At 42.8% G+C, this 144,179-nt stretch overlaps 2 protein-coding genes across 2 annotated transcripts in view; both read left to right on the top strand.

The window, feature by feature from the left end:
* Positions 1-74,917, top strand: part of trappc9 (trafficking protein particle complex subunit 9) — a 272,998-nt gene extending 198,081 nt beyond the window's left edge. The window contains exons 22-24 of the mRNA XM_080485031.1: positions 70,121-70,344; positions 71,699-73,247; positions 74,870-74,917. Of these exons, the coding sequence (XP_080341157.1) occupies positions 70,121-70,344; positions 71,699-71,878 (404 nt within the window). The 3' untranslated portion in view covers positions 71,879-73,247; positions 74,870-74,917. The remainder of the gene's footprint in view (positions 1-70,120; positions 70,345-71,698; positions 73,248-74,869) is intronic.
* A 15,601-nt stretch (positions 74,918-90,518) lies between these two features.
* Positions 90,519-137,141, top strand: kcnk9 (potassium channel, subfamily K, member 9; the record flags this gene model as incomplete). The annotated part of the gene is made up of 2 exons (XM_080484139.1): positions 90,519-91,143; positions 136,255-137,141. 2 exons carry the CDS (start codon positions 90,519-90,521, stop codon positions 137,139-137,141), a joined length of 1,512 nt encoding a protein of 503 aa, XP_080340265.1.
* Positions 137,142-144,179: the final 7,038 nt, after the last annotated feature.

The following is a 144,179-nucleotide window of genomic DNA, read 5'->3' as shown; positions in this document are numbered from 1 at the left end:
CATCTCTTCTGGTGCAAAATACAGTGGAATGTACAAACTCACCCAGACAGCATGGCTTTCAGGCTAACGCTATTTGTTAGTAACGCGTTAACAATGCACTGGCTTTCTCAAAGTCGATTATGTTACACGACATTAAGACATTGGCGAGAAGGGGGCGTTTTCCATCAAAACTTTAACTCGGTTTTAAATGTAAGTCGCATTTTAACTAATGTCCTTGCTGCTTGTTTAATGCTGTCATATAATTAAATTTTATGCCATTACTCTGCAACTATAATATCAGTGAATCTGGAAGTAAATTTTTATTAATTTTTTAAGTTTTATCGCAAACATTGTTGTGAAATCCACTTCATTGGTTAGTAAAATCATCTGTGTGAAGTGGCTGCTGAAAGACAATCTCTTCATGTCATTTGCTCCTAAAAAAAAAAATGCAAATGTTTATTATCAATTATGACCAAGCTGATGTGAAAAAGCAGCATGAGATTTGCGAACAGTTTTTGTTCTTCCTAATAGTCTTAATGAGCACAATAGAAATACACACTTCATGTCAAGCGCATCGCCGACAACCCAAGTACATTTTCAGGGGCATTTAAGTGCAGCTTATCTGTCAGTGTTTCTGGGGAGTCATTACCTTCGTGGTTCCTGGTTAGTGGCAGATCATCCAAACAGAAGAATGGCGTCTATTCTCAGACAATATTCTGTGCTGTGAGCAGTGATGTTACTCTCATACGACCACTTTTTTCAGTAATGAGTAATCTCACACATTACTATTTCTAAACCAGTAATCAGATTACAGCTACTTCTCCAAGTCACAGTGCGTTACTATTGCAGCGTCCAGCAGGACGAGTTTGTCTGTAAAGCCGCTTTATTATCAGACAGAACCAGGCCGCTCCTTCGTTCTCCTCCAAACGGACACACACACATACATGCAGTTTCCACGCCATGCGCCGCACGCTCACCTGACCCGCCCAGTTCTCCACTCTCAGCCAATCACAGGCCAACTCGCTCTCACGGTGTGTTCAGGCGACACAAAAGAATCGGAACTAACAAACATAATGAACAAACCTCGTCATTGCAACGTTAACACAACTGCAAAGATGTTACACTATTTTTGTCATTTTCCTGACTAAAAACATATATTGGCAGGACGCCCCGCCCCTTTTTTCAATCAATCAATCAATCAATAAAACAATAAAACACTTAATTTGGTTAGAGCAGGCTGTGCAAATAAAGAAAATAGTGCAACAACAGACTACAACTGCATCACCGGGTAAATAAATGCCAGTAATAATAAAAATCTGAAAATAAAACCGTGAGTCAGATATAAATACAACAAAGAATGAAGTTCAAAGGTTAAAATATGTGTAAACATGGTGCAGGAGGCCAGGCAGCGATCAGCGGAGGTTTTCATTTTCATCTTGAGATGATGGGGGAGTGTTGTTGGCAGCTGCTGAAAGTAACTTAAAAAGTAACCTGTAATCTAACTTACTTACTTTTTAAAAACAAGTAATCAGTAAAGTAACTTAAGTTACTTTAAAAGGGGGTAACTAGTAATCAGTAATCCGATTACTTTTTCAAGGTAACTGTGGCAAGACTGGCCGCGCGGCAGCGGGTCGGTTGTGCGAAGCAGCTCGGGTGGCGTGGCTTGAACACGAATGCAGGACAGCACAGAGATAAATTATTGACAGGAGCCTCGCGCCGTCTGTGTCCAGGAGGAAGTCACACGTGTTCCAAGTAAAGACCCACGAGCGTTTGAGTACAAGCTGTGAAAACACATCTGAAAGAGGAACCGTGTTTGTGTGTGTGTGTGTGTGTGTGTGTGTGTGTGTGTGTGTGTGTGTGTGTGTGTGTGTGTGTGTGTGTGTGTGTGTGTGTGTGTGTGTGTGTGTGTGTGTGTGTGTGTGTGTGTGTGTGTGTGTGTGTGTGTGTGTGTGTGTGTGTGTGTGTGTGTGTTTTTATGAGTGGACCAGTGAACGGCACAAGTCACACCAGCGGCTCTTTTAGACAGCCGACCACCTCGAGGAAATCCTCCAGCACCACTACACGTTCAACACCTAGTTGTCAGGAAGAGATTAAATTCCCCAATCAATGTCGTTTTATAGCTTTTTTCCCCCCACTTTTCCCCCTTTAGGGGAAAATGTACTTGTTCTAGCTCAATTCAATTGAGCGCTTCTTTTAGAAAAGCAGCCTGGCAGTCTTACCATCTTGCAGAAGTCTCAATTTTAAAAGCCTCTTTTGGATTAGATCCAGTAGGACATCCTGTCATTTCCAACAGGGTAAACTGAAATGTGAATAAAACATGGCGTATTCCATGTTGAATGGACAGATTTTAGATATACAGTAAAGCCTCTGATGTAGGGACGCCCTAAAATCCAAGAGCAAGTGTCTCTCGAAGACAGGTGTCCTCAGAGGGACAGGTCACGAGGACAAATTGTAGTAGCAGTTGATATTGAACGAACCAAACACCAAATATGTTATGGTTATTTAAAAGCACATAACTGAACCAAAAAAAAGATGTATCCAATATATACACACATATATACATGTATATAAGATGTATACAAGAAAATTATTAAATACGATTTAATTTACTTCAGGGACCACATACAATCCAGTTTTATCTTGAGTGGACCAGACTGGTAAAATATTGCTATTATAACCTTTAAATTTACACTACAAAGTTTTTACACAGTGTATGTAATGAAATTGTCTATATTTGTAACAGATCAAACAGTCAGTACTGAAAATCATTACTATCTCAACATAAAGTCAATCTTAATGAAACATTCTGGTGCAAGATACAATGAAATGTTATAAAATAAAACTTGTATAAATCCTATATAACCTCCTTGCTTGGTGGAACCAGATTGGAGCCACTTACGGTTGGTTTTGGCCCCCGGGCCTCATGTTCTCTGCTGTAAAGGGAAAGTGAAACTTTCGTGTGTGCAGAGTACACGTGACGTCAGAATCCTCATCCACCCTGTGCGCTAGGCTCCGACCCCCTGCAGTCGACCACGCGATCTGTGCGTACAGACTGCTCATGCTCCAGACCTACTGGACGCTTGTGTGAAGAGATCCTCCGTCTCTGAACAATCACAATTTAAAGCAAATAAAGAGCCAGACGTCTCCAAATTTTCTTAAAGTAGTTTATGTTTCACTTCAGGAGTTCAGAGAACGCCGGGCAGCAGAAGTGGAGATATATTCGGGATCGTTACGTTATGAAACGTTAAGGAAGTGAGCCCAGAGTGGAGTATAGACGCAATCGTGTAACACCCGCCGCCTGAATATTCCAATAATCGGGTCCAGTCCAAGTATTTTTGTCGCTCAGCTTGAAATTTGCCAGGAAAACCGATCCATTGTCCACGTCAGGCAGGTCGTCGCTCATTAAGGTGTGTTAACAGTTAAATATGAGTCCTGCACAGTGACGTGTCCGCCCAGTACAGGGTGTCCGCTCCTCAGACGTTCTACTGTATATTCCAAACTCATCATTTTGGATGGCTTCATAATGATGTTACAAGAGACGAAGGCAAAGTGGAAATGGAAAACTTTCATTGTGTTTTGGATGTCCTGTTACATGATAACAGTGCTGGGAGCCGCTTCAACTTCAACTTTGTGAAATCGCCTCTCAAGGTGGAGATTTTGGAAAATTTTACAGCGTCTCCGTCAAAACAGTGGAAATTGCAGCTTTTCTGAAATACTGCTACGCCGCATGGTCGTAGTAAGTCCCTCACCTCACCCCTTCCCCGGTTTAACAATCCTTGGGTAAAGACACTGAACACCTTTCATGGCAGCTCTCACCATTGATATGTGATCTTATGAGCTAATGAATGTTTCTGTTTATGTTAGAAACACATTGATGAGAATAATGCACCATATTATTTTATCCATTTACAATTAATGTGGGTGTCTGGGTACTCCGGCTTCTTGTCATATCTGGAGATAGATTCCTTGGACAATCTGTTTAAGGTGGAACCTGAGGCGGCTGTGGCTAAATTAGTAGAGAGGGTCTTTTCCCCCAATCCCACTGTGGGTGGTTAATGTTGTAGTTGGAAATGACTCTAAACACCAAGCATCTCCCAACAGCTGTCACCATTATTGGTTTGAGTTGGTGTGTGAATGAATGGCACCTATCGTGTATAATGTGATGAGACTGCTCAAGGGGTACATTTGTTATATAAGTAAAGTCCATTAAACAAATTACCCTGCCTTTCAAACATTTTGCTTTGGACTGGCTCCAGACTCCCTGCTATAACACCCTGGTATATATAAAGCTTTTTATGGATGATGGATGGTTCGGTAAACTCAGAGCAAACAATAGCCCAACAAAAAATTCAGCGAGTCAACACTGGTACTGCTGTCATTTATAAATACTCTCGCCTGAGGAGGCACAGAATAAAGAGCCTGGAACATTACAGCATCAGATGCCTCTTTACAATTCACTTCCATGGAAAGCCATGAATATTTGATGGACATTGCCTGATTCCTTCGTTGTTGTTATTGTTGTTGTTTTTTCATATCCATGTTTGTTTAAAAGCTCATTATTATTATTATTATTATTATTATTATTATTATTGAACTGAGGAACAAACAGAAGCCATTAGTAAATGATTCCAATATTACCGGAGCTGCAATAAAGTAAGATCATATACTATGAAATTCATAATTACCAATGAATAATGCAATATTCCTTTATTTTTCTCCCCCTTCTGTTTTTTTTTTTTTTTTTTTTTTTTAATTAGTGACGTGTTCTTTAGCTGCTGCGTTTGCTGCTGAATTTCATTTTCAAAGTTCAGAGAAAAAGCCTGAATTCACCCGAGTGGGCAAGAAGTCAAAGCGGATTACTTCTGTGTGTGTGTATGCGGTCAGCTTTTCTAGAGAACAAAGAGGAGGAACGTATTCAACACAATCACAAACACAGATGAGAAGGCTTGTATTGTTTCTCTGCTGTCCAGTGTGACTACCTCTTCTTTTCCCAGTCATTTTCTCACCCTTTTTGGTTTTTGGACATGTTCTTTTTTTTTAGGACTTCACAGAAGCTAAAAGTGTTTCCCAAAGCCGGTTAGGTTTGTTTTTTATGACTTTGTTTGGATAGAGTATAAATCGGGTGCAGTGGGCTCAATATACCAGGCTGAGTCACAGCCTCATTTATTCACAGAGAGGCTTTATAGGCATGGGTAAACCTCAAAAACGTTTCCGATTACACCTACAATCCCTGCCAGTGATTTAAGTTTGGATTGATATGATACGAGTACGAATACGGGAGAGGTTCCCTGTGAGTTTGGGTGCTGCACGCAGTCATTTAATTTTACGCTTCAGCAGTCTGTCATTCTGTCACAGATCCTGAAAAACAAGCCGCGCTAAACTGGCTGCGGATTTCATAGTTGTGTGGAAATAAAAGTCGGTGGCCGTCGTTTTTACAAACAGTTTAGATGTCAGCCGAGCCGAGATTCTCAGCTATTGTTTTTTTTTTTTTTTTTTCTGCAGCGCTGATGGCTGACTGGTTTAATTATCTGTGACAAAGTTTTATTGCCCTCTCAGAAACTATAAGGGGCACTTGTCATCCTGAAAATTATAGAGCTCAGATAGGAGGAGCTCACGGAATGAATTATGGGATCCTCCAATTTCTGACTGGAAGCATTTCATCCTGCTCCAATCGAACCAGAGGTTTCCTTATCCCCTCTCTAATAGACTGTATAATAGATGGCACGTTGTTCAAATTAAACAGCAGGGTGACCAATTTGGCTGATAATGAAAAGGACAAGAACTGTGTTTAAAGACCCAACAGATATTATTAGATCCGAATCCTCCAGTAATCACTGAAAATATACTTTGGAAATTGGATAAGATGCGTCCACCAATCCATTCATATTTCATTCCTGCAAAGTAGGAAAATGGAGCCTTTTCTGAGCTGATACTGGGTGAAAGTGAAAGTGCAGCGGCCAGCACACATTAACAACTACTGACCTCCACTCACAAATTAACCTACCAAGTCTTTGGGTCGATGGAGGAAGCCAGAATACCCAGAGAACATTTTCACACTGCTGCCCCAGGAATCAAACTTGAAATTTGGATTAGAGTCTTGAACACTGTAAAACCACAGTAACAACCACTGCTGTGTGTCAGGTAGTAAAAATAAAGACCCCAGGACTGAGGCCCTTGGTATACAACAGCATTTTCAAGTTAAAACCCAAAACTGTCAGTGGGATTTGGGTGTTTGTTTAAATGTCAACGGTGCTCAAAGCCACCGGAAAAGAAACTTTGAGAAAACACTTGGACTATGTCTCCCTGTCGATGGGCCCATTTGAACCTCATCAAGGTTAAACTACCAAAACAAACAACAACTGGTGGTGGCAGTAATCATGTTTATCTTGCACAGAGGAAATAGGCTTAGCACCGTAGGTTTATTGTCTTCATAGTTTCCGTTTCACACTTTCCACAATTCCTTCCTTCCATCCCAGCAGTTATAACACCAGAACAGCTGGCATTGTGTATTTTCTGTACCTTCCAGCCTGGCATTGTGTAAATACTCCCATTGATTATGGCTCCTTAGCTGTCAATCCGATTAAAAGCAAAGTGGTGCACCTTGTGATGGGAGTCCCTGTGTCAACTTAATGGAGTGTTGCTGAATAAACAGCGAGCGGGCCAATGGAGACGCAGCTCAGCGAGGGCGTGGCGCCATTTTACGATACTGTGCTCACAAAGAGCACAAGGCCTGTTTTTTTTTTTTTCCCCTGACAAGATCAGACAATTGAGATGATGTTAGTGATGCAAAGTTTAACAGTCAATAGGAATAAATAGTCAGTGTTTGACTGCAATTTACAGAATCCATAGAAAAGAAGGATAAATTCAGAAAAAAAGTAGAGATTGATTTGTTTGTCGGCCGTAGCTGGTACATTAATATGAAGTTGTGATTATACACGTTGTTCCTGTGAAGCTGCAGACAGGCTTTGGTTCGCCTGATAAGCGCCGTAACCAAGCAGAGAAGTGGAAAACAGCCCGCCTGGATGTGGACTTTGCCCCCAGTCCCCCTCCTCGCCACCTCCGATTTCATCTTCTCCCATCCTCGGTCTGCCACCAGGAACCCGTCTCAATGGAATACAAATTCACCCATGAATGGAAAGACAAATGTTTAGCCTAGCGGAGAGATGGAAAGAGGAGGAGGGGGCTGTGAAAGGCGGAGAGATAATTTAATAAAGCAGCACTTCTGAACCGCGGCACCGCTGAATCTTTTCCACACGCAGATGGACATTTGGAGCCGTCACAGCCGGCGGCTTTCCCCACATACACACCACACACCGAGGGCGCCTTGTGGAATAATATCCCTTTGAGCCTCTGTCAGGTGCTCCGTTGACGAATGGTGCTGCCAAACAGCTCCGGCCTCACCCGACGCCGGAGTCCGCCCTGCGGTGGCGATGGTGACGTTCTGAAAGCGGGGATAGAGAGGAACACGTGTGCGGCCATAATGAAAGAGAAGTGTTCCAACTGCACCTGTAGCAGCTAATATGTCACATCTGCGAGTTGCATCCGTTCCGAGCCGCTCGGCGCTCAGCGGCGCGGCGACGATCGGCCCTCCGGGAGGCGGCCGTAAGCCTCGCTTAAGCCCATCTTACTGTAGGAGATCAGTCCGGTCTGCCAGGGAGCTCCTGGGAAGGCAAACGTGTCGACTTGCTGTTGTGCGCACCCATATTTTATCCTAAACATGCTTAGAGAGCGCCAAACGTTAGCCCCGCGGGATCCCGCTGACCCGTACAGTGTAATCCTGGTGGCCGCTGCTTAAAATGGGGATTTAGTCAAACATGCCCCTAACACATCTATGTGTAGAAGTACACATAGATTATTTACGGCTAATGTCTTCACATGGAGATCAAAAGAAGAAATGCAAATGGGGGTGAATTTAAAACTACATTTGATACCAGTATTCATCTCACGCTGGCCCTCATTTCATTTTATAACGTCTCTTAAGATCTGCCCTAAAAACCTTGTTTTGACGGGTTTTGTTGATTAATCAGTGCTGTTAAATTCTTCATAAAGAGCCTTGTGCTTCCTGGTCCAGTTAAACTGGGTGATCTCAGCAGTCTGACCCCTGACCTTTCACCTGTAGAAGTCACTTAACTCCAGCTTGAAAGCCCAATTTACACCACAATGTTTACATTCCAAACTTTGTTGCTTTCTGGGCGTCCGTTTACACGACAATGGTGCTCGGAGCCACTGAAAACGCAACTTTTTTGAAAATGGTGGAACTCCACGTGGAAATTTTTCTAAACCCTCCAAACTCCGTCTCCATGGAAATGAGGAACAATGCAAATTTTCAGCAATGCTGATGCTCCATCTCCATGGAAACAGCAGAACATGCAACTTTTGGGAAACCGCTGCTCCTGCCCATGTGCCTCATGGCCGTAATAACTAGTTTTACTGCACGTGCGTGAGTCGTGATTATAGTGTATTGTCTAGGGATGCGCCGATCCACGTTTTTTCACTTCCGATCCGATCCGGATACCTGAAATAGGATATCTGCCGATACCGATACTATTCCGATACCAGAGCTCTTATTGCTTTAATATTATTATTATCATTATTGTTTATTTTATATGAGGCTGTAATAAACTCCTCTCTACAGGCAAGTATGAAATGTACAAATGTGTGCATGTATTCTCCCAAAATGCAACTTGAGGTTAGTATCAGGTCAGACAAGGAAGCAGTACAAACTATTTTTGTTCAGTTTGGACAATTTGGGGGTCTGCGTGACGTCATCATCTCATAATAAACTTGTATCTTTAAAACCTCAGAATCACTTTATTAATCCCTGAGGAAATTATTTAGCAACGCAGCACAAACAGCAATTTTTCCAGCTCTAACTCAGCTCCAACCATTGGGACTACTTTCAGGGAGTTTTGCCATGGTGGATGACGCAGGTTCACGGAGGTGTGAATTGACTGCTAAAGCGCTGAGGAGCTGCTTTTCATTGTTTTGATGCCGCCATCAGCGCCGTGGAGAGCTGGAGTGTTAAAACGGTGACGTCTGTCTTCAGAGCGACCGCCTCTCTGTACAACGGCTTTACAAACATCCACGTTGCTGTTGCTTTGCGGTGTTTTGAGCGTAAAATACGTCCAAACAGCGACATGTTGTCATGAAAAGATGGATAGCACAGTGCTGCTACGTTAGCCTGCTAGCTGGCTGCAAACTGTGGACTGGATTTCCTGACTCATTCCTCCTCGTCTCATTGAGACCCGCCTCCCTTCAGGAATCCAGTCCACAGTTTGCAGCCAGCGAGCAGAGCAGCAGCAGGGAAACACTGTGGAGTCATTTCAGTAACAGTGAAGCAGACGAGGCTTCATGGATCAGAAATCTCAGCAGGTTCGATTGGAAATTTCCGATCCGTGAATTAAGTTGGTATCGGAACCCGATACTGGATCCATCCCTACTATTGTCTGTGTGCATGTGTGTAAAAACACCTAACAGCGCCAGTGTGTGGCCTGGCATTCTAACTACAGCATTTCTGCTGTTTCCATGGAAACTGACATTGTTTTCAAAACGTTGCAGCGGAAACTCAAACTCTTTCTGAAACAAAAACGCAGCAATGATGCATTTTAACTTTAAACAGCGCTTAAGTAGGACCTTAAATCCCTGAAATTTAAGTGCAGCTTAATTTAAAGTCGGTGTTAAACAGTGAAGTCTGTTGTTTTTGACATAAGTGAATTTTATATCCAGCCAATTCTTCTTCTAACTAAACACTAAATGATGTGTGTGACATTTCATTCGAAATATGAATTAAGGTACAAAAGAACATCCTGGATCCTCATAAGTCATCACCAGAGGCCTGCGTAGAAGCAAACTGAAGCCATTTCTCAAACTGTGTCCTGATGTAGTTTGTATACAGTGTTTTCAGTAACTGTGGTTACTGCAGGTGTATTAAAATAAATAATACAAATATGTATCTGTAGCGATGTTTCATCTAGATTTTGAAGCACCCCCTCAGGGTACTGTCTACCTATCAGGCTTAGATTCTTTTATGTTTCCATTCCTGCCGGAACATAAACACAAACACACATTACCACCTTACACCTCCCACCTATTGGAGGCTGAAATGTGCTGCGGGTGTGGCTCATTGAAGCTGACTGATGGGCGCTATGAGGAGCCAGAGGGCTGATTTATCTGTTTTCCAGCTCTTCGCCGGGCTGTCGGTCGACCGTCTTGAGGGTCCCCTATTGAACACACCAGGAAGGAGATCACGCCTTTTACGGAAAGGACTCCAGGGCTGATTTACCAAAGTGGCTCAGGAGACAAACTAAACTAATCTTGCTTTATCAATACCCTTGGGGGGAATTTCTTTTTCCGCTTTTACCCATCCTATTTCTTGAATGCGGTGGGCAGCCACATTAGGGTGCTCCGGGGAGTTGATGGGGGGGGGGGGGTCAAGGGTCATGATCAGGGACCCCCAGTGGAGACCCGTCCACTGTGGGAAACAACTCACAAACTCCTGATCCCAAGTCCGCTTCCCTAGCCTCGAGACCAGAGGTTAAGAAACATTTTTCTTGAGCGGCCCAAATATTTACCAGTTGTAAACTTAGGCGACCCCCTCCCCACCACAGCATGTACAATTACAAGACAAGTTAAAGGAACCTCTTAACTCACTATATGTGTAATATTGGTCCTTTGTTATATGTTCTTTTTTTCTTTGTTGCCACATTTTTTGTTGTTGTGTTGTGTATTTGGTTGACCGAATAAACTATCGGTACAAATATTTTGTAATGATGCGCTCCTTTCCTCTGAGGAAAAGCTCTTTGGGTTTACCCTCCGTCTCGGGGTGTTAGCTGGCCTGCTGTCGCTTCAGCTTGACGTTTCAAACTTTCATTCACCAGTTTTTGACCACAAAAGATTTATTCAGCTCCAATAGTTTCCACTACTTCTAAGAAGCCATATTCTATGTAACTTTCTTGTTACTTTTTTTTTTGTTTGTTTTTTTGTTTTTTCACTCGATTCGTCGTCCTCTTCAGCTTGACGCTTGGCCATTTCTTTTCTTACTTTGTGAACTTACCTCTGCAGACAGGGCGTTCATATTAAACACATCCATATCCTTGAGATGTTTTAAACTGCCCAAGATATCTGACGATCTGCCTCTAGTGAGTCGATCTGACAGGAATCTGCAGATGGACCGTACCTTCAACTGATTAACTTACGACAAACTTGAATATTTCCACGTATAGACCAAAGTATTGAACACAGCGTCATAAAGGAGGCCGGGCATAAAAACAAGAATTTATCTACTCTGGGTTGGATCATCCGCTCGTAGCGCCACAGCTCTCCGTGATTCTCCTAGTGGAAATCAGAGTCTATCTACTCCATGATTGTCCAGCTCGCCCTTTCCTTTTCTCTCTGGTCTCATGTGGACCTCCAGTTAGCATGCTCAACAGGCTCGAAGCGTGCGTTTATGGGGCATTCATCATGGCTCCAGAACAATCCGCGCTGTCAGTTCGGGGCAAGCCGTGGACATAAATCAAAACTCCTCCGGCCTGCCACAGAAAGCGCGTCGCACACTCACCCGTTCATTCAGACCGGCGTGTTGGCGAGGAGGCAGGGAAGAGGAGGAAAGTTGAGTAACACAAGAGAAGCGGTGGGAGTTAAAGGCATGCAGGAGATTAGATTGGAGACATGGTGGATGAATGGATGCTTATGGCAAAAACGAAGCCAAATAATTTATGAGCTGATTCATACGGAAATCAATCTTGAATTTGTAATATGTCGATATTAATTAAGTCTATTGAAAGTATTACACCGAGAAACGTTGATTTACGGGCCTTGTTTGCTCTATTTTCCACCCTCAAACATTTTCCACATGTATTTTCAACTTAAACCGATTTCTCCCCTCTCACCTTCTATCAAATAAAACCACCTCCTTTAATGATTTCTTGAGAGGAAACAAGAGTATCCCCACCGGCTGCCTTTTCATCCCTGAAAGACAGATTACCTGACATTTCTAAATGCAAGCGAGTCCAGCCTCTGGTCTCATTGTAAGCTTTTTCCGGGCCTCCTAAAGCAGGAGGATATTGTGACGCAGCTGTTTGGGCTGCTGGGGAACACAGAAATGTGTTATTACACTTTGCTCTGCACCGTCTATCCTCAGCTGTGGGGAAACACAAACAGTGTTCCTGATGGGCTCCGGCGGAGGACACTGATCTGCATCCACATTCATGAGCCACTGACAGAGAAAGTTTGTGAAATGTTGCATATTGAAAGCCCTAAACTTTGTTTTAAGGTTAAACGTCCACTTAATACTTGTTTTTGTTACCCAGAATAATTTATTTTGGGGGAGACGGATATGGGAACATATTTATTTTGAATGCTCATTTAGGGTTTATGACAAGTAAATGTACTTTTCAACACTCTGCTTTATGTAGAGTAACTCTCTTCTTTATTGAATCTTACCATTTTTTTTTCTTCTAACCAAACTTCTGTTTAGTAACATTTGCTGAATGTAGTGATAGAAATAATTTTTTCTTAATGTATGATTAAAAGAAATCTAGTGTCCTATAATAATCAGTAATCTATACTGATTAGATTTCTCAACCTCAACACAAGACGAGGTTAAGTCAAGTCAAATGTGGCTGGAATGTGTATCAAACTCCAGGGTGCTTTTAATTTGAAAAAAAAAAGAAAAAAAAAAAAAAGGATTTCTATGTGACAATGACACAGGAAGTCATGTCGTCCTTCAGACCAGTGATATAATGAGATGACTTCTGGAATATAAGGAATGTACTTTGCTCCTCTAGTCTTTCCATAAATGGCACTGAAGTTGTGTTTGTGTTGTTCTGAAGCCGGTTTATAGCTCCACTCATCCAAAGTCGACATAAAAGTTTAGAAATGATGTCATATATTTTACTACAGAGGCCCGTAGTTTCACGGTGATAGTCGTGAAAGTTCTTCAAGTTGTTGCACATCGTTGCTACTCATAAAATCTGACTACAACAAACAAAAAGGAAGGGACTCATCAAATATAATGAGCTGCGTGGGTTTCAAGCACACTCTCCATATGAATGTCACAAACCTCTTCTTTCAACCAATTCACTGGTGCCCGATGCCAACCTTTATATTCAGGCGGCTCAAAAGCTGGGAGCTGCTCAGCCATCGTGTCTTTCACGTTATTTCAAATCAAAAGGTTTCGCATGAAAACAATGTTCATTTCCACAAAAACATCAGTTTTAATGTTGGGCCACTAGTGGGTGCCGTTGCACCAAACACACATGGACATACTCCAATACACATTATTCGATCTGAATTCATTGCAGCAGAGTCAAATTATATGTGACATTTGCTTTCAAAGTACAAATATTTCTAATTAAAATGACTGAGCTAATTTGAGAAGACTTCTGTTTTTTGCCTATGGATCCCAATAATCCTTTAAAGCAAACACACTCAAATTCAACCAAAACTCATGACTTTCCAGTATGATATGTGGTTGAAGCTGTTGGAGACTTTAAGCCATGACAATTTACACAACAGTGCTTCAACGAATATGTATTGTCTTGGCCTTTTTGTTTCAGAAAACATTTGCGTTTACTTTGAAACTTTTTGAAAACTATGTCCAATGACACGGAAATGGCAGAAATGCTGAAATCGAGAGTTGGCATGCCAGACCATGAGGTGGCACTGTTGGTTGTTTTTGTGGTGAAACCACGCACGCATATAATATAATATAATATAATATAATATAATATAATATAATATAATATAATATAATATAAATATATTAATGTCCACCATCTGCTTCCACATATGCAGAAGAACTATTGTGTGTCTATATATATATATATATGTGTGTGTGTGTGTATGTATATGTGCATGTGCAGTAGCAGCACTTCCTCTGTCTATACAGAGTTTTCAAATAGTTGCATTGTCAGTGTCTCTGAGCACCGTTGTCATGTTACAGGGCCCCAAACTACAACGAAAGTTTTCCCTTTTCACTTCAAAACGTGCCGTAAACAGGCCTTGGACATCTGCAAAATCTTCCTCTGTGTTTGACATTGGTTGGACATGGCAAAGACAAACATCGCTGCATGACATCATCTGTAGATATTCATCCCCGTTGGTGACCCCCTGCTACCACAGACTCATAATCTAATCTTTTCTTGAATGAGCGGTGGTATCCCTGACAGCAAAATGTGTGAAGTCTGCTTCACGATGCTAACAGACCAATCGACAAAGCTCAGGGAAGAATTGTCTTTCTTTCATTCAGAAATCTGTCAAAAGGACATAGAGAGGATGTAGGTGAATGACTACCATCCTAAGGATTGCACTGCTGCGCCCTGGGAGTGTGCTGCAGTTGTCAGTATGGGTTAAGCTATAGACGACTTCTGTCTAGTTGTTGTTCGTCATTTTCTGCGGGACATATTTTCAATCTGGAACTGAAGCATTATTCCTTGTGTTTTGCTTTGTCTGTCTTTGCTGACAGCTTCCGAAGTCCCATCACTGCCCGTCTTTACCCTTTTCTGACACCGCTATACATCTTTGTCTGTGCAGCTTGCTAAGAAGCAGGCGATCCATCATGGTTTGACTGTATCGGTCAGTGAGTGATTCAGGGGAGCAGCAGCCTCCGTGTCAATCCTGCAGCTACCTGACACTTCACTTCTTTTCTTCTTTCCTCGATGAACTCATTCGGCCCGGCAGGTTTCCTGGGCCCGACACATACCGGACAGTTGCTTGAGCGGAACACCTCCTGAGAACTGGTGTTACTCTGTTGTTACTGCAGAACACATACTGTCCCGCTGGAGCATCGTGGAGCATCATTGCAGTGTTGTTGTCCAACAGGAGGGGTTTTTAAAAAAATACGCTACCACGGGAACGGGCAAACACATCTTAGTTCAGGGGCCACATATAACCCCAACTTCATCCTGGATGGGCCGGACTGGTAAAACAGTGCCATACTAACCATTAAATCATATGATAATGTATTGTGTTTTGAAAAAAACTAATCACTCCGGAAAATGACTAAAATCTCAACATAAAGCCAACACGTTGAGGTCAGGGGGTCAATTTGCCATTTTTAACTACTTTTGCTTTTGCCTCTATATTTCAACATTAATAACTTTAACTTGTATATTTAGTGTCTTTGTTTCCAGCACAATCTCACCTATGTCTACAATTATTTAGTCATTTTGAAATACTGGCTGAACACACTGGACCTAAAACTACCAAAAAATATAAAACTCGATTGGGGAAAAAGTTAGATTTGTAATGAAACATTTTCACAACTTAGAAAGCATATCCAATTAGTCTATGTACAAACCAATGCACAATTCTATCCAAAAAAACACATGTATATGCAACGGCATTTTTGTACAAAACCAAGCTGGCACATTCATATAACTGGAACATTTTGCATTCTTACAGCAGCTAATACGACACACACATATATATATATATAAATTTCTTGTGTGTTTATCATTTACATTATCATAGTTGATTCGGTCTGGAACAGGTACCAAACACATTTCCTGCAGGGGGGCGGGGACACGACGCGACAGCAGGGGGAGTCTGCGCATTCCCTCATCGCAACAGCAATGCAAATTCCTGATTGGCTGGTTGGGGTGGACTTTCGACCAATAGGAAAGGAGTGTCAGGCTTGTCGTTTTTTTTTCTCTGCCACCTACTCACATGGCACCGGATTAGCTGTTTTACCGTCAATTCCGCCACAAATCGTGCATCAGACACAAAACACAACATCAAGTTTTTATTCTTCTCATAACTCTGGTTTTATTTGGCCTATCAGCAACATTTAAAAACTGCTTCAAAGCTTAACATCCACACTTTGCAACCGGAGTTTGGCTGCTGCTTCCTGATACGTTTTTGTATACTCTTAAGAAATTTGTTAAAAAAATAAATAAAATATGTTTTCTTTGAAATTTCTACTATTTGCTTGGTGGATAGGAGCTTCTTGCAGGACAGTTGTTCGCCCACCAGCCTGATGTTTGACACCCCTGCTCAATAGCATTCTCACTATATCAAGTGTCACTATTCTGCTTCCTTTCATGCCCGTCTAATCTCATAAAAACATGTTGCTAAACAGATGAAAAAAAAAAAAAAAACTGTTGCTGACTAACACATAGCTGCCATTGATGACCTGGATCAACGGTGCACGCTGGGACCGCCATCGTTGTCGGGACCAAAGCTCAGCAGCGCCAGAGATCAATGGAAAACGGTGCTGGCAGACAACATGATTAATCAATCTGAACGATGAATGTTGCCTCTCGGCGCGACACGCTGACTGCCGTCATTAGCTGTTGGCCTAATTGTCACTCATTATCAGCTCTCATAGCTGTCAGCAAGGGCGCAGCCACAGCATTCACAACAGGAATATTAATAACATCTAAATGTCCCAGTAGACAGTGGCTCAATTTGACACAGTCAAACAGCCCATAAACTGAGTGTCCAATTTGAATTGAACTGATCTGATTAAACACTATTTATTAATCAAGCCGGTTAGCGAGATCGTCAGGTGACATTTCGTTGGATGGAAAAGGTTTTGTTGATACGTTAAGGCAACGGGTTTATACATTTCTTGGTGTTTAATTCTTGAAATGCATTACCTCATGCTGATTAAAAAGTTTGACTTACATTTACAAAGACTCAATACAATCTTGGGAGTGACTCATTCTAAGAAAGACAGAGTACAGGCATTGGTTCTTGATTTCCTAGAACTGTGATAATAAGGTTTCTAAATTAGACATTGCAGTGTCACATCAACAATAGTACTACATGAGAATTGAACCATGACATCAGGCTGGCTTTAATAACAGTGGCTGTAGGACGGTCTGCCAATAGTTGGGTTTGATTGCTCTTTGAGCATGAAGCCAAAGCCAGTGGCACCAGTGTTCATTCTCCCAAGAGGATCGCTCATTTAGCATGTTTCCCCAAGGTTTTCTCTGAAAAAGATGAAACTCCAAGTGGTTTTTGTTCTCACTCATCTAAACGAACCTTTGTCATCAATGAGTAGATTAAGACAGCTGTCAAAAACGATCCATGTCTTTATTTGTAAAATGGAGGTACTGGTAAATAACCCTTAGGTAAACATAGGGCTGGGCAATCGATTTAATCGATATTTTGCAAATTCAAGAATGTTTCTTTAAATAATTACAGATATTTGTTTTAGGCCAGATCGTCCATCCCTAGGTAAACATGGGATTTTCTACTTGTGGTGAGCGCCAGGGTTTGGATGGCAATGTTTACACTGGAATTGGAGGTGTGACGCTGGACTGTAAAAGCTGATCCATATGACGGTGCCCTGACTGGTGAGGGTGATTAAAAAGAATTCTCCTGACGGTTGCAGAGCTGGGGGAAGTAATTGGTTTGTGGGCTGTGATAAATCGATCATCGGGACTCATATGTGGCCCTCACTGTCGCCACACTCGGGACCGTGTATTCCCCCATCTTCTCCATTATGGAGCTGTAGCTGAACTGACCAGCTGTGTACATTGATAGTTGTTTACTGATATTATTTCCCACCAACACTGCTCAGTTCTAGATGTAGGAATTATGATCAAGTGATGAGGCAATTATTGTTCCAACTAGTTTGGGTTTTTTTTGCACTTGAAGAAATTCAATCAATCCACCTACTCTACTCAGGTATCTTGAACATTTATTTGCCCTCGATGTTGCCAAAGGTAGATCTAGACATGTTAGGTAAGACATTCGACCCTGTAGATCCAAGGTGTCCAAACTTCACCATTTTTGACAATCTTTGGTCATCTGCCAAATATTATTTTCACATTATTTTGTTGAGGAGACAAGAAATGCTTCAAGATAGTGACAGAAAAAGTGTCATATGTTGGCCTTATCCCATTATAATTCTAGCCACCTAAAAATGACCCGTGGGCTCTGCTTGAGAATTTGGAGCAGACCTCCAGAACTACTGATCTGTCTCTTTTTAAGGACTCCAACTTGAAAGTAGGTTTGTTTTCGTAGCCTGAATTCATGCCGGTGTTTTAGGCAAATCTGAGTCATGAAAGGAAGTCGCAAGCCTTCTTTCAGCGACAACAACTTTAAAACCACTGCTCTAAAGTTTCACCAGTATCAAAAATGTTAGCGGCTGTCTTTTCTTCCCGAATACGGCATTATTTCTTCAGCTATTTCATGTCTCCACTCGCTTTCTAATGTAATCAATGGTTTTCTCGACATATGTCAGTGTTATCGCCTTTCTTCGCCAAGGAGAAGCCCCACGGTTTCAAGTGAAAATGTCGTCTTAGCATTTTCTTTTCAGAAAAGTTTTCAAACAACGTTTTCCGCCATTTGCGTCGCAGTGGTTCCAAAAAGTTGCAGTGGGTCCGAACACCATCGTCACATAAACGGACACCAAAAACATTTTTTTGCTGTCACTTGGAAACACTGTCGTGTAAACTGGGCCTAATTACTGTGGTAATAATCAACGGTACAAAATCTGCCCAGAAATACCCTTTCTGACATTTCAGGACTCTCCGACCACACACACGATTGCACACACACACACACACACGAAGAACCACGAGCCCGTATGTAGCGTGTTCTCAGCAGCTGATTCACTTTGTGTCCTCCTTTTATCCAGCCTCTTCTTCTGCTCTTTTGTCTGGACCAGGCATTGTTCTGCCCACCTGGTATTTAAAGACAATCACGGCGCGGCTTGTAATTAAGCTCCAGGATCCCACTTGCTGCTCTGTTTTCACCACTGACTTTGTCTGCAAACACAATACCAAAGACTTGTTCTGAGCGGCGGCCCTCGCAAGAGCAAGCAGCGACGGCTCGTAGCAGGTGGCCGGTCTTTTAATGTCAGAAAGATTAGACAGCAGGGGACGGCTTCTGTTTGTTCTGCTGAATCACACAGCAACATTTTGCCTGCTACAGAACTTGAGCTATCCGGTGACACCGCCGGCATCGCTGCCAAATCCCCCCCCCCCCCCCTTTTTGGTTGCCTTCCCATTTCGCAAAAGAATATCCAAGACAGTAACTCACAACCCAAATAGTACTGAGTGTTAGCACTTGCACCTGAGCGCCTGCCAGCTGGAACGCCTGCAGGAGTTGCAGGAGATCGGCCTGATGGTGAGTGTTTGAGTTATCCTTGAGACTTTGAAAACTTCCATTTTGGCAACGTAAACTTCCCACTTTGAATCGTGCCTTAAATGTTTTGGCTCAAGCAGAGTTTACAATGTTTTATTTTCAATTTCATTACCTGGTTTAATGTGCAACAGAGATTTTTCCTGGACATATCCACACAGCATCACTCCTGCCTGACCAGGGTAGCAACTACTGGAATGTACGTTATCATAGAACAACTAAAGGATACTGTTTGTCATCTAAGGTGCAAATAAACAAACATATATTTTCTCGGAAAGATTCAGGGAGCCGCAGGTTCAAGACCTCTGCTCCAGTTTTTCAGGATTATCTTAAGGATATTTCTGGCTGAATGGCCAACTTGGAACCCCTCACACTGTAAACGCAAGATTACTGATCGTAAGCCACATCTGAACTATCATCAAGATGGAACGGGCCAAAATCCCATAGTCTAGATCCTCCTTTAGTTTCCTCTTACTTCCGACTGTGTTATTCAGTCGGTGTATGACTGAAAGCTTCATTCTTCACTCGGACTGAACAGCAGTGGCGGATTTTGCTACGGGCGAAGTGGGCAGCTGCCCAGGGCGCAAACTCAACAGGGGCGCACCGTGTATCTGAGCCAGATACAGTCTGGGCGGGAAACCGGCCAAGTCCCCCACTGCTGAACAGAGTAGGTGAGTGCAATAGATTCAGTGTTTGTGAAGTCTGTGTGTGTGTGTGTATGTTTATAGTGTGTGTGTGTGGGGGGGGGGGGCTTTCTGCTGCCCTGACCATTTATCCGATTCCTTCTCCCACCGCGGCCGGTGTTGCACTAAATAACGACGCGAGCCTGCAAAGGTTAAGCTGTGAGTCAGAAGCAGCGATGTCAGGTTGACCAATGAGTCTCTGCCAGACTGCCATGAAACACACACACACACACACACACACACACACACACACACACACACACACACACACCTCTCAGCTCACTGGACATTATTGAGTTTTTGTGCACTGTTCTTTTCTACTATAAATCTTTCCTCTGTATCACTTCTCTGGCATATAGACATTGACTTTGAGGTGTTAATGATGATTATAGCGACTCAATGCTTCACTGGCTGTCTGCTCTTTTTATTTCACGTGTGTCTTTCGGTCTGTAGACACACCAGAAGGACGAAACATAGCAGACACCTTCATAGGACAGCACATGAATTTGAAGTTTTGTCATTGAACCAACAAAGTGTGTCACCTGAACTCCAACTATCCAGGTAATGGTAGCATTAGCGCAGTTTCAGTTGATTTATCCCTATTATTAACATGAAGCATGCGCTTCACAGAACTCCATCAGCACTTTACGTTTTGTAGTTTTCGTCGACCTGTACTGTAGCTCGTGTAAAAACACAATTACGATTACTCATACAGCTGATATTACCAGTGTCTTATGCACTGAATATTTGCATTTACATTCAGCTTGCTTCAAAGCAAATATTTCAGGGACTCAAAATAACATTTTGCTCCGGATTTATTCAGTTCATCCATCCATCTTCTATCCTGCTTATCCAGTTCAGGGTGGCGGGGTGCTGGAGCCGATCCCAGCCTACTGCAGGCCTAGGCGGGGTACACCCTGGACAGGTCGCCAGTCTTTCAGTTCAACTCAACTCAAAATATGAATTTTCTCACCAGCTTGTGTAAATATCCTGGAGGATCTTGTTCTAACTTGAACTAGCACAGTTCCAAAACGCTGATTTTGGCATTTAGCTTCAGCCAGATCAATAAATAAATTAATAAATGAATAGTATAGAAATTCACAGAAACTATCCTGTTCGTACTCTCCTCATGGACTTCAGATTATTCAGCTTAGCCTACTGAAGCAGATCTCTGTGTTGTGTTGAAACATACCGACATTTCCGGAGGCGGTTTGCCAGAACGTCAGTCCAGGAGGATAAACTCTGTTCTGCTTTAAGCCTCTCTCAAAACCTGGTTTGACTTACATCATAAGATATGTGAGAAGCATGCTTGGTTGGTGTGCGGTTCGGTTGTGGAGCTATAGCCTTGTCCCAACTGAGGCGAGTAGAAATGCAGGGTAAACCCCCCCTCAAGCCACAGTTTATAGTTTATCCATCTTCTGTACCATTTCCTAGGTTTTCTGTTGGTTGAAGTCAATCTCAGCTTCCATTAGGTCAAAGGCAGGACACTCTGTCACCAGTCTACAAGGACAAACGGAGAATGTAGAGACATCTGGTAACCTGGTAATCATGTCATTGGACTGTGGGACTGATTCAACATTTACTCTGTTTTGCACATTTGGGCATTCTTAAAAATAATATAGTGTTAAAATTGCATATATTTATCTTCAAAAACTTTTACAGATTTTGGAAAAAGATATCTAAGGGCTTGTTTCCATGTTTCAAGTGAAAATGCATCATTTTTCAGTTTTTGTTTCAGAAAAGTTTTGTGTTTAGACGGAAACATTTTGAAAACCAAGAATGTTTTTACGGAAACAATGTAGTTTTTACGTCGGGCCACTAGTAGGTGTGGCTGTTTTTGTAATGAAACCACACATACATGTGCGCAAGAGAACAAAACGCGATTCGTATGGACAGACGATGAAGTTGGACTTTGCTACTCTGGGTGACTGAACTATTAAACTACCAAGTCCCTGAAGAATGTGGACTGGAAGTCCCTCTGGAGGTACGTTGTTGTCCATCAACTTGCTCATGTGCATAAGAAATATCTAGTGCAATCGCAGTGCGCATGCGGAGTAGCAGCATTTCAGAAAAGCTGCGTTTTCCCCCGTTTCCATGGAAACTGAAAGTTTTCGAAAAGGTCGAAGTTTTCGTTAGTATATAATTATTATCTTATCTTTTTACTACTCTGGCCCTTTTGATTATACTGGATTATTTCTGTGAAGTAAAATAATTTTTCGCCCCGGCTTTACACAAAGTATTCCATTCTGGGCTTTTAAACTAACAAATACACTGTAAGTTGCCTGAAAAACCATTTTTGTTCTGTGAATTGTATTGGACTCATCTGCATGTTCCATTGAGGGAGAAACACTTCTGCTGCAGAAGCACAGATTCATGGGGGAACTACAAGAAGCTCCAGCAGCTCTCTTTGAGAGTGAAACTGGGTCTATTGTCGTCCCAGATTCAATAGAAACGCTCACAACAGAGGAACTTGAAAAGAACCCGATTGGAGAGAAAAGCCTCCACAGTCAAAACCTGAACGGCGCTTTGTCATTGGACCTCGCTGCTAATTATGGATTAGCCAAGCCAATTTTTTCCATCTTGAAGTTTCTTTTAGACTTGAGAGGACTGAGTCATGACAGAAGATTTAGAGCGGAACTGAGGCATGGTGTCTGTAGAAAAAGAAAACTCTGTCCAAAGAACAGTTCACGACATTCCTATTCCTGTTACATTGCAAGAAATTCCTATTCTCTGCCAACCTGGAGTAACTTTTGAATGAAATAGTAAAAAAAAAAACACCTACTGTTTTTCTCACGTATGTTCATTTGTAACTGAGTATTTGGAGGGAATGATTCACTCCTTGGTTGAACAGGAAAAAAAAAGATTTGCTGCAGCATAAGCAGAGCAGATTTAAATTTGTATTATTCTCTGATAAGCGCACACAAGCCTAACCCTTTGTTGAGAAATCTCTCTCACTGCTTTTTGCACTTTTCCTTTTCTCACTGATGAAAATGCTAACATGATACTCTTTGTTTCCTAAAGACTTATTCTTACAAAAGAATACCTGGAACCTTGAATACGACCTTCTGTTTCAGTTTTTATTTTCACCCCACCTTGAAAAGCAATCCCCCAGAAACAGGAGATATGCAATTGTAATTCAGCTGGAGACAAAAGCTATGTGGTGCAGCTCTGAATTATAAATGCAAGGAGAGGGGCCTGAGTTCTGCCTTCTTGCCCCAGAATGATTCAGACAGTCTGGCGTGAGCAGGACAGGGTCGCAGAGCAGCTGGAGACTCAGATGCGCTCACACACTCCCAAAGACTCAATGTCTTTTACAGTGAAGTACCTTTGAAATGTAAATTGACTGACTTCAGACGGTTTGGATGCAGTATTTAATGAAATGATGCTGCCCAGATGAGGCCATTTCCTTAAGAAGGCCTGTTTACACAACACATTTCATCATGTTCCGGTGTCGGTTTACCTGACAACCGAGGTCAGAGCCACTGAAAACACAACTGTTTGAAAATGGTGAAACTTCTCAAGTATTCTCCAGAGTGTCATGACTCCCAGCTCATATTCTCCTGGGACTCCGTAGTTTTATAGTTGGCTGTCACTCGTAACAACTATCAAACTTGTTCATACAAATGTCCGTCTCTGTGTGTGGTTTCATTACAAAAGTGAACAACAGCACCCACTAGTGGTCACTTTCAACCCTGCAGTCGCCACGTCACATTTTTATCTCTTGGAAAGTGAGAATCATGTTGACATAATTCAATGCTGGTCAGTAAAGTACTTTAAGTACTTACATTTATGCTCTAAGTCAACAGCTTTGTTTTAATCCTGTTAACATGTAGGAATTGTAAGAAGGCGATTAAGACCACAGTGTCCTTGGGCAACAGACTGAACATCAAGTTGCTTCTTGACACAGAAATATTCATTGAACTCGTGACTGAGAAGCAAACATTGTGAACTGTTTAGGTAGCCAATGTGTTTTGGTGGTTTGAGGCCCGTATCAAACATGCAAGACGTGTATTGGCACTGCAAGTGAACTGGTGCTGCCATCGTGCTAAAATGACCTCTTTTAGTTTGTGTCGAGAAAGGACTTGTAGACATGGAAATAATTAATAGACAATAATTTCACTTTGCCTTACAGGAAGCGTAAACACCTCCACAAAGTATCCGTGAAAATAACATGTCAGGAGCACGCATGCTCCTTTAGCCACACTTTGCGTGGGCGTTGTTTTGAAGCCAGGAGCTACTGTACTGTGCTATGTGACTGCTGCCTGTGTATGCATGAGGGGGCTCCCCCTCTTTAGCGAGCTGGCCAGTCAAAGACATTTTAATGTCATCGTGACGTTCGTGGCTGTTTACTGGATGCCCTCTACCCATCTGCCAGTCTGAGTTAGCCTCTGCCTTCACTGTGCACAGAGCCCAGAGTGCCCTCATCCACATGCCCCTAGGATCTGGGGGTGTGTGTGTGTGTGTGGGTGGGTGTGGGTGGGGCGGGGGGGTTGGGGGGGGGGGGGGGGGGGGGGGATTTAAATCATGTAAGTGACTCCACGATGCTCAGACCAATCCTTGAATTTCATCCAGGCATTGAGTATTCGAGTGGACCCCAGTCATATGCATATGATCCATCTGACGGTCTGTTGGATCGTCTGTCCATCCATCCATCCATCCATCCATCCATCCATCCATCCATCCATCCATCCATCCATCCATCCATCCATCCATCCATCCATCCATCCATCCCACCTGTCGAATATTTAGTGCACTAACAGACAAATTGTGAGAAGAAACCATGAGAACTGGGAAAACACTCACCCTCCAGAACTCCACATAGAAAAGCCAAAGGAATCACAACAGACTGGCCTTTTGTCACATTAATGACATTCATCCAGATGTGCTGCTGCTGCTGCTGTGGCTCAGGTAGTCCACTGGATCTGCTTCCATTTCCGAGGTTATGGTTGTTTGATTGCCATCTGGTCTTGTCTATGTGCCCTAGTGCCTTTGCGCAAAACACTGAATGATCACGTTTCTCCACAATATGTGTGAACAGAAGACGGTGACTGATCATGACAGATGTTTACCATCCATTTTTGTAGCCACTTAACTGTTCACTATAGAGGAGCATCTCCATGGCATGATGCTGCGGCCACTGTGCCCCGTGAGGAAGATGCTGTCTTTACCTTGATTTGCCACTTATCACTGTATATAAATGTATAGAGTATGTGTGTGTGTGTGTGTGTAGGCTGGATGGTTTATGTGGCTGATTTACTACCATCTCCGGCTCAGTCGGCAGCCATAAAACTTGGATGAAGCCACACAACACGCCACTGTTGCTCTGATGCACTCTTCTACCCGTCCGTATGCGCAGCCCTGCAGCTCACAGGTCGACTCAGCAGTGCCGAGGTCGTGACTCAGCGGGGTCATTATTGCGCTCCTGCTTAATGCAACAGTAAAATTTTAATGACGAGTTATATTTAGTCGGGCCATATTTTATCAATTTGCATTTTTTAACAGGAACAGCTGTGGAATCTCCTGCCCTCCTTGGGGCTTGCCTGCAGCATATGTCTCATGTGAAGGTAAGAACAGAGTCATGCAATGATACTGCAAACTCGGTTACTCATACGAGATTCCCCGGCATGCATAAAAATAAGTCAGTGGGAAGGAGGTTGGCATTACTTATATAGTCTTGAGTTGTAAACATGTTACAGCCCACAGAGAAACCGAGGCGATGCTGTATCGCTGTGGGCCGATGGAAACGTTTGGACATATTGCAAGTCCACGCGAGTTGACTCACTTAATTCCTGAGATCAGAGCAAGATTTACCTCTACTCTGAAACATTCAAGGCTTTTGCAGACATGTACACCTGCGAGAGCTGTATAACTCTTACTGCAACAGAAAAAAAATAAAGAAGAGAGAATTCTGGTTTTGCAATTTCGGTAATTAATGGAAAACAGGTTGAAAGGGATTTACAGAAAAGTCAAGGTCAGTGGTTCCCAGCCTCAGGTTTGGGACTCCCTTCAGTGGGCGTCAGACTTCATAAGGTTTGGGTCCAGGCTGATATGAGCTTGTTGACTCGGCGTGTTTGCCAATGTTTGGCATCACTGTGATGTAATTGACATTCATGTGACCTCGATTTGACCTTGACAGTTATTGCCACCTCAGCAGAAAAACTAGTAGCTACTCCATGATGTTTCCAAATCGCTTTAATTGCACTTAACGTCAATAAGCCTGGACGTTGTACATCGGTGGGAAGTGGTGGTAGGTTGCTCACTTTGTTCCATCTGTTTGCAGTCAGCAGAGTGTTGATGTATTTTGCCGGCCCTTTGTCAGACTGTAAGTACTATACAACTAAAGTACACCATCAAACTAACGAGGAAGATGTAGCCTGTAGACCAGGGGTTCAAACACATCTCAGTTCATGGGCCACATGAAGCCCATTTTCGTCTTGAGCGGCTCGGAGCAGTAAATCACTGCCACAATTACCTTCACATTGACACTTTAAAGTCTTTCGTTGTTGCGGTGCAGAGCATACACTCCGACCCCTACGCCAACTTTTGACGGTCTGTGAAGTTTGACAGGTCCTCCAACACCACCTTATGAATGAATGGAGATGTGCTTGGTGATGGGTGCAGTGGATGGCTGTGCAGGGACCATTAAGAAGACAGTGGATTAGCATGTCATGCATAAATAGAATGCTAATGTTTGCAAGCTAATGAGTTCAACTGAAATAATTCAATCTTCAATTGAGTTACGTGGCGTGAAAGCAGTGGTCCTGAAGTGCTTTAAACACAACCCAATATCACTTTATCGCATTAAGGCACCATCAGTTAGCGTTCATATGAAAGTGTTCATTGAGTCTTTACGACTTACCTCTGAAACGAGTGTCATTTATGGATGAAATAAAACCCGTCACATCATTGTTGGTTTAAAAGATATGCTTACATGCAACCTATCTGATTTGTGGCTGTGCATTTCAAACATCAGATGGAATTATTCACCTCTTTTTTTTTTTGTTTTTTTGGAGTGCTTGGGGGGGGGGGGGGGGGGGGGGGGGGTACATGAATAATGCAGCAGCACTCAGTGGCTGTGGTGGGCCTTAATGAGATTTTTGGGAAGGCTGTGCTCACCGCGTCGTGTTGGTCGAGAAGGAGAGTCGAGGAACGAAAAGAGGGGAGGGCTTCAGGTAGGTGCTTTAAGGTCTTTAATTCAGCCCGTGGCGCGGACTGAATGTAATTACGGGGGCAATTACGGGAGCTGGGGCTGAAGCATGGGGCCATGTGGTATTATCCTCACTCATCCACAGTGTCCTCTCAAACAAAGGAAAGCTACGCACCGGGTCCGCTAATATCACCGCCGAGGTGCACAAAAACTATCAGGCTGATTCATGTCGGCGCAGAGGGGGAATCTAAATAAAGGTGGTGACAGTCTCGTTGCCGTTGTGATGCAAAGTAGGAGGAACTGCTGGCAGGTCTGTCGTCCTCCATCCTCTGAGAAGCAAAATAACATTTCATCTCTCGAGCTCAAGCATCAGTACTTTTCTCAAAAGACAAAAAAGAAGAAACCGGGACGTTCACGATCATGGAGTTTTAGAGTTGAGTCACCCAGAACAGCAATCAAAAAATAAAAAACAGCGCCCAATAGTGGCCCGACACGCTAACTACATCATTTTCAGCGTTTCTGCTGTTTCCGTGTAAATGGGCTTTGTTTTCAAATTGTTGAGTTTTTCTTGTCAAGAAATTCTAATTGAACAATAACTGAACAACCATGAAGAAAAATACAACTTTCCTACAACTCAAGAATAGCATCCTGTTTGATCACCAATGAATGTTGGACTCGTGTTTTTCGGACTGGAGTGGATAAATGGGAGTGCCCATAGAAAAAACCCCTGTGGATGTAAGAGGGAGAACATGCAAACTGCACAGAGAAAAGTCCTTCAAAATGCAGACCTGAACCAGGAATGTCCACGCCACGAGGCGTGCCCCTGCCTTTCTCACCACAATGCCATATTTCTGTGCTATTAAGAGCAAAAAGAAATGACTCAAGTAGTTTTACACGTCTTCTACAAACAGGAACAGGAACAGACCGTTTTTCTTCTGAACTATCGGCTTCTTTTTTTTTTTTTTTTTTTTAAACTTTTTGTCTCGGGGCTCAAATGCAGACGCTGAAACTTTGCGGAGGCGGCACGCAGCGACGCGCAGCCTCCACATATAGTTTGCATACGGAGTATAAACAGGCTTCGCTCCTCAGGTTGCTCACAAAGTTTTGTTTCCGCCGCAGTGTTCAGGCATCTTCCTCCACTAACCCCGCCTCCTCCATCCTCATCCATCCATGTCTGCCTTCACCTCCCCCAACTCGACCCTTCAAAACTCGAGGATCGTCCGTATTTTTCTGTTCATTCAAATATTCTGATGCTTTCTGGCTGTATTCCAACACGAGTAAAGTAAATCTTCTTTCCATCCGCGCTCTTAAAGCTATGCTTGAAATAAGAGATTTCCATGTAGCGCAGGCAGACGGGATTAGTACAGCATATTTCTACATTTCCTATAAATAACATGCAGTGAAACAGCATCCATATTTTTGTGCAAATAGCAAATGTTTTACATTTAGATTGCGGTAAGTGTTGCATCAACAGAGCATATTAACAGCCTGGCTCCAATCTTGAACCGAAGACGTGCATGTTCTCAAACGATAACCCCCACCCCCCCTCCGCAGACCTGCTGAATACCATTGACCCATCGCCCTGAGCTGTTTCGTAGATTTGGAAGGAGGAGAACCTCCTCACCCGAAAACGCCACGGTGAATGTTGAGCGGTGACTTCTCCCCCGCCTCAAGAAGCTGTTGCCAACACTAAGTGGAAGCCCATATTGTTGGTAATTAAGTCCTGTTCCGTTCATGCAGCTGCTCCGGCTAATAGATGAACTGACTGGAGCTGGGGATGGAATATTTATATTCCTGGAGAAGAGCTGGGGAGGATTTGAATTTTTTATCTGACCCATGCTCGAAATACATCTTCAACTTATCGAGTATACTGCTGCCGGGCGGCTCTGATAGTTGTATTCACTGCAAAGACGTGTCAGGACATCCTTGTCGATGAAAATCAAGTTTAACGAGGTCAAACTCTCATTAGACGTCAATGTTTTCAAGTAGAAATGGAAAAATTCTATCTCGATATTTTGTGTCATATTTACTCCTGCTTACTGCTCAAGGCACATGATACCCGTTTTAAGGTTATCCCACCGATTCGCAGGTATAATAAATCTTATTTTCATAAAAAAAAGGCTTAAGCCATTTTAATTCACATGAGCTGAATATATAAAACTTTCGCAAACTCGTTGAGTTTCATAACAGATATTTGAAAAACGTTAAAGTGGTTGAATTCGCCGACCCTCATTAGTCACAAACCAATAATTTGCGCATCACTTCCCCAACCAGCAATGACAGAAATCCGTTTGTTTGTGAGCTCCGACGCACTATTATAAATGTGACGGCCTAATTTCATGCAAAGCAGGTGTACACATCTTCAACGACAAGCATGAACTTGATAGTTTAAAATGCAGGGCTTGTTTTTCTTTTGGTTTTTGGGTGATGCACTGGTTATGTAAATGAGGCAACCTCTGATCAGGGTTGGTTGGTTCTGTAAGTTGCGTGCAACGTGAGATTGACATATCTGACAGCAGCTTTCTGCATGTTTTATGTAAAAGTGTCCATGTTTATCAGAAAACATGTGCGTGGATGTCTCGGCGCAGACAACCTGCTGTTCCATTCGTCCACAGTTTGTTTTTTTGTTATTTAAAAAAAAAAAAAAAAAAAAAAGTCATTTTCCGGTTCGCAGCCAATATGTTGTCACAGTCCGCTCCAGACTTTTTATGATGCAGGGCGAGAATACTAATTATAAGCAAATCAAGATGCGGAGTACAAGTGTGTGGCGGCGTGGCGGGAGCGGACCGAACACTTGTGGTGTTTCTGTGGCTGGAGGCGAGCTGCACACCTGGAGCTCGCATGGAAACACACTTGGATTAGGTGGAATCCATTATCATACATTATCACCGGGCATGCTGGGGGGCTGGGGACAATGTCATTCGCCCCTCTTGTGCTCTGACACACTGTTTGTCCCAATAATGGAGAGGAAAAGTCTCCCGCTTCCACAAACCCGAGGGCCGACCGGTGGGGATTCTGGCCAAGTCGCGCTCCTCATCGGTCCTGCTGCAGGTCCAATCGTGGAGCCTAATTGATCGGGTGTACGTGTTGACGACGCGCGCCACTCATAACAGAGGCTGCATCTGGCAGCTGAAGCCACACAATGTCTTGAAGGCCCCTACATGCAAGCTGGCGGATAGAGAGCGGTTTTAAATAATCACACATTAATCTGTTTCCTTCCATTCCGGAAGGTCATGATGAGAATAACAATGTATTATCAGTTTATTATACATTGTATATTTTACAATGTATTATATCAAAAAGAAAAGTTTCCATCACAGCAAAAGCTTAAAATGGTGCAGAGGTGTTATTCTGCAGATCAGGATGTGTCAGAAAGTGTAAAATAAGATGTTGCTGGGTTGTTGCTGATGTGAATCCATCCACCTCTTCTTTCACAAACATCTAACGAGTCATTTAAAAAAAAAAAATTGTGGATTATACATGTTGTGCAGTTAACATGGGAGGAACGTAGGAAAGTGTGTATGTAGATGCTGCACACTGTACTGCAAGGCTGTAAGGCCGTTAATGATGTGTGAAGCGTCGACGCTGCGTGGTTCGTGTCAACGCATAGCCTTCATTTCCATCTGGAGTATGAATCATGCTTAATGTCATTTATTAAGTTCTCGTATCACTACTCGATATTGGCAAGCAGCTGAAGGTCAGTACTTGTTCTTGCTGGTGTCAGTCCATCCATACAATTATTTTCTTATTATTTCTTTGATTTTTGCTCTTCTGATGTTTGTTGTTTGTTTTCTATTTTCATAGTACGCTGCCTCAGTTGTCTATAATTCGAGGCGGTTTAGTCTTTGTTACGCAATATGCATAACGCGATAACAAGAAATTAGCCATACATTGCGCCGCCCGGAATGAAAGTTGTATTTACCGAGGACCATTTAATATTTGATCATGAAAATGTTTCTCGTTTTCGATAAGATATTCTCTTTTATGTTGACAGGAAGGATTAAATGTTAAAAGACACACTTTGCTCTTTGACGTCAATTCAGCTTGTTTTGCTCACAGCTTTGCCCACAATATCTCGAACAACGTCCCACACGTTCAAAATGAAGGTTGTTGTCAAACTCCCGTGTAGTCGATTGTTAAAACACGGAGAAAACCAATCTTAAGCTGTTTACATGAAACCTTCAGTCGTGGCCCATTGGGATCCAGGTCTTTACTTTTTTTTTTTCCACCTATGTGTAATTAAAAAAAAAAAAACAACAACCTATATCTCCTTTCGTTCCCGGTTAATAGCACTGGGATTGTGGGGCATCTCAGGCATCAGTCCACAAATGTTTGGTGGCATCCCATCAATGCTCCAGATTTTCATTGACTGAACTGTTGACAAGTGGAAAACAGGCCCTGGCTGGTTTCCTCATTAAAGGAAAAATTACCCCCACGCTTTTCCCTCACGTCCCCTCTTCTCAGGTTGCCTCTTCCCTGATGTATTCATTCACTCGTATACTTTTTTACCCATTCATTTTAAATGACGGTCGAGTGAAAATCTAATATTTGCCCAGTCTGGATTCGTTCCTGTTTCTTGTTCTGAAGCCTTGAAAACAGAAGGGTGAGAGAAAAATTTCTCTGCAACAATGTGTGAAAACAAAATGTCCTTGGCACCACTCTGTGTTTTATAAATACTCTTAAAATAAAAAAAAAAAGTGAACAGCTGTGATGTCAACTGACAAAACTTGTTTTATTTAAAATTTTCCTGCTGAGGTTTGAAATATCTCACTTTACCGTGGCACAGGCTGAAATCGTCGGTCCGGAGGGTCAGTCGCACACTCAGCATTCTCTTGATCAGTTGATGAAAGTGAAAAGAAGAGGATTTATCTCCCACGTCTGAGCAGAACGGGTAGTTGTACACTTGCACCAGCGCTGAAAACACTCTAATACTCTAAGAATCTGACGTTGGTGAGTTGTTGTGAATTCAGTTTCAATACAATATTTACACATTGAGAGGACAAAAAGACTATTTACAAAGAAATATTTTAGAGTTTGAGGTCCGCAGGAAGGATCTGCAGAGCATTTCCATTTCTAGGTGCCAACGGTCAAACTAAGGTTTTGGAAACATTAAGACTCCGTGTACACGACAACAATCGACTGAAAACTCTGTCGTTTTTTTACGATTTTGCTTTAGAAAAGTTTCGCCTTGAGACGGCAATCTTTTGAAAATGGTGTAGTTGTCCTGTAGGAGTGTTTTTAATGCTACAACCACGCAGATATGCAAGCAGAGAACTGTAAACATTAAACCTCCGAGTTCATGTCATTGTAGGCCTCTCAGTGTCGGCTGTTTACCAAAAATAAAGTGTCTCCACATGTGATCCAGATGATGGTGAAGTAAATGTACACTTTATTGGAGAAGTGCTGTCAAACTTAAGACTGAACAAGACTCACTGCCTTCAGTGTGATGAATAGATCCTTCCTGCACATGCGCAGTATTTCATAAAAGTTCACTTTTCACCTTTTCAGCATTTTAATAAAGTTCCACTTTAGGGCTGGGCTTCAAAAAGTTGCTTTTTCAGTGACTCTGAGCAGCGTTGTCATGTAAACACACACCCAAAAGCTTTTCTGTTTTAACTTGAAAAGATTCTCGCCTGCTTTGGACAGAAACTTTGGTTGAAGATAAAGAGTAGTAGCTACGGATATCTAATACCAAGACGTTGTTTTTGTTGGCAGGTTGGCGACTATCACATTTCTCTGTGGAAGTATTCTCATTACAACAGAGAGTCCGTCCCACAAAACTCTAATAATAATAATAATCGCATCACGTGCCGATGTGCCGTTTTTATTGCCGGCAAACTAAATCCACATAAAATGAATAAATACAATGACGTCTGGCTATTTTCTACCCCCCCCGCGTGAACCCGGCTTCAAGTCCGCCCCGGCGATATGAACTCGGCTGTCCTATCGAGCGGGCGGAAGCTTTTCCCGAGCTGCTGTTACGATGTCGGCTTGTTGCTGAAACACGGCGATCGCGCCGCATGCTAACGGAGCAGAAGTTGCGTCGCACTCAGGAACAGCATATGCGACCAGAAGAGGGATGCTTTTAACGGCCAGCGGTAATTAGCTCATGAATCATTCTGCTCCATGCTGTCCTTTTACCTAACAGCCACCCTGGAGTGATTCCACACTCGCAGCTATTGGCAGCGTCGGCTTTAACGCCACGCTCCGAAAATAGTCCCTGCCAACACGGTCATGTTTTGCACAAGCAGCATCATATTTATGGCTGAGGAAGTGTTGAAATTTCTCTCCTTGGAACAGGAAAAGAAAAGCAAAAAAAAAAAACTGTTAAAGGGGAGAGGGGGCGGGGGGGGGCGGGGGGGCTCTACATTGCTAAACGGAGAGTGGAAGGATACGGGGGTTGGTTGTGGATCAGCAGACTCCGAGGGTTTTCAGATCGAGTAGTGAAAATGTTAACTGGCACAGTGTGTGCTGCTCGAACAAAGTGTCGTTCTGACATAAGCAGCCTTGCCTTCAGGGGGCTCGCCGCGCAGCAAACATATTAGTCTTGTAAGACAAGTTAAAGTAGCTTTTGCGGAGATACCAGCCACGGCGATGATGAAGTCCGTGACATTTAGGAGGCTCGGCGAAGGTGGATTATCACTCAGAGCAGGAAAATACATCCTTTTGCTCGGCCATTGTAGAAAAAAAAACAACTTAAATCAAAGTGTTACGACTTATCTGTCACAGTTCCTGCTTTTTTGGAGGCTGGAAAAAGCCTGACCCACATTCCCAGGTGGAATCCTGGCCACACTGCTACTGCTGTGAGCAATGAGATGGTGACAAACTGTGGCCTTGCAGCGAATGAATCACGGTCGTCTCCTCTGTTGATGCTCCTTCCCTGCGTGCCACAGAGAAACCGTCTCATTTGCACATTTGCACCGTTTAGTCAGATATTCATGTAAAATATGCAGCTCAATCGAGACTATTTGAATCTTTTAACTTGAATCACTGACGAAATACTCCACGAGAACGATCGCACAATGAACCTCTGGCCCAATTCCACTGCGCGCGAAGGCTGCGAATCATCCCCGTCTATCGAAGGATTGAGTATCCTGGCCAAATTCAGTTTGCAGAAGTTCAGCCAGCCAAAGAGCTGTACCGCAGCCCCGCCACGCTTTGTTGTTGCCTGCAATCACCCGTCTCTGTCTTCTGTTAGGAGCTAAATATTTCATATTTTGACTCATCAGTCCAAAAGCACCTGCTGCCATTTTTCTGCGCTCCACTTCTTAGGCTTCTATGCGGAAGGTGAGTGCCTTGGCTTTGACGGCACAACTCCTCTCCGTTAAGGACCGCTTCTGATCCAGACTTCTGTGAACGCTGAATAGCTGCACCGGGGGGTGGGGGGTGGGGGGGTCGTGCTGCTTTTCTGCCAGTTCTCGGTGAATTCCAACCGGCTGGAGGTTTTTGAAGTTACCTGGGTCTGACCGCCGGGGCTTCCACTTCCTCACTTTGCCAATTTGTTTGGGCTCCTGCAAGAAGAGCTTTGCACAGCAGGCAGACACTTCATGGAATATTTAGTATAGGGTGTGTTTTTGCAATTCCGAATCTTGTCTTTTTGTCAAACTTTTTGACAACTTTAGTGCGTCGCATACAGATGTGGATTCTGGCATTCACGTGCCATCGCCAGACAGTCACCTGCTCCGGATCGTGACGTACGATCGGTACTCTTATTGTTGGTTGTTCAAGAAAGACCGTATAACGTTAATTCCAATGTTGAATCAAAAGGTGATCCGTGGGTGAGAAATGGAACAAAGAAAAAATGAAGAGAAGAGAAGCACAAGTACATCTGATGTGGGTCCATTGTGTGGAACTCAATGACAGTACTGGTCAACCATTCCAATAGTGTAACATAAGCTGCGGTTCCACAGAGCAGTACGTGCCAGAGCGGAGCGGGAGGGTACAGTACTGCAAAGCACACCCAGGCCCAACTCTGTCTCGCGGTCCCACCACAGAAAGTCCGGTTAAAATGTAGGCGGGGTTGTGAACGGCGGCAGAAAATCTTTTTATGTGGTAATAAAATCTATAAAAAAAATGTATTTAACTTATTTGTCATTATGTAAACTTTAACAAAACAACATCCTACTGCTATATTGAAACATCACAAATTACTTCAACATGAAAATGCTGAATGACAACTATGCAGTCTTTTTTTTCTTAATAATGCTCATATTAAAACGCAGCTCCACGTACTCCAATTTCTTTTTTTTCCCCCTCTGGAAGCATCGTGATGGTGGAATTGTAGATCTGTGATGGTAGATCAGAGGCTCTCAAATTGTGCACTTTTCAGCCTTGAGAAAAATCTCACACTTCATTGTCACAAATATTGCATCGGGTGTAAAAGCAGAGCCTCTCGATCGTTGTCTGAACACGTAGCTACTGACATCGTGTGCGACACCGTGTTTTTAAGTCCGGCTCGGAAAATGGCCTACTTTTCCACTCCCTCAGTCACGAAGATGTTTAGGTAACGAAACACACTGAGTGAGTCGTTGCTCGGTAGTACCGACGGAATTCAGTCGGAACCTTTTAAAAGTACAGAATTCGGTTCCCATCCTGAGTGCGCAGTTTGCCGGATGTGGTTATTTCGTAGCAAACATTAAGTGCGTTCCATCCTGTTTGTCTGGGATCTATTTTAAATATAAAGCTTTAAACCAGAGGTGTCAAACACACTTGAGTTCAGGGGCCACATGCACACCCAATTTCATTTTGTGTGCGTGTGTGTGTGTCTGTGTGTCTGTGTGTGTGTGCGTGCGTGCGTGCGTGGCTTAATTTAAAAAATAACCAACAGCGCCGACTCGTGGCCTATTATTCCAACTAAATTATTTTCAGCATCTCAGTGTAAAAAGACGTTATTTTCAACCCTTGCTGTGTAAACATAAACCTGTTCTGAAAAAGCTCCTTTTCATTTGAGTCGTCGTGTAGACTAAGTTTCTCAGCTCCCGCACACCCTCGACTGTCACCAGGAGCTTCTGCAGAATCAGACTACGACCCATTCTTTCATTTTGCCAGGGTCCAGGCAATTAAAGGTCCAAGACCAGTGTTCCACTCCTCCGCTCTACATAGGATGTCTGTGGATGCGGCTCATCAGCCAATAGCGTGAGGAAGATGGAGAAAAGAACAACACGTGTCAGCACTTTTTGTCAGACGCAAACAAACACTAGTGTGTAAAGCAGTGCCAGTCTTCATGTCTCATTGTCGACGCAGGAAAGGCAGGCAAAACAAATGACTGATTTTGATTTGTACCCTAAAACAAAAGACAGCGTGGATTTATCGTTTTAATATGGAGCTCGCCATGGGAGCAGTGGTGAAGTGGAAATACTGCATCTCTTTCTGGTGCATTTTCGTTGATAAATTCTGGCTCATTTCTGTCTGCATGAACACAATCCAACCTCAGAGTCGGGCACAACCCGGGGTAAATTTCATGCGAAAGTAAGTTCCAATGTGCTCGAATGCTGAAGCAGCACGCAGGAAACAGAGTTGCTAACGGCGTGCCGTCGCCTCCGACTGTCACAATGCAACTCGTGCCATGTTGAGAATCACACCACCGGGGTGCTAATGATGATGGCCTGTAACCAGAGGCAAGCGGCGCTATTCTTAGAAACGGCACTATATTTATTTAGAAGGAGAAGGAACGTGTCGTCGTTGGCCCGCTCATGTTTTTTTTTCTTTCTTTTTTTTTCTCTTCCCCACTTCATTAATCTGTTCATTTATTCAGCAGACTACCTCCTAATCTCATTCCCTTCTCACTCATCCATCATACTGGCTGCGTTGCCTTCTTCATTTTCTCGCCGCGTCTATCTCTTCCTCTCCAGTCAAACAGCAGTCCCACATCGCGGTCATCACCAGTTATGAAAAGAATAACTCACACGTGGAAGTGGAAACCATACAAGGAAATGTCAATTTGCTGAATTGCTCCCATGCCGGCAATAACAGCAGATTTCGGAAACTGCAAGCAAGATTGTTTTTTTTGTTTTTTTTTGCCAGTGCACTTCAAGAGGAAGCAAGAAATCCTACGCTCATTTAAAAAAAAAAATCCTCCTAAGGCAGTGGTGTCAAACATAAGGACAGTGGCCCAAAAGTGGCCCCCAAGTGGCTCCAGCCCGGTCATCCAAACCACCTGGCAAATTGTAAGAAGTTTGAAGAAAACTGATGTTTTTTTATAAGAACAAATTTCTTACGAGGAACTGATTCAGCACAATGCTGAGACCCGAGCTGAGGTATCAGTGATGCTGCCGTGAAAGATGAAAGAAAGCACCGTGGAGCTCCAAGCCGTGTCCCTCAGGGCAAAAACACCAATAATGCAACAACTATAAGAGACGTTTTTTTGACATCTCGCTGTATTTTACACCAGAGGGTTTCATTAAAATTGGCTTTATGTTGAAATTGTAGTTATTTTTTCGGTAGTAATTATTTGATCCTGTGAAAACATGGAGGGGGGCAGTGGTAGCCAGGTTGCTAGAGAAGCGGACTGGGGGTCGCAGGTTTAACTCCCACTCGCCGCTGTGGTTCCTTAAGCAAGACTCGTGACCCCCGTCAGCTTCCCGGAGTGCTTTGATATGGCCTAGAAATAGGACGGGTAAAGATAAGTTATTTTCAAAGAATTTGTCTCTATACTTCTGCAGGCAGTTTTTTGTTTTTTTGCACAGTTTGTGTTTTCATTGTCGCCTCAAAGCATAAAATGAGTGTTTCCCTGTGTGAAGTTTGCATGTTCTGTTTGCTCCAGATGTTTCTGCTTTCCAATCCAAAAGGAAAAGCTTGTAAGGCAGAAGCGCCTCTTTGGCAGTGGAGTTGAGGCTTCTGAGTTCTTTCAACTCGGCTGCAGCGCTCTTTCTCTCTCGCAGCCGTTGATGGCTCCGAATCAGGAGTGTGAGAAGTCTGGTGACGGGTCCCTCCCTGCACACGAACTGCCAGTGATCCCCACGATCACGAGCATTAGCGCCGCCAGTCGTCCCAGTCCTGGCGTCACCGTGGCTTTTCGACTCAACCCAGACTTCTACATAATTTGCCGAGCCGAGCCAAAGGGCACAGAGAGAGACACGGCGCATTTGAAGCGATCCCCGAGGCCTCGTTGACAAATGTGACGCGAGCTCGGCTGTCAGGCCTCAGCAGACGGAGCTGACGGGCTGTCAGGGAGATTTGCGTTTTGCTTTTTTGTGCTTGTCTGTCATGGCGCATCTACTGGTGTGTATTATTTTTTTTTTTTTTCTCTTTGGTCTTGATTTTTTTTTTTTTTTACATGGGCCAGAAAAGTCGAGCAACTTTGCATAGGCACTTCTAGTCAGAAGTCTCTCGGGCTGAAGACGGGGGGGGACCCCCCCCCACGATGAGAAAAGATCCCAACAACCAAGACAGAGACACTCCTCACTTTGTTTGATCTGATTGACATGAAGGACAGGTGACAAGCTAAATCCTAGATCACAAATACACCTTTTTTTTTAAACTTGTAATGGGTTTTAGCGGAGCAGGCGGTAGATTCTCCAAAATTGGACAATGGCAGCATTTTTGTTTCAGAAAGGTTTTTGAATTTTTATTTACTTTGGTTCTTGTAAACTCAAAAAAGTAGTTCCCGGCTTACCTTTAGTCATGCGCCACATTAAATAGTTCCAACTTGGAGTCTATGGTTGCCAAGCAACAGGGTAGCTGGCTTCTTAGATATATACGTCCAGCTCGGCTGACTGGAGTAATAATTATTAGCGGTGAAGAGTCCAACCGACACTTTGGTCCAATAAGAAGCTTACAATTTGGCCGGATCTAATTCTAGGGTTGTGGAAAGCGCACCAGGTACGCCTTATCCAAGATATCGATCAGTAAGATTAATTGAATCAGATCTTACTGGAATGAACTGATGGAATGACGCTGCACACACGACAATAATCTGTAAACATGAACAAGGGTAATTTCATGGCCGCCACAGTTTTTATTGTCCATCTACTCAAGATGCATGTGCACACAACAGCAGCATTTTCAAAAAGTTGCCCCCCCCCCCCCCCCTTTTTAAAAAAAAAATCATTTCAACCAGATTTTTAAAGTACTAAAACCAACAAATTCCACCAAGCTCATGTGATCTGCATCTTGCCATCCTGGTACAGTATTGAAACCATTTCCTCGGATCAACAGGACGTCTTTGCCTCGCGTCACAGAGCTCAGCGTTTCACACTGAACACTTTCCATTTTGCCATTTAGAAAATATCTCAAGTCAGTTTGGTGGAGCATTACGTTAGTCCCACACTTTTGTCTCATTAGCAGCCTCTGACTCCCAATGCTGAGAAAATTATTTATATCTGCCTGAAACCAACAAAACACTGAGAGTTTGAAAGCATCTCGTCTCCTAACCGAACACACCAGCTCTGTTTTATGATTCTTGTTTTTTTATTGTTTTTTTATTTCATATTTGCTCATTTGCCAGTTATTTAAAAAGAAACCGTTTCGTTGTATTTCTTTCTGACAGCGTGGATTCATGGGGAGGACAGACACTAATGGGAAAGCAGCGAGGAATGATGCAAGAAAGCTTCTGTTGTTTCCCCACAAACCTGCGCATCAGTATCCATTTCATGTGCGTCCCCACTGAGTTCATAGGTTGTTTGGAGGCGAACCGACAATCAAGTTATGCGTTGTCTTCGGAGTGTCCTCTTGAAGACCTCCGTCAGGACCACTTTAGGAGCCAGTGGCTCAAGACTCTGAAAACACATCCGTCTCCGTTTGTTATTACAGAAATCCATAAATCATTCATGGGGTTATGGTAACTCGCTGCCCTCGTTGGCTGTTTTTAGATGTCTGAGCTATTCCTGCCCCGGCACTTACACAGCTTGTATTGAAATTAAATAATTCAAGGGAAGAAGGGATGACTGAAAAGGAAAATGGATTGAAGAAATAACTTCTTTTCCATGGTATTGATGGCTCGGACTTCACTGTCACTCCCAAATTTTAATTTTCATTCCTCATTTCTTGCATTTTCTATTCACGTGTCCGTCTGGCTGACTATGACGTACGATGCATGTGGCGGTCACGTCATCACTTTATATCGAGCAGAATTTTGTAGCTCATCGTTCATTGAGCTGCAAAGTGAAGGTCAGTGGTCGACATGACTTGGGCCATAAAGAGATGAGTTGTCTCTTGCACTTGACACTTTGTAAAAACGACAAAAGTCTGTATTCACTGATCGTCAGCGAGAAGTGACGGCGCCAAAATATGGCCTGTTGGGTGTTTTTACCTGCTGGGAATCAGGCTCGCCAAATGTTCAACGCCAAAGACAGTTTACACGACCGTGTTTCAAGTTTCGACGGCAACTTTTTGAAAACAACGTCAGTTTAATTAACACGCTAACAAGAGATATGCTGGCGTAGTTTCCCTATTGGGCCACTAGCTGGTGCTGTTTTTTATGTAATAAAACCACCTTTCTTCATCGATTTGGTCCATTCAGTATCTGTGGTTTCTAAGTAAAAAAAAAGTGTCTTCACATGTGAACCAGATGGAGTCGTAAATGTACGCCTTATTGGGATGAATGAATGAATGAATGAATGGTTTATTTCAGTTAAAGTGCAAAAATTTTATTTTGTGCATTCTTTTTTTTTTTTTTTTTTTTTTTTTTTTTTTTTTTGCCCTTGTCCTGTTCGGCAGCTTGGGCCAACAATATAATGTGATTGAGAGCCTTCGGAGTCAGAACAGATTTTGGTCTTGCAACAGGGAGAGACCTGGAGTCTCCTCCTGTTGCCTTCTCCGTCAGAAGATGGCATGGCTGCCGTACACGACCGGGGGGGAACGCTCAAAGAGAGAGAGAAGAGAAAAGAGAGAAAAAGGTTGAGGGAGGAGGGGGGAGGGGGTAGGGGGATAACATACAATATCCTTGTTGTGCTACATATATTATTTGCAGTTATCACACTGATCCAAATATTTTCCAACTGTTTTTGGATTAAACCAGCCTGAGCTGCTCTATCTAGACAATAAAATGATTTCTTAGATTAACCAGCCTGAGCAGCTCTATCTAGACAGTAACGTGAAGCAGGAACATGAATTAACAAAGAGGTGACAACAAAAGAGGAACATGATTTTTAAAGTTTGAGCAAATGATGATAGAGAACAAGCAACTTTATTTTGTGCATTCAGTTTATAGTGCTTAAAAGTTCATGCAGACATGTTTTTGTTAGTTTTTTTTCTTTTTATACAATTTCTGTAGCCGGAATGGGAATGGGATGGGAATAGAATGGGAATGGGATGGGAATACCGAAAAAAGAGAAAAATAAAACATAACAGAAGTAATACAAAAGAGAAAAACCAAACAAAATGTAACAGAAGTCATTTTTTATTGTACCATTAGTTATTTTACTTTTCAATGTTTTTCTAAAGCACAGCAGAGATTTACACAATTTTAGTCGTCACTAAGTCCATTCCATAAAAACACGTCTGTTTAACATTGCTTCTCACACTACCTCTTTCAAATACACACAATCCACTTAGATTATCATTATTTTCTCTTAATTTAAAAAAAAAAAAAAAAAGTTTAATACCGGTGGGAAGACTTTTATTTTTCACTCGCAATAGTATTTCTAATGTTTTTAAGTATACAATATCTATGAATTTTAAGGTGCAAGATTCTATGAATAGTTTATTGGCGTTTTCCAGATATGAAGCTTTATTTATTATTCTAATAATTCCTTTCTGGAGTTCAATGATGGTCTATATGTGTTCTTTGTGTATTTCCCCTAACCCCAACACAATATGTCAAATATGGCATATATTAGAGAAGCACTGTTAAATTCAACAGTGACAGGCACAGGCAGTAATACACTATGACTGTAGTACTCAAGCACAGTATCAGAAAAGTAACATTTTCAGTGACTCCGAGCTCCGCCGTCATGTCGACGCATCACCGAGGCACAACCAAAGTTGTCTGCGTTCACCTTGAAAATGTCTGACAGTGTAAACTGAGCCTCTACGTTTGAGGTTGGAGCTTCCGGAGGGATCGGCCATGAGCGTTGTGCTTAAACTAGAGTAAGAAAAGTATTCAAGTCGATTTTGCGTTACACCTGGGCTTAGCCCTGCCTAATAAACAAGCGAGTACCTGAACACAGGCAATTATTTTCTGTCAAATTAAAACAAGCAAGTGCTCAAGTGTTTTGTTTAATTCTTGATCAACAGGTTGCTTAATGCTGTGATCTTGATCCTCATCAGCAACTCAGCCTCTCCCCTTCCTCTTAATTATATCAAACACAGACAACCCCACTCTGAGTAATTAGACCTTGGCTGAGAGGCACAGAGGTCTTCCTCATGCTCCTCTTATAATTGCATCTGATATTCCCCGCTTAACAAGATTTTGCTAACCTTCCATTGACATTTAGACAGTAAAGTTCGTACGGGAGGATTTGAGCTCGGCTCTGCCGTTAAACCACGGCGAGCCCGAGCCGCTTGAGAGGCAACGTCCCGTCTCAACAGCGGCATCAGTGCAGCTTCTGTTATCAGTGTGTCCGGCATTATCAAATGAAGCGCCCCCTTGATGACTACCATGATATATAATGCATAGCGATAATGGTATTCATAAGTCGGCCTGTCACTTCTTTTGATCACGATGATGGAGGAAATGAGCGGAGGACGTTGGAATGGTTCCATTATCATTCAGTCACATCTTTTCAGGAGCAGGTGGTGACAGCCTCCTGCTATACTCGCCCTGTCTTCTGGAAACGACATTCGTCGAGATTGAAATGGGAAAATGTCTTTTGGTTATTTATTCAAAGAAATCAAGAAAGTTGAAGTTTAAGGCGACCCGATGGAAAGGGTTAAGAATTATTAAATCCATTTTTGTTTGGGGAAAGGTACATATTCAAACTGCAGCTCTGTCTTGAGTCCTGCGCCGTATGTTTCGGCAATATGTTTCTTCTTATAGAGATGATGGTGTGCTAAATGGTAGTGAACGTACACTTTGTTGAAGAAGCACTGGTAAATGCAAAAGAATGAAAAAAGATTTCATTGGCATAAAATCAATTTTTCTGCAACAATGCCACGTATCTGTAAGTACTACACATTTCAGAAAAGTTGCGTTTTCCCCGCTTCGCTGATTTAAAAACTTTTATTAAAAGTGTCATTTTCAGAAACTGGCAACATAGTTCAGCCACAATGCGACAACAGTTTAGTTTTCATTTCAAAATGTGTCAACAGGGCCTTAAAGGACCGTATACACAAGAACAAGTTGCTAAGAATAAGGTCCTAGCAGTATAGCCCACTTTTATCTTCCTACATTTACCCTTTCCACCGTTGACACAATTTTACCTTTAGAATTTAGAGTTCATTCTCGGACTCATACATTTAACAATGAGCTCAACATGCCAATGCTACCAACAGCAATGTCTTTACATACATTCTCTGTCTTTCTTTGAAGGATTTCCAGGATTTCAAGGTATCCAGCGTAATTACTCAATACACCATTAAGTACATCCTTTCCCCTTAGTTACATGACAGCAGGACCTAGTTGCAGCATTCATGACGCCAATGTTTTGTTCCACCACGTTCCTGTGCTGATCGACGGACTGACATCTGTTGGCTGCGTCTGTCATTTGAGTCCAATGAACTCAGTTTTATGTTTGAAGAAGCAGTTTCAGTTTATCGAAGTTTGTAGCCGCCCGCGGACTTTACACTGTCATCATAGAGAGGTGGAAATGGTCAGTAACTTTACTAAAGTTGGCAGTGTGGTTTAAACAATTGGCAGTTTGGTATTAAATTCCATCCGTAATATCAGGATTTTGCTGTGGAATTCAAGATTGTCCAGTCCAGACGATGTGTTTCCAATCATCCAGTTTGGGTGATTTATGTAGATCATTCGAGCAAATTGGATGATTTGATGGTTCATGTCGGGAAACCACCCAGTCATCCAGCCGCTGGTGGTCTCTGTAGATCCCTGCAATTTTCCACTCCATGAAAACACAGTCCATTCATCTGGGATTCCTTTAACAAACTCTTTTGAAAATAAAATGGTTCTATTTAACTTAGATCTATACTAAACTCAACCCTTTATAACATTTTCACCGTTCACTTAAACTTGAAATCGCTGTGCGGCACAAACCCTTGTAATGACATAACATTTATCGCAGCAGAATTCAACTGAATTGCATTAAACTGTGCAAGTTTTCCAAAATAGCCATAACAAGCTCTCATTGGCACAGATGGCAAATTAATAGCCAGATGTTGAGAGAAGAATTTTCCGGGCCTCGGTTCTGTGAGCAGTGAGGCCTTGCAGTAGCAGTGTTTAGCATTTAACTGAGACTCGTCAAGTAGAAAGAGGTAAGTGCAAGTTTCTGAGCTTGAAGGACACGAGGGTCGGCTCCACTGCTGTATAATACATGTTGAGATTAACCTTGGGATTTATTCATTTAACATCAGTCTTTCGTCACCCGGCCAAGAGCAGCGCACAGACTTCTGACCACTTTTAGCCTCTTTCTCCTTCAACTGAATGAGTAAATCTGAGAGAGGGATCGGTTATATGGTCCTTTGTTATCCAGAAACGATCAACATGTACGTTTGGTTCCTAAATCTGAAATTGAGTGGTGCTTGAAGAAATGACACCAGATCAATAATTCACCAACAGTGTGTTCAAATTGTGAGTTGTATTTTCAAAGCCGTTTTTAAACAACAAAACATCGACTGGTTCAAAACTATGACTTGGTCCAGTTTTGGTCCCAATGACGGACTCACCACTAGTGAAGAAGACTACGGTACACCAAGGCATCGTCATGCTCACTATCTGCACCTACATTTGAGAAGGATTTGGTTTTTCTTCTCAGATATAGACTCATTATTTATCTTGTTTCGAGTCACTGTTTTTCCTTCCTCCAGCTTTCCAGAGTTCACATTTTAATTAGAAGTTTGTCTAAATCCTCATCGTCACATCGTCGGCTTTTTTCACCGTTGTAACCTGCTTCCTTTTCATTTATTGACTGAGGCCAGCGGAGACGCTGATGTTGCAGCACCTTGTGGTATATACTGGTATTGGATAATTAAATAGGCTTCATCTACTTTATTTGCCTGCTTCGCTGAACATCTGAGCAGGACAATACTGAGACAGGTTTGACAAATTAATTGGTCGAGTTCACTGGTTACCAACCTGTTTTCACCATTATTGTGAGGGCAGAAGCTCACAAGCACAGCTACTCTCAGGACCATACAATAGTGGGATGTTTGCTAAATAAAGGCAATTGGCAGATTCCCGGGTCACCTATAGACTCTACAAGGGTTTTATTAAGATTTCCTTTGGTATCTGGGTGTTTGAATTAACAAACCTTCAGACTCTTGTTTGGGTGTGACCTGGAAACCAGTGCTCTAATTTACTAGTTTGATAACCTCAATAAATTCTGTCCAAATCAGAAATCACTGATTTGACTTATTTTGCGACTTATAATCGGTTTGATTTTTAGTTGATATTTGCCAAAAGCTTTGACTTTTGTTGTGTTTGTTGCATAAACTATGTTGAGGAGCTGCTCCGTGTTTTCTCAAAGACATGACCTGTAGGCTGTGGTGACTCATTACACCATCTACTGGTATGAAGTGATTTCACATGACAGGATGGGCTGTTGTTGGCTGATTTGCTTCCTGACTTCAGTAATTATTCTTTTTCACTCAGTAAACTAATGTTTTTTCTCTTGAATCATTCCATTTTATTGTCACATCACAGTTCAATGATTTGCTTAAAAATACTTTCTGAAGCGTTCCAGTTTTAAATATATAGTATCATGGGAGTGTACCTGACTAAGTAATAGCTCAATGACGTACTTTTTTATCTTAGAACGCTCCTTTCTGTTTCATTAAAAATCTTAAAGAGACGTGTTGTTTTTATAATTTACAGAATTCCTCTAAAGTACATGCCACAATCAGAGAGTCATATATTTATTTAATACACCTCTGGACATCTCCGGATGACCCCTTCAGTGACCTGCAGAGTTTTTTTTTTTAGGACTTATCTTCTACGGAGGTAATTGATAGCCCCCAGCGTTTATCATTTCTTCCATTTTATGATAAAATCTCAAAGTTATTTTAGCCATTTAATGTAGATCCTATATTTTCTTATATCCCATGATTGACAGTTTAATCACTTTCCATTTCCAATAAAGTCACAGTAATCCAAACCCTTTTCAGTTTTCTTAACCTCGGCAAAATCAGGTGTAGGGGAAGTAATGTGTTTAAATTTTTCAGCAGCTGCAGCGGCTTGTTTTGGGGGTTGTGCAGTACAGACGTACCGCTGCAGAAGAGCATTTGGCACTGGAGCTGTTGGAGAAAAGTTTTCGCCCCTCACACATCAAATCACATTTGTTCAGTCAAGTGGTCATCTCAAGCTGCTCTTCACTTCTTCAAATCTCTTTTCACTACACAGAGTTTCCTAATGAAAACACACAGAGGTATTGCATAACTGCGTAGAAAAGAATGGGCAGAGTTGGGGCCAGGTTCAGACGAGATGACACACCAAATGGGAAGTAAAATGAAAGAATACAGCGACGGTGTCAGAGACACTAACGAAGGACGACTGATGGAAATCGTCGAGATGGAGAATGACGGAGACTCGAGGGGTGCAGGGTCAAAATTCAAATTGAATGCGGGAGAGTGGATCAACTCTGACTGGTGAAGACGGACGACAAGCGAGTTCTGCAACACCCTAATGAGCAAGAATGACGGAGCCGAGGAGTGACAAAGTGAGAAATGGAGATGGAGTGCAAGTCGTTGGACAGGTATGGAGGACGCAGAGCGCTCAGCCGGCTGACGGAGTGATCCGAGAGAAGCCTGATGGAGCGAGTGCACTGGGATACCTGCTTCAGCAGGGTGATTGATGGCGGATGGGTTAGAGATGTACTGCCAGTCGGGGTGATTTAATTTCCAGGCTAAGAACCTGGATTGTTTAGCATAGGCTAATTCTCCTTGACCTCCTCGAGTCTATGAGAGAGATTCTATATTATTTCTCCATTCATCAACTTGAGGAAACTTTCCTCCACTGATCTGAGAGCCGGTTCTAAAGATAACACTCCCGATCATCCCAGCTAATTGTTCCTTGCGTTTGAGCAAAGTAGCCCAGGATAATCGACTTTGAAGGTTTTACATTTTGCTCAGTGGATGAACTGGGTTTGAGCCATGAAAAGTATTTTTTTTTAACATTGAGCTTTCATTCTTTCCATCTGCTTCATAAGGTTCAGTGTTACTGAGCGCTTCAGCCGATCCCAAAACTAACAGCTGGTCAGATCACTAGTCCGTCACATGACAAACGGATAACGACGACTATAAACTAAATGCACAAATAGAAACAATTCAGGATCACCAATTGAACTCATATGCCACATCCGCCTACCTACCTACAAACCTCCTCATATTTCTCTGCATTGGCCAATCCTATTTCTCGGGTGTGGAGGTGCAGCTACATTACAGTGTTAAAGGAGCTGATGGGGGTCAGGGGTCATGCTCAGGGGCCCACAGTGGTGACACATCAGCCGTGGGGATCGAACCTGCGAACTTCCGGTCCCTTGTCCCCATTGCCCACTACACAACAATGTTTGTAGTGAAAACGTGCCATTTTTGCATTTTGGTTTTGAGAAAAGTTTTATGCTTACATGGCAACATTTTTGAAATTGATTCTCGTTTACATGGAAACGACAGAAACGTAGAAAACGGTGTAGTTAGCCTGCCAGGCCACGAGTTGGCGCTGTTGTTTTTGTAATGAACGATATGCTGCAAACAATAATAATGGGATTGGAGTACACGGACACAGACATTTCTATGGACAGACGACACAGTTGAATTGCCATTACAGTGATTGTCAAATGTATGACAATGACACGACGGAGGAAACGTTGTTGTTATTGTCCATCTACTGAGCATGTGCAGAAGAACTATTTACTATGGCCGTGGTGCTCATCCGCAGCAGCATTGTTTCAGAAAAGTTGCATTTGTTCCCCCTTTACACAGAGACAGAGTGGGGTTGTTTTCAAAAAGTTGTCTTTTCAGTCACTTCAAGCATCATTGCCATGTAAACAAACAACTATAACACAATGGAAGTTTAGCAATTAAACTTGAAGATGCCGTTGTGTAAGTGGCGCCTTTATTATGGCAGATGTGGGAATGTTTGAGATAAATAAGATAACATGAGTGAAATCCTATCAAATAACCTCCTTTATCCTCTCATGAAATAGAAAAACTTTCACAGCCTATTATTGCACTTATACAGTGTCGTCCTGCGGGTTATTTATTCCTTGACCACAAACAAAAAAGCAGAACTAGCTGTTTATCCAACAGTTTCAATGTTGGACAAACATTATTCCCCAAAGGTACATTAGTCTTTGTTTAGTTAGTATTTTTCTGTCGACCGCCACTTGAGAGATTCACATATTTAACTTTCTCCCAAACGATACCTAAAACAAAAAGTGCAGCAAGTTTTCTTTCAGCAGATCCTCATCCTCCCCAGTTTTTAGTCACACGTGACGATGTTCAGCTGCTGCCTCACAACTGAAATCATGCGTATTGTTCTGCACCGTGATGAGAAGGGTGGTAATTAAAGTGGGTTAGAATACAACGGCGCAGTCCTTTACAAAGACTGCAGTGAAGTGTCGCAACTGAGACGAGCGATTTTTGGCCGAAGCAGCTTTTCTGATGGGCCGTCTTTGGGTTTCTCAGAAGACGAGACAAACCACAGATATTGATTCTTTTCCTCGTTACCTTTTCATTCCCTTATTAGGAAAAGTGTCCAGTCTTGTCCAGCCAAGGCAAACTAATTGTTTATTTGTCGTGTGTTTTTCTGGTAATGAATGTTTTGTTTACAGAATTAGAATCTCTATGAAGGTGTGTGTGTGTGTGTGGGGGGGGCGCTTTAGTGCAAGTCTTTCTAATGAGAAGTTTGTTCTTTTGCTTCATCAATCCCGGTTGAATCCTTGATATCCCTGCAGGTGACTGAAAGAACTTTTCCCAGACATTGATTGCCGCTCGTTCTGTGGAAGAAATAATAAGCTTGCAGGTAGCGGCGCTGTCTGTAGTGATTTGCCCCCCAGAGTGGTGCTGACAGCTCATTACCTTCGTGTTCCTGCTTCACACTGATAATTCACCCAGAAAGACACGCGTGTCATGACCACTGTTGTGTCCCCCCCCCCCCCCCCCCTTTGAAAATTTTGCTTTATTCACGTGGTTGAAAGTGACTTGTCCGAAGCACTGGCACTGGAGTGTGTTTCATGGGAGTTCTCATACAAAGATGTTCATTTTTCAGGTAGAGAGAGCGAGGTATGTATGTACGTACGTACCTTGCGGATGTTTAAAAGGTACAGTCAAATATAAATAGCTATTTTGTGTGAGTATATTCTAATGAAATACAAATGTATTTATATTGTCACTATATTAATAAGGGTTTAGGTATTTATATGTGTGTGTACACTTGACACATGCCTGGAAAGACGTAATATTATAAAAACAAAGTTATTTGTAAGTCTACCAGCTCTATGATAATAGACTTTGTGTAGCACCTGTTGCTAAACTGACCTATACAACACATTTTTTCTGTTTTGCTTCTTCCTAGGGGCCTCTTCTAAAGGAGTTTTGGGCAACGTTTCATGTGAAAACACATCATTTTTTGCGTTTTCGTTTCAGAAAAGTTTCGCATTGACACGGCAACGTATTTAAAAAATGTCCATTTCCACAGCAATGACAGATGTAGTGATTATGTTGGGCTACAAGTTTGCATTGTTTGCTTTTGTGATGAAACCACACACACAGAACAATACGCTCTAAACATTGACAATGGTGAGGACAGGTGATGACGTTGGATTGCTGTTACAGGTTGATGTCTACTCTAAAGCGTCCAAGTCCCGAGACAATAAAGACTGGGAACCCTGACACTCTGGAGGCAAACATTGTTTTTCTTGTCCATCTACTCTGGGAAAGAGAAGTCGTTATTACGGCCAAGGTTCGCCTGTACAGTGGTGGTGTTTCTGCCGTCCGTCCAGGCATTTTCAAAAAGTTTCACCTTCGTTCCACCATTGTCGTGTAAATGGACACACAAAACCAACAGAGGTGTTACATTTTCACTCTAAAACGTCGCAGGTAAAGTACATGTAACTATTCCAATGGGATCACTGTGTGTGGGTGTGATAGTTTGAGTAACAAATATTAATAACCCGCTCCTGTAACACTCGGTTATTCCAGAAACCAAGAGCAGCGTCGCAAGACTGCGCCCTACTATGGGGAAGCAAAGGTACGAGGTGTTAATGCCTGGTTTGGATCACTAGTGACGCTTAAACCGGCGATGAAGTTGCTGTTGCAGAAAAGTGTGTGTGAGACGATCAGACAGTGGAATTTCAGGTCGAAATATGATGAAACAACAGGCTCAGTTTGTCATGCCTGCTCTGTGCGAAAACGGTTCTCCCTATGAAGTGGCATTACAAGACCGGCCTTACATTTCCTCACACATTTTCCATAACCGTGAGTCTTGTTTCCGCTTTCCGGCATTAAAGTTTGTTGCGTAAGGTCTCTGCACTCTATTATTGTCTTTCTTCATTAATTTGTTAAAGCTTGAAAAGATCACATATGCACCCCTGGGTTTAACTCGTCCACGACATAATTGCCACATGAAAGCACTCGTACCCCCACGGTGTGTCTGAGGTCCGTTATCTGCCCGAACGACGACGAAGAAGCAGCACCGGGAACATCGTGCGGCAGCAGATTGTGTGTGGGTGAGCAGGCAGGGATTTGTTGGTGCGCACCCCCTTTCTCTTTTATTTTACTCTTTTTTCTTTCTTTTTTTTAACAAAATGACATTTTCCCTAAGCAGTACATCTTTGGTTAATTCCTGGGAAACCCTCCTCTAGTCGCTGCTGCGTCTGCGTCATCAGGAGCATTTCTTTTTTTTCTTTTTACAGCTTTCAACCTCCCACATGATGGTAAGCTTGAAAATCAAGCATGGGTGGATTGGGAAACAGAGGTGCTTCCCCTGCCTTCTTAACAACCCGGTGTGTCATCTTCTGTTGCTTGAAGTTTGTCTGTTTTAATGTGTGTTTGCCAAAATAAAGCTTTCCCACATGCTCAGAGCTTTTTTTTTTTTTTTTTTTTTTTTTTTTTTTAACCAAACTTAAGAATTCTGTCCCTTGTTTCCTCTGATTCATCTGGCATTTTCTATTCAAGCACGTAGTGTAAGAATCTTGAATAACTGTACACACAAGGATCGTTTCCCTCTCGTGTCGGAGGAGTTTCCACCTCATTAAGCCAAGATCCATGCGGATGTCAGCAAAACAACTGCAGCGCCATCCGTTCTGTCTTGTTTCGGATTGGCCGCGAAGCTGAGACTGCGATGGGAGCGCCGCCGTCGAGCCCGAAGGTGTTTCCATGTATTAGAGTCCTAACGCTGAAGGTAAAGCGGCTTCATTTGCATAATTAGGGCTGGAACATATTAAGAGGGGAGGCATGGCGGTGTAATGAGGCGGCGAAATGGGAGTAAGTGCGCAGGGCGGCATGTGACAGCCACCATGTTTAGACCTCACCACAGCGGATCTCTCGGGGGAGGCTCGCTAATGACTTTGATTTATTCATTTTTTTCCTGGAGATGAGTCAGGATGGGCGACCTCGGCCCCGCCGCACCCTCCAGCGTTCGAATCTGCACCTCCGCCGCCTGTTGTTGACGCTGTTGTTCCGGTGCAGAGCACACAGCAGGCTCTTGTACGCTGGCCTTGTTTGGTTTTCCATTCTTGGAGCGTCGGGCCGGACGAGGTGGCGGCTTTACATGGCGGCGCTTCCTCCGCTCTTTCCAGAGCCACACCATCCCACTGAGCAAATATTTGACTGTCATACAAGCTTTGTACTCCAGCCGAAGCCATTGTCAAGCAATGCACTTGTTAAGTATGCAGTGTTTGGTTGTTGTGCTTGTCATTGTTTGCCACCAGGCATCACAGTGTTGTAGACGTTGCTCTCAAAGCACTTAACTGCCTGATGCCACATCTAATGTGTGTTTGGGTTCCCTGCTTTTCTTCTCTCCTCCCATGCATTCGGAGAGATGAAATCATGTCTTTATGCATGGAGCTATTGTCTTCCTTTAATTAGCTCCAAGACAATTACGTGTCCCAGAGCTCCCCGCAGACTGCTTGTCAGGTCAGGTGAAGCATCGTAATATTTATAAAAAAAAGCCAATGAGCACCCTGTAACACCCCAGTCGATTCCTACGCCAACGAGCAAGATAGCACCCAATTAATTCTAATGATACATTCAGGAAATTAACATTCTGGGAGGAGAAAAAAACAAAACAAGCTGTGATCCAGACTTTATCAGATATGATGTGCACAGAGTTGTAATAAGAGTTATGACTAAGAGCGGTTTGACTGTGTGTCACCGAGTTTGATGCTCTGAAGTGCTCGATAAAATGAGAGGAGAAAAGAAGAGTCACGGTCCTTGAAGCGAGAGTAAGAAGTGTCTCCCGGTGGAGCTGGAGGAGAATCCACATTTACATAACACAGGATCCGTTATCTCAACATGTCTCCAGCCTTGTATGACTGAGATAGAATTCTATGTTTCTTTATGTTTCTTTGTAGTAAAGAGTCACCAGTTGGGTCTTTCAAGGTTAACAAAAAAAAAGGTTTGGTTTATATTGATTGGGTTCCAGGGTGTCAAACACGTTTCACTTCAGGGGCAACATGCAGCCTAATTTGATTTCGAGTGGGCCAGACCAGCAGAATAGTGCCATAATATTCTCTAAATCCAAACATTAAAGTTTTCCAAATAAACATTAGCACTTTGTGTTACTCCGACAAAGACAAAACAGCGACTCCTTCCTGTTTGCAGACGTCACACTGACCGAACCACTGCTTCCCCCCGCGTCATAGTTAATGGACAAATAGTGAGATATAGGATTGGATCAATGGATCAATTCCAGTCAGCACAGCGTTTATAGTGTGTCGGGACTTGAGACATTTTTGAAGATAATGTCAAGGGATGGAATGAATGAAAGCTTTTTCTATTCTCGGTGAAATTTGGCCATCACCAGCCCGCGGACGTGACGTCAGCCTGTTTATGATGCCCATGAATGCTGTCTTTTGTGTGGGCTGTAACTCTGTCTATTAAAAGCCCTGCTGAAAAATGATTGTTCTTCCCAGCAACAAAGCCAAAGCCTTCCAATAATAGTTGTGCACGTAAGGAGGAACTTGAATATTATATTGGTTTTCCATTAATGAACAATAAACCGCTATCTCCCGTCAAAGTCCAAACCAACAAATCTATAATTCGTCCAAGTCGCCGCTTCATCAAAACGCACTTTCTGTGGGGTCGCTTTGTTGACAATAAATGCATGGATGACTTTATGGATTGTGACAGTGGCCAGAGTAGATAAAGATCAGAACTCTGTAATTAGATTTTAGTTGTGTGTGGCCCTGCACCGTGCGCGTTGGAGATCACAGCTCCGAGAACAAATAGTGTCTGAGAGAATAATGAGTCAGGATGCACCGATACCACTTTTTAAGTACAAGTACTAACCGATAGAAGTACTTTATTAAATGCCATTATGTTTACAAATGGCGCAAGGCTACCATACACTCAGATTATTTTGAGGTTGTACAGCATCCCGAGCATTCACAGCTGTGAAATCTAACTTCGAGTTAGAAAGCAAAACAAAAAGAAGGAAGGAAGTGTTTGTATCTTTACAGAAGGATGGGATTTTCTCAGTAAAAACAGCCTGTAGTAAAGACTGTTGTCCTTTCTGCCGTTTGAGACTTTCTGTTTCAACCAAGCAGCTGGTTTATCAGGTCAGATATGTCCCAGCAGCAGTTTTTCTTTTTTTTTCCTCGCTCTCTTTCTGTTTTGCGCTCCGACATCTGCTGGGAGAAGATAGCCCTAATTATTTCCCATCCATTCGTGATTAACAGAGATTTCCTCTTAAACACTGGCTGTGCCGGGTGTGTTGGACACTCATCTCCCGTCCAGACTCGGACCACGAGGTTCAGACCAGCGCCCCGTGTTCACGGCTCAACGCTTCTCTTTCCCAGCAGTTTTTATAACTTTTCTTCTCCTCATATTTGAGACTTTCAGCACGATTTTGGGGGAAAGTTAAAGAACTCTCCATATGACTTGAGATTTATTTAAGTGACGTATTGAGTTAAACGGAAACCGTTGTAGAACTTGAGGTAATGCAGTCGTCTTTAAGATAAAAATCAGTTTATTAGATATTTTCCAGCGTAATAGAAAAGATAAGCGAGCTTGTATGACAGTTACAGGTCATATATAAATACCCAAATACTCAACCCATGAACACATTTTAAAAAGTATCTTTTAAGTTTTCGACCCTGTTTAAATGTTTCAAGTGAAAACGCATCATATTTGTTTCATCATTTGTTTTGCGTTTATATGGCAACATTTTGAAAACAATGTCCGTTTCCACGGAAACAGCAGAAACATTAGAAACAGTGTCGTTAGCATGCCGGGCCACAAGATGGCACTGTTGGTCGTTTTGTAATTAAAACTACACACACAAGCACAGAGAACAATACGCTATAAACAGTAACACGAGGTGGGAACACAGACGTTCCTGTGTTGATCATATTCTGAGCTTTTTGTCTGTTTTCCCAATTTCAAAGTTACTCTATCTGAAAAGAAATCATTAAAAGAAAATTCCAATAAAAGTCACACTTCTGCACAGAGAATGAACCAAAACACCAAAACAAGACCGTCGCCACTCATTTCCACAAATTTCCAAACCAGTTTCGTAAATCGACCCACGCAAGTTGATGTGTTTACAAACAGACTGAAGTTTCTCGCCATCAAACTGTATTTATGTTTCCTGACGACCATGTTGGGGAAACCTGCCGCAAGGGTTTCTGGGATATCAAAGATGGCGTCGCGGCAGCTCAAACAAAAATGTCAACATCTGACCGATTCAGTCTGAAAAAAATCCAGACTTTCGTAAAGAAAGAGTCTCCAAGCCACGAGAATAGTCATGAATGTTATAAAACGGATCGTAGATTGTTTTTCCAGTGTGAATCGATTTTAAAAGCTTGAAATATGTCTTTGTATGAGCGTCAAGACGAGTTTCCTTCAGGAAAGCATTGACAACGTATTAGAGGTGCACATCAACAACTAAAACTGGGTCCTAAATGTTTCCATGTGTGGATTCTGGTGGAGGAACTTTAATATTTACGTGTGTAGAAGAAGAGAAGAATAGTGTTTTCTCTTACAAACATGGATCTGCCTCCAGTCTTAACCTGTTCACCTACAAATCAACAAATATCATCCACTGGTTTTCCAGTTTTACACTTTGGCCATATGAAAGCCTGCCAAACACAACACTGGAGGAAGCAGTGTGGTTAGCAGCAGCTGACTGTTGATCTCAAAAGCAGCACGCTGCGATTCAACAGTATATAGAAATAATTAATACGACTGGCCACTTGGGGTTTCAGACTTTTCTCGCGTCTTTTCTCGCGTTGGCAGGCATCGTCGGGCCTCGCTCTCTTTACCAGCCGCAAATGAGCTCTGCCTCTATGTATAATGTTACTCACTTAATTGCTGCTATCCTGCTGTGCCTCGCCAGTTCATGGCGAGTCTTCTGAAGCACAGTGTGCGATCACTGCCGTCACAACGTTCAGTCTTCCAATCAATCGGCCCTCTGCTAATGACGTGTGATGTTTCTATCTAGTTTGCAGTGATTGTTTAACGAGGAACTAGTCAAAAGTTCTTGTTCAGGCTGAATACGCTTTCATAGACCGGTTGTTTAACCTGTCAGGGGTTCTGCACCCTCAACTCCACCTTTAAAAAGGGAAGAAAGAAAAAATCCTTTAATCTCTGCAGACTTGGCACTCGGGCTTAGATCTGTTTATCTCGTGAGCGAACAGCGAGCTTCTTTTTGGCCTGAGCCTTTTCTTCTTCACTCCAGTTACATAACCGACTCGCCTCCAGCGCATCCACGAGCCGTGTGCTTGATTATCATTAATTTATGCTGAGTTTTCTGACATCGGTCCCAAACTCAAGTCGGCAATCAAGAGTTGTTTGCTTAATTGAGGCCAAGTGGCAGTAAATTGTATTGGTGGGAGAGGGAAAAAAAAACAAAAAAAAACATCAACTGCGAAACAAGACGATGACAGATTTATTGCTGTTTGGTTGCAGGTGAGCGTGTGGGAGGGCGAGGAGATAAGAAAAGAAGCCGTAGCTCATATTGTGCCGCTGTGTGTTGATGTTTAAGAAGAAGATATGCAGAGTGGTCGAGGAGAAAAGATTTAAAAGGCAATAGAACTCCATAAAACAATAAAACCAGTAAGTTATTGCAGCAATGGTTGATATTTGTTGTTGTTATTCAAAGTCTAACCCCGGTTTCCACTTTAGATTTCTGTGCCGAGGCTCTCGCCTCCTTCAGTTGCACTAAAGCCGGAAGGGAAAAAAAAGATTGTATTTCTTTGCTTCACGTGCACATTTTATAATGTTGATGATTCTTCAAATATCTAGAATTTACATTTGTGATGCAAAGAAGCCAATGTAGACAAAGTCTACTTGTGCATACTTTTCTTTTTCTTGTTTCCTTTTGGTCTCATGTTGTGTTTTGAGTCAAATATTTTAATCATATTTAGGTTGTAACATCGCTACTGTACGAGCGCCGCAGCTCGTTAAAATGTCAGAGTGCAGGCTGACGTGATGCACCTGAACGCATCACGAACAGCTGTCAGCTCCTGTAGTTAAAACTGGACTAACATCGCGCTCGGACAAAAACTTTTTTATAACTGAAAAAGTTCAGAGAAATGTATTTCTGAAAGCACTGGAGGCCAGAAATAAACTGTGCTGTTGAAAAGTTTAAACGCCGCTTCACAGACTTGTGCCTGCTGCGAGGGGGCGTGGCCTGCGAGTTCGGCAGCTTCTTATCGGGGTATGAACAGTCCTGCCGAAAAAGCTTTTTTTTTCTGCTGCTGGCTGACGTCACTGCCGAATTTTCTTCTTGTTCTTATGGGTTCAAAAGGGAGTATGCAGGGGCCTTAAGAAGTAACAAACGCCAAACCGCTTTTGAAACTCATTGGTCGCGTTTATTTTTCAGTCATTAGCGGTGTCGCTGTGAAGTTTTCTAACCGACTGTTGCAGACGCAACTTTGTGAAAACGCTCCGTCTGTAAACTTCATTTTCAAAATGTTGCCGTGTAAACGTGACACTTTTTTTCCAATGAAAACACAAAAAAAACGATTGCGTTTTCACTTGAGGCGTAAACAGGGCCCGAGTTAGGAAGCGATGTGCGGTGCAGAGAGGAATCAGAATTCCTTTGCTTCAGGGTTTGCTGCCAGCGGTCGACGGTTCCAACGCCGCTCACACGGGTTCTGATGTCTTTAGTCAGAACGTCTTTTCAACTTTAAGCTGCACCCGTCGGTGCCTTACCAAGAAGAGAGAGGAATACATCTTTACACGACTACGTCAACACAACCAGGTATTTTAGTGAATTACAGGTTTCCAGGTTGTTCCTCAATGCTGGTACTTCAGGTTTAAAACCTGGCATTTTAGTTTAAATAGAAACCGCCATTTAGAAACGATTTCCCAATTTAGCAGGGACAAAGGTACATGAGAGCTGAATTTCCATCAAACCACCGTCTCCCTCCGTATTTTAGGTGTCTTACGCTCAAGGAGGTACTTCCAAGTGACACCGGAAAGAAGTGAAGGAACCCGGCGGGCTGAGACCTTCGAGGCAAAAATATTTGTGTATAAATCAAAGTTTTTTTCGCTGCAGTACCCAGACAGAAACAATTGCAGATATATCTTTACATTACGGCGGTCCCATTTACACAACGTTTCAAGTGAAAACGCTTCGTTTTGCGTTTCTGTTTCAGAAAAGTTTGGCGTTTTCAAGGCAGCATGAGTTTAACATCGAGATAAATGGCTCCGCTTGTTGGTACCGATTAATGTTAAACCCTTACCAACACATTGCTTTATTGATGTCACTCAGCTTATGTTTCCATGGTATTTTTTTTTACCAACGTGCTGATAGTTCTGTACAGTATGTTTGTTGTGAGTTCTGAACTTTTTATGTCGTGCTTATCGCTCTCTTTAGACAATAAAGTGCAACATGTAGGCTTTTTGCATTAGCATTGCTATTGGCTGCAGTTTCTCCGTGTCGAGTCCTTGGAGGAGTCCTGCAACAAAGAACTTGTTGTTTTCTCATTTTGCTTCTGCCACGGTCGGATTTGGCTGCAAGTCAACAACTTTCTGAGAGTTTTTCACAAAGAACAAGCCAAGACGAGCATCCGAGTTTGGGGCCATTTAAGTGTAATGGCACGGGGCCATCTCACTGTTGCTCTCCCACACTATTGATTTGTGTTATTTTTGGGACACTGCGGTGTGGCAAAGAAACTCGAGCTATAGTGTTGTTGTTTTTGTGTTCTGATCGGCCACGCTCACAGTTTGCTGAAGGCAGAGTCCTCGAGTTGACATCTTTGGGGTTTGCTTGAAGGTAAGAAACAGAGAGGTGAAGGTTGTTTTCCACGTTAAGGGAACCAGTCACTGTGGTTTCACAGTGGTTGAGTAACATTTTGTGACATTTGATTTTCTGTCGCCAAGCTCTGGTTGAAGCTGGTCGAACGTTTGGGCAAATAACAACGTCAAGTAGGTTTTTCTATTGAAAGGCATTTGAGAATGTTGTACTTCTTTGTACTCGCGTACATCTGACCTCGAGTGAGATTCAAACAGAAGATATATTCTAGACCTACTTCTCCTTACTTTCTTTCGCATTTGTTGAATCATTTTCAGTCGGAGAAATGATCAGACGAAGCAGCGCCAGTGAGCACCGGGGAAGTTTTCACGCACATTCCGATAGAAGCCACCGTTCGGTGTCTTTACCTTTGAGGAATGACAACGTCAGAGCATTCCTGACACATATTAACATAATGTAGAGAAAGAACCTCCTCTTGTTGTCTGCTCCTAACAACCGTGAAGGTCCTTTGATATTTCTAACCTCCTTCAATACTCATCCTCGCATTTATCCTTAAGCGTCACGGTGGATTTTGACAGCCAAAGCCGGTCTTTTCTACAAATGTAGTCGTCGTCAGTCAAGACTTGTAATCATTCATGGTATTCCTGCTCAGACTCACACAAGAGCCTCTTCACGCCGATTGTGATTCTTGTTTGAAGCTGTATGGCGCACGACGCTCTCCTTCCCACTCGTAGCCTGACATGTGGCAACAAGTCGCATTGTTGTCTGACTCAATACCAGCGTCAGCAGGTTCTTTACATCGCCCTGCCAGCCGTCTGAGCGTGACTGAAAAAGGAGGGATGGGGACGATAAACAACGCTGACCTCGGCGCAACTGCGCAAACAGTGAGCCGCTGGAGCACACTTCAGTGTTCCTGAAGAGGGAAACTGGAGAGATGGGATGATGAGGGCGATCTGTTATTCGAATAAACAGAAGTCGGAACGGTCTGCCGCGAGTGGATGAAAGTGGTGTTGACTGTTTTGGATGAGTAATGCGAAAAGCGCCCCAAAGCAGCGATGTGTGCACAGGGCTGGCAGCGGCGCTCCGCTCGGTGAGACGTCCTGTCCTCGGCTGAGCCAATATTATTCTGCCGAGCTCATAACCTGTGGCTGCAGCGGAACCCGGCTCCCAAGCCTTCCTGCTGCGAGCCGCCCCAGAACCACAGCAGCACCGGGGCAGGTCCGCCTGTTCGGGAGGAGTCCTTTGGAAATCTCCCGCCGCCAACCCGTTTAATAATTAAACACAAGGAGCGTCGGACTCCAGATAAGACGGGACAGATGGGCGACAATTACTCAGACGTTTCACAAAGACGTGTTGCGAGAAGTTCAATCTGTAAATTGATAGCGGTTTCGTTGCGCTTTCGCCCCAAAATTTATCGCTCACTCCTCTCGCATCTGTTGTTTTCGGACGGTCCTGAGAAAGGAGAGCGCGAGCTGCTTTGTCCCGAGTGACGATGGTGGAAATTTTTCATGTCTTCCTCAAGCGAGTGGGACGATGTCCAGACGTGTCCCTGGCTTGTTTTCATGGCAGCAGATGGAATCTTTAAACAGCCGTTGAAGCAAAAGACAACAGATATCAAGTGAGTGGTTGTTATGGGAATAATTCTGAAAGGGGGCAGATGGCTTAGGGGGGGATATCAGAGAGCTGGCGGGTTATTTTTAGACCTGCTGCGGCGCACCTCAACCTTTAAAAGCACATCCTCCACCTCCATCGTAGCATTCATCAATGACCCTGCCTCGCCGGCGGCCACTGGCTGGGATGAGCTGTTAGACCCCGGCGACCCGGTCATCTGGGCCGGAGCGCGGCTCTTTGTTAACGTTCATGCTGGAGGGTCGCATGTTTAACATGACGCTCTGCTGTGATTGTCAAACCTCCACTTTCAAATCAGCTGCACACAGGAGTTCTGGTTCTTTTTGGCTTTTCTTTTTTTCTTCTTCTTCTTTCTTTATTCTTTCCTTTTTTCTTTTTTTTTTTCTTTCTTTTTTTTTTTTTCTTCTTCGGCCTCTTCTTGGCTCGTTGGTATTGTCTGAGCGACCGTATGTCACCTTGACGGCCTGTTTCACCCCCGTCCTAATGTTCAGAGGTGGACTTCTCCAGGTTCTCTGCTCTCACCACTGTGATTAATCTCCAGAGGCAATAAACCGATGAATTTGATTTGAGTTCTCAGCTCCGTCAGGCGTCTCGTCTGATCCCGTGTGAGTTTTGCTGGTCCTGAAGTGGCGTCCGTTCACCACCGAACCAAGTCGTGTGCAACTAAGGCTCCTTTTTTCAAGTGAAAACGCCAAACCTTCGTTCGGTTTTGGGCGTCGGTTTACACGGCAATGGTGGTCGGAGCCACTGAAAATGCAGCCTTTTGAAAAACAGCTGTTTTTGGTGGAACTTTTCGAAAGCGTTTCAACTCCCGTCTCCATGGAAACGAATGAAAACCAAATTTTTGGGAAAATATTCCAACGCCGTTTCTTTGTAAACGGACAAAATATGCAACTTTTTGAAAACACGGACTGTTTTCGTGTAAATGGGGGGAAAACACAACTTTTTGAAAACACCTCAGCTCCATCGCCCTGTGGATGGCTGAAACACCGCCACTGAAAAGCAAAAAATGGCACTGTTTTGTACAATCCCATCAAACACAATCAGCTGCTTTCAACATCAATTAATACATTTCCCTCTTGAACAGCAAATTTAATTTATCAGCCATTTCTGCTATCGAGAGAGGATGTTAAGCCGAAGTCTGTATTTTTTTACTTTACAAAAAGAAATCAAGATTCAAGGTGAGCTTCATTATCCTCGAGTTGCAATTTTCTGTGCAGCCAGCAGTAAAACATAAATAAATGAAAAGAAAACACTGTTCGCACTAAACACATACCGACACCTCTAGTTACTGTGATTGAGCGAACCGATGGCGTCTGGAATTAAAGAGTTCATGTTCCTGTTGGATCTGCGGCCTGATGGGAGCCAGTGAAACATTAAAAAAACGGTCAGGATTACCTGAACTATGCTCGTAGCTCTCGTCTTGTAAAAGTCACTGAATATGTTAGAGAATTTGTCAAAATATAGATACAAGTGCATTAAAATTACGACATTTTAATGCACAAATCCTAAAACAAAATCAACTCTGTGATGTATGTTATTGCACGGATACGCAGGCCGAGACAACAATTCTCTAACGGGCCATCGGCATCCGCAGATTAATCCTTCAGGCTGTATATCAGTTATTCATTCACCCAAACAACTCACACCAAGATCTCTGGTCGACGACGAGCCACCAAGCAGCTTCGGCTCTTCACCTCCGCTAAACCAAACAGGTTTGATCAGCAGGTGGTCGAAGACACTCGGGAGCATCTCCGGGAGTTGTAGCGTCTATTTACTGTGGGATAACCTTAAACTGTTAACGCCACACAGCGCAGCGTTCGTATTGCAAACAACCTCACGCAACCCACACACTCAACCTATGTGTGACTGCTAATTCTGCGTTGATATAGAAAACAACCTTGTGTTGCCAGAGAAGCAGCGTTGCAGCGCTCCGCACAACAGCACGTCCTGGTCGCTTCCTTGAAATGGACGTTCGGTGTTTTTGTCTTTTGTTTTTTTTTCTTTGCTTGGCCGGTTCTCTCTATTTCCTTTAGCCTTTCCGTCTCGCGCCCTGAGAACTGTTGTGGAAGTGTGGAACAGGATGAGACGATATTGTGCGGAATTAGAAACACAACAATAGTCGGCCGTGCTTGGCGCTGTTACAAAACCGACAAATATAAATCTTCTCATTAAAGAAAATCAAGAAGAAAATTAAAACTTTTTTTTTTTTACATGCACCTTATGACTCTCTATTTGGTTTTCTGAGGAAACAGTTATACATTTACAGTAAAAGGGGAAACAGTCGACTTTTCTCCGGCTGTAAATGAATGATCTAAACTTGATGTGTGCTGGAGAAGTAAAAACAATACTCATTCAATACTGAGTTCTCTGCACCACTTTTCAACGTATGCCGTCTAAATGGGGAAATTGTATGATAGGAAAACACAAAAACGGTGAACTTTCACTTTAAGCTTAAAATGTAAATGGGGCCTCATCCAATACGGGTGAACAACCAATTAAAGACATACAACACTAAGCCAGTATTGAAGTATTCAAGCTTTCTGTTTGACATTTAAAGTAAAAAAAAACATTTGAGCAAACTGGTCTGTTTTCCTCTTTTAACTCCCTCTGTGATTACAGCTTTCTAGTGATGTAGTCAGTGTTCCATTAACGTTGTAAAACTTTGTTGTATCACACGCACACACACGCACGCACACTTTTCCACGCTACTCTTGAGCGAACACTCGACTGTGAGGAGCGGCGTAATCGTGTAAACACCTGCGAGTCGCTGTCCTTATCTTTCAACTTCCCAACGTCCAGGGTGACAGCGAGGCTGCGAGGGGCAGAGAGGTTCGATTAATCTCCAGAGGCTCGATTAATCTCTGCGTCGTGGTTTTGATCGGTGGCTTTCATACTCGCACAGTTGGGAGGTTTGTGTCTCTCTTCTCTCTTCCTCCTCCTGGTTGCGATGGCGACGCCTGCTGCAGACTCTCAACAGCAGCAGCATCTGGATTGGAATTGTGTGGGTGTGTGTGTGTGTGTGTGTGTGTGTGGGTGTGGGTGTGTGTGTGTGTGTGTGTGTGTCAGCAGATGTTACATAACATGCTGCTGGCGCGGGACCTGCTCACTAGCGCAGGCGAGAAATTAATAAACAGATCGATTCCTCGACTTCCAAGGCTTCATTAATGAACCTGCCACGGGCGGAGGAATCGATGGCCTATAGAATGAAGAGTTGGGAGTTGGAACGCGGTTCTTCACCAACATTGCAGATGGGAACGTTACCTGTGGCACCGGCACTGATGGGAATATTTACCTTGTCGTAGTTTGTAGGTACAGTTCTTTAAAGTGGCCTCTCACCCCTTTCTCCAGTCCTCTTTCTTCCTGGTTGTGTCTACCTCATAGAGTCGTAAAGCACTTTTAAGCCCCTGAAATCAGCTGAATACTTACACCTGATTTAAATCAATTTTCAATTTAATGTATTTCTATAGCGCCAAATATAACAGTCATCTCAAGGCACTTTTACAGAGACGAACCCAACAATTGCTGCTCATTTTGTCTTCGTTTGTGACTTTAATTTCCAAGGTTACCAAACTGGACGTGTTGAAAATGTGTTAAAGCAACGAAGTAATCACCACCGAACCCGTTTAATCTTTTTGTCAACCTTCTACATGAGGAAAAGGAGAATGTTTTAGTTCTAACAGTTCTACAGTTAGTTCCTGTGCCGTTCTAGAGTCTAAAGGACTGACAGCAAGGGAATAAAGTTGTTGGAAACTCCCGGTTGGACTCTCCGACATGTCACAATGTCATCGTTTCATTTCTCCCTCCTTAAAATGTCAGGATTGTGATTCGACACTCGGACCCTTGCAGTGTGAAAAGTGACCCGTTGTGCTTTTTACGACCTCAATTTCCTGAATTCAGTTTAAAAAATGTCCACCTTAAGCAGTCTCTTTATGTCGTTTTGTTTTAAACTTCCAGAAAACCTCTCACTTAATCGTAGAGACGTGCAAATGTAATAATCTTGGGGGGTTTTTTGACAGCTGCTGCCTACTCTGCTTTGAATTGGCTTTTCTGACACTCGAACCTTAAATCTGACTGAAGGACGTGGAGAAAAAGCAGCTGGAGGCAGAATTTAATGTCACTATATTAGGATTTGTCAATTTGCTGCTAATCTGCAGCATCAGGTGATTGTAATTTGACACCAGCTTCACCGTACTGTCAAAGCTATGAATGAAAGTTTGGATTGACTAAACAAAAGTGTTTTTTTTATCCGGCTGTTTTTGTGGGGTCAGTATTGAAATTGCCTCACCGGGAGACGGACAATCACTCACAAATACAATTTTAGTTTCGATCAACAATGAGCTTCGAATACATATTTCATGAATGTGGGAGAAAACGCCCGGAGAGAGAACGTGCTCCCCGTCTGAACTTGAACCTATAACTTTCTCCCTAAGGGAAAAGACACTTTTCATACTGGAGGAATTATAGGAAATGTAGTATTCAATAGTCAATTTGTTTTAGTGTAATTTCACACCAGTCTCACTATTCGGCTGCTGTGCCCAAAGAACAAGAACGTATTTAGAGATATCAGCTCGTCACGAGTCGATAATTCAGAATCGGGCTTCACAACACCATTGGTACCAACTTGTTCAGTTTGCCGCCGAAAGAAACTTAGAATTATACTTTTTTTTTGTGCGAGTTGATGGCAAACCAATAAGCAATGGTACAATTGGACAATGACCCACGTAAACAAATGAGACATAAATTAGTGTTGGAGAAGTTCAAATGTAATAAAGTAGGATTCCAAAATGTAAAGTGAAAATCATCGCAATATCAACATATTCAGACTCCTAATTCAAAAATCACGATTAATCACAATTAATTCATAGAAAATGTGACAAAAAAAGATTCTAATTGTTTCCCCGGCTTCAATTATTTCAAACCTGGTGGTCAGTGAGCAGAAGGCAGAGGCACAACAATTGAAGAAAAACAACAATAAAACAAAGACATTAACATCATCTACGTAGGTTCTAATCTTCATTGCTATACTCATGACGCATTTGCTTCATATCGCACAAGTTTATCATAAAGTCTGAGTGAGGTTTACTTTATTTACGCCAAACAATAGAGTCACATCGAACAGAAATACTGAATCTAAATCCCAGTCGGGGGAGGGAACGTGTAACCAGCCCACTAACACTGTGCCTGTGCTTTGCTGAGCGACGTGACCTGTGGCCATCCTGCAGCAGCCCGCGCTCCTCGGCAGGAGGCTGCGCGGGGGGAAGCGGAGAGCAGCTCGGCGCAGGAGGAAACGCAGCGGACGCTTTTACAGAGCGCCGTTCCGTCTTGACCTCCGGAGCCCCCTCCACGGGAGACACTCTTCAAACATGTGAAAACCGGCTCATTGCATTAATTTAGCACCTCGCGGTGGTCGGCAGGAGTGTTCCACTGGTTTTTTGGTTGTTTTTTTTTCCCTCTCCTCCCCCTGCTGCTCGCTTATCTAAGTCCTGGGATGGTCGGCACGCCGACACGCCGTCCAGGGTGACGGAGAAACTCTGGCTGCAGTGCTTCGGCTGTGGGCGTGTGTGACTTTGCTGCGCTTCGCTGTGTGTGGGAGTTCACCAGCTCATTACGGCCCTACCATCCTCTTTTGTTCGCTTTTCTCATGTGATGGAATTTATTTCCAGTTTTAGAGCCAATGTAGGCTACCTATAATTTGCACATCTCCTAGCAACAAGACTTTGAACAAACTAAATATAACTACTTGCCAAAGGTGTCACTACAGACTCAGCGCTGTCGGCCAGGGGAGGATCGTGGTCGACGGTTTACGCCTGAAATGCATCATAAAAACAGCATTAGTCCTTGACGGGTCCTTGAAATAATGCTGGAATCATAAAACATTTAAAAAGTGAGAGAAACACGCAGCGTTTGTGGTTCGTGTTCCGTCCAGCAGACGCCGAGCCGAACCGCGGCCTCGTTCAAAGCAGCGACTAGAGATGTGACGTTTGCAAACGAGTCAGTCGATTGAACGACTCTTTTAAGTACTCGATGGGAACCGGTTGGCCGGTGCGAGCCATTCATATGTGCATATTGCCTCATCGTGTGTCACCTGGAGTCGTCCACGATCCTCAGAGGAGGAGGAGGAGGAGGAAGAGGAGGAGGAAGAGCAACTGGAGACTGGAGCTGAGCTGCATGAAAAGAGCATGAAATGATCCCGAGTCGAAGGAAACGTAGCAGCGTATGGACGAGCTTTTCTCAGGACGATACACAAGGTAGAGAACAATGCACAAGAGAAAACATCTCTTTAAGGTCCGGGTCGATAAACAAGGTACACCGCCGTATGAGAACTCAGCCTCCGACCGTGATGTCGGAGGTGTCGGATGTCAGCAGAAGGGAACGACTCCGGCACTAATGAGAACGACGTCTCAGTCAGAATTCCACCGATTTCAGAACAATTCCCCCCAGTAGAGGATGTACTAGTGAGATGTGTAGGTTTGAATTATTCTGATCCATATCGTGCCGTTTAACTGCCACAAGCGTTTCTTCCTTTGGTTAAAACAGGAGTTACCCCAGTTACTAATTTAACTAGGAGCCACTTTAGAACGACTCCCCGACATCCAGCTCCCGTCAAAAAAAAAACCCATAAATCTCCAGCAGCTCTCAAGTGAAAGTCTGATTTATTTAGCATTCTCTCTGTAGCTGGAGGAGTCATCAGCATTCACAAAAACACTATTGTTATTGGTAATGCATGCAGATTGTGATCTGAGCTCAGTTGCATGATCATTGGACGATCCCCTGCTGGACCAGGAGTCCCGACGCCCGCCGTTGTTATTGTCCGTCTACTGAGCATGTGCAGAAGCAGTATTCACACCGCCATGGCGTGCCCGCGCAGCCACAGCGCTTCTGCCGTCTCCATGGAGACAAAGCAAAAGCTTTTTCAAAAAGTTGAGTTTCCATTGGCTCCTAACCCGGGCCCAGGTTTTGACAGTAGCGTGTTTATCACTTTAGTCTTTGTTTATGGTTATAAATGAAGTTTTATTTTCCCTCTTAATCAGATTTCATTATTTTATAGTCTTAAGGTTTGAATTATTATTTATCATCGTCCTGTACGTTTTGCCGAAATGCTTGAATGTTGAAAACGTTTTTTTACAGACAGTTTCTTTCTTTAGTGTAATTACTGTTTCTTTCTCCGCCACTGGAGAAAAATAGCGTGACCTCTCCGGCTAATGACTTCCAAAGGAGATAATTGGACTGTTCAGGCCTAATCAAGGTGAGAAACCCGCAGGTATAGAGGCACTTCAACCTTGGCGAGAATGCGACTGGCGACACGTGTTTGTGTGACGGGCGGTGGAAAAGAGTCGTGATTCCTCTTCGCTCGCAAGGATTTCCAACGTTCGTCAAGGTATCGGAGCAAATAAAGTCGTCTTTGCTGTCCCGTTCCCTCCTGCCCTCAGTGACACTTTAACTCGTCCAAATAAATAGCAGGAGAAAAAAAATCCAACATTCAAATGTAGTTTTCAACTTACTGACCATGAAAAAGGAGGAAATTCTGTCAAAATAAAGTGTAATCAACTTTCTTCCAGTATTTCACTGCTTCAAGTATTCACATAAAACCTGGTGTAACATTCCAACTATGGCAAAAATGAAGAAATAAGATAAAAACCAGAGGGTTCTTCTTCTCATAGTTCGCTCGGCGCAATGCTTGAAAATGAAGGCTTCAGAATTTCTTTGGAAGTGAGACGTTTCTCCTTTGGATTTTTCTTATGAAGATTTAAATTTGCTGTAAAATTGCCGCGGCCTTTGCCGGCGAGCCGACTGCAGCAAAACCGTCCTTTTAATTGGCACCGAAATCTTTGCCTATGGTCGACCGTCTTGAACCTCTGAGTTTTAACACGAAGCGGAGCTCAAACGGGACGAGTCAGAAAATGAAAAGTTATTTCAAAGCTCGTGAGGTAAGGCGGGAAACTTCCTGACTAGAAACTTGGTTTAATTGTCCCGGGTTCTGCGCGATATCAGGTGAACGGCACCGAGGCTGTAATCTTCTTTTATGATTTGTGACCGTTTTAAAACTGTTACGTAGAAGATGTTAACTTATTTATGCTTCAGCCTTTTCTTCCAGTAGCATTTCAGATAAGAAGACGGTTTGTTTACTGTTGGTTTTTTTTCCCCGGGATGATTAAAATTCTTTATTAATTTATTCATACAGTATTTGTGATTTGTCATTTCTGACACTTTTCTTGCATATTTAGAGTTTTGAATTTGCAGAATGTGTATAAAGACTGCTCGAAAACATAATTCATCAGTCTTTTCCAATATCTACATTGAACCGACACTGATGGACCTGCGTTAGGAGTATTTCAGAGTGATCTAGTCATTGGTGTGAATTTCCATAGTGAAGATAGTTTTGGACAATCAATTCTCACCTGAATTGATTTCATTCTTAAATTTATGACTAGAAACAATGAGACGTTGCCTCCTGACATGATAGTTTTTCGGTCCGCGCGTTAAAACTCTAGACTTTCCAGTTTTCCTCTTGAAATTCAAATTTTACAACAAAAAAGTTTGAGACATTTTCTGCAGGATTTTTAGGAAATGACACTGTTTGCACTTATCTCAAGCTTACCGGTCGTTTGAAGTGACTGATCAGTCAGAAGAAATGGAAAGAAATACTCAAATGTGATTTAAAAAAAAAAAAAAAAAAAACCCAGCCGTTCGTTTGTTGCTTCTGCTCGTCTGCATTGGGTGACGTGTGTTTGTGTGTCGCCTTCCTGTATCCTGCCCCCGGTGGCGGCGATCACTCACTGGACCGCGAAAGAATCGGCCGCCCTGGTTGACCGTCCGACCCTGTGGAATTATATTTGTGCCACAATCCTGAGCAGTGTGAAATTTACGTCTTGGCGAACTCTCGCTCGGCAGCTCCGCTCCAGCTCCACTCGGCTCGGCGTTGCAAATGTGCCACGAAACCAGCCAGTGACAGATTTGCACAGGCTCGTTCTGATTGGCTGCTTCTCGGGACTATTAAAAATATAACTTCATACAACCCCCATCTCACCCCACTGCATGCAAACAGAACTCGAGCTCTTTGACTCACGGCTGAGTTACGCTTCTCCTCGATGGCGTCTGTCACCTTTTGAAGTAATTCTCCGCCATGACACTAGGGGGCGTTGAGTTTCTGTAGGATCTGTTGTGAAATCGCATAACGCTCATTGGCAGTGTCAGGTTCTCGGTGCGAGATGTTACGTCCTGGCTCATTCGGACAGTGATTAAAGCTTTCGTGATTTGATTTAAATGTGTTTTTTGTCATGAATAAACATGCGACCGGTTCCAAACAGACTTTGAGTTCACGTGTTTACGGAACAAACCGGGAAAAAGCCCGGTACAGGAGATGGTGTAGTGGACCGATGGCAGGGCGTGCACTCTGCGTCACATCAATGTGGTGCTTGGAAAAAGTCTGACGACCCCCGTTTGGACGCGTGTCCTCCCCGTCCGTCCTTCATTTTCAGAAGAGACGTCACTCAGGTGATTTTATTTTGATGTTCACTGTCACTTGTATTCTCTGCGGCCATGTTGACCGAGCGCCAATCAAATCGTGGCCTCTGCCCCTCTGAGCCTTCGCCAACTAGGCCTCGTCTTTTCTGAATGGAATTGAACTTGTTCTGTGTGTGTGTGTGTGTGTGTGTGTGTGTGTGTGTGTGTGTGTGTGTGTGTGTGTGTGTGTGTGTGTGTGTGTGTGTGTGTGTGTGTGTGTGTGTGTGTGTGTGTGTGTGTGTGTGTGTGTGTGTGTGTGTGTGTGTGTGTGTGTGTGTGTGTGTGTGTGTGTGTGTGTGTGTGTGTGTGTGTGTGTGTGTGTGTGTGTGTGTGTGTGTCACTCTGGGATTGTTCCAGCAATCTCATTCTTCCAATTCAGGACTGAAATTAGTCATGCATGAGATTAACAGGAGGGAATTCAGTTTAATACCCGCGGCTCCGCCGATGTCAATAAAATGTACTTTCAGACAAACAAAGCCCGTTGATCCTCCGCCAGGAACCGTGTGATCGGCCGTTAACGCCCGAGTGTGGACGAATACAGGTGGCGAAGAGACGAGGGCGCCTCACATTTCAGTGTCGCTTCTGAGAAAGAAAACTCTGTGGTGGTTGTGGCGAAGGACGTCCGTTCGTCCCGGAGCCGCTGACACGCTCCGTCTCCTCTCTGTTGTGCAGACGTGCTGGTGAACGGGAAGCCGTGCGACTGCGACGTCGTCGCCGACTGCAAAGTGGGCGACGCCGTGACGCTGGAGGTGAAACTGACCAATCTGAGCAGGAACCCGGTGGGCCCGCTGGCGCTGACCGTGGTGCCCTATCAGGACTTCCAGAACGGCGTCCAGAACTACGAGCTGGGGGAGGCGGTCACCTTCATCGGCTCCAGCACCTTCTACATCGACACGGTGAGTCGGAGGTCCTTTCCCTCGCTGAAGGGTTCTGCTGGTCAGAAGTCCTGAAGCTGAGAGGAGACGAATGCTTGAAAACAATAACGGAGGGAATAATGTTCTTCCTACAAGAGTCTAAATTTGACGCTCTGACGTTTCAAGTGAATCTGCGTCATTTTTGAGTTTTCGTTTTGAAAACAATTTACGGCAGAAACACAGAAAACTCTGTAGTTAGCGTGTTGGGCCACGAGTTGGCGCTGTTGGTCGTTTTGTAATGGAACCAAACACACAGAGAACAACACGCTACAAACATTAACAACGGGAGGACACGGACATTTGTACGGACAGACGACCAGGTTGGATTGTTATTATGGTGACTGTCAAAATAAAACTACCAAGTTGGATTGTTATTACAGTGACTGTCAAAATAAAACTACCAAGTTGGATTATTATGGTGACTGTCAAAATAAAACTACCAAGTTGGATTGTTTTTATGGTGACTGTCAAAATAAAACTAACAAGTTGGAGTGCTATTATAGTGGCTGTCAAAATAAAACTATCAAGTTGGATTGTTATTACGGTGACTGTCAAAATACAACTACCAAGTTGGATTGTTATTACGGTGACTGTCAAAATAAAACTACCAAGTTGGATTGTTCTTATGGTGACTGTCAAAATAAAACTACCAAGTTGGATAGTTATTACGGTGACTGTCAAAATACAACTACCAAGTTGGATTGTTTTTATGGTGACTGTCAAAATAAAACTAACAAGTTGGAGTGCTATTATAGTGACTGTCAAAATAAAACTATCAAGTTGGATTGTTATTACGGTGACTGTCAAAATAAAACTAACAAGTCCCAGGAGAACATGGACTGGGAGTCTTGACACCACGTAGGAAAACATTATCGTCCATCTGCTCGTGGTTCACATGTACACTAGCAGCTTTTCAATAAAATTGTATTTTCCGCTTTTTTCTACATAAACAGAATCTGAACATTTTTTCCAAAAGTTGAGTTTTCATTGTCTTTGAGCACAGTTGTGTAAACCGACGCCCAAAACCTTACGAAAGTTTTCTACTTCCTCTTGAAAATGTGTCAATGGGGCCTGATTTGCAAAAAAAAAATCATTCAGGTGGTTTAAGACCTTCAGGAACTTTCTGTGTCCACGTCGGTTCATTCTATTTATAGACACGGGAATAGATGTTTTGTTGGGTTTCATAAGTCTCTGTAAATAAAGAGGGTGAAAAAGTTTTTGGAGAGGAAAGAGTAATACTTCTTCGCCACGGTGGAAAACGCACCAGGTGAGTTTCTAATCATTAAAACTCAGATGAATGGATCCCATCATATTGACGACTGTCCTCCATTTGCAGGTCAAATCCAAAGACAGCTCGGTGTGCGAGGGCGCCCTGCTCTTCCTCTACACCGGAGACTTCTACCTCAACATCAAGTTCCAGGACGACAGCGCCGGACGAGAGCTCCCGCTGGCCTGGTTCACCCTGCCCAGTGTCCACATCAGAGCCCTGGACCCCCCCCTGCAGGCCGGGGCGTAGAACTGCACCGGGGGCTGGACCAGGCACGGAGCATTTTAGCGTTTGTGTGTGGAAATACAGCCGACCTTGCATCTGACATACCTGTAAATATCTTTATCCAACACACTGGACCTTTGAGACAAAATGGAGGAGGAAAGACAAACTGTCCAGAATTAGCAAATCAGCTAATGCTCGTGAAATCTGCAGATTTCATTGACGCTAAATGTGATTAATTGCAAAATGTGACGGTAGAAAAGCTGATTTTGTTGGAACTAAATACGATTTGAGTTAAACAAGAAAAATAACGAAATCTAAATCTGCAATTGTGAAAATATTTGCCGATTTATTTTAGTTAGAAATAAGTAACAACTACATTGTAGTAGAATGGATCTCAACTATGAGGAATAACAGAAATCAGCTTATGCTGGTGGAATTAGCCCAGTTTGTCTGAGCTTGACTTTAGAAATAAATTGATAAAAAAAATAATAATTGTCGAATTAAGCTAAACAACCAAATCAGCTCCAACTACTTGAATTCTCACATTTTGTCAGAACTAAACAAAAACAACAAAATCTGCTAATGCTAGTGGAATTGTCTTAATGTCTCCGAGAGGACACTCGCGCCACCTTGTGTTTTCTGTAGGTCACACCCACAGCTAACAATGCTAATGCTAACTGAAGAAGCTGAAGACATGAAGTAGTTATTTATCAACTGTACGTGAGGTTTGAGTATGTTTAAGTCTTTCTTCTGTCAACTGCTAGTTTGCTAACTGATCAGATAACCTCATTAGTGGCAGTGAGCTAAACCAGCTAAACTAGCCGCTACGATTAGCTTTGTCGTCGCACAGTTTTCATAAATTTTCTCATTTTATTTTCTTTTTGTGCCACACAGAATTTGCATTTTTCTCTCCGTCCGTACGAACTTTCCACTCGCTCGCTGAATCGCGAGCGGCCGTTGCTGTAGATAAACACCCGATCAATAAAGTGTTTCTCCGTTCGGACACATTTATCGCCGTGTGCTTGAGCAGGTTTTTACTCGCTCCGGTTCGTCCCGAGACGACGTGGACAGAGCTCAGATCTGACATTTACGCTCCTTCGAAATCCATCCAGTGATTACAGAGGAAAACACTTCCTCCTCCTCTAACATTTAATTTATTCTCGGGAGAGTGACGGAGCGCAGTGAGTTACAATGGCATTAATTATTGAAGCGTAAGAAAATCCCGCGGCACATTGAACAACTGTTTTTCTGCACAATGTCTTTCTAAGATTTAAGGTTTTTGTGAAAACTTGGTATTTAAATCATCTTTACGTGACAATAATTAATACTAAATGTTAGTTTTGTTTTATTTCCAACCGCTTTATGTAGAAATACAACTACTTTAATAGCAAAAGTACAGGTACTTCTCAAAAAATTAGCATATTGTGATAAAGTTCATTATTTTCCATAATGTAATGATAAAAATTAGACTTTCATATATTTTAGATTCATTACACACAACTGAAGTAGTTCAAGCCTTTTATTGATTTAATATTGATGATTTTGGCAAAAAAGTAAAGAAAAACCAAAAATCCCCATCTCAAAAAATTAGCATATCATGAAAAGGTACTCTAAATGAGATATTAACCTAATCATCTGGAGCACCACACCCACCCTTGAATCAAAGAATTAACTCTAAACACCTGCAAAAGATTCCTGAGGCTTTTAAAACCTCCCAGCTGTTTCATTACTCAAAACCGCAATCATGGACTGCCGACCTGACTGCTGTCCAGAAGGCCATCATTGACACCCTCAAGCAAGAGGGTAAGACACAAAAAGAAATTTCTGAGCGAATAGCCTGTTCCCAGAGTGCTGTATCAAGGCACCTCAGTGGGAAGTCTGTGGGAAGAGAAAAGTGTGGCAGAAAACGCTGCACAACCAGTAGAGGTGACCGGACCCTGAGGAAGATTGTGGAGAAGGACCGATTCCAGACCTTGGGGGACCTGCGGAAGCAGTGGACTGAGTCTGGAGTGGAAACATCCAGAGCCACCGTGCACAGGCGTGTGCAGGAAATGGGCTACAGTGCCACATTCCCCAGGTCAAGCCACTTTTGAACAAGAAACAGCGGCAGAAGCGCCTGACCTGGGCTACAGAGAAGAAGCACTGGACTGTTGCTCAGTGGTCCAAAGTACTTTTTTCGGATGAAAGCAAATTTTGCATGTCATTCGGAAATAAAGGTTCCAGAGTCTGGAGGAAGACTGGGGAGAAGGACATGCCAAAATGCCTGAAGTCCAGTGTCAAGTACCCACAGTCAGTGATGGTCTGGGGTGCCATGTCAGCTGCTGGTGTTGGTCCACTTTGTTTTATCAAGGGCAGGGTCAATGCAGCGAGCTATCAGGAGATTTTGGAGCACTTCATGCTTCCATCTGCTGAAAAGCTTTATGGAGATGAAGATTTCCTTTTTCAGCATGACCTGGCACCTGCTCACAGTGCCAAAACCACTGGCAAATGGTTTACTGACCATGGTATTACTGTGCTCGATTGGCCCGCCAACTCTCCTGACCTGAACCCCATTGAGAATATGTGGGATATTGTGAAGAGGAAGTTGAGAGACACCAGACCCAACACTGTGGATGAGCTTAAGGCCGCTATCAAAGCATCCTGGGCCTCCAGAACACCTGAGCAGTGCCACCGGCTGATTGACTCCATGCCACGCCGCATTGAAGCAGTCATTTCTGCAAAAGGATTCCCGACCAAGTATTGAATGCATAACTGAACATAATTATTTGAAGGTTGACTTTTTTTTGTCTTAAAAACACTTTTCTTTTATTGGTCAGATGAAATATGCAAATTTTTTGAGATGGGGATTTTTGGTTTTTCTTTACTTTTTTGCCAAAATCATCTATATTAAAACAATAAAAGGCTTGAACTACTTCAGTTTTGTGTAATGAATCTAAAATAAATCAAAGTCTAATTTTTATCATTACATTATGGAAAACAATGAACTTTATCACAATATGCAAATTTTTTGAGAAGTACCTGTATATAAATAAATGCAAAAGACGGTCCAGAATTCGTCTGGGGAAAAATATGTGGAGATCTTCTCTGTTCAGACTGAAGCGCCGGGAAACCCTGAGACCTGAGCTTGAGAATTCCAATATTCACTACAGTGAAAAATGTAAACATCTGCAATCTTCTTTTAGACGTTCTACAAGCTTTCTAGCTTATTCTCTGGACGGATCAAGTGTGTGCTTTCATTACATCAACAAACAGCACCCACTAGTGGCGTGGCGTGCTCACTGCGTCGTTTTCAGAACATTGCTGTGAATTCTAATTTTCGAAGAAGCGAAGCGTTTTCACTCCAAACATCTTCATGTAAACGGGGTGAAAACTTCACGGCAGAGATGCTGGGTTTAGTTTTTTTTCGTTATTTCGTGTTGTTTTCCATCGGAAGGTCACATTTGAAGCAAACACTCCTAAAAACTCATCAGTTATTCACACAATGCAAAGCTTCTCAAAGTCATGCCCTTCCTGCTTATAAGCCTGTTTATCTATTTGTTTTGGTTAGAATATATATATTTATATATATGTATATATATCGTGTATGTACGAGACAACCGATGCCTGTGAAAACTTTCCGTCGGCTCCGATGATAAAACGCAGGTTTTGTTTGAAGTGTTGGCGTGGGAGCGCTCACCCTGGGCTGCAGGAGAGGACGGGCCAGCCGGGAGCGCCGCGCCGCGCCGTCTCACTTTCAAATGCTAATGGCGGCTCATGCATATTGTTTTCTGAACCCCACTCTGACCCCCTTCTAAGGAGCTAACCCCGTCCAATCAGCGTAATTTACAAAACCGAGTGCCAATTTAAAGCGTCCCGTCTTTTTCTCCCGATTTGAATACATTTCTCTTATTCGCATGTATTTTCTGGGGACGCTCACGACGCAGGAAGTAAACTTAAGAACAACCAACTTTTACCAAGATCAGATGTGTTCAAGTTTGAAAACACGGACATTCACTTACCAACATGTGAGCTGCTCTGATAGAAGATTTATAGTTGATCGCTACTCACATGTTCAGGATATTTGAGTAAAGTTATAGAAAATGTAAAAGGTTCCTTCCACAGTTAAATTATATCATGAAAGTAAGAGTATGCTGTGGTGATGTCCTCATCTCAAACAATGTGTTGAAACAAAAACCAATAACAGTGGAGGGTAAAGCTCAACAAACAATCTCTCAGGAACTTGTCAAGTGTCCCTCAACATCAGTTCCAGCTGGACGAGGACGTTTCCTGCTGAGGCATCAGACTCTTCTTGAAGGACGGCCATCAGATCATTGAGGTTCTTCAGGTAGTATGAGTTTGTCACTGTCCCTTTAAGAAGGTGTAGGAGTTCAGTTCTATATTGACGAGGCAGAGCGTCTCCTTGACGTCTCCAACATCATTTCTGCTGAATGGACTTCCGTCAGAGGACTGAGGCCCACTGGTCCCTCGTCCACGTTTAATGATCCTTGTTCCATCAAGACGATGACGCCTGTACCTGGTGGTGGTTTAGAACGCAGACCACATTGATGTAAATGGTTTCTAATGGTCCGACGTGACACTTGGTGCCTCTCACCTTCCTTAAATGTTCCTGGAGTTCAGTGGATTCATGATCTGGTTCCACTGATCACCATGAGTGTGGAAAAAGGCCGTCCACTGACGGCTCTCTGAGCTCGGGACACGTCTGTCTGAGAGCACCAATCGAAGATCTGTCGTTGGGTCAAAATCTTACCAGCGTGATGAGAACTATTAAAATACCAATTCTAATTGAACCAGGAAATCTATTTGTCCACTTATGGATCAAACACCTGTTCCAACCTGGAACAGTTGGACGCGTGGAAAGGTTGTAGTGTATTTTAGGTTCATCCTGAGAGCCGTTCAGGTTGCTCACATGCCATTGGGAGTATTTAGTCTCATTCATGCGGTTCCTCTAATGCAGCTTTGAACGAGTATCACTGTCCTGAACCTTGACATGATCGTCCCACGGCCCGAGGAGCGTCTCATCGTTGTGCTTAAATGAGGTCTCTTATCAGATACGGGCTTAATTAGCTCGCAGCGTACCTGCAGTTCTGATTGTAATCAACACAACAATCAGCCGCCTGCCTCCCCGATACGACGCCGCTCCGAGCGTGAGGAAGAGCTGCCACCCGGGAGCAAACAGGAGGTGAAGAAATCCCTGGGAGCTCTGCGGCAGCCGGCGTGGAAACGTTCATGCAAATGACTCCTCAAGTAAAAACCCTTTCTTTTCTTCGACAATGGCGTTTGGTAAAGTCGCGTCCATTCACACATATCTGCAACCCTGATGTGGAAATGATCTGGGGGGGGGGAGCTGTAAAGGTGGAGGGTGGAGGTTGGAGGAGGGGGGGTGGATTAAGGTTTGTGCAGGAGAAAGACGAGAGCTTTGACACCTGCACTCGCTGTTTCGCTCTCACGCCCTCAGCAGTGCAGCAAGAGAGAGAGAGAGAGGAACAGAGAAAGAGAAAGCAACCTGGCAGAGGAATCTTCAGCCGCCGCATATTTACTGATCCACTGTGACTTCCTGACTTAATTAACACGCTATCGTGCTGCAGCACACGAGCTGGTAAATATGAGGTAAACCCAACCTGAACTCCACGGCGCAGACGTGCGACTGCGGCTTATGTAAGAGCCTCTCCCGGTTAAAGTCCCCGTGAAATGGAAAGAATCGCCATTTTCTCACCTTGTTCGACCAACCGTCCGTGTCGAATTATTCGCCTTGACTCAGAGCGACGCCGGAAGAAAAATGCACTGAATGTGAAGGTTTAGCTGGGAAATAATGGGGCAGGACCGTGCGGCCATGTGTCCATGCGACGACTGAGGGGCTGCTGGTTCCACGCCTGGAGCGACGGATACGTCCGTCGTCCTTGAACCCGAAGACATCGCCACGGTTCTCCCACGATTGCCGGATTTCGGTCTGGGGTCGTCTGGAAATCGCGGCGTGTGGTGGCTTTTACGCGAGGGTATCAGGGATCGCAGACGGGACACGAGGCGTCGCCGGAGCCAAGGTTGTTGAAAAACAGTTAAGATACTCATCAGGATCTGAGGGAGATCTGGAAGAGCAGCCGTTGCTTTTATCGGTGCGTTCAATCACCAATGTCTTATTTATTCATTCATTCATTCATTCATTCATTCATTCATTCATTCATTCATTCATTCATTCATTCATTCATTCATTCATTCATTCACTCACTCACTCACTCACTCACTCACTCACTCACTCACTCACTCACTCACTCACTCACTCACTCACTTATTTTTTTTATGAAAATGCACCAAAAATTTTTAAAAAAAGAAACAAATGGAATGAATCAAAACCAAAAAGAGACACTTTGAGTGACCCAGAGATCACTTGACATACACTCAGAAAGGTTCCGTAGACTTTGGCGTGATGACGTGTTCCACTGCACGGCGTCATATTCCACTGGATCCTACGCGAGGACAATGAGGTCATCATGTTGGTCACTAATGTTTACAGCCGCTGCCACTGAGCCCAATCAATCATTCCCATCAACACTGAAGCGCTTCTTCCCATATCATGCACGGAGATGTAAAAAGACGAAGACACAGATGGACGGTTTATTGTTGCATCAAATTCTCCAGTATTTCCGTTGGTTGGTGAGTCGCTGTGGTAAGTTGTCCGTCCCGACATACTAACCACGTCGTTTTCAGCTTCTCTGCCGTTTTTGTGCAAACGGACCTCGTTTTCAAAACGTTGCCGTGTAAACACAAAACATTTCTGAAACAAAAAACAAAAAAGTTTTTTGGCAAATGAGGTTGCCGGAGAGATTCCAACACGTTTTCTCAGAGGCAATTTAATGGGTATCCAAGGAAAACATGTTGGAACTGCTGCGTTGTGTTGTTGTTCCTGACAACCGAGCCCGGTGCAGGTACGTCTCACCTCCCATTGCCTGGGAAACTGATTTGGATCCGAACTGAAGCTGTGCAGAAGTTCAATTATTCTCTTTTCACCTGTAAGAGGTGGTTGGAAAAAACGATCCATCAAAGATCAAACATCACTTAAGAGGAACAGTGATTAATACTTGGATAATGTTATGTAACAGTCATAGTTCAAGCACTTATTAAGTCTCACTTTGTAATAGAACTAATGTTTTGTTAAGCCATCCTCTTTTCTTCTCAGGCTCATAATGGATTCTTTTTTTTTTTCTTCCTTGAACGAGATCACTCTGACAATGAAACCTATTTCATGGCTGATAAGATGTCTTTAGTGCAGGGATAGTCTCAGAAAATCAATGCAGTTGCAGTAACAGTTTGATGAACCCAAGAATCGATAGCGAACGGGTCCAGCAGGCTTTAGTCAGTGTTTTGCCTTGGAGTGTTTTTGCAGGGAAAAAAACATAAAAAAATTTTTGTTTTACATTTTTCAATAAATTTTATTTTTGTTGCCCTGCAATTTAAAATCTTCCTTACGTGTATTTGTTCAGAGTAACCGTCCCAGTAGACTCTTATAAACCACATATGTGACTCATGTTGACTCTTCAGCTTCTCTGTCCATGAAGCTTTCAGAATATTATTTGTAAATAAACATTTTCAAAACTGTTCTCATCTCCAGGCTAAAGGAGGTAAAACAGCCAGAAAAGATGGATTTGCTAAAAATGGAAAACAAAAACATTAAACTACAAAAACTAAATATTTCACAGGAAGAGCTGTCAAATTAAGATTGATTAAGTTTATTTTAGTCTTTAGAAAAAGAAAAAAAAAATATTAAAAAGGAAAAGAATTATGAATAATAAAGAATAAACTTGCTTGTTTAGCTCAAACTGCTCTAACAAGTGGGGAAACCGCGCCGTGGCTGTAAGCAGCTACATGGCTGCAGCAGAAAAATCCATGGGGACAAAAAATGTATAAAAGTATATCTAGATTGTACCTATGACACTTTATGAATGTAAGTGACGTTTTTGTATGAATAGCTTTTATTTTATTTATTTATTTATTTATTTATTTATTTATTTATTTATTTATTTATTTCTTTATTGCTTTATTTCTTTATTTATTTATTTATTTATTTATTTATCTATTTATTTATTTATTTATTTATTTTTCCATTTCAGATAATTTTGTTTGCAGCTACAGACACATTTTTTTTAAATTAAATTAAATTTTAAATGGCTCTTTTGGCAGTCCAGAGCCCTGGGAAAGCCTAACGACAATGTTGGCGTTAAAGTATCACCATAATCCATCTGTAATGTGGTCACATTAAATACGTCGTGGATTATTTTTCTTTAATTGCCCTTCTTCCACAAAAAGACACTCTCAGGTTTGTTTTGCCGCAAAACTCTTGAGAAACTGTGCAGAACTTCCCACCTTGAGCCCGAGCCGCCAGGCCGGGCCGCAGGTAGAAAGGACTGAGTTGGCCAATATGAAGGAATGCGGTACGTCGACGTTTGTACTTGACTGTGGAATACATCCATCTGCAGTTCCATCTGGCGAACCGAACCTTTACTGTCCTCCTCGCTGACTGACACATGTCCACCTGTCATCCTGAGTGAACAGCAGGACAATCTGATGTTGGTTTTCTTGTCACGTTCTCCAGAAGTCGCTTCAGTTCCTAACGTCTCCTTGTGCATGTTGGCGACGTTAGTCTGTTTATTTCCATGTCAGAGTTTGACTCTTTCATCCACTGTTAGTAACCTTTTTATTTCATTTTCCTTAAGGCCCCTCAGATTGGCTTTGAGAAAAACTGTCGAGCTTATCTCTAATCACTCGTTCACCAGGTCATCTCTAATAACTCTTTCACCAGGTCCTGATCTAATCACTCGTTCACCAGGTCATCTCTAATCACTCGTTCACCAGGTCATCTCTAATAACTCTTTCACCAGGTCCTGATCTAATCACTCGTTCACCAGGTCATCTCTAATAACTCGTTCACCAGGTCCTGATCTAATCACTCGTTCACCAGGTCACCTCTAATCACTCGTTCACCAGGTCATCTCTAATCACTCGTTCACCAGGTCACCTCTAATCACTCGTTCACCAGGTCACCCCTAATCACTCGTTCACCAGGTCATCTCTAATCACTCGTTCACCAGGTCACCTCCAATCACTCGTTCACCAGGTCACCCCTAATCACTCGTTCACCAGGTCACCTCTAATCACTCGTTCACCAGGTCCTGATCTAATCACTCGTTCACCAGGTCATCTCTAATCACTCGTTCACCAGGTCACCTCTAATCACTCGTTCACCAGGTCCTGATCTAATCACTCGTTCACCAGGTCACCTCTAATCACTTGTTCACCAGGTCCTGATCTAATCACTCGTTCACCAGGTCACCTCTACTCACTCGTTCACCAGGTCATCTCTAATCACTCGTTCACCAGGTCATCTCTAATCACTCGTTCACCAGGTCATCTCTAATCACTCGTTCAGCAGGTCATCTCTAATCACTCGTTCACCAGGTCACCTCTAATCACTCGTTCACCAGGTCCTTATCTAATCACTCGTTCACCAGGTCACCTATAATCACTGGTTCACCAGGTCATTGCAGAGAAGCCAGTTCAGATTTGCTCCACCTGGAAGGTGTAGTGGGATGATTTAATGTACAAAACCATCTTCAACCACATAGAAACACATTAAAACTCCCCACCCTGTCGTCTGTAGTATCCTGAGACCATTGATAGAGAAAGATAAGCATCCATCCATCCATCCATCCATCCATCCATCCATCCATCCATCCATCCATCCATCCATCCATCAGGATGCAGGATAAACTCCAGACAGTTTGATTGAAGAAATATTCTTGTAGCCCAGTGAAAAATATCAATACATATATGCCCATGATAACTAGTTGGATGAAGAAAGAGTTAAAAGTGTATTTAAAAAGTGATTAAAAGACATATTATTTGGATTTATTAAAATCGTATGTAGAAATGTGTAAAAGTTTGCGAATGCTCAACGTGTTTTATTTCATTTATTTTGTCAAACAATTGTTAAATCTGTGGGTGTTGTCTATGTGCAGATGTCTGTGGTCATGGCAGCAGCTTGCTGCTGATTGGATGATAAGGATCCTGCAGGTGAAGCCTGGAGGAGACAGGAGGAGGAGGAGGAGGAAGAGGAGCATCCCAATAGTCCCTCCTTTCTCCTTTCCTATTCACTTTACCTTAACCCCGTGGATGACACATTTCTGAATATGGACTACAAAAAGGTCATTTCTACTACTTTCCCCTGAGGCTCTAACCACTGATATAATCTCAAATATCTCAAGGTTTGGATGTAAATCAGAGGAAAAGAGGAACTAAAGTGAAACGGCTGCCGGGTGAATAAAGAACCAATCAAACTGAGAAAGGTCTGCACAAGTTTACTTTACCATGTTTGTTTTACAACATCCACATAACATTCATAGTTGGGATCTGGGTTTTAGATTATTTAAAGTTGTTTCCCTGAACGCTCGGATGAGCGGGTCCCTTTAAATGTTGTCGCCGCAAGGAATTGTGGGGCAGCGTGATCCGGTCTCCTTTGGTAAAGGAAGCATCAGTGTTTCCTCGGCTGAAGGAGGTTCTACAGGAAGCATTGAGCCTCCTGTCCTTTGCTTAGTGAGAATTCCAACGCTCCTTATCATGGCCGCCACTTCAACACTTCCGGGGTTTGAGGAAAAGTGGACAGGAGAGGAGACAGGAGGGACTATTAGGACACACCCTTCGTCTCAAGGACTCGTGTATTGAAGTGAATTGTAGGTAAAACAATTTGAACGAAGACCCGTCGGCCGAAACTTCAGCCCAAAGTTTCCAAAGAGTCTCTGGACTGGATGAACTGATCATGTGACCAGCGAGCAGGAAGTGATGAGAGACAACGTTCACCTCAGCTCGTCCTCGTGGTTCTCGTGTGGTTTTGTTTGATGAAAATGGATTTTTCCAAGGGCTGAAGGTTCACAGACATATTACATCTTTCCCAACAACAACCGCGACAGTCGTTTTGTTGTGTTTGCTGTTATTTTTCCGAACTCAAAACTGAGATTATACCGAGTTGTTCTCCTAAAAGACTCGCCGAGGTGGGAGACGGGTTCCATTCTTAAAAGTCGCTGCCGCTTGTTTCCCTCTCAGCGTTGCCGGTTTCTACCCGTCAGAGGAGAAGATCTCTCGCTGTCTGTTCGCGACGCCACCGCGAGCTCGGTGTCATCGCCATGGAGACTAATCTGAGCGTTGCCATAATTAAACTTTCCTCTTCCAGCGACTCCAGAAACGCGCTCGAAGTTCTGTAGGTGGGCTGAGCGGGAACTCGAGACGCGAGAGCGCGGAGCTAAATATAGCCAGACTCCACATCCAGACGCCGCTGATTAGCGGGACCTGTTTACCATCACAAATGGATGCGGCTTGACGTTCCGGCGCGCGGGATCCGCTGTGCTTTCTCGGGGAAGATGGACTTTCTGCTGTTTCACTGTGAAGTTAAAATTAGCCGGACGAGGGAGGGAGGAAAGGCTCCCTTGTGTTCTTTGTGGGAAACCTTTAAAAGCTTTGCAGGAAGGGAAATGACATCAAAACGCTCTAGTTAACAAATCAAAGTACCAGGTCACACACGACAGGAATGAAACGTACCAGGCGGTGGCATTTTTCACTTTATGCTATACATTTTCCAACGGCATGATTCATGCTAAAGCTCTCTGGACGTCTTGTACCGATCATCGGGGACGGCAGAAAGAATATCAGCCCGGGATACTTTATGGATTTATTGTCCAAATTTTCTCCTGTCAGAATAAAACGTGAAAATACTGAAGTATTACAATCAGGTCGAAAGGTGGCGGCACCACTGGGAGCAATCGCTGGAAAGTAGACACGGCACAGTCCATTGGTCAAGCACCTTTGAAAACAACTCTCATTGACCAAAGTGCTGTACAGTTTATGGAAAGATTAAATCCAACAGAAATTACAAAACAATACTGTAAAACTGAACAAAGCTAATAGATCAGGGTGTCAAACACAGTTTAGTCACAGGATTTCATCTCAACTATGCCGGATCGGTAAAATAGTGCCATAATAACCTTTAGATGTTATTCCTCCATGTAGAGATACGGGTTAGTGAGGCCAAAGTCCCCCTACTGGAGAGATTCTGTCATGACCGATGGTCACCTGTTGGCCAGTGGAGCCGCTGAGTAGAACCTCATCGTAAACTTCAAAGTTCCTGCTTCAAGCAAATAACTGAATTATTGGAAAGTTTTCACAATTTCAAGGCAAGAAACATCAATACCTTTTTTGTTGAGAAAAATAAATGTGTGGTGTTGTGTTGTGTTGTGCGATGATTTGGAAGATGACAGTGCTACGACATGGAGAGACAGGAGATAAAAGTAAACATGTCTTTATTGTCATTATATTGAGATACAATGTAGGACTACGACGAGGGATTATTTTGCTAATCAGATTAATTAATAAATTGATTAATCTGATTATTTTTACATCATTCAATTACTCTTTTTTTTTTTAAACAAACATCTTTATTTACCCAGGTAAGTTATAAATAACACATCTTTATGTAGAAAAATAAAAACACAAGAGAATTGTGCACTTCACAGCAATTTATTTCAATAATTTCCGTTAAAAGGAACACAATAAGATTAATTAATGCTTAAAGAGCAATAAATGTACACAAATATAAACTGCCGTCTCAACCTTCTCTCAGTTTGCAGGTTTCTCTCTGGTTTCTTGGACCTTTCGCCAGCCGCCATCTTGACGGTGCTGGGGCCCACGTGATGCAAAGCAAGGCCAAGTATTGACCGCATCTCCTGCTGTGCTGGTAGATTACAGCCACGGGTGGCTCGTTACTGCCACACTGTGGTCGCTGCGAGAACAGGTCGCTGCGAAATGTGAAAAAACAGGCCGCTTATGGTTAAAAAAAACAAAACAAAACATTTTTACCAACTAATCGATAATAAATTAGTTGACGACTATTTTGAAAACCTATTTTACTCGATTAAATCCATTAGTTGTTTCAGCAATACGATGGGATTGGGACAGGGAAACAATAAACAGACATGTGACCGACTCAACGCCTTGGACATAATTCCAACAAAGCAAGAAAGACGTTTCACCAGTAGGAACATTGGTAAAACTACAAATCCGCTATCTAAAGCCCAGCTGAGGAAGAGGAGAATATGTTTCCCCGTGATCCAGAAACGGGTCTCGTCACTTCCCCAGATGTTTACAGGTGTTTTTTAAAACATGAGAAAGTTTTCTGTCATCATATTCATTAATGAAATGGTAAAATTCCCCTTTTAAACCAAAAGTCTTGCTTTGGGAGTACAACCCCAAAAGATCTGCTTGTTTTGACGTCAAGCTTCTGACCTCTACTAAAAAGTCATTTATTCCACAACCGTTGTAAACGCGACCATGGTTCTCTTTACGACTTGTTGCCTCAGTGTACGTCCATGATAACAATAAACATCCGGATCATTGCAGCACAACATGACTCACCAGTCCAGGACTTTATAGAACGTGTGTCCAGTACGGCGGAAGTGTTTGGCTTTGACGATCAGCAAATTTACTCTGAATCTCCAAACATCCTGGGAAATAAGGAATTCCAGGAAAAGGACAATGTTCCTGATTATTAAAAAAAGAAAAGAAGAGAAGTCTGACGACACGACATACAGTCGGTATGAAAAAAAAATCACTTCTTGAGATCCAACATCATCTGGACTCAGTGAGGAAACTAAAACGTAGAGTTTTGAATTGAACCTAGAATGTTCACGTTCGAGTTTTAAAAGTGAAAAATGATCACTGTTCGTTCCCCATTTGACTCTTTATCCCTCTAATGTCAAAGCCGATGAAAAACGCTCTGAAAACGTCCCACCGAGTCAAACTGGAGGCTCTGTGGACAAAAACAAATCCCCCGATGAGTCCCACGTCAATAAACCTTCATAAAAGACGTCATCAGGACACGGAACACGTTGTTGTCAAACAAGCAGGACGCAGGAGGGACTTTACACGCGTCCATCTGTGTGTTCGACCTGTTGCCTGCTGGGAGATTATCCCGTCATGACGACCTGGAAATGATATCGTTTAAACCCACAAAGAAATAATATTGACGCAAACTGGACGGGACAGATTCTGTCCTGGCCACGGAGCAGTGGGACAATAACACAAGACAGGTCGACAAGTCTTCTTTTAATTTGGAGAGGAGATTCTGAACATCCGAGATGTCTTGTGGGAGGAGCTTCAGGAGTGAAATGAAGTTGTTTGAGGTGGGTGTTGGACTCCGCTGAGTCTCCTCTTCTCTTGATGGTTCTGATAAACAAGGTCGGCCAAGGTCGGGGGGGGGGGGGGTCTGCTTTTCACAGATGATCTTTCTCTATTACCACCTTCACTAGAGCGAGGACTGAAACAAGTAACTGCTGATCAGCGTCTCAGAGTCTGCCTCAAGAGGTTTCCCATGTAAAGACATTGCCTGCCCTCCCCAAGTAGAGGAACCTTTCCTGGGAGGGTTCGAATATCTCAGCTTGTGATTCAACAATGTTTTGATATTTATCAGTTTTGAGGTAGAAGAAGCAGCTGACCAGGTTTTTCCTTAGCCCGATGAAGTCCTCGCTGCAGACGATGATCTTTCGCCTCTCCAGCCTGCAAGACGGTGCAGAGAGCAAAAAAAAAAAGCCCAGACTCCAGGAGAGAGACAAACCACAATGACATGCTGTGCTGAGATATGAATGTATGGAGAGGTACAGAGGGATGTTCGGCCGAGTGGCGGTGTTTTTTATGTACAGCGCTCCACACAAGTAACAAAAAAAACAATTGTAAAGAGGAAAAAAAATTAATGAAAACTACTGAAAAAGTCCAAACAGAACGCAGCCGGTAACCAAGACTGAGCCCACGGTTGAATCCATCGGTTCTCAGGCAGCAAGGCAGCAGCTCCATCACTCTCCTCCGCAGGTATTCTACACCTGTTGCCCCGCCCACTCAACCAAACCATCAACAGAATGAATCTACTTTACTTTCACTCCACTACAAGTTCAGCATCAACGGCCCCTCGTCAACATCTCACAGTTTCACCAGAGTCTTAAAATAATAGAAATCGACGGAATTCAAAGAGTTGGCCGTGATTAACACAATCCTCACATGGTACGTTCCATTCAGTTCACCATTGGAGGATTAATAAGAACCTCCTTCCCTGTCTTCTGATCGTCAGGCCCGATATGTAAGAACTTCTGTGGGTATAGAAATGATGGCAACCGGCATGTGGACATGCTCGTCCAGCAGGCTCGCAGGCCGAAGCCTGTACTCTCTCACCATCACTCCGACTCAGCAGGTCCGGACTGTGGGAACAAAAAGGAGGACCTATAATCCCCTCATAGGGCAAACGGCCTCCCACCTTGATGCGTTAAATGTCTGCCGGCAGTCTGCAACCGCTTATCTATGAAAATGAACCAGGAGGAACTGAACTGAAGTGGAAACCTTTATCCAATAGAAACGTTCTGAGGCTGTAGAGCAGAGACGTTTAGCCTCCTGAGCTGAAACTCAGCTGGTTCCACCAGAGAGGAGCCTGATAGCTGAAGACTCTGCCTCGCAATCTATTTGTAGAAACTCCACTGAGCGGCACTCTGAGTACGAAGGCGTTCCGATGGGGTGATATGAGAAAAAAAAACAATGAGGTTGTATTGAGTGTACCTGATCTTTACATGTTTTAAAAGCTGCTGTATCTGGAGAAACTCAGTTTGTACTATTGGAACGTGTGAACCACTAAAAAAAATAAATAAGAAAAAAAGCTACATAAATTTAAAGGGCCAGTATGTGATATTTTGTCAGAAGAAAAAAAAATAAACATCAGGAAAAACCACGACCGATCACTGTTGTAATACAACTTTGTTCCACAAGATGGTGCATTGAGCCATACCGCACCACTGGGACAAAAAAAAAAAAAGTTTTTCGCACAATAACTCACTAATAATTTACTCAATAACATATTTCTGAAGAGTATCAGGCACAGCACAACAGTGAGATCCAAGCTGAGATATCAGTCAAGCTGCCATGAAAGCCGACTTCCTCGTAGTGGGAAAACGAGCCCCAAAGCCGCGCTGTCAGGGTGAGGTGGTACAATCATGCATAATGCAACTGCTACAGGAGAACTTTAGTGAACACTCCACTGTATTTTGCACCAGAGGTTTTTATTAAAATTGACTTTTTGATTGAGATTGTAATCATATTTATTAGTAATTCTTATTTTGTGTGAAGATATAGACATTTTCTTCACGTATACTACTACACGTATGCTACAACAATGGAAAACTTGAATGGTACTACTTTACTGGATCAGCCACTCGAGATGAAATTGGCCTGTATGTGTCTCGACCTTACCTTCCTAGTGGACTTTATTTTTGCGAGCTTTATTATCAGCCAAACTTATTATTTTAAATTCAAGACAATCAAACATGAACCAGCTTGAGCAGCTGGTTCTGAAATAATCTGAATTTGTTTCAGTAGAACTGGCTAATGGGAGCTTTGAGTTGCGCTTTTGCCTCGCAGGGAGAAGGTTGTGGGTTGAAATACCTGCTGGTTTCCTCCTGCACTCCAAAAACATGCATGTGAGGTTAACTGGTGTTCCTAAATTGCCCCCAACTGTGAATGTGAGTGTGTGTGGTTGTTGGTCCTGTGATGACCGGAGGTCTGTCCAGGATGTATCTTTCCCTTGAATATAGTAAACAGTGATCGACTCAGGCCTGCACAGCCTTAAACGGCACAGAAGATAGAACACAATATAAATACACAGAAAAGCACACAGGATCAATAGAAAAGAGTTATACTATCAATACAACAGAATACAAATTAAATAAGTAACGTGAAATATTAATATGTACAGCAATAAGGGGATACATTGTGGCTGGTATAGGAATAGAGAATGAAATGAACACAAAAACTAACACAGTTCAGATGGATGGAACTAATTTTGGGTGTAAAAACTGATGACATTGGGGATGTGTGATAACTTCCTTCTGTATTTGATTTAAAAGATTATCCGTTTTGAAGCCTTCACTTCTCCAGATTCTCTCAAAAAACACTTGGTTTGATTCCTCCCTGTTGCGGGGTCCATCTATCTGTGTTGGCTGACAGCAGCAGCAGCAGCATGCAGCAGCAGCAGCAGCAGCAGCAGCAACAGCAGCAGCAGCAGCAGGACGAGCTTCGCTGTGAAGCCTCCGCTCTTCAGAACCCTGGACAGCGCACAGAGGAGCGCAGCTGAGTCCGGCTGCGCTCCTCTGTCTGTGGAGGGCTGACGATGGTGATGAGGATGATGGTGATGAGGATGATAGTGATGCACAGCTCGACAACGAAGGGAAGAAATGCATCAACGTGTCCAGCCGTGGCTGAAGTGAACCCTCCATGTGATGAGTGGGAGTGGTCACTGTGGGAGGGGTGGAGGAGAGAGAGAGAGAGAGAGAGAGAGAGAGAGAGAGAGAGAGAGAGAGAGAGAGAGAGAGAGAGAGAGAGAGAGAGAGAGAGAGAGAGAGAGAGAGAGAGAGAGAGAGAGAGAGAGAGAGAGAGAGAGAGAGAGAGAGAGAGAGAGAGAGAGAGAGAGACGCTCTGCCCGGCTGGGGGGAGACTCTTCGCGCACAGAGTGGGCAGGTTCTCTTGGGGGAGGCACAACTCGGATGAATCGTGACACTTGGAAAAAAGAGAAAAGAAAAGAAACGATTTGGTAAATAAAATAAGAAAAATAAGAAAAAAAAAAAAAAAAAAAACAGACTCAGAGACTGGAGGAGGAACGCCCACCAAGCTCACTCACTCACTCACTCAGTCCGGAGACATAAAAATGTGGATCCTTTAAAAATACGAACACTTCGTGACGCGCACGATTAAGTCAGAGGCACGTGCAAGTAGTTTCTCCCACCCCCCCCCCCCCCCCCCCCCCCACCCCCCCTTTTTTTCTACATCATTCCATATGAGTTCATTTTTCTCCTGATAAGCTACAGGCAGTTGGGAAGAAGAGCCTTGGAGCGCGCGCTTGGATGTGCGCAACAGAGGATGAGTGGCACTGCGGGCTCGGAGCGCGTCCTCACCTTCCACCAGGTTTCTTTATTTCATCACTAAAGTCTTTTTCGATTCTTGCATCCTGAAGCATCTTATTATTTCTCAACCAGGAGCGGTTTGGTGTTTGGAATAATTTTTCTGTTCCCTGTAACAAGTGGCGAGTGGATGCAGGAGGAAAGCAACAGATGAGGAGAAAACCAGGCTGAGATTTTTTCTCTTTTTTTTTTTATCCTCCTGTGCATCGAGTGAGCGTGACATTTCCCAACTTGATGTTGCTCTCCGTTACTCGTTGACTCCCGTCATTTTTGGAAGACTCAGCACATTTTCTCTTGATGGTGATGATGATGGTGATGATGATGATGACGATGCCTGCTGTTTGTGAGGAAGATTGGAGGATTTCACAGACAGAAAATTGATTTTTTATTTATCTATTTATTTATTTATTTTACTCCTGCACGCGGAGAAATGGCTGCTAAAAATAGCCTGGACGCTGATGGGGTTACAGCGAACAGGTTGCTGTTCAGCTGAAACTTGAGAGAAGATGCTCAGTTAAAGAGCGTTTAGGTTCACATCACTGACTAAGTTCCGAAGAAGGATCCGATCATTTGTGGTCGGGGACATTTCTTGATCTCGCTTGAGGAGAATCGGGACAGCAGGCTCTGGAAGCAGCTTGTTGATGGCACTGCGCACCGGGAGGACTTGGTTTCGGCAGGTCTTGCGCAGGGTCTCTCGGCTGCAAGGCTCCTGGTCCAGGCGATCCAGCAGTCTCTTGTGCCTCTCCGCCAACCAGGAGCAGGGTCTGGGGGGGTGTTACCAGGATCACTACAAGGCTCGGGATTTCCACGCGTGTCCCGACTCCGGCGTCCGCTGCGGCCAGCGTCCCCGGAGCGCACCTTCCTGCGCCTCCGCTCCCGGGCGCTGCTGCTGCTGCTCCCCGCACGGCTTCCCCCACCGCTGCTGCGCCTTCCCGGGGAACCCGAGGGGACATGATCCCCTCGGTCACCGGTTCCTGTTGGCCATGAAGCGGCAAAACGTGCGGACCTTGTCCCTGATCATTTGCACGTTCACGTACCTGCTCGTCGGGGCCGCCGTCTTCGACGCCCTGGAGTCCGACTTCGAGATGCGCGAGAAGGAGCAGCTGGAGGCGGAGGAGAAGCGTCTCCAGGGGAAATATAACATCAGCGAGGATGATTACCGCAAGCTGGAGACCATCATCATGGAGGCTGAGCCCCACAGAGCTGGGGTGCAGTGGAAATTCGCGGGGTCATTTTACTTTGCCATCACGGTGATCACCACCATAGGTAAGCTGTTGCGCAACAGGACGCGCATCATCACGAGCACATTTAACTCCTCCGAGCAATCACAACTGTTTCTTCTCAGTTAATTAGCACGTGTCGGTGCTCCAGTCGGGTCAGAGCCGAACTGAAACACGCAGGTCTTTAAAGTTTTTACGCAACACGTTGCAGCGCATTGAGCTGGAGGACGCAACTGCGCATCCAGCCGCACGAAGAGCCTCTGATTTCTTTATAACAAACGGGACAAACAGGCACGTAATGTGGAGAGGCATTGCGTTTCTTTCTGGTGCAACGACAGGAGGTAACTTTTAGTCAATTCTCTGGTCGTAGTGCGTGATTGGTTCGAGATCAGTGCGCGCGGTGTGGTTACTGTAACCAGATGTGTGGTGTTGTGATGGATGGGCTGCGAGAGAAGCAGCAGGAGGTGGAGAAGCAAGAGGCGGTGTGGTGGTGCTGAAAGGAACAGCTCTTCTGAGAAGATCAGCCGCAGGCAGGACGAGAGTTCAGCTGCTGAAACCTGATGTCACTCCTACTCACTCCACACTCACTCGACTCTACTCAGTTTTTACGCTTGGAAACAGACCCGGGGTTCAGGTTTTGAGTGCAGATCACTTTTCTACACGATGATTCGAGATTAAAACACACATTTAAACCAGTTTCCACTTGTGTTTCACTAAATCCCCCCTCTCAAACTGCTTTATAACGTTGATGTTGATCTACTGAAAAAAGGAGTAAAGTGTGTTACTGTTTTAATTTAGCATTATTATCAATAAAACAGTTAAACTTCAAACCGTTTATTTTAATTTCATTGGATTGAGCTCAAAACGGTTTAAAATTGAAATAGACCCCCGTCACCTAATGTGGTTGAACATTTTCCGCAATTTTTACGCGCGCAGAGGTCACAGCGACGAGTCACGAGATGTTATTCAAGAGGAGGCGGGTGAGAGTGAAAGGGTGAGGATGGGAGGCAGAGGTGTGTGTGTGTGTGTGTGTGTGTGTGTGTGTGTGTGTGTGTGTGTGTGTGTGTGTGTGTGTGTGTGTGTGTGTGTGTGTTTGGGGGGGGGGGGGGGGACTAATGCACCAGGCTGGTCTTCAGTTTTGCCAGGCAACACTTAGAGCTGGAAGTGCGCAGCAGAAAGGTGCAGCTGACGGCTGGTTTCCAGGCTACAGAACACACACCAGGTCACTTTCAAGTTGGATGAAGCAGATTGAACAAGCAGACTCGATCACACTTTTTTCTTTCAAACAACAACAGTCCCAGGTCTGCTGATTTTACACAGACAGCTCAGTGACTACCCATTCACACCGTGTGCTTTCTGAACTCTTTATAACAAAAACATGGAATAAACAGGACTTTTTGAAGGAAAGACAAATCGATATCCAGACTAAAGCTAAATGCATTTGACTTATGGAGCACTTTTCAGCTGATTGAGTTGATCACAATATGCTGTTAATCACATGCCAATGGAGGCGGCTGCCATGCAAGGTGCTCAAACCATTCATTGGAAGCAATTCGGGGTTCAATGTCTTGCTCAAGGACACTTTGGCACACGAACGGGGGAGACTGGAAGACAAACCAACAAACCTCCGATTGAGTGACAAGCACTCAATGTAAATCCTGCCACTTGCAGTAAAGAATCAAACTTCATCTCACTTGTGTCATTCGAACTATTCGTACGTAAACAGTGTTTTTGAAATATTAGCTACTTTTTTTGTTCGACAAACCGTAGCCAATATGTTTTTTCTTTCTTTTCCTTTTTTTCAAGGTGATTCCTCGGGCTGGCTTGGTGGGCCGGATCTGACCCATAGAGTGGGAGGTGTTTTGGTCATGAATGGGGCCTTTTCTCTGGAAAAAGTTCCATTTATCAGACTGAAGCTTGAAGCAGCAATTTTACGGCGTTGAGGCCCCGTGGCCCCAATCTGGCCAAACAACAAGCAAATTGTAAACATTTCGAAGAAAACATAGATTTTTGTTTTAACAAATTTCTGAAGAGTGGCAGACAAAACACTGAGATCCGAGCCGAGATAGCAGTGATGCTGCCATGAAAGCTAATTACCTCATTGCTATCAAACTACCGTCTAAGCCATGGTGTCTAGGGGAGTTTGTAAAACATGCATATGGGGGGAAAAATTGGCTTCATTTTGAGGTTGTAGTGATTTTCTGGAGTATGTGTTTGGTTTAGTGACAGAAGACCCCTGACATTTCCTCACGTACGCTCTGCACCACAACAAAGAAAAACTTTAGAATGAAAATTTAACATTTATTATGGCACTATTTTACCAGTTCAGTCTAGTCAAGATGAACTTAGGCAGCCTCTGACCTAAAATGTGTTGACCACCACTGAAATAAGGAACGAAAGAGGATAAATAAAGCTTTTTAAAAGTGTATGTTGATTGCAGGAGTTCACTATTTGTTTTAGGTCCACACAGATCTTGGATAGTTGATAGTAGATCTACAGTACTTGTAGGATGATACAGTTGATCACGACAAGTTGAAAAACACTTTCAGTGAAGCCGTTTTTCTGTTCCCACCTTGTTTTTTCATTCACAACGTCAACAAAGCTGTGCATACTAACCGTCGAAACGGTTAAACTACCACCTTAAAACATGACTCATGCCACTGAAACTTGGGGTCTTTGAAGGTTCCCACCAGAATACGACCTTAAGAGGGACAATCTGTCGTTACTTCTCTGTTCCAGTTGTTTCTGGGTTTGTATGAATCTTTGTGTACTTGAAGAGCGAGAGTAAAGAAAGCCCCGCCCATTTTTAGCCATTGCAAAATTTCCTCCACTAGCAACAGTGTTACTTGAAGTTGTGTTGTTTTTGTGAATAAAATATGACATAATGTTCATTAGAGTTTATATTCAGCTCCAATATAAATTGATTTCCTTTACTTACCATGAGGTACTGGATTTGTCCTGTTAGCTTCAGGCTAATGTTAGCTTGTAGCTTTTTTTCATATTAGCCAACTTGCACCGTCAAACTTTTGGAGATTAAAAAAATCCCTTCCACATTTCTGATTTTGTTCTAAACTCTCTAAAACTTCCGATTGATTATTTAATCCATTATTCGTATTCTTCATTTACACAGTTTTCATGAATCAGCTGGAGTGGCACCTGAGCTGGCCAATCAGATTGCAGGAATCCCTAGTCGGTGACCAAATATTTTTGGACTATATTCATGTCATTTAAAATTTCCTCTTTGATAAGTGTATTGATCCTCCAATTAAATCCAATTATGATGCAATATTGACTTGATATAGTGTATCAATCCGCCGCTGAAAATAGTCCGGGTTAAACTTCCTCTGCTGTTTGGTAACTTTTCCTCTAAACTCCTGCTGTCTCATAGTCTGAGACATAATTGAAGTTGTCCCTTATAAAATTTGTGTTTTATTTAGCGTGTATCCATCCGCCGTTATAAATAGTCCCTGTAAAATCAGTAGTTGTCTCTCGTAGTAGAGTGGAATAAGGAAAATAATCTAAGTTGCGGAGTATTCCAACACGGATAAAACGATAAAAGTCGTTGTTTTCCATCCTGGCTAAAAGAAGTAAGAACGTCTTCAGGGACAAAAAGTGAAGCGTGGAGTGAACAAAATGGAGCCGATCATCATTAGCCGCTCTCAGAGATGACACTGTGAGCCGCGAGCTGCAGTTTTCTCGACACGAGAGGAGAAAGCCGAGACAATCACGGGAAAGTGTCGCGACGTCTCCTCCAGACTTCATAACCTCGCCTCGGTCCGTCCGACACTCCAGGAAAAAGAGGACAATCACTGGCAGGCGGCGTCTGAGCAAGTCGTCTGTGTCTTTAGTATTGGAGGACCAAGCTCGAACGCACCACTCGCTTTGAGATTCGCCTCACCTGCTGAAAAGCTCCATTTACTCTCCTGCGGCGCATCGATAGCTTCTCAAATCATCGCCGAAAAGTGAAACGTGTGAAATGAAAACCCTCCGCGGCAAAGATAAGGAAACAATTTGGGCTGTGTCAACCAACGAGCTGTTTGAGGAAACTAATTAAATTCCATCGTGTGGGCCTGTAACGATAGGTTTGAAAGATGTTTATTAAGATTTCTCTGCCAGATGTTTGCAGGAGGATGGACCTGCTGAATTCAGGTGGCGTCTTGTTGATCCACTGTAAAGAGCGCGGAGCATCCAGCTGGACACATTAATCATGTGTTCGCTGTGAGGAGCTCGTTCCATTAATACCACAGCCTCTCCATTAGCATAACAAAGCAAATGTTCACGGTGCAGAGACATTATGAAGCCCTCATGAAAGAAGAGAGAACAATAACGCACTGATTTCCAAAGTGTGGGTTAACTTACAACCCAATAAATCACTGAAAGTTCGCAAGACCGAAGTCGGTTTCCCTTTGGATGGCCTGTGCCTCGTGTGTGAGTGGGAAACCGACTTCAAGAAACCTTGTGTTAGCATGTTAGCTTCATTTGTAGTAAATGATTCTACTCACAGTTTTGTTTGAAATAGTCGTAATAGTAGAAATGGTCCTTAAAGCAGGTTTAGGTGTGGTAGTGTCAACTACAGTCTTGTTATTAGAAAACCAGCAGAGCAGGTAAACAAAATGGAGGGAAAATATCAACACTGGATGGATTCAAGGGCAGAAGGAAGGATATAAACACCGTTTTGTGATGTTTTCACAAAATTTACATTGGTGGAAAAGTGCAAAACTGACTACACACATTTCTCATCAGATGTTTGTAAAAATGTTGGACCAGCCTCTTGACTTCCACTGTCCCCCAATTCATATGTTATTTACCTAAAATTGCATCTGAAAAAATACCACAATTAGGACTTGGTTGACTCAATCAAGTTATTTATGTTTGATGGTGGATACAGATGCTTCAACACACATTTATTCCAGTCTCTTGGAGCGTCATGGACACTGACCTGTAACAGTACCAAGTCAAGCCATAAGGGGCACTGTTGGTATTAGAGGTGAATAACAAAGGTTTTTTAACTTCCTCAGATTTACCCTCTTTTACAAGACAAATCGTAGTGGAAGTTGAAGAAGTTGTGTTTTCAGCGGCTCCGAGCACCGAACCTCGAAACAGGTTTCATTCACTTGAGAACATTGTCAGGTTAACACGGCCTGAAGGCTCAAGGCCGATTCATACTCCTTAAGGACAAGAGGAAAGCTCAGCACTGTGGGGTCCCGCTGAACAAAATGCTCCCTCTGACCGAACCGTGTAGGTCCCGCACTGCCAAAACTTCTGCACTGCTGTGTGCTGTGCATGCGTGTTCCAGCTCGCTAATGACTCTGTCATATTTTAATAATATTTAACATGTAACCTTGCTACTGTATTAGCCCCGCAGCTCGTTAAAATGTCAGAGGGCGGACTTACATGATGCACCTGAACGCATCACTCAGCTCCTGCGGTTGAAACCGAACCAACATGGCGGCTCAGACACAAACTTTCTCTTTTATTACTGAAACAGTTCAGCAAAATGTGTTTCTGAAAACACTGGAAGCGAGAAACAAGCTACGCCGAAGAAAAGTTAAAACGCTGCTTCACAGATATGTGTCTGCTGCGAGGGGGCGTGGCCTGTCGTGTGGGGGCGTGGCCTCCTCCTCCTCTTCTTCTTCTTCTTCTTCTTCTTCTTCTTCTTCAAGCAGTACAGACACTCTTCTAGGTGCCTGTTTGTTCTGCGTACGCAGACTTTAAATGAGTTACTCCTCCAGTGCAGCGCACCAGAGACACCTGTAGTGGGCTGCATCTCACGGCTCTGCTTTATAACCCGAGGATCTGAAAGGATTCGAAAAAAAAAGGAATAAAATAAAAACAGTGCGTCACCTGCAGCTGGAGGCGTCACCTGAGTGACTGATAACAGGTTGCAGCAGTCGCAGGTTGGAGTGGAGATCACAGGCCCGTCGCCTTTATCGTCACACCTCATCGAGCTGTGTGACCTCCGCTATATATATATATATATATATATATATATATATATTCAGCAGTTGCCGGGAGACTAAACTAAGGACAGCTTAAAATGCAAGAGTGATCTCTGGTAAATTTGTGGAAATATCAACACGTGTGTGTATCTCCACATATACAGTAGAAATGCAGGTTTCAGGCTCTGACTGCACACACACACACACACACACACACACACACACACACACACACACACACACACACACACACACACACACACACACACACACACACACACACACACACACACACCAGTGATGTTTTTGTACACAGCCCCTCGTTGCATCGAAGGAAATAATCTAGCATTGGCTTCCTTTTTTATTTATTTATTTTATTTTACCGTCTCAGTGAAACCCAGACTAATAAAGTGTAATCACGGCGCGCTGCACTTTAAAGCCCGCGTTAAACGGCAGACGAAAAAACATAATTGCTTTTTAATCAAGACGATATTTGCGGCTAACAATGATGAAATGAAAAATGTGTTCGTTTAATTGAAATTAATTTGAGATTTCACGGGCCGCTCTCTGCAGCTGGAGAGCGCCGCCGCCGCCGGTCGCGTGTCGCCTCGGATAAAAAGGCCAATATCAAGCAGATGGAATGGAAAATAATGAGGGAGTCAGAGTGACATATTAACATTCTGAGAAGGATGACAAAGGAGCATTAAGGTCTGCCTTGAAAGCTTAACAACAGCAGAATAGTGGTGTTTGTTTTAGTAAAACGGAGCTTTTATCAGAAATGAAGGTGCAACAGGTGGGAGCACTGCAAGAGGAGAAACTGCTAGATCTACAGTAAAACTGCTGGAATCTGGATCAAATTAATGAATGCACAGAAAAAGTGCAATCCACATAAAAACATATAAACAAAATACAATGTTTAGCAATAATAACAGTATCTACTGTCAAATACCAACATAATGTATCAAGTTACAATATAATTTGGTAATTGTACCATTAAACCTGTTGCTAGTTTTGCCTAGCATATGATTGGTTATTGAAGAAAGGGGCGGGGCCTATGTGGTGCAGTTGGATTTAATCTATTAGTGTGCAATCCCGGTCCTGTCGCACGACCGTCCTGCATGTTCTCGATCTGATAGCAACAAGAGGCTCCTTATCCGAGCTTGATGATGATGCTGGCATGCAGAAGCAGGGAGGCGTCAAAGGCCCAGTTTACACGACAACGTTTCAAGTGGAAACACATTGTTTTTGAATATTGGATCATAGGAGCTGCATTCAGAATCTGCTGTGTCTGTGTGAGCTGGACTGGCTCCGCCCACACATGCCCATCTTGGGAAGAGGAGGAAGTACTTCCTCTGGTGGTGCCATGTGCCAGAGCAGAGCTGCCTGATTGTGGGAGGAGTCAAAGGGAGGGCCTACCTTGATTGGGATTGGCTAAACCCCCGATGACACTATATAGGGTTCGATTTCTGATTGGCTGGTTGAAGCAACACACTTTTTAAAAACTGAAACAAGCCAGGGAGAGAGAGGACAGACTGTCTTCACTTCTGGAGTGTCTTTCCAGGTGTGGGGACGAATATTATTGTTTAAAAATCATTAGAAAGTAACTTTAGCATAATATGACTCCTTTAAAACAATGTAGTTATAATACCAGGACACAAGTTGGCGCTGTTGTTTTTGTCATGAAACCACACATGCAAACAAAATAATACCCGATAACATTACATAACATAACATTAACTATAAAACTAGCAAGTCCCAGGAGAATGTGGACTGGGAGTTATGGCGCTCTGCAGGATTGTCCATCTACTGTGTACTACAGCTGTGGTGCGCACGACCAGTAGCAGCGTTTCACAAAACTTCAGTTTCCATGGAGACTGAGTCCGAACGTTTTCAAAAAGTTGTGTTTTCAGTGGCTCCGAGCACCGGCAGCAAAAACACTATGAAAGTTTTCTGTTTTCATTTGACGTGATTCCCTATTGTTGTTTTAATAAAACCTTAATCTTAGAGTGGCAACAAATCCGGGCTTGTTGGCTACATAGTTCATGTTTCAGGTTTTTTTTCTATCCACTTCCTGTTTGCAGATAAAGCTGAAATCACAACTCTCACAATTAACCATCATAATTATAAATAAAAGGATCGAACCCCAGAAGACGTTAGCGCCTCTGGCAGCCGTGCGGACTCGTGTTTTTGGACACGTGACAACACGTCAGCTGAGTACAACCTACCGGGGAAACTTTTTAAAATGACCACAGCCTCTCTGTGTTCACCGAAAATCTCATTTTGAGAAGCCACTACCAACCAATCCGAAGTATAATTCGTCCAAACCAGGTGTGGAAACTGTAAATTAAGTGAGATATAAGCTGTTAACTTGTACAAGCAAATATAAAAAAAGACTCAGAAAGCAGGATAATTATCCAATATTCAATAATCACATTTTATAAGGGACAGGATTAAACAAGTTTTAATTCTTCTTAATCCTTTTCTTTTTGCAGACATGTTGAATTGGACATATATGTCGAATATATATGTTTAGATAAGTGTGCGTGTACTTGAATATTTATTTTGTGTGTGTATATTCTCATGTCTCAAACGGATAAATAAATCTGTCAATTATTGCAGTAAAGTAATGAAAATGTTTAGTAGAGACTATCAGTTGATTAAAAGCATGCATGATCTTCCATTCTTATATTTCCTAAAACAACATTAAGAAGGAAAAATGTCGATGGGAAGAATTTGTGGGCGAGGAAACTGATACAAGAAGCTGAAATCGCAGCGCAAACGGCTGCAATGCTGCACATTTCACTGTCATTACGGCAATTTCCTTCACGCCCGTCATCCAGGACAAAATAATCTTTAGATTGTCGAATTAAAGGAAACCGATAAATGTGTAACCGAACCTTCGCATGAGTCAGTTCGGCTTCTGACAAAAGCGGAGTTAAGTGTTTGTATTGTGCGGCGCGGAGCAGCTGCAGCGAGCGGCGTCCTCGCCGGTTCATCTGCAGGCCGCGCGGCTCTGATAGAGGCGGCGTGTGGAGATGAGTCAGTGTCTTTGTTGGATTCTTTGTGCCAGTCACAGTTTCCATTACACCGGGCGGCAAACTGTCACTTCCAGCTCCCCGCTCGCTCCTCAGCCTTTCCTTTAAACACCCAAAAACGCCTCGCAGGACAGTTTGGCCCAGTCCGATATACCACATTACGATTAGAGAAGTTACTGTTACTAGTACAGTATTTAAATTATTTTTTAGATATACCGTATACAGCATCAAATACAACACAGTCATCCCACTTTTAGAAAATCCACAAGCAGAGGAGACGGCGGGAAGATAAAGATTCCCTCTTAACAGGAAGAAACCTGCAGAACCAGAGTCAAACGGTAGAATTTAACAGTTTGGGATTATTTGTACAAATATGCTTCTTATTTCAATGCTCCTCCAGTCGTGGCACTTGTTACTCCATTGTGTGACAGTGCAGATTCTCGTAGAAGCTTGAGGTCTTTTATTGTGGAGTCTGCATGTTCTCCTTGTGCTCACTTTTTCCGGCTATTTGCACAATCCAGAGATGCGTCGTGCTGCGACGTACTCTGTGAATTTTGATAGTCTTGATAAACTGACAGCTGGCCACACGACACGATATGAATCTAATAAACTTTGACCACAATATGAATTGCAGATTGCACAATGAAAACAGAAGCTGAAAACGTCATAGGCGTGCGACAACCATTCACTATGAACTGTAGGAAGATATGTGTGTAAGTGTGTGTGTGTGTGTGTGTGTGTGTGTGTGTGTGTGTGTGTGTGTGTGTGTGTGTTCCAGCAGCTCAAGAAAGCATCTTATATGTGATTTAGATCCCCTCCACGGGGGCATAATGTGGTCTACAGGCGATGGAGGACCAGAGTGTCTTGGAGGGGTCCATTTCCATCCAGCAGAGGGGCTCGGTGATTGGCCCGGCGCCCCCCGCAGGCCAGAGGCCGCCACTTGGCCTCCGACCAGCTGTCATCGCTGCGCTCCAGTATGAAGCACTGTAATCTTGACAGGGCCTGTCAGGTGGAGCCCCGGTCGGACAGTGATTGTCGGGTGTTGTTGTGGTTAAGTGGGGTGGGATGGGCGCACATTGTCCTTCTTGACAGGGACTGATTGGAGAGCTGGATGTACAATATCGCCAGTTTTTTTCTTTTGGAAGGGGGGAGGGATTAATATTCCCACTTCTTTCTTTCTGTTTTCCCAGCGGTGAGCGGAATCCTTCCACCGCCGCCCGGAGACTCAAAAAGTTTGCTCTCTCTCCTCTGAATTTCCTTGATGCGATGACGGCTTTAATGCCCCAGGATTCCCCGTTACTTCGGTTAGATTATGTAAATCTCCAATACATCAGAACAAAGGATTTGATGACTCCTTCTCTCTGGTGGCAGTCAATAAAGCGGCCAAGATTGTTTCACACCCGGATGACGCTGTTTTCTATTTATACACACAATGATTACTTAGGTTGTAATTTTAGGGTGTGATTAAAGCTGTTCCTCATGAATCCTTAAAGGAGTTTTTTTTTTTTACCTGATCTGGCGCGACTTCAGCAGTCATCAAGAGCAAAAACGACAACACATGAATAATAACAAACTCGTCCAGAAGCGCACCTCCCGGATCATTTAAAAGGCGATAAAACAAACTCAGCTTACCTTCCTTCCAAATGACGAAGCAATCCATTCGTCTGGATCCCCACGGCCTCGTAACTCATCGCTGGGAAGCTGCTGCACGGATAATCTGTTTCTGGGTGTTTATTCCAACATTTGGTTTGATCTGATCCAGCTTTGAATGACGACACTGAAAATAGTTAGCCGGTCCGAGGTTTGGCTGTAAATTCTGCACAGGCCAAACGTGACAGATGATTGACGTTGATTTTTGCTTTATTCATCAACATTTGTTATTCTTTCTTTTTTTTTTTTCTGTTTTGTATGTTAAAAAAACAAAGGTTAAGTCGTATTAAGATGCTTGATACGTGTGTGTTTTTTTGACAACATTCAAAATTTTATCTTTAAATAAGTAAAATGTCATAGTTTTCAGTTTTTGTTTAATGAAGAAAAAAACCTCAATTGACCACTTCACAATAGTCAGTTTGACTTTAAGCCCTCAGTCGGGTGAATAATGGATTGCAGGTGATGCCAGGAGGCAGTTTGACTCATTATGAGTGAAGCAAACCAATTATTCACCGTGACGTAACACATTTCTTTCAACGACAGTGGTAAAACTGTTATCGATGGTAAATTAATCAATCTAAAGTAAAAAAAATAAATAAATTCAAAGCTATTTACGTGAAACTTCTCCCATATATTACGATAAATGTTAACATATGAGCCACTGAAAACCCAAGGTGGAACTTTTTTGAAAAGAAAATTTACATCTCCCTTTTCTCTGGAAACGGAGGAAACGTGACTTTTCTGAAACGCTGCCGCTGCGTCATGACTCCCAGTCAGTATTCTCCTGGGACTTTGGAGTTTTATAGTTTTGTCACCTGTGATGGAAATTCAACTTGATCGTCTGTCCGTGAACTCCCATTGTTAATGTTCCTACTGTTCTCTGCATGCATGTGTGTGTGGTTTCATGACAGAAACAAACCTAACAGCACCCACTAGTGGCCTGACATACTAACTACATCACTTCAGTGTTTCTGCCACTCCCATGTAAACTGACGTTTTCCAAATACTATCACGTAAACGTGAAACATTTCAGAAACAGAAGCATAAAAATGATGCGCTTTCACTTGAAACATCGTCGTGTAAATAAGTCTTAGTATGTTAGGCTAATTAATATAATGTTAATTTTTACATAACCAAGATGTATACATTGGATAAAGTAGGAAAAAAAGGAAAAATGTCTAAACATGCCTACAAAAGCGAAAGAATTATTAAAGTATATCCAATTAGCGATGACAATTCATGAATGCAACCCCAGTTTTTGTATTTATAGTATTTTTATAGGTGTTTTTTCTTCATTTCGGGTAATTAACATGTTTCGCGTCCCCACACAAACTACATGTTTGTTAGAAAACCACAAACGCGGCTCTTTTGGTCATCAACACTTCAGACTCCACTAACTACTAAAACAGACATGTGTTTTGGTGCCTTGACGTCGACCATCTGCGCTCTATGATGGAGGCTTCAGTTGTTCAATGAGTTTCTTAATTCCAGCAGCTCCGTCTGCCAGATCACATCTTTGATCTTTCAATTAGCACCTCGCTGCTTGGCAGCAGTTATCCCTCACACCGTCATAACACGAATCAGCGATCGGCCTTTCATCTGGAAACAAGACGCTCGTTAATACACCGTTCGACCACTTATTGAAAAATGATTTGAAGGGCCTTCGCCCCCACTTGCACTCTTGCAGCGAGTGGATTATTTTCACGTTGCCGGAGAGTCCTGGCGGGAGCCTGATGGAGGTCTGCACACAGATCGATGGGAATGTGTTCCCGTGGTGCTGATGCACTCGGTCGGGAGTCTCTGACTCCGGAGTCGGCTGCTCTGTTTTCACCGCTCAGAGGGTAAACTGTGCATGCAAGGTCCCCGTGTGCGGCACAGTTTGCCCCTGCAGCTTTACCCCGAAGAAGCAGATGACATAACGCATTATCATTATTGCAAAAGAGAGCTATAAACAACTTCACCAAGTTCAGCGACGCTCGCCTTAAAGGGCCACGCACTTTCAGAGGCTATTACGGAGTGGAAGAGGGAATTTGGTGCGTTATGGAAAGTCTAGCATTGATTCATTGTGGGGATTTTAATGTAACGGACAGTGAAACAAGACAAGCCTGATCTGTTCAAGCTCTCCCTGTATAAAAACGAGATAGTGAATTAAAAAAGGATGGAGAAACTGATTTCCCAACGGGAGATGGGGAGTCTGACGAGCGTAAAGTGTTCCAGGTCGCGCAAAATAATTCATGCTGAAAGATTAAAGGTGGTTCACGACAAAGCACGAAGTTGGCGTATTCATTGGAGAATAAATTAGTCTTAACATACAACAAGCAATGTGATTTACCACTACATACGTATTTACTGTGTTTGAAAAGGAGGTGTAAGTCAGTACAGCCCTGAGCAGAGCTGTGGCTGTTTCTGTGGTGAAAGGCCATTTTCTCATCTGGCTCCCCACGACTTTTATATACTATTAGTATATTTGTTCACACTGCAGGGAAATGCGACGCAGTTCAAAGGAATCGGATACCAGCAAAAAAATCTGAATTGAGCGTCAAGACCTGCAGTGTGACTTGGAGCCTTTGACAGCTGCTGTTTCGTACCTTCCGAGACCTTGCAATCTTTTTCCTATATCTCCTGTGTTGCTCTTCATTTTGAATTTGTGAGCAATCGTTTTCCACATCGTTTTTATTGTCTAATTTATTCTAAATATGAACCCGTTTAAGAAATTTTTCCCTTTCTAGTCTTTTCTGGACACAATAGTAAAAAAAAAAAAAAAAAAAAAAAAAAGATGAAAATGCTTCTTTACATGTGAGTTTGATGGACTGGCGCCCACAGTGAGCCGGGATCATTTCTCAGTTATTTTCTGAAAAGCTTTAGGTCGCCACCACATAGCGGACAGAAAGCCCCATTGGCTGCGGAGGTGAAAGTATTAAAACTGCTCCTAATGGGCTTGGAAGCGTGAAAAATCTCTGAAAATGTTTATTCACAGCAGCCAAGATAAGCTGCACATCTCACGGGGCTGTTAAAGCTACAGAATCCAACTCTTTACCCCGAGGCAAAACACTCATTTGTAGGTCCTGCCATACTACCCCGCAGGACGTCTCACTCCGAGCTCGTCAGGCTCCTAAAAAAAAAAATATAAATAAATAAATAAATGCTATCAATCCTGGAGCAGCAGCGAGCCTGAGGTTGAGACAAGCAGCATTGGCAGCGCTGCCGGTAGAGACACACCGAGAGAAAGACGGCAGCCAGCTTTTGTCTGTTGCATATTTATTTTGCCTGGACCTCGGCCTGTCGGCTTCTCACTGCCCACTTCCTCCCGTGAAAACAGTTTTTGATGAGAGTCGTCTCATCAGTGTGAAGAGGATCTTCCTCCACCTTGGAGGTGAAAGAGTGGAGGTGGGTGACCGACCCGTCCACTCCAATAAAAACCAGAAGAAATAGATCCAGGTTGGAATCAGGCGGTGGAGGATCTCGTCGTTATTACGTTTGAATTGTGGGAAAATGGTCCAATGGGGCAAGGGAGACGATGTGAAGTGGAAGCTTCTTCAGTGAAACCAGAGATTTTAGATTGAACTGGGCTTACTTTACTGAAGATTAAAGATTCGGTTACAAACGAGCATTCAAATAATATTGTAAAAACACTAAGAAAAATACAAAAAAAATACACTTCCTGTCTCAAACAAAATAAAAGCACCTGTAGAATTAGTACTTCCGGTTGTCGTGGTTACAAGAACATCACCAAATGAGATAACGTCCCTTTCACTGGACGTACAGGCACAAAACGCCTTAAACTGTCTCAACATCTCAACACCTAAACCAAAACAATTCACAACAGGGGAAGAATCTCAACGGAGCCGCCCACGGTGCAAACTTTTATCCCCGTCTTATCTTTGCAGTGTATCTGACATGGCCACTGCGGGGCCGCCGCCGAGCTGGAGTCCTCTGCTGATGTGCCGTTCACCTGCAACACCTGCTCTAACAAACGCGTGCTGAACTCCTGCACTCGGCCAGTTAACAAACCCAGCACACGTCCCGCTCTCCTTCTGCAGGCCGCCCGCTGCTGAATATCAATGTTTATGGTGATCGTCTGTCAGACGCAGCGATCCAGACGGGGGAAAGTTTACACCAAATAAACTGAAGCACATGAATTATTCTCGCAGAAACTGGATTTGACGGTTCTGTAGCCCAACTCTCGAGAATCCTCCCAGGAAGCGAGATGCCTTAGTAATTATACAAAACTATCAATGCAGCTATTTCTTTGAGACACAGATGAGATGTAATGACGTGTGCGGCGCGGCGAGGCCATATGCTTTATGTATGTAACGGGATTGTTTAATCTTTGAGCTCCCCGGTATCAAATATTGACACAAGCGCAGGCGGCGAGACATTTCAATTCCTCTCTCGTCCTGTTTAATACATGAGGAATGCAGCTTAATGGACGATTCCTGTTTATTCCAACTTGAGCTGCGATGAACCAAACAGACGAGCTGAACGTCACGTCGTCTGCGAGGGATGGCGAGAGGACTCTTTTATTGGTGCAACGTTGGAGGACGTTACACTAAAGGCGCACAAGGTGTAAGTGATGCTGCTCGTCGGAATTATAGCCAACTTTCAAAAAGTTTGCTATCAAGTTTATTGATACTTTGTTTTTGGGGGGGGGGTTTTCAGTCTACCCGATAAATGACGACCAACACGGAGCTCCACTCACGCTAATCCAAGTTATTAATTTGTTAAATGTTAATGGTCTCAGAAGTTAAAAAAATAAAAATAAAGAAGCTTTAATACTCTGCAGCTTTCATAGCCGTCAACCTTTTGAATACAGGTATAAAAATACGTTTTCTTGAAATAATATTCTGCACCAGGTTTAATTGAAATTGGTTCATGTTGAGATTTTTAGGTTGTAATTTTTAGTTTTTTGTGAAAATATAGCCATTTTTGTCATGTCTTCTCTGTGCCACAACAAACACAATCTTTAAAGTATAAATTCAAAGGTTATTATGAGACTATTATGAGACTCAAGATGAAATTGGGTTCCATGTGAAGCCCTGAACTAAAACGTGTGATTTAGACCCCGGCGGCTCCAGCAGGTTGGAGGGGCTGAAAGTCATGGTTTGGTGTGTCGACGCATTACTCCCCCCCCCTGATGAGAGATTGATTTAATTAAAAGCCTGAAATGGAACATTTCTGACTCTTTGGTTTAATATTTGACAATGTGTGATATTACGGGAGTGTTTCATGTTTCATGTTGGGTCAAATCTGTATGTGCGCACTGGTGAAATTAGTGTAGTGAAGGAGCTGCACTGACTGAAAGCCATTGGGTAAATCCAAGTGGATCATGTGTGTACTCGATTACCTGCAGTACTTGGATGAACATCAGTAGTTAGAGTCCAAACCTGAGCCGTACTTTCAAAGTCTTTTCCTTATTTTTCTTCACCTCTTCATACTTTGGAAGATCAGGCATCTCATTATTTTATTGTATTTTCTTTGCGTTGCATTCATTTGTCCGATTGCAGTGAGTTAAACTCTCTTACAAGAAACCCGATTTAATGGGTTTTATATCGATATATTTATATTTCTCAGATTTGCTCTCATTCTCCACGCTTGTTTAGGTCATCAATATTACTACCGAAGCCATCGGAGTGTTCCTGTACGGAAGCTGCGAGAATGGGGACAGTTTGAAAGTCGATTTTTACGATGAACTTATGAATTATTGAATTGTCAGGATTTCTGGACCGTCGTCGTCGCCCTAAATCCCTTCGTACGTCATCTCCTGAATCAAAATCCTATTTTCCAGCAGGCCGGGAGTGAAGAGGCCTGTGCAGCATAAGATCTGACATTTACCTCACGTCATCCGTCAGCTGCTCGGTGCGTTTTGATCCACTCCGGAATGCCCCCGGGCTGTGAGTCGGCACGCCACGGCACCCAGCTGCCACCCTGCTGGTTCCTCCAGCCGTGGGGCTCAGGCACCAGGAGGATTTGCATTTCATCTTGGCGTCCCACGTCTTGCCTCGCACGATACCCCGGGAGAGGAAAATACAAACCCAGTACTCCGGATGATCTCATGTGATTTGTAGTTACGGGGTAAAGATGATCGGTGCTTCTGAATCGCCGCCGCCTGCTGTTGACTCTGTCCTGCCGGACCCCGGCGATCGTCTTCTGCAAGCTCGACGCTGTGGAACACTCCCACGCGGTCTTATCACCGGCACTTTATTCTGGCGGTAGAAGGAGTGGGCGTGTGTGGCCTCCTGCATGACTTATTGCCACAGAACAGCAGCATGAAATCAGCGTCGGTGGCTTGTGCGCAGTGTGTGGTCCGCTGGCATTTCTTTCTTTTTTTTTTTTTTTGATACATGGAGTAGTGTCTCTGATACTAAATGTGGTTCCCCCGGAGGGCGGAAAAACAAATACCGTGAGCTCGCACAGTGACAGTGGAATTACACAGGGTGGAAAGAACAAATAAACCAAAGCGGTTCAAGCTCCACATTCTCTCAGCCTCACCTCCACGTTGTGTGACTGTTTGAATCGCGCTCTCTTCACATTTCTCACCGCGATAAAATAGAGGATTAAATAAATAAATGTCCTGCTGCATTGTTATGAAATACGATAAGCAAGGTGCTTCTTGAGGCTCGAGATGTTACGACACTGGCGTTCATGCAGATGCTGAGGCTGTTTGGGGGGGATTTATGATTATATGTAAGAAATCGGTCCAATCAATGAGGAGTGTAGATTTTTATGATTAACAGTATTTATACCATCAAAGTGCAACATAAAAGTGACTTTTTGGCAAAAGCGAGTGCTCAGTAAGACTCATCGATGGCATGACTGTCTCTGTGTTTGGTCGACCGAAGGTGAAATCTTTTTTTAGTTTAAGGCATCTGTCAAAAAGCTCCTGGATGAAACTTTGTCAGTTATTCACAATTTATTGTTGTGTTTGACTTTATCAGTTAGTCATTCCTTGTTCCGCTGATCCTGCCATTTTTCTGTCACTTTTCATTTTGCTGAACAATGGAGAGGCACTTTATCAGTTGCCGCCTTGTTATTCACATGACCAGTGGAGCGACTTTATCCATTTGTGTCTTTGTATGTTGTTGACTGATTTTGCAACATTATCGGTTTGCGTCTTCATTTGCCTTTCCAGTGGCGCGATTTTAATTGTGACTCACTCTGCTTTAGCCGAATTAAAGGACATTTTCATGACTTTGTGTCTCTTCAGTTGGATCACAGATGGTGGAACTTTGTTTGTCGTTTCCTCTGGTTGACCAATTGGGCAACTATTTTGTTAATTTCTCTTCATTCTGCTGAACAATGATGCAACTTTAGCAATTCATGCCTTTTCATTTGGCTGACCTGTGGTGCAAGTAATTCACTTATTCATCATTTGTACACCGATGGTGCAGCGACATCAATCACTGAGCAACAGGGTAACTTTATTATTCTCTCTCTCTTTGTCTCATCAGTGTTGAAACGGCGTCACTTGGTCACCGTTGATTCGGTTGATCAAGGCTGTAGCTTTATCATTTTGGTGACGTTCCCACCTGGAAACACAGCTTCACGTGTTTTTGCCCAGTTTGTGGTCAGTTTTTGTTTGTTTTATTAGCACTTTTTTTTTTTGAAGTATTTTGCTTTCTTCCTTCCAGGCAAGTGGGTTTTTACAACGTTTGACACGCTTCAACTTCAGTTCATCATCAGAAAATGTCATGTGGTGGTGGATGACGTGTCTCTCATCAGCTGCTGTACACCAACTGGAGTTATGCTCATTGGGTCTGGAAACATTTTGCCAGAATTCACTTCTGACTGTCGATCCTTCTGATGCGAGCGCTACCTGCACATCCTGCGGCGATCCGGTTGGAATTGATTTATTTTTTCCGTAAAGAGTTGCTTCTTTGTTTGAATTGCCCGTGGTTATCAGTGAGAGAAACTGTTTCTTTCTTTTAGGCACGCTTGATGCCAGCAGTAATATCAAGTCTGTCAAAGAGAGGTATAAATGGCTAAAAGAAAAGCTGTTTTGTTGTCGGTCCCCCTGCCAAGTGTTTCGAACCAGCCGGGGCTAAGAGAGCGTCGCTGGATTCAGATAGCTGGTGTGGTTCAACGCATACGCAGATCTTCCAAGATACACAACAAAATAGCCAAGACATCTGCTTGAGCCCAACCTTTAGTTTACAGTAAAAAAAGAAACGAAAAGCAAAGAAAAAGACTCTCTTCTAGCTGACTCTGAGCAGAGAGGCGGCAGGGGCACGCCGGGCCAAGTGGTGTCACTTTCTCCAGGGGGGAGATTTCATGGAGGACTGCATGAGTGCCTGTTGCTTAGCAGCACTCAATGGCCATATTTTCCGATGCCGGGCAATGAGCTTCATTAGGTGAAGCCTAACGGGGCTTTAGAGTGACACTGTGGACAAATCCCAGAGTCCTGCCGGGGGCGAGACGCCACATGATGTTAAATATCTGAAGACGGTGTAACACTCGTGCCCCGGGGGCGACTGATGACCGCAAAGGCCTTCAGTGTCATATTCAAAGGTTTAGTTGAGATTTTCTAGTAAGCATGAGGAGGTTACGCTGCTGGTGACGAGTCCCTGGTTTTCCTTGAGTCTGTATTTTAACTGGTAAAACAAAACACTTCAGTTAATGTAGAATGAAGCGAATTTTAGAGAGCGAATAAGTGAAAGAGATAAAAGATCCAACCATTATGACTAAATTACAATATAATGATTTTTTAAAAACAAGGGCCTGCTCACACAACTTTTAAAGTGAAAACACACTGTGTTTGTGATTTTCATAAGAGCAGTTTTGGGGTACACTGCAACGTTTTGAAAATGCTGTAGTTAGCATGTTGGACCACTAGGGGGTGCTGTTAATTGTTTTTGCAATGAAACCTTACACATGTACACTGAGAGAACAAAACACTGTAAACACTACCAGTGGAGTACAAGGACATTTGTATGAACAGACGACAGAATTGGATTGATTTATGGCGGCTCAACGATAAAACTACCAAGTCCCGGGAGAATATGGACGACGAGTTAAGACACTCTGGAGGCAAACGTTGTTGTTATTGTCCATGGATGCTGGTTTTTAATTTTCCATCTACTCTCACATGTGCAGAAGAACTATTTTACTACGGCAATGATGTGCATGTGCAGAAGCAGCGTTCAGAAAAGTTGAGTTTTCTCACCTTTCCATGGGGCAGAGTGTCCGTTTTCAAAAAGTTCCACCTTGGGAGCCGTTTTCCAAAAGTTACGTTTTGAGTGACTCCGACCTCTGTTGTCATGTAAACAGACAAACGCAATTAAAATTTTCACTTGAAAACATCTTGTCCTTATTGTTTAACAGCTATAATTAGTGTTTTTATTGCAAATAAAACACATTTGAAAGCAATTTATGCCCTAAAATAAAAAAAAAAACATGTTTTTAAGCTCAATGCTCAGAACTTAAATGCTTCAATGCTTTTCTTGACTCATAGTTTGAGATAACCTCTTTTTTCTGATATTATAAATGTTCAATATTTCTACATCGTTGAATATACTGATCTATGCACGTAAAAAAAAATTGTCATGATTGCAAAAGGGAACAGATGAAACATTTTAATTTGCTTCAGGTCCTTGTTTTGATGTTTCAGCTTATAAATGTTGTATTTTGTTTCAGTTGCACCTCTTTTTAAGCCTTATTTTAAAATGTTCTGACAGTTTTTTCAAATTGAGTGAAAAACCCATGTAAAAAGACAAAGTTAGCCTGCTGCTGAAGACTAAAATGCTACCTAAAGGAAAAAGCTAAATATTTGGATCAGGAATAGATTCAACAAAAGCTAATGTTTCTCTCTGCCTGATGGATCAAGACAAAAACTATTATTTCTTAATGTTTTAGCCCAAAAAGTATTTGTAAAAATGACACCAAATTTGAGATCTTTGTCAAATAGCTCCTACAATCTATTGAATTATCACAAAACCATTTAACAAACTGTCTTTTAAAGCAACAAACTAACCCTTGTCGCCATGTAATGGAGTTTCCCTGTCGGGAAAAGCATTTCCACTTGTTTTGGTTTTACAGCTTTCTGTGGAAGCAGGTCCTTGGCTTTTATCATCCGTGTTTCCCAGCATGGCTTATCTTTAGTGAAAATTCAATACCAGGTAGATATCTGAAGGGAAGATTCGCTAACAGCTTAAGCAAATTGGAACACTGAGCCATTATGAAACAGACTTTTTAAACAGGAGCTGGAAAACCTAAATCCAGTCAAAATAGGAATTTCTTTCATCTTATACCTTTCGTGAGCATCTGCCAGATGCGAACAGCAGTTCACTCACGAAGTGATATTCTCACAAACACAAAAGATGCTTCTGAGCAGCAGTGCTTCAGTCGTCTGCAAAGAAGCACAAGTGAAGTTTTTAAAGCGGTAAATCGGCTGCAGAAGGACTCTGTGGTGCAACACGATGCAGAATGATGCTCTGCGATGATGAGGCACAACTCCATACCGCTCTCGGCTTTCATTGTCTGAGAAGAAGAAGTAAGCATTCCTGCAATGCTCTAATTACCCGTCTCTACTTTACTGACGGTCCATTGACATTTTCCCATCACTGCTTATTGGGGAAATACCTTTAAAATGCCAGCGTCTCTTGTGGAAATAGAGCTTTTGTTTTCAAATCGCACTGTTGCACTAATAAGGAAGGTTTGCTGCTTAAATCCCATTTTAGATGATTAGAAGTGCAGCTAATTTAAGCGGGGATAATACTCCTGTCGCCGGCGTTATGGACTGGTGATCCACTTTTTACTTATTATTGGCTCTGCTAGTCTTGTCTGTACTTGGTGCCCGACACGGCTGAAGCTGGAACACAGATGGATGTTTAGGAAAGATGAGTGTGAGTGTATTGGACACTGAGCGTTTTGAATGTTAATGAAGGAGAAAGGCGCTTTAACTGGAAATTTAGACTTTCAATCAATCGACACACCAACAGGAAGCGCTTCACCTGGTGGAACATCTCAGCGGCTTAAAGCGTTGGCTTGGCTTCAGAAACATGTTTCGGTCATTCGGTGGGGTTGATGTGAAAAATACTTACAGTATATAGTAAGTCTCAACACACGTTACATGACGCCTTCGCTGGGGTTGGCTTCAACACCCCAGGACCCTGAGCGAGCTAAAGCGATATAGATGGATGGACGGACCGTTGAGAGCAAGCTGATGTTCAGTGTCTTCCTCAAGGACACTTTAATGTATTGACAGGGAAACTCAGAACCTTCCGAAACCAAACTGCTTCACCAACTGAGCCACAGCTTTTGAGTCCCAGGATCTGAAAGCGACTGACCCCTCCTGCTGTTTGAACACTGAGTTCATAGGATCCATCAGGGTCCCGGGTGCAGTCGTAGGAGCAAGAGTCGTGAATAATTCGGGTAAGGAAGGTGTAGTGGGTGTACACAAGCATCGAGGGTGGGAAGGCTGAGACAGGCATGAAAGACAGAAGGTAGAATAATACTTGGGTTTCGTGTATTTAATACACAGGTTTGGCTCTTTGTACCGAACAAAAGAATTTAGGCAGTTTTACTCTTTGTCCTTAACGAAAGAAACTAAATTCCAAGTATTAATCATGGGGTTTTATTTTCCTTTTACTCTCTACGAGGGAATGTGAGCAGAGACTCTGACTGGAGTCCCAGAAAGGTTAAAGGTCATAGAATAGGAGGTTCACCTCTGATGGTCCTCTGTTTTGTTTTACAGTATTTCTTTCATTTCTTTTAAAGCTTTAATGTATTTTTTTTTTTTTTATTAATATATCTTTTATGTCTTTGTAAAGTTTTTCTGTATTTGTTTAATTTCTTTGTAAAGCACTGCGAATTGCCCTGTGTTTGAATGGTGCTCTATAAATAAAATAAATATACAAACAATCCAATGCTTGGTATTCCAGTTTCCATTGACAGCCTAAGCCAACATCAGATCAAAAAAAAACAAAACGATGCCACTATGAACACGTGGCCGCCGGCAGCCATTTCGATAAGGCGGGGAATCGGGATTCCTGGAAATGAAAGCTGCTCCGTTTGTTGGTCCGCTGAAGCAAACACTGAGCAAAGTGAAGGATAACCTCGAAAGTCCTTCAGAAGACAAAGACAATCAACTGCAAAAACAGGCAGTTTGGAGCCGCCAGACATCATCTTATAGAAGTACGAGGAGAACATGCAAACGACTTGGCTTTAGTGTTGAAAGCCCACACAAGCATGAAGCGATCCACCGTCAATTGTTGAGCAGTTTATTTTGTCGAAAAGCCTGAAATTTCATCACTTCTGAACCGGGCCAAGGACGAAAAGAAGCAGTCTTTATTTTAAATTCAGACTGCGTCTGTGTGCAATCGCTCTTCATTTACAGAGGAATTTGTGTGTGGAATTATATGTGTTTTTCAATTTCTGTGTCCATAGAAAAGTCCTCGTCTGAAATAGAACTTCCCTGCTCCGTGATGACATTTCAAACCAACACACCGTCGTGTTTCTATCAAGGGAGAAGCTTTTTTTCGTTTTTTCTTTCTTCTCACAAATGGAAGACTTGGTAGCGATGTCGCCTGGCAAGCCTTTAATTATCACGAAGGCTAATATAGCCCCCCACAAAAGCACCCGTGATAACGCCTCATGTCAGCCCGAGGTTTGAGCTCCCTCCTGGTTCAGACTGGTTTTACTCATTAATTCTCACTTCGGGACAAATCATACCTTTTTGACCCGAGTAATTTCCCAACACTAATCTCGGTGGGCCTCCCTCTGCGACGCCACCGTCTCCTGGTAAACTCCTCCGGTCGCTGTCGGGCAGCACAAACAGGCTTCAGATATAAGTGGTGGGGATTGGGGGGGGGGGGGGGGGGGGGTTCAAATACGGCTCGCAGCGCATTTAAAGAGAAGAAAATTAGTGTAACATCCTTTCAAATGAAATATGGAATTATGATTTGCCTTGAAGCTTGCAGAAGCATGAGTCACCTTTGTTAATGCTCATCTCCCCTGTGGCATTTTATCACTGGAATGACTCTCCCTGTGCCGGCAGCCGCGGTGGGAAAAAGAAGACCGAGGAGCCGCGTTACAACGACGATCTGATAAGGTGTTGGGTGACTCATTGTTGATTAGTAGTTTTCAGGAGATCGGTTGGCCTCCGAGTCGCCTTTGTGAGAGCCTGTGTGACTGAATGCATATGGGAGAGAGGAAGCGTCGGGAAAGATAAACAGAGACTTACAGATGTGGGCTGCGACTGTGATTTTACCTGAGATGGTTTATCATTATGATTATTATTATTATTATTATTATTATTATTATTATTATAACCTGCCGCTGTTGTAATCAAGAACAGAAATGTTTGAATCCACGCAGAGGCCAGGGTCAAATATAACGGCGGGATATGAGAATCTGCTGGAGGATGAAAGATTCTATTTGAATCCTTTTTCTGCCGCGATGCACAGTTAATCTACTCTCACCCCGCAGCGTGTGGCTGCTAAAGCGGGATTCAACCACCATCGCACGCATAACCGAAGGAAGGTGCCGCGTTGAAGACCTCTGAGGAAACTAGGATGAGACGTTGTGAGCTGGGAAAGACCAAAACACTGCAGCACAGATGGAAGACTGTGAATATTTCAGTCAGAAGAAAAGAAACTCCCTTCGATCAGACAGAAGCAGGTCGAGAGCGTAGGCCAGAGGTTTGTAGTCTTTCACCACAAGCTTCCACACAATTTTGCGTCAATCAATATTTTTATTAGTTTTTTATGTTGCGATTATCTCACATCATCTCACAATGGGTAATGACTTTGTTGACTCAAATACGCATCACAAAACACAATTTAGAAAGTCTTAAACGGCTGAAATATAGATTGAAAAAAGTCCATCTTGGTGATCTGTCCGAATGTCCGTGTTCTCCCATTGTTCATGTTTATAGCATATTGTTCTCTGTGCACATAAAAAAAATAAAATAAATACAACAACTGCACCAACCCGTGGCCTGCCATGCTCACTACACCGATTTCAGCATTCCTGTTGGTTCCCTCTAAACGGACACGGTTTTCAAAACGTTGCCGTTTCAACGCAAAACTAAACTGCGATGAAAATGCATGTTCTCACTTGAAAGAGGACCTCAAACTACTATACTACCTCAAACTGCTAAAGAAATTTGAAGATTTGTAATGACTGTGAATCACTAAAAGAAATGAAATGGCTAAAAAAGTAAAATAGCTGCAAGAGCACATATCTGAAACGAGTAAAACACCTAAAACCTATCGAAGACATTGTGTTATTCTGAGTTTCCGACACTGTCTCTGGTTTCTGATTTCTCTTCCCTGCCCTGATGTGTGCACTCATGGCACTTTACCGGCTGCTCCTACTATTTTACCTTCTAATGAGTCGCTGATACCGACGGTTGGTTCAGAACACTGTACGATCCCTCCCCAACAGATGTGTAGCATGTACGTTTCTCTATGTATGTGTCTCTATGCATGTATGTGTGCGTGTTATTCATGTTTCATACGTCGCTGCAAAACAAATTATCCCACGGGGCCACAAAATGAGTTGAACTGATGGTGAGATGAACGGGCAGATGACAAAAGGAGACCAATCAAATTGGCACACATGGTAATAGAGAACAGGCGGTATCAATCAGGGAAGAGCAGACAATCAGACCGACAGGAAACACAATGGAAGAGGCGAGTCTGCTGAAAGTGGAGGAGAGCGAGATGATAAAATAAAACAAGAATCCGCAAGACAAAAACTCTCTGTCTCCGTAAGGATGGGTCCAGGTTCATTAGGAGTGCCCATGACTTTTGCCCGACAGCAAAGAAACCCCAGGTTTGAGTTGATGGTTCCTGTGTAGGGTTTGCATGTTCTCCCCCGTTTACATGAAAACGAATACGAGTGTATCTGCAAAGCTTTCTTCACTTTTTTTTGGGGGGGGGGGGGGGTCGGTTTACATGACATCGGTGTTCTGATCCACTGCATCCGCAAAGTTTTTATCTCGGCTCCCAAGGTGGGAAGATTCTTTCACGATGGAGGCGGAGCCTGTTACTGCAACCCTGTTTTTAGAGGTACCATGAAAATATCTTCCAAAGAGTAAAAATCTGTGAAAGCATAAAGATTTGAGTTGGTTAAATGTGAAATACTGACGCCTAGACGTACTGAGTCAGAGCTTGTCCAGGACTTCAGTCGTGGCGGGGAGTCCCTGCAGTGATCATTATCTGCCCAGAGAGGAGAATGATGAAAGGACTTGGACGGCAGTTGGAGCTCCTGTTGCTCAAACTGTCAAAGAAGTTACTGCTGGTTTTACTTGGAATTTGTCAGATTACACTGTGCATTGACATTATGGTCAGTATACGTGCAGAACCAAATATTTTGCTCCTAATTGCCCTTAAATCACAAAAGTCGCCCGACTAATGCAAATCAGAAATTGCATTTCCGACCAGCGGCGTTTCCAACAACCCTGTCGGAATCTCACTTGGCTGTTCTGCATCTGCCGACGACACACTGCTCTTCCCTGCTGTTTCCTCCAATTTTTTTTTCCTCTTCTCTCCATCCTCATTAGCATACTTGGCAATGGCATCTCTCGCCTTGTGCATTCGCCGTGCGTCCGCCTGTCTCGGTGACATGTGTCTGTTGGCTTCTGTTCTTCCTCGCCTTAGGGGGGCTGTTTGTTGCGCTTCCTGGCGAACCCTGCACGGATCCATCAGAGGAGGCTCTGAGAATCTGAGTGGAGCCACTAATGGAATGAAGGGAGCGGCATCCTGTGATGCTGCCGTCACTGCGGGAATTACAGTCAGCGTAGAAATAACAGGACTTACTCGTGAGATGGATTACATACCCGGTGTACACGGGCTATGCAGCAAGATTTAAGGAATCTCAAATTCTCTAAGGAGCCGCAGTTTCTAACTTATACAGGCAGTACAGAGGATTACCGGCTTTATTGTTCAGGCTTCTCAGCTTGTAGCTCACACTCCCTGTTTTTCTTCTTTTTTATATACTGTCTGCCATGTCTGCTTGAGAGAAAGAAGACCTGTTGGTCGTGAGCATAGAGATGATTCACAAATGAGGGATTCGAGGCAGGATTGTATTTCTTGTTTTTAGATCCAGATGCATATTTTAATCAGTCAAAACAATGTGGGCCCCACACGCATAGAGGTCATTCTTGATTTATGATTCCGACCGTGCTAATGCAAATGCTGTGGATTTAACAAAAAAAAAAAACTGGAAAAATGTGTGTTAATGTTCTGTTAATGCTCAAGGAATCTAAATAAAATCTGCAATTTGAAAAATCAACAACTGATCAGTTTATCCTTGAAAACAGTGGGAGATTACCGGTGTTCACAGCTCTCATCTCGCTCCTCCAAAAAGAATAGAACATTTTGGGTTTGTCTAATTTTACCATGCAGTGAGAAGTAGAGTTCATCTCCCTCCTACAAGATTCGTCACCACAGGTGTCGAGCCGAGGTGCATTTTCCTCCGGAAAGTGAAGGAATGTACATCTACTGGGATTTCAGGATGTTGGTGGAGCAGATCGAAAAGCCTTTGTTGGTTCGTACCACCGCATCTGACCAAGCAGCAACTCAATCAACAATCAGCAGGTTTGCTGATGAGATATGGCGTGACCTTTATTCTCTCAATTCGGGGGGGGGGGGATTGTTCTCATTGCATCGCAGGCTGTGTGTGTTTACATTGCACAGTCAATCGAAAACAATCTATTGTGCAAAGGTCGTGATTGTAAGTGTCAATTATAGATTGAATTGTACACTATATTATCTGTACGTGCAAATCTATCGAGTGTTGTAGCGTTTGTCAGCTAATGGCTTTGGGTGGTATTTAACCCAGCGGTTCACTTTGTCTCTGTTTGAACTGCGGTCCAGCTATTGCCTGAACTCGTCGCTCAATAACAGCATCACGTGATTACTATTGGGAGTGACCAAAAAAAACAACCTTTTAAAACACACCTAAAATATTTGTAGAGCACTGGTATACGTAGGTATAGAGTGTATACTCACTTCTTTTTCAGTCCGAATTGGGTACACCATGGTACTGTTTCACAGAAAATAAAAAATGGGCATAAATCGAGCGTACACCCACTTCTCAAGGGAACACTACACCATTACTCCAGCTAAACAAATAAACCTCCCTTTGTCATTTTCTGGTTAGTTTTGATGTTGAAATAGGGCGTCACCTCTCAAAATAACTTCATGACATGAATACTCTTGTCTTCCCTTCGCTCGTCATGGCAACACATCCTGCAACAAGGAAGCGGGCGAATAGGTACGTACATTAAAATGCAGATATTCATTGTAGTGTAACACTTAGGAAAAAATCCACATGTAAATTCCCCTCTGTAAGCCACAGCAGGATTAGTGGCATGTTGCACGTGGACGGTTTATTTCCATTGTGGAACGGCGGGTGTTGGTCTCGTCTCTGCTCGGACTGCAACTCCCACTGTTTGATTTGGGATGAGGCATTGCAACTATACACGCTTTTACATCCCAAGAACACCAGAGAAATTCCACAAAAAAACACCAGATAACGGTGCAAGATTTGCAGAAGGTTGCAAAAGTAAACAAGGACTTAAGTAAGTATTGCTGATGTTGTTATGGTCTTGGACCCTATTTCCATCCATTAGTACTTCTTTTAATCACATACGCATCAGCAGCATATCAGAAGAGAAACGATTTGTTGACTTTTGATATTTTTTGCCTCTGAACTTCGAGCCCGTTGTCCCCAGATATGATGTAATGCTGAAATAATGAAGTGAAATACAATCTCTTACGTTGCAGCCAATTGTTTCTCCTGAAAAAGCAGGCCACTCTTTTCAGGCTGTCTTTGCTAACACATGTCTCCCGCTCCCAGAACCAGGGTCTGAGTCTGGTTCTGCAGGTTGATTTTCCTGTTAAAGTGGAGGTTTTTTTTCGTTTCCAGTGCCAATGTTTCTCGTGTGGAACCGTTGTCTGTCTCTGTAAAATGTCTTGAGACGACTGTGTTGAATTTGGCCCTAAATAAATAACCTGGAATCGAATTGGCTGTTCGAATAGTCACACATAAATCTCACTATTTTCCTCTCGAGTTGCAGGAGAGGCAACACAGGAAAGTGTCACATTCGTCCAAATGTCTGAAAGATGTCCAATAAAAGCTAAAAATCTGGAGTGACTAACGAGGGTTTTGCCCACCCATATTTAGGTCGAACGGGTTGATTTTTTTTGTTCAGAGTGCAGTGTGACTCTTGTGTCTGACCTCCTGTGACTACATTTTTATATTAGGAAACACGGTGTAAAATATAGTAATAACTGCAAGACCACGTGTCGACTTACTGCAGCTCAAAACAACATAAAATGTTTTAGTGCTTCGAGGTCAGGGAGCAAAAACTTAATGGCTACATTACATTTATCTATGGTAATGCAAACAATCCGATTGAGAAAAAAAATGGTGAAGATGACTTAATGAGACCGTATTAAATTGGATCATTAACAGAAAGTCTTCGAAGCGGGATGTTAAAATAAAAATAAAAGGACTTGGCCGTTGACATAACACGAGGTTTCATTTCATCATTACTGCAGTAGTTTTACGTTGCCTGGAGACGGCAATGAGCCATCAACTTTATGTAAATACCAACGGGCCTATGAGTCAACAATTGTACACAAATACATCTGTTCCTTAAACAACATGGGCGGGAAAATGACAAGATGAGATGATGAGAAAGTGTTGCATGAAGAAGGTTTTGACCTTTGGTTTATCCCATATAGCCACTAATTATCCTCACACTATTTAGATTAGACTAAAGGAACGTGTGAAATCTAAATATTTAAAGGTTTCTTCAGGGGTTAAAAAACAGCTTTTGTGAGAGTAATGCAAAGCTGGTGGGGACCCTTTTTCTCCATCTGTTGTCCCTTTAGGTTTGTCTTTCTGCACTCTAGGCAGCACCCTTTGTTTGCCCAGCCACGGTGGCCGTTCACATTAGCAGCTTTTTCTTCTGTTTGCTTCAAATAAACTCAAGACTACACCTCCTAAGCCCGGAGATTTCCCCCTGGATCATCCTGCCGCTCACGGAAACGTGTGAAAACCTTCATTTTTTGAGTCGCTGTTTTGGTGTTGAGTGACCGACCGCCTCCAAGACAAACATCCTTATGATGAAAGAAATCACGGCTTTCAGGTGAAACTGCGTTTTGTCTGCATGTTTTATGCCGTTCTGCGGCTCATTGTAAGTCTCTGAATAAAAGCACGGGACAAAACACTTAAAATGTAAATGTGATCTTTCCTCGCCGCTGGCAGGCATCTCAGATATCGGTGGAATTGCCTCTTTGTCGGCGTGGAATTGTACGTTTGACATTTTTGCCTTAACAACAGAGTTAAGATGACTAGCAGCCGAGAGACCGGAGCCATTACGGAGCCATAACAGACTGGGATTGTAGGGGGGACTTAGTCCTTCAAAAAGCACTGATAGTAAAAGGCTCCCTGCCTGCCCGAGGTAACCATGGCGTTCCCACTTCTCAAATGCATTAAGCTCTTGTCAGTGACGTCGTGGAGACTCGGGCGGAGAGCTGAACAAGGTGTGCTCGCCCCTGCGCTCCCTGCTCTCGTTGACCTTCATTAAAATACCATGGCCTGTAGAAATTAATGCCGACCGGGGCGGTGGAAACGGTACTGGGCAGATTAACCCCCCGGATCAAATGGGCAAAAGACGTCGTTTTAAGCCACTGCCCAACACTTGTAGGGTAACCATCCTGTCTGCGAGCCGCGGCTAATGAGCGACTACCTTCATAGTACCGTGAATAATTGCTGATGGGCTTCATATAAGCAGCTACGTGGTAATATAAATGAAAAGCACAGGGAGGCTGGAGCAAGAGGATGGGATGTTTAACTGTTATCAACAAGGCTCATGGTTCAATTCAGTTTGAATGACGTTTCAGGTAAAAAAACGTTTCGTGTTAGAAACGTTTTGCCTTTACACTGTAACGGGAAACAACGCTGACAATGATGTCGTCTTTACGTTGGACACTCTGTAGGCCGCCAATGTCGTTATTATTATTATTAACTATTTGTGTTGCACGTGCCCAGTAGCAGCTTTTCTACCGTCTCCATGGTGATGGAACCCAAGCTTTATCAGAAAGTTGCATTTTCCCCCGTTTCCAGGGGGATGGGGTCGTCCAAGGAGAGCGCTCTCAAAAAGTTCCCTCTTGGGATCCGTTTTCAAAAAGTTGCATTTTCAGTGAGTCCGAGCATTATTGTAATGTAAACAGACATCCGAACAAAAGTTTGTGGATGTTGACTGTAATTATCAATAATTATTAACACATTTTTAACTTAAGACTTTGCTGTAGTTGAATGTTTTTTAGGGAGGTTCAAAATGAGAAATACACACTAAATAAAATATCAATTGAGAATGATTTTTAGAAAGTATTTTACTGAATCACTTTGTGAAAAAAAAAGGAAATATGACTCTTCACACACGTCAGTAAGCCCAAATATAGTTTTTACTTAAGAATAAGATCAATGGGTAAATATCATACTTGTATACAGATGCAAGAAATACTTTAATATGTATAATTGAAAAACTGCTAGCACTTTTATCATTAAAAAAAACAAAACTGGAGTGGTTCTTCGGAAACAGGGATAATTCTTTGGTAATCCACCAAATAGAAAAATGACATTCGTCACCATGACAACCTCTAATCAACTAGATGACAAACCAAATTTCCTAATGATTCACAGATAAAATGTCTTTATCCCATCACATATATGGTTTTGAGCTACAAAAACAGCAGTTTATTTTGTGAGGAAGTAACGTCAATAACTAACATTGACGAGACAATCATCCATGTTTTGTCTTATATGATGATGATCAATGTTTATTTGTCAGATTTTGCAAAAATTGACAGTTTTTCTTTTGAAGTCACATGAAGGCCTAATAATCAAAAATTGGCGATTTCCAAAGGGTAAATTTCCACTGCAGAAATATATCAATATCATGTCTGTCTTAAACGCCAATGTTATGCTGCTGACTGTGATTGGGGACCCCAGAGGGTCTTGAAAACGATCCTTCTCAGTTTTTCCTGTATGGGTCTGCTTAAACTTTAAATCTCATCTTGTACGTCATCATGAATATTTCATGTCGCAGAGAAATGGCCCACTTCGCAGGTTTCGATCACTTTAAGGATTAATGTGGAATCACTTTGGTAAGCAGATGAGGGGACCGCCGGATCGCAGGCGTCTGTCCTTTAACAAGAACTCCTGTCCCTTCAAGGTGTCGGCTGATGGTAATTTATTAATCCACTTGATGACCGTGGGATGTTCCCCTCGTTTCTTCTTCACAGTGCTGGATTAAAATTAAATATTCATGATATAATAATAGAACGATATAATAATTAGATTTAGGCCGCAAGCTGTGTCAATTGTGATTGTGAGCAACAGTGAGTCACGGGCTCGCTCACTCAGGCAGACCTATGCGGCACACATCGTGGGTGTCGGCAGCCGTTCAAAATAAGTCATAGTGGAGTGGACGAGCAGATAAACAAAGGTTGAGTCATGCGGTGGATGGTGGAAGCTGCTGCTACGGGTATTCATACGTCTGTGCAAGAGTGGAAGCGACTTGGGCGTGACTGCAGAGACCGACAAGGGGGTGTCATGAATTGATTCCGTTAGAGATTGAACGTTGAGTCATTTGCATTTTGTTTGGAGGATTACAAGCAGCTGGGTTTGATCTTGATGCAGTTGCTCACTTCGCCTTTGCTTTGGCCATTAGAAGAGCAATCGGTTCGGTTGAACTCGTGTTGTGTTAACAAACTGAGCGTCAAAACCGCTGTTGAGATGCTGTTCAAACGCCCCTAGTCCCCAGTGGATGGATGTTTCCCTGTTCCGCCTGTGGATTTTCTCGAAGAGTCAAACAGCTTGTGTTTGAGGTTTATTGGCGACTCTAAGGACCCGTTTACACGACAACGTTTTCAAGTGAAATTGGAACTTTTATTGTGTTTTGGGTGTTCAGAGCTACTGAAGATGCAAGTCTTTGACAACGCCTCCCAATGTGCAACTTTTTGAAATCTGGTCCGTCTCTGTGGAAATGGGGAAAAAGTCCTTAATCTCCAGGGATTGGGTAGTTTTATAGTTGACCGTCACCATAATAACAATCCAACATGGTCGTCTGTCATTGTCAATGTTTATAACATATTATTAAAATACATTTAAACTACTACTGTTCTCAGTATTTCCTCCATTGCCGTGTAACTGAGAAATTTTTCTGAAATGAAAACAGTGGGTTTTAACCTAATACACTGTAGTATAAACGGGGCCTAAAATTATGGTATATCTCTGTTTTGAACATTTTTACAAATAAGACAATGAAGCATAAAGCAAGAACTAAAAATGAGGGAAACTAATTATTAATATTCATAACAACTATACTAATATCAATAATAATAATAATAATAAAAATAATAAAAATAATAACAATAATAATAATAATAATACTCCTCGTTTATCTAAAACAGTCTCAAAGGTGTGACTGTGATTGTGTCAGTGATGGACTGATGTCTAGTTTTAGTTTCTACTGTTTTGCTTCTTCTCTGCTCAGTTGAATGTGTTTATTTCCCTCATTGTTCCTCAAATCTTTCATTGTTGCCTTGGATATGATTTCTAGTTTTGTGTATTCATCTTTCATCTTGTGGTTCTATCCTTTTTGTTTGTTGGATATTTCCTCTCAGGTGTGTGTGTGTGTTTGTGTGTGTGTGTGTGTGTGTGTGTGTGTGTGTGTGTTTGACTCCACAATGTCTGCGCTGCCTCTTCTCCTCTGATTACTCCTGATTGTTGTCAGCTTGGCCTCTGGTTCTCTGTGTTTATATAAACTTATCTGCACTCCCCAGACTTGTGACTTGTCAGTTCCTTTGTGTATTCAAGCTCTGTTCATCTTCCGCAGTGGATGCATGTCTGTTTCACCAGTTTTATACTATATTAGGTTGGGATTTGGTTTTGATCCGTCATCTTTTGTGAAAAGCCTTTTGTTTATTTTGGTTTCGGTTTCAGAAAGATCAGCGTTCTTTTGTAAACCTACCTATGTGGGGGGGTTTTTTTTGCACTGTGGGAGAAAACCAAAGCACACAGGAATAAAGGCCCCTGCATACTCCCTTTTTGAACCCATAAGAACAAGAAGAAAATTCGGCAGTGACGTCAGCCAGCTGCTGAAAAAAAAAGGTTTTTCGGCAGGACTGTTCATTCCTGTGATAAGAAGCTGCCGAGCTCGCAGGCCACGCCCCCTTGCAACAGACCACGCCCCCTCACAGCAGCCACACGTCTGTGATGCGGCGTTTAAACTTTTCAACTGCACAGTTTATTTCTCGCCTCCAGTGCTTTCAGAAATACATTTCTCTGAACTGTTTCAGTAATATAAGAGAGAGTTTTTGTCCGAGCGCGATGTTGTTCTGGTATTAACGACAGGAGCAGACAGCTGTTTGTGATGCGTTCAGGTGCATCATGTAAACCTGCACTCCGAATTTTTAACGAGCTGCGGCTCTCATACAGTAGCGCTGTTACAAGCTAAATATGATTAAAATATGACTGATAGTCATGAGAGAAATGGAACACGCATGCGCAGCACACGGCAGTGCAGAAGTTTCGGCAGTGCGGCTCCCACATAGTTCGGCCAGGGCGGTTGGCCGAAGGAAATGACGTCATTTTGTTCGGCAGGACCCCACACTGCCAAACTTTTGTCTTGTTCTTATGGAGTATGATGGGGCCTTAACAGGGAGGCTTCCCCTCAGAGACCTCGTCTGTTTACATAATCTTGCGACATTTCTTCCTCATCCAGATAAATACGTCAACAACATTTACAAGATTTAGATGGAAGACTATTGCTTTAGTGTCGAGGTCAGGACCCCCAGTGGTTTTCTGTGATCGAGGCCTTTGTGAATGGGTTTTATCCTCGAACTTAAAAATGTATTAGGTGTCTCTAACGTTGATCCATAACGTGTGACTGTGTGGCTGTTTGTCTCTGTCGTTCCCCTGTGAAAGAATCAGTTGGGTAAGAAATAGCTGTGACTGCACACACCCGTCTCTTGGTTAAAATCGGTCGAGAAAATGTGGATGGATGAGCAAATAAAAATCCATAGTTTCCAGAGGAAATGTATCCCACTGACTTTGGTGATTTAGTGTCTATATTTCAGTGGCATATTTAGTTATTTGCATAAGCCAGCAAATGTGTTATGACTTAGAATGAAATTTGTGCTGATTCATGGTTTCTAGATGACGACACCCGCTGACCTTGTTTCCCTCACGGCTTGTCTGCCATCGTGTGCGCCACCGTATTCCAAATGTATCTGCAAATGTTGTTGGACTGAGCAAAAGAAAACATTGTGGATCTTATGGAGGTGAGTTTATACAGATGAGATCAAATGGACATCAGTTATTTAATGCATTTTACTGCTTCAGTAATCTCAACATGCTTCGCAGGATCAGTCGCATGCCTGCACGCTATGGGGATTGTTCTCATTGGTAATTATTTATTTATTTATGAATATGTGCAAAAAATAAACAAACAGAAGGAATTAAAAAAAAGAGAGACACTCATCCAAATGAACAATCCAGAGCTCACTCGACACACACGCCAAGTTAACATTATGTGCATTACATTTTCCAAAAGGAGGAAGGAAGAAGTATAATTATTTTTTTTTTTAATCCTACCCCTTTACATCGTTATCATTACAAATCACAAAAAAAAAGTATTTTTACAAGGGATGTCCCGATCCGATCGGTAGATATCGGATCGGGGCTGATATTGGTGATTTGTGAGTGATCGGGAATCGGCAAATCCAGCCGATCACCCCGCCGATCAAAAAAAACAAAAAAACAAAAGAAAAACCGCGGTCCGCAACGTCACCTAATAACCACAACAATCAGGGACTAGAAGCTCCGGTCGAGCTGCAGAAGCTAGAAGCAGGCGGAGCGGGGCCATAGACCTATAAAACTAGAGTTATATATAGTGCTTTATGTGTTTATGTGCAGAAGTCTACTTCTAAATTTCTATGTGGTCTGTCTTCTTCTGCTTTTTTATTGTGTTTGGTGAGTCACAGCGCCCCTTAAAGGCCTGGCATGTGTACTGCATGCCCTGAAGACTCGTGTTGAGCCGTGTTCATAGTGAGGTGTGGACGGTTTTTTGGGGAGAAGGCCAGGGAGAACAAAGATCGTTTTTTCGTTGTGTGGATGTTCCCTCAGTTTACAACAACAACTAAAGAGAAAGAGAAGAATTTTGATTCAATAAGTGAGTTTTACAATAATTTCTAGGTAAACAAAGCTTCTGCCAATAGAGCTTTTAGCTTCAGACATCTTAGTTGCTCCAACAATAGACTACTGAGTATATTTGCAATAACAATGTGAGTATCGGATCGGGAAAGTATCGGTATCGGCCGATACTCAATTCTGAAAAATCGGATCGGTATCGGGGGCAAAAAAGTGTGATCGGGACATCCCTAGTTTTTACACAAAAGATTTATTTATAATTTCACTTTGAGGCATTTTTACAGAGAAAAACCAACAGAGATGGTGTAAAGGAGAAACTTCTTTTCTACTGTTTCTACAGTTCTACTGCTTCGGCTCGGAGGCAGTGATTCTCTATTCAAATGAAGACAGGAAATAAAACCAATCCAGAATTTTTCTTTTTCAGGCTCTGCTTAGACAAGCAGCTTTTATCTTTACCGTAGCGTTGACGTACGTCTGTCTTGACTGGACTTTGCTCTAATTCTCCAGAATATGTCAACATTTCAACATCATCTATTCTGAGTCTCTTCCACCAAATTGGCGGATTTCGGGTAGAAACGTGTTATCTTCAGGACGAAACTAATCGCCGCGGCATTCCGCACGCGAGCTCCCTGACATTTCATGAAGTGGCGTCTCAAAGAGAAACCGTCTGATTGACACGCGAGTCGGCGCTGCCTCACACCGACTGATATCGTAGTAACCCGGGGTTGTAGAGAAACGCAGGGGCGTGAAAGCTCCAGCTTTCCTGTGTCCTCCCACTTCAAACGAGGCGCGCACCGTTTTCGGCGGGCATCTTCTGTGTCGGCGTCCTCCACCGCTCCGAGACGTGCGGCGATACAGGAAACTACTTGAAACATTCCCACAGAGAAGCTGCGGCATCAAACGCGAGCTTGTGTGAAGATGAACAGACAACCTGCTCTTTGTTTGCTGTTTGTTCCTCGACGGCTCAACAGATGTCCAAGAGATTTGTGTTGAGATTCTCCTGTTTTTTTTGTTTTTTTTTAATAAATTTTTTTTTTTTTATTTGCTGAGTCTCGTCCATGAAATTGGAAAAGACTGAATTACAAAATGTTTGCTTCATTTATTGCAGCTTCACGTCTCAAAGTTTTTGTATTTCTGGAACAAATAATGGAATCTTTCAAATGTAAACTGACATTTAAACAGTCCTGAAAGGGACTAAATATTGAATATGTTTGAACGTGTTGAGTTGATTTAAAGGGGAAAAATATTGATTATTTGATTAATATTTTGACATTTGACAGGAAGGTAATTTTGAGGAGGGTTCAAAGGTCAAGTCCCAGCAGTGACCTATATCCAGCTTCAACGTGTTAATGCTCGTGCTGTAGTACTGAAGACCACATGTTCAAGGTCTCAGTCTCAGTCCCTTGAAGTCCTGATCTTGGGACGCGGCTCTGGTCTTGGTCTTGACTCGATCTTGGCCCCTTGAAGTCTTGGGATGCTTTGGTCTTGGTTGTGGTCTTGACTTGGTCTCGGCAACTTAAAGGGATCACAATATGTAACATTCCCTTTCTAAAGGTTTTCCAACGGTGATAATCGTCCCCATACCTGGAATGACGCCCCAGAAGAGAAGACAGTCTGTCCTCTCTCTCCCTGGCTTGTTTCAGGTTTTAAAAAGTGTGTCGCTCCAACGAGCCAATCAGAAATCAAGGTAGGCCCTCCCTTTGACTCCTCCCACAATTAGGCAGCTCTGCTCTGGCACATGGCACCACCAGAGGAAGCACTTCCTCCTCTTCCCAAGATGGGCATGTGTGGGCGGAGCCAGTCCAGCTCACACAGACACAGCAGATTCTGAATGTAGCTCCTATGATCCAACATTCAAATGGAGGAAAATCAAGGACAAGCTGGAATCTTTGAATACAAGGTTTCTGAAGCAACGAGATCATGAGGAAATTTTGAAAAACTGAGTGATAGGAGATCTTTAAATGCCTGGACTTGTCTGGGTCTTGACTCGGTCTGGGGGGGGGGGGTTGGGGGTTAGGTGGTCTTGACTACAACACCAGTTGTACTGATAACAGTTGCCACCCTCTGTCAATCATTCGCACCTTATCAATCTCACAAGCAGTGAATAGTGATGGTGGAAGATGAGTCTAGTTAAAAAAAACAACAACCCTTATTTCTCCAAAGTGCGAGGAGTCAGCTGCTAAATCATTTGGACCTTCAACATTTAATTTATAGAGACCAAAATAACCATAACCAGCCAGATGTGCCATTGACTGTGTATAGGAGATGTTTTAGCTCCACGTGTTGCTTTATTAAAGAAATCAATAGTTACTCTGTTTATTTTAATCCCACTGGCTTGAATGAAATGCTGTAAAGGAAGCCCAGAAGGACGGATAATCTGTTTAACAGGAAAGCTGTCAAATGTATTCTTTTTTTTTCTTTTTTTGGTTAGCGTCTCCACATCAGATTTACATTTGGGTAAACAAGGCAAGAATTACTGCATCTCAATTAATGGCTTGTGAGCTCTCTGTTGCAGACACACTTTGTGCTCGCGGCTGATAAGCCTGTGTGTGTGTGTGTGTGTGTGTGTGTGTGTGTGTGTGTGTGTGTGTGTGTGTGTGTGTGTGTGTGTGTGTGTGTGTGTGTGTGTGTGTGTGTGTGTGTGTGTGTGTGTGTGTGTGTGTGTGTGTGCGTGTCGGAGAAAAATAATTGAAGCTGTGTCGCTTCGCTCTTTCCGTTCTGGATTCTTGCACAACTCAACCTCTCCATTTACTTTTTTTTTTAAAGAAACCTGTTGGATTATTTAATATCTGAGAGGCCGCGACTCTCTCACCGCTTTTTACGCCCATAAAATTAAAGAGCGTGATCCTCTCCTTCACCGGCCCGTAGACAAACACACTTATTCACCTGCGCGCACACACACACACACACACACACACACACACACACACACACACACACACACACACACACACACACACACACACACACACACACACACACACACACCCACACAAAAGCACCTGTGCATGGCAGGGGGCTCTGTGTGAGCAAAGCAAATATGTCTGTTCCCAAGACAACAGCAGATAATAGAGTCATTATAACAGGACAAACAGATTACACAGTGCGGCACTGCAGCAGACACCGCTCGTCCCCTCGCACACATCAAAGAAACGCTTCCACGCGTCGACTCTTGCACCTATTTCCGCGTTCAAAAGAAATGACAACATTCTGCACTATTGAACGTTCCCTTCCCATTAGCAATTAGCTGGTAATGTTTTCTTGGACGTTACCAACACACTGGTCATCTCCAGTGGCCATTTGCAACCTCTGTAGGACCAAATATAATACTACACCTCAATGTTGTTGCACAAGAAATTAGTTGCATAAGTCTGACTCAGTGCTTTAAGTGGGCCAGTATGGCTCAGTAGGCACTTTTAATTTTTACTCTTCAGCGTACCAGGACATTATTTCAAGCGTACGGCGCAGACTAGAACTTTCTGAAATTTTTGGACTATAGGCCGCTCCCTTTTTTTACACGCTTCGATCCCACCGGCTTAAACAACGAGGCTAATTTCTGGAACAAGCTTCATGCCCATAATGCATGGGTGATGCGTTAATTTGCGTCGCATAGCTCCACATTCTACACTCTGTGGCTGACCAATCGTCCTTAGAGGAAAATGTCTTCTCAGCAAATCAGCAAATACTATCAACCGAGATGAAACCGTCAGTGTTGGTGTAATTTTGCTGTAATCTACTTGCCCTCTCTACCTCTTCTTCCACCTGCCCGCTGCCCCACCACAGAAGCCGTGTTTAAAACTCGTTTTTCAAATAAATAAATAAATAACATTTATTACAACATGGATGCTGTGCGGCCCGTATACGTACGAATGTTTTATTTCTTTTTAAATTTGGTTGGTGCAGCTTCTGTTCATTTTGTTTTAAATGGTGTACTCTGTACGGTCTGTGGGCCAGATTGATGTGCTCATCGACAACATCAACACTTTTCACAATCACACACAGAAATCACACCCATATGTTATATGACTGTTCAGGCAGAACATTTCCTAAAAATTCAAATCAAATTATTTTCAGCAAACTGCACCAGGTTCCTGTCCTGTCCATTCTTACATGACCCCAGGTTCTGCTGTGTCAATTTTCAAATGGATTCACTGCAGCTTTTTTTTTTTTTTTCACAATTACACGCTTAAATTACACCTAATGCATGTAATACAGTGCAGGCTGATTAAAAAAAAAAAATCCCTAAAAAGGGACAATAAAGTATATATGAAGTTATTCAGGATGGTGTGTAGTGACGTCCACTCATCTCTCTCTCTCACTCTGATTCTTTCCTTTTATTTTTTTTTTAGGGAAATAAAAAAAAAAAAATCTGCCAATATTTAAATACCTATGCAATTACTTACAATATGTGCTTGTAATATATATACGCCGTTGAATATCATGTTTTTGTCCCATATTAGTATGAGAGACTGACAGCAGGTTTCTAAGAGGAGCACCGGCCCTTATTGTTTTCCATTTAAAGCACTGGTCTCACATTGATTGCAGACACTCAGTTAGGTCTGTCTTGATGTCATGCATATACTGTTCCTCTATATTGGTTTGATGGATTCACTCATTGAAGGTTCGGCAGGTTGTGACAGATAGTTGCTCTTTAAGCCTGTTGTTAGGACTTTAAAAAAAGAGGGGAAAAAAAACCAGATACACAGAAAAACAGCTAACATTTACTTAAAGGTACTGTACATACATTACAGTGGATATTGATTGAAGGCACTATTGTCCATCAACCTAAACCTCCTCAAAACACTGATTTTCAGTTTTATTTTTACCCTCTAGTCACCATAAATTCCTTCTAGTCTTCAGTTTAATTCCTATCAACACGAGGGGTCACTTTATTTGTCAAGATCTGGTTCATCTAAGAACTTTTATGGTTGACGATTTATCCAAGAAGGCTGGAAAAACACACTTGTTTAGCCTAAAATAAAAATCTTTTTATGGGGAATCATACAAGTTTTATTGCAACGCATGACTGCAGGAGCCATATTTACTAAATATTCTGTATTGCTTCAATGATCGGATAGAAAGGACACCATTTTCATCGTTTCTGTCATTTTGGTGTAAACGGAAATCGTTTCAAATATGTTGTCGCGTAAACGAGAAACTTTTCTGAAATAAATGCAAAACTGATGCATTTTCACCTGAAACGTTGTGTAATGTTAAACAAATGTTTATTTGGGCTAACATGAAGTATTCAGTCACTCGGTTTCTTCTGTTTTCTTTGTTATACCCTCAAGAGGTCGCAATATCTAGTACAGTACATGCAGTTATTCTCTCCATTTGTATAGTTGAGGTTATTTACCCTTTGCCAACGAAAGTTGGGTGGCAAATAACGCATTATAATTGCATCTGCGTGTATTTATTTGTATGTATGTATGTATGTATGTATGTATGTATGTATGTATGTATGTATTTTACAAACTTTTTGCAAAAACCACTCCTCGAATTGCATGGATTCTTCAGGGACAATTTGTCCTCATCCAAATACAAATCGATTAGATTTTGGGACGTTAAACGGCGAACCGTCTTCAAATACATCCCAGACAACTGCGAAAAGAAAGCCTGCGCGCTACCTAGTGTAGTTCTATTTAGGCAAAGCAGTCAATGGTTGTGATGCCAAAACATCAATATCTTGAATACGTTTGTGTATTTTTTAATTTATTACACAAATTCAATCCTAATTTCTCAGAGTTGGCGTAACTCCGAATTCTTCCACGTGTGATTAATTATTCTTAAAAAGCTGTAAAAATGCCAAAAACAGGAAAAAAAAACCCCAAATACTCTTTGGTTGCTTTTAATATAGCTATAATTAAATAATGTCCTCAAGGTTACATTAAGCTGAAGATTTTGTGCAAAATATTGGTATTGCATCGGTATGGGCAATACAAGTGGTTTCACCTGGGAAAATAAATACACAGTAGAGAACATCACCACTCAATAGTTCAGAAAAAAACTAAACAAAACCCAGGAGTATTTTGTGCATAAGAGTGCGGTGACCCTGTACTTTGCGAATCGATACCAAATACACTCAAGGCTGATTACAAACAATGGACGCCTGCTGGGAAGGGAGTAAAAAAAAAAAAGAAAAGTGAAATGAGCAAATAGAAAGAGTGCATCTGATGTCTGGGGGTGTAAAAAAGATGATCTCCTGGATTTGGTGTAATCTGTCTGCACAGTGGAGCTGCGGCCCAAAATCAAATAAAAGCAGCCGTTTCTCCTGCAGCTGATGCCGTTATTCGTCGTGTTCTGATTACTCACCGAGAACAAATCGCAGCAATCACAATCAATATCAATTAATTTGCTCATTTTGAGCAAGGTGGGGATTAAGAGATATGGCTGCTTACACAAGTCAGTCCAGGGATGTAATTAGAATTTTCCTCCCAATGGGGAAGAATGAAGCACGTTGTTACTGCAATTTTTACATCATCGCTTCCAACCTGCAACTCGGGAGCCACATGTGGCTCTTTGGCCCTTTTGTAGTGGCTCCCTGAAGCTGTTAAATTTTTTTTACTGATATTCTATCTTATTTTTATTCTTTTTAGAAACCAGAGTCATTTAAAAAACAAACAAACAAACAAAAAAAACTGCTTAGAAAAGAGATAAAATGGTTAAAACTGCTATAATGGTCTTCCTTCCTTCCTTCCTAAGACTCTATAAGTCCTCCTGGTGAATAATGTCTGCTGTGTTTTGGTTAATTTAATAATTTTTGTCCTCATATTAGTCACAGTTAAGTCTTGGGTATGTTCGCATTTAAAATTACTTATTGAGGGTTTTTTTCTGTTTTATTTGAGATTCAACGTTGTTTGTATTTTTTCTGCGCGGAGCAAAACAAAATATAAAATATAATATATAAAATATTTCTTTTCTATTCTATTCTTGAAAAGATGGATGAAACTGTTAAAATCATGTACAGAAACGGCTGAAAATGTAATGAAACGTTCATTATCCTAAATAGTTGGTTTTTTTTAGAACTTCATATATGACACTTTACGAGCTGTGTTAGCCTCATTTTAAAGTTTAAAGGAAACTTAATTTGGTGGAAAATCAAAAACATCCGTAATCAGGACATTTGAAAACTACTGAAGGGACCTTAAAATTATTTATGTCCTTTTATAGTTAAACTTTGATGTTTGCAACTCTGCAAATATAAGACACCTCCTCTGCTAATGAAATTGGGTTGAAACTAAACATTTCTTGAACTGTGGTCGTCGGTTCTGTTATTCAAACGTATCCAGCTCCGTATTATGGTGAAGAAGATTTAGCACCGCTGCACAGTGGCGTGGGAAATCAACAGCAGCTGGCAGAGCGAGCCGGATTATCGATGGATAACGCTCGAGTGCAGTTTGTCTTGAAGGTCGCTACCATCATGTTTTTAGTCTTAATTTCTTTTTCAGGCTCCTGTTTTGGGTTAACTGTATGAGGTAAGATCACGGTGAGTTGAAGAAAGGAGCGATTGCATGTTGCATCAAACTTTGATGAGATGGAAACAGGCTTTCATTCCCTTCACTTCCCGTTTGTTCTCTCTCGCTGGTGAAAAAAGGCTCCAGTCACGATTGGCTGTGAATTAGGGAGCCACTTCAATACCGACGCTTGGCCCACAGATATGATCTGTAATTGCTCTTTTCCTGCAGATACCAACAGTGGATTAGCGGCTGCTAATGTGGTGACGTTCCAATTGCGTTTTATACTATTGCAGAGACGTTGTGTCGCTTCCTCGAGTTTCAACCTCAGTGCAAGAACATTTTGCAATAAAATAAAATATAAACATTTCATTCTTTTTTATGTGTCTGGGATCACTGAGAACAGGTAAACCATATAGTGGCTGTGTTTTGTAAACTCAACAATAATGCTATCCACATCTCCACTGAACCCCTTCAGGTATTTATGGTTGTTTTCGCTTGGAAATGCTTCACTTTATTAACCTGCAAGATGTTTCGTGTTTGCTTAGTGAATACTGTACATTTTGACTTTTGCTCTGTTGCTTATCTGGTTTTTCGACGAGGCTGCGTTTACACAACATTTCCAGGTGAAAATGAAAAACTTTAGCTCGGCGCTGGGTTTCTGTTTACAGCACAACGTTGCTCGGAGCCACTGAAAACAAAGCTTCGGAAAACGCTCTGTCTCCGTGGAAGCGGGGAGGGGAAACACAGCTTTTCCAAAACATTGCTACTGTGCATATATTGAAAAAGTCTTGTCAATTATATTACATATAAACCTGCGTTTTAAATCATGATGCAATGCTCCGAGCACATTTTATGATTGTCGTCATTCCAAACTTACCAGACTCGTTCCACATGCAAATGTGCTGCTTAAAATTCTTGAAAATCAGCTTGGTCAAGCAAATGTTTGCTTTTTGTTCTCCGTTTTTCTTGAAGTGCATAACTAAGCACATGCTTGAGTAGGTGGAACGCCATATGGGAAAAGACAGAATCAATATTGGAGAATGCAAAACAGAACTTGCTCCGGACATGCAAAAACAAGGAATAGAAAAGATGCGTGAAGTGGAGGAAAAATACTCTGTTTCGCTTTTGGAGGGCAGTCTTCGAAGTGATGCACATGCCAAATGATGGTGGGTGTTTCTTGGCAATGACTGAGGTGTTTAATACTGACACAGTTATGGGCTGTGGTAAGAGAGCTAATCAATAAGGTGCTTCGTTTCTTTTATATAAGCCAGGAGCTTCATTCATGCTTTAATATCTGAAGTGACCTCAGAAGGGGAAAAAAATACTGCAATGCACATAAAACTGTTTGGGCCGCATTTTAAAAATGAACCCGAATAACGTGTATGACTTCTATTGTCTGCCCCGTCGCGGGGTGATTTTTTTGGGGGGAAGTGGGTTTGTGTGTTTGAGTCAGCAGCTTGTGGTCCAAAGATAAAGTCTAATTAAGCTAAAAGCTTCACTGGCTCCCGCATGACTCCATTCCGAATCCCTCCTCCAAAAGTCTCCTACCTCACCGGAAACTTTGGGCTAATTGGGCGCCCCTTCCTCCCCCACCGCCGCCATAATCTTTGAGTCCAAATAAGATTAATGAATGGACACATTTCTGCACCGTGCACCTATTCAATACCTCTTTTGGCAACGCTCACTCTCTCCCGGGGAGACTTTCTTGCTTGGTCATGTTTGTAAACAAAAGCTGATCTGGGGCTTTTTGAGTAGCGGGTAAAAATCCGGCTGATTGCTCTACCAACCCCCACCCCCACCCCCACCCCCACCCCCACCCCCACCCCCACCCCCACCCCCACAGCACTTTAGCTAAATCCTTCCGCACCGCTAACTTCCCCTGTCTTGTCTTCCTCTCTCTCCTCAGGCTATGGCCACGCAGCGCCGGGGACCGACGCAGGAAAGGCCTTCTGCATGTTTTACGCCGTCCTGGGAATCCCTTTGACTCTCGTCATGTTCCAAAGTCTGGGCGAGCGGATGAACACTTTCGTCAAGTACCTCCTGAAACGCATCAAGAAGTGCTGCGGCATGAGCATCACCGACGTCTCCATGGAGAACATGGTGACCGTGGGATTTTTCTCCTGCATTGGCACGCTTTGCATCGGCGCCGCCGCGTTCTCCCACTACGAGGACTGGAGCTTCTTCCAGTCTTACTATTACTGTTTCATCACTTTAACGACTATAGGCTTTGGGGACTTTGTGGCCCTTCAAAAGAACCGCGCCCTCCAGAAGAAGCCCCTGTACGTGGCCTTTAGCTTCATGTACATCCTGGTGGGCTTGACAGTCATCGGGGCCTTCCTCAACCTGGTGGTGCTCCGCTTCCTGACTATGAACAGCGAGGACGAGCGGCGCGACGCCGAGGAGCGAGCGTCGCTCGCCGGAAACCGCAACAGCATGATCATCCACATTCAGGACGAGACGCTTCAGCGGGGGAGGCGGCGACGGGAGCCGCCGTACCGGGCGGAGGTGACGGACCTGCAGTCGGTGTGCTCCTGCATGCACTACCACTCGCACGACTTCGGCAGCTCTGGGGGAGGTATGGAAGGACTGGGCTGTGCCTTCTCCCACCAGAACTCATTCAGCTCGCAGCTGAACCCCCACCAGTACTTTCACTCGGTCTCCTACAAGATCGAGGAGATCTCACCCATCACCTTGAAAAACAGCTTCTTCCCTTCGCCCGTCAGCTCGGTGTCGCCAGGCCTCCACAGCTTCTCGGACAATCACCAGCTCATGAGGAGGAGGAAATCTATCTGAATCCCTACAGACGCTCACGGGACAAATGAGTTCCCCTGTTTTCTACACAAGGTCAAACACTTCTGATGCTGCTCCTTGACAAACCTTATGTCGGCACTTTTGATTTTCCCAGTTTGGTTGTATGTAACATAAGTATTCCTGGGAGCACATGAGGAACAGCCGAACAGCAAGCCTGGACACACTGGGATGCAAAGCATGAAGCATGGATGTTTATTTTTTCAAGAGATTTGCTCCATTAGAGGAAAACACATGCCACACAAAAAGACCTTCCTTATTACAAATTTACACGACAAAAATTGATATATTACCTTTGGTTTCATACCAAATGATGCACACTGGGGAAATGCTATTTTTCAAAGAGAGTATGCTTGTTTCACTGTAACTTGAAGAAACATTTATCATTATGTAATATTCCATTGCCTCATCGCAGAGAATTTAAAATGACTTATCAGGTATTGTTTTTAATAAGCAATCATGTATATCAATGGTTTCGCCACACATCAAGCCAAAATAATTGTTGCTAATATTAGCATGTGCATTAGATGTCATTTAATAGTATGCCATGGCTTTGTGACATTGTTTTGTCTGCTTCCGGAGCAGTTAGGCGAAAACTTGACCCGTCTTGCATACAAAGGATCATTCTGCTGTTATTAATAGTATTTATGTATCCCTACCTTACTTGTGGAGAAAAATCAGATATGGCCTCAAAAAGCTTTACCTTCACCGACAAGCCTTTTCCCTCTTTTCCGTTGGTAGTGCAGAGAACTTGTCTACTGTACATGGACTTAGAAACATAACTTTAAGCCATCATTAGGGCCCCGGTTCAATCTCAGTACATCTGAATCACATGTCAATTGAGATTATTACCCCAAATATTTATTTCTGAGATAATAATACTTTCTGGTATATTTGCTAGATCACACTTTGATGAGATTTTGTGCAAATTCAGGTTTGATTTCTAGTGTTACGCCATAGGGATCGTAAACCGCAGGTTGGAACCACTGCCGCGAAGCTCAGAGTTCAATGCAGCCAAGTTGCATTACTGGGATCCCTACGTGATTAGTGCCCAGCATATTTTTATTTATATGATACACAAAAGTCAATACAGACAAGGCACAGGCTGAAATCTTCAGACAAATTGATCCTTTCATTCCCGTAATGCAACCTGACCGCATATCTTTTAGGTCTTTCAAAACCCCCTCCACTGCTCTTTTTACCATTTTACAACCTCAATGTCAGATTACAATTTCATTTAAGCTTCTATTTAAACTTCACATTTCAGAAATAAACAGTTAATGATAAATGAAGCAATAATTTTTTGGGAGGAGTAAAGTGATGAAAGTAATGAGGACATGAGCGTTCATTTACCAGTATTTCCTGGCAGTGTTTTGTTGTCATGATGTTAGTTTTTAAACACATTGAAACAGATTACAGGCTGGATTTATCTTGCATATGCTTCAAACTAAGTTGAAAGAGTTCGATTGCCAGTATATATTTTTACTTTTAGCATCAATTCTGTACAATTATATATATATATATATCATCCGTGTTTCCTGCCTTCCATTCTGTGGATTACCCAACTCCAATAACTGAAACATCACAGTGAAACAAAACACGAGAGACACAACTAACTCATGGTCTAGCATGCAAACTATATAGATTTCAGCGTTCCTGCCGTTTCCGTGTAAACAGACATGGTTTTGAAAACGTTGCGATGTAAATGCGAAACTTTTCCGAAACACAAAAACCGATGCGTCTTCGCTTGAAATCTTGCCGTCTAAACGTGGCCTGAAAAAGCCTCTCTTCTTTGTTTCTATGCTGACTTTGTGCCTCGAGTATCAAGACTCTCAAATCTAAAGTAATGAATACTAATAAGAATTTACACTGAATAGTTTAAAAGTACTCATAGGAAACTAAATCTCATTGAATCCTGATTTCCAGTAGTTTCTGATGTGCTACAGAATACAAATTAACTGAGCACCGTCAGTCAATACCAACCAGTCAGTCTATGACTCACACTGATGGAAGCTAATTTATAGCTTCTTGGAAAATCATCAAATGAGTCAAAATTAATGAAGTAACCGTTACAGTGCCATGATGTAAAACAGTGTAAGAGGATCAGAAGCTGTTTTTTTTTTTTTTTTTCTTAAACCCACAGCCACCGAAGTGCAAATTAATTACCTTTTGCCAAATTTACAAGCAGGGTAAGTTTGAATCAAATGACGTGGAGGATCGCACTGCATAAAATACTGTGCATGTACGCCTCCGAGCAGCGGACCTCCGAGTCCAAAGAGCAGGAAGTGGAGCCGTTCATGGCGAGGCGTGCAAATCCAAGCTGACAACTTTTGAGGTTTGCAAGCACTTTGGAGCCATTAGGGAAACACAACCTGATAAACACATCAACCCGGAAACGAGCCGAAGCGGTGAGTGTGAGTTAATGTGAGCGGACGGCTGAAGATCGCAGATAAGGAAGAATTAATAACATCAGGATGATCCTTTCAGTTTCTGTACAAAACACGAGATTACGATGGAAAAGTGCATGAACTTTGTATGATGGGGGGTGCTTCCATTATATCTACGTATCTTAAAGGCGGATAGTCAAGAATGATTTACAACATCAGCTGTTTCTTCTTTTGCCAAAGTTCAAAATTCAAAACAAACTGTACACTGTTTGTTCCGAGGTTTGAATGAATTGGCTTCGTTTCGCTGCTTTTGCTCCTAATATGAACACAATCTCAGAAGTGCATCGGCCAACCAATACTTTGTACATATCAATTACCAGTCTCCTTATGGCAGGAACTTTTTCTGAGGATTGTGATTGAGATGCATCATCTCACTGATGTCACATCAGCGTCCGAGAAAGCCACAGAGCTAAAAAAAAAGAAAAAACAAACGACAAAAAAACAAGAGGTTTTATTTTTTTTCTTCTTCTAATGCTGGTAAAGATTTGGCAAAAGTGTTTGCCCTCTGTTCCCCCGAACCGATTTAGGCTGTAACTTTGACTGTAAGCAAGTCAGTTCTTCCCATATCGTTCCGATTCAAATGATGCTTCTCATGGCCGACAATCTCCAAAGTGTTGATTGTAGTATTCTTTGTAGCCTTGTACTGAACAGACGTCGTCTAATTTCTGGGTAGCCTGACCTGCCCCGCAAGTCTAATTTCATTCTGTTTTGGAAAAAGAATCCGAAGGATCCCATTCAGCGGCGACAAGTCGTAACGAGGCGCGCAAGTCCCAGATAAGCCCTAAACGCGTCGTTTCGTTCTTGGAACTGCACCGGCTTATCTGAATATCCTGTACAATATGTTTATAACAAACCTTTGGAATAAATAAATTAAAAAAAAAAGGCCTTTTCACGGCTGAGATGCATATGTATTTTTACACATCAAGCATATGTGCCTTGAAGAAACAGAGTGGGCGTTTCTGTTGAAGTGGGCACATCTTTATATCAGCGACGGATCTGTCCGTGTTTTGGCAAACACGTTGGAAGGCCGCAGCGAGCCGAGCTCCGGGGCTTCCAACCGGAGCGCATGATGTGGTCAATGTACAGACCGATCTATGCCCCAACAAACAAACTCACGTGACAAAATCAGTGGAAGATCTTACACCCGCCGTCTCCAAACTAGCAGAATCTTTAATCTCATTCCGGTCGATAGCAAATTTCTGGCCATCGCTCCTTCCTGTAATAACGACACCGTACCTGTAGGCAGGTCATCAAACTGGCATCCTTCATCCAGCGACTCCCACAAACAGAAACATATGGATAACATGTGCATCCCAAAGCCTGATACATGCTAATAAACTTTTATATTCTTATCACAAAAGTGTGTATGTGCATTAATAAGAAAATAGCTCTTATAAAACCCAGCTCAGCTGATGATACTAGTTGTATTAACCCTTGTGTTACTTCAAGTCAGTTTAACCTGCTTTAACATGTCAAAAAGTCATAACTTTGTTTTTTTTCTTTCATGTAAGTTACTGGAAACAACACAAATGGTTCCATCGTATGCACTTTGCAAGTCGAGCCAATTTTGCCAATGTCTGTTGAATTCTGTGGGTTTTAAGATTTGTAGCATCAGGTGTAGCGTGGCTACTTGCCACTATTAAAAAGTTGAAAATGGTTTCAAAAGTTGACTAAACTTTATATATACCCATCTGTGATAATGTATCATCGAATGTTCCACTGGTCGTACAGTGAAAATTTTTTTAATTCATCTATTTTTTTTAGGGATACTGTATGATCATTTTAGACTTTATGCTTTTTAAAACCATCAGAAAAGCCCTGGAATAATTCAAGACTGATGAAAGGTGTGTAAATATGCAGACGATACAAGGGTCAAAGCCACATGGTATGTTTTTTTGGGCCACTTTGGGGCAGCACAGCAAGCTAAAGCCAACTAAATGTACACATGATTGCCAAGAGATTAGCTTTACTCAATAAGTATATGCCTGAAATGCCCATTGTCTTTGGCCTCATACCTACAAACACAAAGTTTGAAAGTATGGTTTTCTTTGAATTATGTGGTTCAATTGTCACCACTGTGGAGAATGGTCAATGAACACAATCAAAGCTGCAGCTTCAAATATGTACAGAGGAACCAATGGACTCAAACAGTCCAATGGACTCATTGGACCAAAATCATTGTGAGATTTGTTCAGCAGGGTTCAGAGTGATTAGTCAAGGCAGAGGTCATTCTTATTGAAAATGAGGTAGTAAGTCTTACTGTACAGTAACTCCACCTTCTGGAGCCAAAATAAGGTTTATGTCAACCTGCAGCAGGAAAACAAACTGTACTGATAAGTACAATAATCCATACTAAAGGACATATTGGTAGAGGTCAAGAATGCAACATCCTTAATTTGTTTTTGTTTTTTTAAGTACTTTTAGGGGCTACACACTACAAAGTGTGTGACTTAATTGTGAATTTTTTCAAAAGCAAACGTATCAGATCAACTAGACTTGGTTATATGTCTTGGAAAATGTTTCTTACAGAAGATTCATCAAGTAAATGCCACATACAGACGAAGTTGAAACTGATGAAGACGTAGAACCAAGTTAATTTGGTCTATTTTGAAAAGGCCTCCTAAGTTTAAAGACATGTATGAGTTAGTTAGTTACTACAACAAATGTGTCATCTTTACAAGCAGTTGTTTTAGAGCTAAAATATAACCAAAAGCCAACAACAGTTGTTTAGGTCTCTTGTCCATCAAATGATAAAATATTTAGCTTGCGAGCTAGCATCTGTATAGCTAGCTAGCCAGCTAGGCAAAAGTGGCAGTTACCTTCACATATCACTGGACTAATAACAAAATAATCACAATTTAAACCCTAATTTCGATTAAATCCAACTAATATGAAATCTGTTTGTCATTAACTTGTCTGGATTGTTTGTATTTTTAGCTTAGCATTTAGCCGATTTACCTCGACATGAAGCAGTTTGATAATATGACTTGTCGTTGGCCTTTATCACTGTAAAGAAAAAAACCTTCCCCCACTGCTTTTGACGGATGCGGTGTCGTTATAACGGCTACGAGTGGTGGCTAAACGTAGCCGAGTCACGGTCCACAGGACTACGTACTTCCGACAGTCAGGGATGAACGAGTACGTACATGCAATAGGTGATCATCTGCTTTCCGTGTGCTTCACAGGCGGCATTTTTTTGCGGAATGTATCAGCCATAATGGGTCTTTTATTTTAGAAAGAGCGAGAGAGAGAAAGAGAGAGAGAGAGGGGGAGGAAGAAGTTAACAAATGTACTCATTTGCTCATCGTGTGCATCGAGTCAGGTCGTTTTTCATGCCCCTCCCACACCAGAGCAAATTACTCAGATTTGTCTGCCATCATGCCACATGTCACACTGATAGCCCTCGACTGAATGTTACTCTATAACACAGATGGGAAACAGCCACACGGGCAGAGAATAGATGAACGTGCGGCCCTTGAATCAATCATTGCCGGACTTTTTTAGGGGGGCTGTTTCTTACACAACTTCCAGGGGTCATTTACCACAGGAGGTTATTTCTCTAGACTGGACCCGGAGACAGAAATTGCACTACTGTGTGTGTAATACAATACAACAGAAAGGCTGTGTTCTATTTTTCTTCTATTTGTGAATTATCCTTTTGCAATAGGTTCTTCTGTAGGTCTGATGAACAAATGAAACCATGTACCATATTCCTGACAGGAGGTTTCATCCCACCAAGCCGGCCGGCGGCGTCTGTCACTGAACCTGATGTCTGTACAGTACACTCCAGTATGAATCCCATCTCTTATCCAGATTGTCCAGATGTGTTCAGGGTGAAATGAACATTTTACATTTGTGTGTTGTTGGGTTTTTTTTCTCGCTTTTTTTTTTTTCTCTTTTTCTTCGTTTTTTTTTTTTTTGTTTTTCCTTCGAGCGTGTGTGCATGATTTGGTGTGGATGACTCACCGGGTTCAAACGGCCCCGCTGAAGCCATAACACACTTAAATAAAAAAATGATGAGCCTCCTTCTGAACGCTCTCCTGGTCTGTGTCACGTTACTTCTTCTGTCTTCACTTTGAAGTCCATTCGCTGAGCTTTTCCTCTGCTAAAGACAAACGTTTGTGAGAACAACAAGTTCAGTAACTTCTAAGACCCTTTTTACACGACGTTTCAAGTGAAAATGCCTAGTTTTTATGTTTTTGTTTCAGAAATGCTTTCAAAACCATTTCCACGGAAATGGCAGAAACAATGAGAATTATGTGATTATCATGATGGACCACTAGTGGGTGCTCTTGTTTGTTTTTGTAATAAAACCACTCATGCATGCATGCAGAGAACAACGACGATGGCAAGGACATGGACATTTTATGGACAGGACGACCAGGTTGGATTGCTATTACAGGTGACTGTCAACTATTCACTATAGGCCCTGGTGGACATGTGCAGTTGCAGCATTTCCGGCATCAACACAAACACCATACCAGAGCATTTTACAAAAAAGTTGTGTTTTCAGTTGCTCCGAGCGTGGCATTGTCTTGTCAACGGACACCCAAAACGTGAAAAATGTTTAACATTT

This window comes from Lipophrys pholis, assembly GCF_963383615.2.
Source record: "Lipophrys pholis genome assembly, chromosome: 17".
Lineage (NCBI taxonomy): Eukaryota > Metazoa > Chordata > Actinopteri > Blenniiformes > Blenniidae > Lipophrys > Lipophrys pholis.
Note: the sequence above shows the minus strand (reverse complement) of the source record. Positions and strands in the feature narration are given on the sequence as shown.